Source organism: Salvelinus fontinalis, chromosome 21 (genome assembly GCF_029448725.1).
Source record: "Salvelinus fontinalis isolate EN_2023a chromosome 21, ASM2944872v1, whole genome shotgun sequence".
Classification (NCBI taxonomy): domain Eukaryota; kingdom Metazoa; phylum Chordata; class Actinopteri; order Salmoniformes; family Salmonidae; genus Salvelinus; species Salvelinus fontinalis.
The window spans coordinates 39,340,216-39,484,394 of NC_074685.1; the positions used below are offsets into that span (position 1 = coordinate 39,340,216).

At 43.4% G+C, this 144,179-nt stretch overlaps 2 protein-coding genes across 4 annotated transcripts in view; both read left to right on the top strand.

The window, feature by feature from the left end:
• Positions 1-19,781: 19,781 nt before the first annotated feature.
• Positions 19,782-111,604, top strand: LOC129818871 (zinc finger protein 462-like). Of its 3 annotated transcripts, none has more exons than XM_055875158.1 (13): positions 19,782-20,176; positions 56,807-57,061; positions 59,609-64,929; positions 65,209-65,346; positions 81,212-81,612; positions 90,337-90,455; positions 96,450-96,674; positions 104,150-104,414; positions 104,713-104,849; positions 105,164-105,387; positions 106,511-106,742; positions 107,818-107,947; positions 108,150-111,604. In XM_055875158.1, the coding sequence occupies exons 2-13, from the start codon at positions 56,839-56,841 to the stop codon at positions 108,376-108,378; spliced, it is 7,644 nt and encodes a 2,547-aa protein (XP_055731133.1). In that variant the 5' UTR covers positions 19,782-20,176; positions 56,807-56,838; the 3' UTR covers positions 108,379-111,604. The 3 variants fall into 3 exon arrangements, with proteins under 3 accessions (XP_055731133.1, XP_055731134.1, XP_055731132.1); XM_055875157.1 differs by having other exon boundaries at positions 19,784-20,176; positions 81,209-81,612; XM_055875159.1 differs by lacking the exon at positions 96,450-96,674 and having other exon boundaries at positions 19,783-20,176; positions 81,209-81,612.
• Positions 111,605-133,720: 22,116 nt separating this feature from the next.
• The window catches only part of LOC129818872 (UV excision repair protein RAD23 homolog B-like), a 19,897-nt gene continuing 9,438 nt past the window's right edge, over positions 133,721-144,179 (top strand). The window contains exons 1-5 of the mRNA XM_055875160.1: positions 133,721-133,904; positions 134,940-135,021; positions 135,357-135,436; positions 143,061-143,251; positions 144,163-144,179. The exon at positions 144,163-144,179 is cut by the window's right edge and continues 39 nt beyond it. Of these exons, the coding sequence (XP_055731135.1) occupies positions 133,839-133,904; positions 134,940-135,021; positions 135,357-135,436; positions 143,061-143,251; positions 144,163-144,179 (436 nt within the window). The 5' untranslated portion in view covers positions 133,721-133,838. The remainder of the gene's footprint in view (positions 133,905-134,939; positions 135,022-135,356; positions 135,437-143,060; positions 143,252-144,162) is intronic.

A 144,179-nucleotide genomic window follows, 5' to 3' on the forward strand; every position in this document is an offset into this window, starting at 1 on the left:
AGGCAGCTTTATCTGTCCTTAAAAGTTTTGCTTGGTGAGGCTGACAACTGTGATGTTCCTTAATACAGTGGCTGTGGGAGAAAACGCTGACTCGGTCACTTGTCTCGTGAATTATGTGCTGTGTCCCAAATGGCACCCTAGTCCCTGTTTACTGCACTACTTTTGACCAGAGCCCTATGAGTCTGGTCTGGTCAAAAGTAGTGCACCTAATAGGAAATAGGGTTCCATTTGGTGCGCAGTCCTAGTGCTGCTGCTGTTGCCGGGAGGAATCTGCTGACACCAAGGCCCTGTCTCAGTCTCAAATCTCAACAAAGAACTCATAATAAATGAAATGGCAACAAATTCTCCTCCTCTCATTAGTTTCTCTTTTGCTGCCATAATATTTATTTTCCCACTTTCATATATTTTATTGATCAATCTTACCTGTTACTAACGGTACAACTTCTGGTTAGAATGGTATTACACCTGAGAGTGATAATAGTTTGCTTTGCAGCTATTATTTACTGGTGTTACACGTTGTATGTTTGTACCTATTTGAAACAGATCAGATGCTACTGTGTATTATCTATTGGCTAACATTGTCACTTCTGGGCTGAAGGTAGTAGGACTTTCCCTCTCCTCTTCAATACATCATGCAGGCGTTTCATCAAGAGAAAGCAATCACAGTGGAGTCATAAGCAGCTCCTTAGAGGGTACTGAACCCAATGCAGTATCTCTCTATTGTCTCTGTCCTCATCCTTCTGTTGATCCAAAGACAAACAGGACACTGCTAGTCCACCTTACACTCACCTATCCAAATACTGTCCAAGTGAAATGTAATATGGTATGGAAATGTACACCGAACTAAGGTGGTACACAGAGCCATATGTATATATAGTACTGTATATAACTGTATTTATTTATTTATTTATTTTTTCACCTTTTTTTAACCAGGTAGGCCAGTTGAGAACAAGTTCTCATTTACAACTGCGACCTGGCCAAGATAAAGCAAAGCAGTGCGACAAAAAGAACAACACAGAGTTACACATATACAAACGTACAGTCAATAACACAAGAGAAAAGAAAAATAGAAAGATCTACCAATTTGTAAGTCGCTCTGGATAAGAGCGTCTGCTAAATGACTTAAATGTAAATGTAAATATGTACAGTGTAAATGTAGAAGAGTAGGGAGGTAGGCAATAAATAGGCCATAGAGGTGAAAATAATTCAAATTTAGCATTAATACTGGAGTGATAGATGTGCAGATGAAGATGTTGAAGTAGAGATACTGGGGTGCAAAAGAGCAAGAGGGTAAGTAATAATATAGGGATGAGGTAGCCAGGTGTGCTATTTACAGATTGGCTGTGTACAGGTACAGTGATCGGTAAGCTGCTCTGACAGCTGATGCTTAAAGTTAGAGAGGGAGATATAAGACTCCAGCTTCAGAGATTTTTGCAATTCGTTCCAGTCATTGGCAGCAGAGAAGTGGAAGGAAAGGCAGCCAAAGGAAGTGATGGCTTTGGGGATGACTAGTGCAATATACCTGCTGGAGCGTGTGCTACGGGTGGGTGTTGCTATGGTGACCAGTGAGCTGAGATAAGGCGGGGCTTTACCTAGCAAAGACTTATAGATTACCTGGAGCCAGTGGGTTTGGCGACGGATATGTGGTGAGGGCCAGCCTACGAGAGCACATACGTCGCAGTGGTGGGTAGTATACGGGGCTTTGATGATAAAACGGATGGCACTGTGATAGACTACATCCAGTTTGCTGAGTAGAGTGTTGGGGGCTATTTTGTAAATGACATCGCCAAAGTCAAGGATCGGTAGGATAGTCAGTTTTACGAGGGTATGTTTGGCGGCATGAGTGAAGGAGGCTTTGTTGCGAAATAGGAAGCAGATTCTGTATGATGAAGACGGCTGCACAGTACTGTCTTTAATCGATGGCGGTCATGATATCATTTAGGACCATGAGCGTGGCTGAGGTGCACCCATGACCAGCTCGGAAACCACATTGCATAGTGGAGAAGGTACTGTGGGATTCGGTGGGATCTGTTTATTTACTTGGCTTTCGAAGATTTTACAAAGGCAGGGCAGGATGGATATAGGTCTGTAACAGTTTGGGTCTAGAGTGTCTCCCCCTTTGAAGAGGGGGATGACCGCAGCAGCTTTCCAATCTTTGGGAATCTCAGAGGATACGAAAGAGGGGTTGAATAGGCTAGTAATAAGGGTTGCAACAATTTCAGAGGATAATTTTAAAGAGAGGGTCCAGATTGTCTAGTCCAGCTGATTTGTAGGGATCCAGATTTTGCAGCTCTTTCAGCACATCAACTGTTTTGATTTTGGTGAAGGAGAAGCGGGGGGGGGGGGGAAGTTGCTGCAGGTAGTGCTGAGATGTTGGCCGGTCTAGGGGTAGCCAGGTGGAAAGCATGGCCAGCCGTGGAAAAATGCTTAGTGAAATTATCGATTATCGTAGATGTATCGGTGGTGACAGTGTTTCCTGTCCTCAGTGCAGTGAGCAGCTGGGAGGAGGTGCTCTTATTCTCCATGGACTTTACAGTGTCCCAAAACTTTTTGGAATTAGTGCTACAAGAAGTAAATTTCTGTTTGAAAAAGCTAGCCTTAGCTTTCCTAACTGACTGAGTATATTGGTTCCTGACTTCCCTGAAAAGTTGCATATCGCGGGGGCTATTCGATGCTAATGCAGAACACCACATTATGTTTTTGTGCTGGTCAAGGGCAGTCAAGTCTGGGGTGAACCAAGGGCTATATCTGTTCTTAGTTCTAAATTTTTTGAATGGGTCATGCTTATTTAAGATGGAGAGGAAAGCACTTTTGAAGAGAAACCATGCATCCTCTACTCACTGAAATGTTTTAGGGAGCGTTTGACAGTGATGAGGGGTGGTCGTTTGACCGCGGACCCATTACGCACACAGGCAATGAGGTAGTGATTGGTAAGATCCTGGTTGAAGACAGCAGAGGTGTATTTAGAGGGCAAGTTGGTCAGGATGATATCTAAGAGGGTGCCCATGGTTATGGATTTAGGGTTATACCTAGTAGGTTCCTTGATAATGTGTGTGAGATTGAGGGCATCTAGTTTAGATTGTAGGACGGCCGGGGTGTTAAGCCTGTCCCAGTTTAGGGTCCCCTAACAGTACGAACTCTGAACATAGATGGGGGGCGATCAATTCACATATGGTGTACAGGGCACAGCTAGGGGCTGAAGGGGCCTTCCTAAGCCAAGATTCAGACACGGCTAGGACATCCGGGTTGGCGGAGTGTCTTAAAGCAGTGAATAAAACAAACATAGGGAGGAGGCTTCTACTGCTAACATGCATGAAACCAATGCTTTTACGGTTACAGAAGTCAACAAATGAGAGCGCCTGGGGAATGGGAGTGATGCTGGGGGCTGCAGGGCCCAGGTTAACCTCTTCATCACCAGAGGAACAAAGGAGGAGTAGGATAAGGGTACGGCTAAAGGCTATAAGAACTGGTCGTCTAGTGCGTTCGGAACAGAGAGTAAAAGGAACAGGTTTCTGAAGAATAGATTCAAGGCATAATGTACAGACAAGGGTATGGTAGGATGTGAGTACAGTGGAGGTAAGCCTAGGCATTGAGTGACGATGAGAGAGGTTTTGTCTCTGGAGGCACCATTTAAGCCAGGTACGGTCACCGCATGTGTGGGGGGTGGAACAACAGGGCTGGCTAAGGCATATTGAGCAGGGCTGGAGGCTCTACAGTGAAATAAGACAAAAATGACTAACCGTGCCTCCAGCTAGGTGAGCTGGAGGCACGGAGATTCAGACAGCTAGCAAGCCGGGGCTAGCAGCAGGCTAGTCGCAGCAGTCGCAATGGGAGAGCCTGTTGAAACCCCCTCGGACGGTTACGTCGGCAGACCAGTCATGATGGATCGGCGGGGCTCCGTGTCGGCAGCAAAGGGTCCAGGCCAATTGGCAAAAGAGGTAATTGAAGCCCAGGAATTTCTTGATGGATCTCTTTGGTTAGCCGGGAGACGGGCCTAGTTCGAGGCTAGCTCCAGGCTAACTGGCGCTTGCTTCGGGACAGAGACGTTAGCCAGGAGTAGCCACTCGGATTGCAGCCAGCTAACTGCGATGATCCGGAGTAAAGGTTCAGAGCTCGCGGTAGGAATCCGGAGACGTGGTGGAGAAAAGCAGTCCGATGTGCTCTGGGTTGATGTTGTCGTTCTCTAGTGGCATCATGCAACGAATGTGATGGTTTGAGATGGAAATCTAAAGGGTTCGTCCACATGTCATGTTACTGGAGCTCTGGAGTGTGTTACTTAATAGCTGAAGGTTGCAATAATAGAAATAGAAGGCAGGGAAATATTTCATTTTCCATGGCTTGCCCGCAGTGGTTCGTATCTAAGACACACTGCCGTCTCCTAAATACATGTATCTGTATCTATAGCCTTCTATCCGAGTAACATATTCATTTTGGTCAGAGCAGGGTGGTGTATGGTGCGTTTCATTTTGTATGCAGAGAGCACTACAAGCTTTGATTTGTCCTATTTCAGTGGCCTTCATTAAACTAACAGCGGGGGCAAGCTGATGTCCTTCCAACATGCTCGCAATGTACATCAATTACCAACCTGTTGTGTGGTTCTGCACATTAGGGCCTGTTGTAAATGGTACTGTAGGAAGTGTTCATATTCACACGCTCATTTGTTACTCACTTAAACCACTGCTTATTTATGTCCATCTTCAACCAGCCCGCGGGTTTGTAATGCGGGAACAATTATAAGAAAAGACTTCAAATTTGTAACCACCGGTGGTTACGACACATCCATGTAGAGTGCCTGTTTTCTTCCCACTAAACTCTGTCTTATTTGCGGCACTTTATAAAGGGACCTGGCAGCTCAATTTAATAAATGGGGTTTGCTGACGGAATACATATCAAATCCGCGGCGTGCAATTGTCGCTCCGGCATTTGCATGGCTTATGACTTCTGCTGAAGCTTTGGATCAATCACGCCTTTTCCCTCTCATCTTCCTCTGCCTCACGGATGGATGGCGGGAGGGATAGAGAAAGAGAAGTAAGGAGAGAGAGAGAGAGAGAGAGAGAGAGAGTGAGAGCGAGAGCGAGAGAAGGGGGAGGAAGAGAGAGAGAGGGGCAGAGGGAGAAAGAGAGAGAGGCGGAGAGAGAGAGAGAGAGAGAGACAAAGCTCTTGATCACCTGCTTTGTCTGAAGTGAGTCACCTTGCAAATTATGAATAGCAAATGTGCTAGAATATAATCTGGTGGCTGACTGCTACATCCCTCCTATTTGCATACCTGCCTGCCCCTGTTGCTAAATACTGCATCTTAGACCCCCAGAATGCGCAATGACATGCATATATTTCTCCCTTCTCCTCTCCCCTCAGCACTTCTTCTGTCAGACAGACGTCAGGGAAGGAATGTGTTTTTTCGGGCAGGATGCATGACAGGGGAGCAGGTGGAACGAAGAGCAAATGACACATCTCTCACTGTTCTGCCAGAGGGGCCACTCTCCCTCTCCTTCACTGTTCCTTGCTCCTCTTACGGACCCCCCTGGCACATTGATATTCAAATCTACACAGCATTCCATCCTGAGTCGCCACACAAAGGGCTCTGAGGCTGCTGCATACCTACGGAGGAACAGGGCAGGGTTCATTTCTTCTCCTCTCCCTGATTCCTACCCTTCGCAAAGTTCCTACAGGAGTGTAACAGAACCGGAACAGGGGAGGGCTCAAGCTGATGATCTGACAAAGGGACACGTCTCTTTTGAACTGGAATACGTTCTCTAGTAATCTGCTGTGTTGTTTTGTTGTCTGTTCCGAACGACAACGAGTCATGTTTTTTTCATTCTGTACCATTATTGCGTTTATTGATTTTAATCATATACTCTCCCAGAGGTATAGCCTTGGTGGTGACACAGTCACTGGAATGTTTTCTACTGTAGCTATGTCTAACTGAAATGTTTGTTTTGGAACATACTGTGTTCACTGTCACTTTCTATTGAGCTTCCTTTCTTGGCCAGGTCTACCTTGAGAAAGAGGTCTTCTGACCTTTACTTTGTTGAACCTTTATTTAACTAGGCAAGTCAATGAATTCTTATTTGCAATGACGGCCTACCCCGGCCAAACCCTAACGACGCTGGGCCAATTGTGCACCACCCCATGGGACTCCCAATCCCGGCCGGTTGTGATACAGCCTGGAATCAAACCAGGGTCTGTAGTGATGCCACTAGCACTGAGATGCAATTGGACTACCTGGTTTAGGTAGTGTTAAATAAAAAAAATATGCTGTAAATTACATATTACATGTTTAGTCATGATTTTTTGGTTATGATGAAATCACATTCAAATGTGACAAACTCTAAAGGCGTTTTACATGGTACCTAAGGGCACTACTACCTCATTACATATAGTTAATGCCCATTAAAATACACCTTAATGAGGGTAGGTTAATTAATGATTAAACCAGAGAAACAGGCACCATTAGACAACAACGAAACAACAAATGGCAAATTACAAAAACTACAAAATCAAAACAAAACATAGCAAACCCACTCACCTCTCGCCTGTCAAAGTGAAACATGCTTGGAGGTAGTGGTGGGGGGTCTGCTGCTGAAAGTCTTCTGGGGATAGAGAGAAAGAAGGTGAGAAAGAGAGATAGAAAGAGGGAGAGAGAAAAAGAAAGACAGAGAGAGTGAGAGAGAGAGAGAGAGAGAGAAACAGAGACAGAGACCGATAGTGAGAAAGAGGGAGAAGAAGAAGTAGAAAAGGAGGAGGAGAGAGGAGTAAGGCCCATATACTCGTCGCAAGACCCACTGGTTGATGCTTATTTATAAAACCCTCTTAGGCCTCACTCCCCCCTATCTGAGATATCCACTGCAGCCCTCATCCTCCACATACAACACTCGTTCTGCCAGTCACATGCTGTTAAAGGTCCCCAAAGCACACACATCCCTGGGTCGCTCGTCTTTTCAGTTCGCTGCAGTTAGCGACTGGAACGAGCTGCAACAAACACTCAAACTGGACAGTTTTATCTCAATCTCTTCATTCAAAGACTCAATCATGGACACTCTTACTGACAGTTGTGGCTGCTTTGCGTGATGTATTGATGTCTCTACCTTCTTGCCCTTTGTGCTGTTGTCTGTGCCCAATAATGTGTGTACCATGTTTTGTGCTGCTCCCATGTTGTGTTGCTACCATGTTGTTGTCATGTTGTGTTACTACCATGCTGTGTTGTCATGTGTTGCTGCCTTGCTATGTTGTTGTCTTAAGTTTCTCCTTATGTAGTGTTGTGTTCTCTTTCTTGTCGTGATGTGTGTTTTGTCCTATATTTATGTTATTTTTTTTATTACATTTATTTTATTTTATCCCAGCCCCCGTCCACGCAGGAGGTCTTTTGCCTTTTGTTAGGCCGTCATTGTAAATAAGAATTTGTTCTTAACTGACTTGCCTAGTTAAATAAAGGTTAAATAAAGAAATACATTTAAAAAAGGCCATGTTATTATTGACAGGGTCCCCCTGGAGCAGACCAAAGGCGCAAATGTCTCACACGTGGCCGTGCGTGATCATTACCTTTGTCTTCCTTCTCTGATGAATCTGCACTGGTCTTGGAATCTGCCCGGGTAGTCGCTGGCTGTGTTTAATAAGGGGCTCTCTCTCTCAGCCATGGTTCTGCATCTCAAATGGCCCCTTATTCCCTATATAGCGCACTCCTTTTGGCCAGAGCCCTATTGGTTTTCCTATGGGCACTGGTAAAAAAAGAAAAAAGGTGCACTATGTAGGGAATAGTGTGTCATTTGGGACACATGCATGGTCCACTTGGCAAAAGCCTCTTACAAACCCATTTAAGCAGGGTCTATGGATTTCATGGCTCCCCAGGCACTTTCTCCTATTTCAATAAGGTAAAGTCCAAGGCTTTATCCATCCGTCAATAGAGCAGGAGAAGCAGTGGATGCAGCAGTTTCTAATCCTCAGAGTGCATGGCGCTAGCTGATGTCCTCTGTACTGTACGGTCCGTTGGTCATTGGTCTGATTGGTGGTCTCGGTTTGTCTTCGCTCATCCTCTCACCTGGGACCTCTTTGTCTCCATGAAGGATCACGTTTATCTTACCAAACAGCTAGTTTATACCACACGAGATGGAGCTGAAGGTGTCTCCAGGCTTCGACGTGCCACTGTGGCGGTGGTGCAGCGTGATGCAATGACATTTAGAGAAATAGGAGAAAGACAACCTCATTGCATTTGAATTATTGTGTTCATGTGACATCTCGTGACTTCCCAAAGGTGAGGAGGAAAGCAGGAACTAGAGTGGAACAACAGCAGCACATCGAAGCATCCAGGTGCCTTAGAACACTGGATTAGTGAACTGTAAACCCTTTATGAGCACACTGAGTTAGTCTGGCTTCTCATTTTAAAACATTATTTTAATGTTAAATTGGATATTGTTACTAGTGTCTTGTTAATTCTTTTATATTTAAACCAAGGACAGAACCACATCTACAATATCAAACCGCACTGCCCCAAATTGCCCCAAATGTATGCACTTTAACTGAGATCGTCCAGACAGTTGCTGAATTTGCTTGCGTTTCGCCTGGAGACAGAAGATGACGAGATAATTTTGTTATTTGCAATCTTTGATATTCATCCCATCACTCTCGAATCAAACATTTCTACCCATCGACTGGCTGTATTGACCCAGACACTGGTGGGAGAATGATGATCCACACTGTCTAACTGTGAAATATGTGCGTCATGGATATGCCATATCTGTACCACAAAACCACAGATCATGAACATAATCCACGAAAAGGATACATTCTACACTGAAATCCTTATATTGCAACAAAAAGGACATCCACAAAAATAGGTGACATTGTCTTGTCAATAGTAGGTACTGTTCTGTGAAAGCTGTATTACAATATTACATCTAACATAATCAAAAGGGGGATTTAGAGTACAATATTGTCCTCATACTGTATGATACCTGTGCCTATAGCCTTGTCGTATAACCCAGACTAGGATTATAGAGCTGGTGAGGAGGGCAAGAATAGAAATCTGTATTCTAATCCCATATTAACACACTTAAGGACAGATATACTGCAGATGTATTGTTGAGCCATTGTTGTGTCATGCAATGGAGAGGGCAGCTATGGGCAAACCTGTTAGACTGTTGAGTAGAGTCTTTCTCCTTTCTCTTGGGCTGTGTCCAAAATGACACCCTATTCCCTACATAGTGCACTACTTTTGACCAGAGCCCTATGCAGGGAATTAAAGGGTGCCATTTTGTGCGCGTTATACAGCAGCACAGGACGTCATGAGGTGTCACGAGGGAGAACAGAGATAAACAAGAGTGGCAGGGCAATCCTTCAGCCTGGCCCAGACCATGGGAGATGTGACAACACCTCCTGATTAAAATATCATAGCCAAACGAGGTGTGTAAGTGCTATGCAAATATGGAATGCATTCTGCATAGGCAGCAGAAGAGGCGGCCTCTGACAAAGAGGACAGAGAGGGAGGGATCTTTCTTTAGCATCGGCTCCGCAGTTTCTAATACCGATGGCGGTGAGCCCATGCCAGGGAGCTGTACATGTATCTTCATGTGTTACTCAAATCTACATGGTTTGATGACGTGTGTTCTCGGTGGGCAAAGATGGTGGAAACAATGTCATAACAGTCAGATTTCAACCAGTTGTAGTTGTAATGATGTTACTTCAACCATCTTTCTCGCTGGTTTGTGGAGTGGGATGACCACCACTCTTATCACCCATGGTTGATGTGGGGGTTTCATGGCCTGACAAACGTAAGACCAAGGTTTCTCTTATAGCATTTTTCAAATTCACAGGAGCAGTAATTGATCGTACAACTAATCTGTGTTTATTTCCCTTTCCTCCTTATTTTCGATCGTCTTTCAGCTACATGTCGAAAAGGGTGTGATTTGGCCCAAAAAATAGATGATTTATGTTTGCAGAGAAATAATCAGCCTACAGTGTTGAAGAGCCCTTATCACGTATGCTTGGAGGCTGCATTTATGTATATTTGTACTACAATATTCTCTTTTTAAAATTGCCCTTGATAGTCTTGGTGCTTCTGTGTTTGTCAAAACATATCAATAGAGCCTCCCTTGAAAAGTACTGCTTTTTCTTCACTCAAAATTGCATTCAAATTACACAGCAGGCACAGCCATTGTTCAGTTCATGGTTGCTTTTTTGTATTTATGTCTAAGTGTGTCCTCAAAGCAGTCTATTTAGTTTCGATTTTAGCAAGAATTTGACTTGAAAATGTCTTTCTGAAGATCAAAAACCTAATGAAAGACTAAAGGCTTTGACAAACTCAACAAATAGCTCTCTAAGCACTCTCAGATAATGTAACAGTCCTGACCTATTTATGTTAGTTTTTATGTGTTTATGGTCAGGGCGTTAGTTTTGGGTGGGCAGTCTATGTTATCTGTTTCTATGTTGTTTTTGGTTTGCCTGGTATGGCTCTTGATTAGAGGCAGGTGGTTTGCGTTTTCCTCTAATCAAGAGTCATATTTAGGTAGGGCATTCTCACTGTTTGTTTGTGGGTGATTGTCTCCTGTGATGTTTTCGTGTTGTCGATGTTATTCACTTTCGGAGCTGTTTGGCTGTTCGTGTGTTTTGATGTAACGTTCCTGTCCGTGAGTTTACGTTTGTTGATGTGAGTTTATGTTCAGGTTCCGTTCGTTACGTTTTGTTATTTTGTAAGTTTTGAAAGTGTTTTGTTTTGTTTAGTGGCCGTCGTATTTGTAATAAAGATGGCTTATTTCCCTGACTCCGCATGTTGGTCTGAAGATCCTTCTCTCCTCACCTCATCTGAGGATGAGGAAAGCGACAGCCTTAACAGAATCACCCACCAACAAACAGAGACCAAGCGGTATGGGAATGCTCGACGGAGCAACAGGAACTTCTGGACTTGGGAGGAGATCTTGGACGGTAGAGGACCTTGGGCTCAACCAGGGGAATATCGCCGTCCAAAGGAGGAATTGGAAGCAGCAAAGGCTGAGCGGCGCTGGTATGAGGAGGCAGCGCGACGACGCGGTTGGGAGCCCGTGAGTAAGACCAAAAAATTTCTTGGGGGGGGGCACACGAGGAGTGTGGCAAAGCCGGGTAAGATACCCGAGCAAACTCCCCGTGCTTACCGTGGAGGTAGAAGGCGTCGTACTGGTAAGACACCGTGTTATGCGGTAAAGCGCACGGTGTCCCCAGTACGCGTGCTTAGCCCAGTGCGGGCTATTCCACCTTGCCGCACTGGGAGGGCTAGGTTGGGCATCGAGCCGGGTGCCATGAAGCCGGCCCAACGTAGCTGGTCTCCAGTACGTCTCCTCGGGCCGGTGTACATGGCACCAGCCTTACAGGTGGTGTCCCCGGTTCGCCTGCATAGCCCAGTGCGGGCTATTCCACCTCGCCGCACTGGCAGGGCTACGGGGTTCATTCAACCTGGTAGGGTTGGGGAGGCTCGGTGCTCAAGAGCACGTGTCCTCCTTCACGGTCCGGTAGACCCGGTGCCACCTCCATGTACCAGTCCTCCGGTGGCAGCCCCCCGTACCAGGCTGTCTCTCCGGGTTCTCTCTCCTGCTGTTTCCTCCTCTCCAGCGCAGCCGGTGCCTAGACCACGCACCAGGCTGTCTCTCCTTCTCCTCCCTATAGAGCTATCTGTCTCCCCAGCGCCATCTGAGCCATCCGTCTCCCCAGCGCCATCTGAGCCATCCGTCTCCCCAGCGCCATCTGAGCCATCCGTCTCCCCAGCGCCATCTGAGCCATCCGTCTCTCCAGCGCCATCTGAGCCATCCGTCTCCCCAGCGCCGTCTGAGCCATCCGTCTGCCATGAGCCTGCAAAGCCGCCCGTCTGCCATGAGCCTGCAAAGCCGCCCGTCTGCCATGAGCCTACAGAGCCATCCGCCAGACAGGAGCCGCTAGAGCCGTCAGCCAGACAGGAGCCGCTAGAGCCGTCAGCCAGACAGGATCTGCCAGAGCCGCCAACCAGACAGGATCTGCCAGAGCCGCCAACCAGACAGGATCTGCCAGAGCCGCCAACCAGACAGGATCTGCCAGAGCCGCCAACCAGACAGGATCTGCCAGAGCCGCCAACCAGACAGGATCTGCCAGAGCCGCCAGCGAGCCATGAGCAGCCAGAGCCGTCAGAGAGTCATGAGCAGCCAGAGCCGTCAGAGAGCCATGAGCAGCCAGAGCCGTCAGAGAGCCATGAGCAGCCAGAGCCGTCAGCCTGCCATGAGCGTCGAGAGCCGTCAGCCTGCCATGAGCGTCGAGAGCCGTCAGCCTGCCATGAGCGTCGAGAGCCGTCAGCCTGCCATGAGCGTCGAGAGCCGTCAGTCTGCCATGAGCGTCGAGAGCCGTCAGCCTACCATGAGCGTAGAGAGCCGTCAGCCTGCCATGAGCGTCGAGAGCCGTTAGCCTGCATGGACCTGCCAGAGCCGTCCAGCCAGGACCTGCCAGAGCCGTCCAAACAGGACCTGCCAGAGTCCTTCAGCCGGGATCTGCCCCTTGTCCCGGTGTTGCCCCTTGTCCCGGTGCTGCCCCTTGTCCCGGTGCTGCCCCTTGTCCCGGTGCTGCCCCTTGTCCCGGTGCTGCCCCTTGTCCCGGTGCTACCCCTTGTCCCGGTGCTGCCCCTTGTCCCGGTGCTGGCTGTTTATTTTGGGGAAAGTAGTTTTTGGGTGGTCAGTGGAGGGGGTAGACAGAAGAGGGGAGTGACTAGGGTGGTGTGGGGACAGCGTCCTGAGCCGGAACCACCACCGTGGTCAACTGCCCACCCGGACCCTCCCCTGGACTTTGTGCTGGTGCGCCCGGCGTTCGCACCTTGAGGGGGGGGTACTGTAACAGTCCTGACCTATTTATGTTAGTTTTTATGTGTTTATGGTCAGGGCGTTAGTTTTGGGTGGGCAGTCTATGTTATCTGTTTCTATGTTGTTTTTGGTTTGCCTGGTATGGCTCTTGATTAGAGGCAGGTGGTTTGCGTTTTCCTCTAATCAAGAGTCATATTTAGGTAGGGCATTCTCACTGTTTGTTTGTGGGTGATTGTCTCCTGTGTCTGTATGTATGTTCGTACCACATAGGACTGTAGCGTTTGTTTGTTTCGTTTCGATGTCGTCTGTTTTCCTGTACGTAAGTTTATGTTTAGTTATGTAAGTTTATGTTCAGGTTGCGTCAACGTCGTTTTGTTATTTTGTAAGCTTGTTAAAGTGTTTTGTTTCGTTTCGTGTTGCCATCATATTTTATAATAAAGATGGCTTATTTCCCTAAGCCTGCGTTTTGGTCTGAGGATCCTTCTCTCCTCACCTCGTCCGAGGATGAGGAGAGCGTCACCCGTTACAGATAAGACCAAGAATCTTGCAGACATTGTCAATTTTTGTACACACTTTGAACAGCCTGCTTTCATTCTGGTGTCCGTCTGTCTGTCTGTCTTGCCTGCCCCAATGTTTCACCTTTGTTAACAGATCATTGATCTCTACATACAGCCCGGCACCTCACCGGTTGACATCAGCTAGAACCTGAGAGGCATCAGACAGTGACACGTGGATTTGATTGAACAGGTCGTGGGATACTGACAGACTGCTAAAGAAGGTAGCTCATGGAATGGACAACAATGCTAACTGAGGAGGCTTCTTCAATTGTTCACCACACAGTACATCTGTCCTGTGTATCAATACCAACACAGGATGTTTACTGGAACATTGTATCATAAGCTGTGGACACTCAGCTTATGATATACACTGGTATATCTTATGATATACACTGGTATATCTTTATTTTTTTCAAAAAAGTTTCACATAACAGAACCGATCCACTTGATCTGATCAAATAAGTGAACTCAATCATCCCAATCAATTATACACGGAAAAGGACAACACAGTATTAACCATTTGGATCCACAAGGAGGACCATATTCTCTGAGGTCATCTTCCAAATTTGTACCTTCCCTCTCCTCCTCCCCCCCTCCCCTCCTACTGTTGGATGTACCTGCCACCCTCCCATGGTGGAACTATATGAATCCCTGACGTCTGTCTGTTTTTAGCTACATGCTCTGGAGCAAGGCCTGGCACTGAGGCACGGAGGGGGACGTGGAAACGGTTGGTGTTTCCCGGTGCAGTCTCTCCCGGATGCATCCCAAATGTCACACTTTCCTCAATATAGTGCACTACTTTTGATCGGGGCCCATAGGGCTCTGGTCAAAAGTAGTGCACTGTATAGGGAATCGGGTGCCATTTGGGACACAGCCCTGGTCCTCCCATATTAATCAGATTTTCCTCAGCAGCCATATGTCGTAGCAGCGTGATAGACCCAACCACAACCAACTCACAAGCCTGGCCTGGCTGCGTGTGTCTTTCACAAGGATCTCCTTCCAAATCCAAACACATTCCTATGCTACAGTGAAGGTTATGGGCTGTCTAATGCCTACATGATGGCGCTGGAACTCTATTGTTCTCTGTGGTAAAGGTGAAGAAGAAAAAGGTACACTCAAGAACTATAATCACAGAGAGCTCAAAAGTGGTGAGGATGAGGAGGTTGCCAAATGGTGATCACTCACTTTCACAACAACAACAATCTTGGTGCCATCATCGGTGCTTTGGACCGTATGGATTCCAGAATGTTGCATTGGCTACAGTAAATACAGAGAGCTACAGATTAGTTGGGCAGGATCAGTTGTTACTGTGTGTGTGTGTGTGTGTGTGTGTGTGTGTGTGTGTGTGTGTGTGTGTGTGTGTGTGTGTGTGTGTGTGTGTGTGTGTGTGTGTGTAAGTCTTTGTTTAATCTTGAGGAGCCTGTGTTGATACAGTATGTACAAGTCATGTATTATCTGTTCTCCATCTGTCATCTGATGTAGTTTCACCCCATCGATAGGAGAAACATACAGTTAGAAAGATATAGTGAGACATATAGCTAGTTCATGTTATTATATATCTTATAACAGTCAATTAGCATTAAATCCAATGCCACTAATAGAAATACAAGGTAGGGTACAAATGTCATGTAAAGAAAGATATTCACAAATAAACCACAAGGCATACCGAATGCAAAATTCCCCAAAATAATCTCAAATATAGGCTCAGTCTCTGAAACCCAAATTAAAATGCTAAATCAAGTCTCTGTTTTGTCAACAATGTATTTTTCCACCAACGAAAGTAAATGTTTGATTAAATTATGTCCAACAATCCAGTAAGAAATCCAAAATTATGCAAAAAACCCAACTAATCCAGCTGTGAGAAATTAAATAAGAATTTATTTAACCAGTTCAGTTGCATAGTTCAGTATAATAATCCAAAGGAAAATAGTCCATGGAGCAAAAAAATCCCAACATATATAAGTAGGCGTTAGAAATAGCCTCCATTAGAAGTCAATAGTCCACAATTTGATTTTCAATATCCTTTACAAATCTTTTACAAAGTTCTCACCTGTATGACATGAGAAAACAATGCCTTTAAAAAAAAACATTTAAAAAGACTGCCCCTATGCAGTCTTTTTAAGTTACATTTTCGAATCATCACTGTATGTCTAATAAATCACTGTGTGTGTGTATATTTAATGAAAAGAACTCAAAAATATAGTTTTTATTTAACCAGGTAAGTCAGTTAATAACAAATTCTTATTTTGCAACGACAACCTACCCCGGCCAAACCCTCCTCTAACCCGGACGATGCTGGGCCAATTGTGCGCCGCCCTATGCGATTCCCGATCACGGACGGTCGTCATACAGCCTGGGATCGAACCTGGGTCTGTAGTGACACCTCTAGTACGGAGATGCAATGCCTTAGACTGCTGCGCCCTACTCGGGAGTTACCACTTGGGAGTTTATCATTTATTTCCCTGAGCCTCTTTGGCCATTGAACTGCTCATGTGAAGATATTTACATACACAGCCCTGATTGGCTGATATGATGATCTAGAGCCCACCCCCTTACCCAGATGAACGGTTATTGGTCTATTATAATCAGATTGTGACGTCATGATCTGGGCCGAAAACTCCATCCCACCTGAACAGACTGAAATTCCAGCCATTTTTTTTCAAACAGCTCTTACACACAAAAAGGGCATTATCATCCTTTTCACATTTTAAGAGTGTTATTTCGGCTTCATAGTACGGAAATAGAAAACAGGAAAACCACATTAGTAACTGCACTGCCCCTTTAAACGATCAACGTTTCCTAAGCTGCGTTCATAACATTGACGAAATAACTGCATTTGACTCGGAAAAATCCATTTAAATGCCTCTCCAACTGGTAATTACTAGTGGGAAACTCGTCTACACACATTCTGAACTCTGATGTCACATACTAAGGAAGTGACCCTGATAACACATTTTTGGCAGTAAAAGGCATCAACAAAACATTATTTATAGGAAAGCAATCTATTAATATGTATTTTGAACCCTATTGTTTGTTTACTAGCATGATAGCTGTCATTTCTGTTTATGGTTGACACAGCCTTTTTGCCATTAGCCCGATCGGTGTTCTCAACGAGTTTAAAGCATGTGAATGCACACAACTCCTTTCTCCCAGTTTACAAGTAGTATTTTCAGAGTTTCCACTTATTATGAATGCAGCTTAGGTCACAATTTTATTTTTTACAAGATGGAGTCAAGATAGATCCCCCCCCCATTTCCTGGCATACCCACTCCCTATATCAAGTCAAACCAGGTAGTGACTATGGGTGTGGCTAGGGAGTGCCCAAAGCGTAGCCCACAGCCTATACACATCTCAATGGGTGAATCTAAACCTTATTTTCTTGATTCCTTATGTCCTCTCTCCTTGCCTCCATATCCAAACATATTGGAGGAGATGGTTTGAATCAAGGAATCTCAGATCTTCTCCTCCAATGCGTTTTATGAAGCAGGCGAGGAGAGAGGACATGAGGAATCAAGAAAAGACAACTGAGACTCACCCAAGGAATCATATTTTTGCTTATTTAATCAGGCAAGTCAGTCAAGAACAAATTCTTATTTACAATGACGGCCTGGGAACAGTGGGTTAAAATGTCTTGTTCAGTGGCAGAATGACAGATTTTTACATTGTCAGCTCGGGGATTCAATCTAGCAACCTTTCAGTTACTGGCCCAACGCTCTAACCACTAGGTTACCTGCCGCCCCCATATACACCTTGTGGGTTACAATCAGATCCCACCTGTCACCTGATAGATAGGAGAAGAAAATATCTCCTACTCTTGTATCTGAGTTCAGCTGTCAAAGTACCATTTATTAGTCACTGGATTTTATGACATCATCTTGAATTTATTCCAGTCAGGCTCTGTAACATGACACAAATAGCATATTGAATGATGCACCAAGTGAGCGACAGACGGAAATATGATTTCCAGCCTGAATCATTCGATTCTATGCTGTATACAAAATACTGTATGCACGGCATATTTCAAAACTCATGAATGACATGAACACATTTCAAACCAAGCGTAATTAATGAGAGGTTCAAGCAGCGAAGCTGGGTGAAACACTATCATATTTGTTTGGTGTTATTATTACTCTCCTTCCGGCGACTTGGTGAAAAGAATGCAAACTCCTGTGAGATGGTAAGGCCCAGGAGGTTGAAACTTTGCAAGATGGTAAAGGGCGAAGGGCCACACCCTATCATCCAATGCCATGCTATTTGGCCACATAGTGGAACTACAACAAGCAATTGAAAATGCTAACTTTGAAAGGTCACGCCCCTCACAATGTGTGAGCTATAGTCCTGAAAGTTGGTACATAGGTCCCTCTCCTCACAAGGAACACACTTGCCTGAAGGACCATTAAGGTCTGCCGTGATGGATTTTCCGCAATTTTGGATTTTGTGAAAAACACTTCAAACGCTACTCCTCTGGCACCGAATGACCGATCTGCAGAAAACTTGAGACATGGCATCTATGGACCAAGTTCTCATAAATTATGTTTTTCCAGGCTAGCATCTCAAACAACATGGCCGCTATTGACCAATGAACATTAACGTGGGATTGGTCTGGCACATAAACGAATATAATCCGACATGGTTATTTGTATTGAAACAAAACTTGATACACAGGTTCCAAACACTGTCAAGACTTAACATCTGCAAGAACAATCAGATCCACCACAATGTGGTGCAATAACAGGCACATATTTACATATATTGATCTGTTAGACTCAGTCATGGAATTTGGCACACATGCTCAGCGAAGTGAGTCTACTTTCCCTGTAGAGTATGGTTCTGTTTGGCTTCATGGTGGTGCTGTTGGACAGGAAAAAAAACATGAATGCAAGCTCATTGGCTTATTATTCTTTGAACTAGTGTCTTGAGCTCTGATATTTAGCAAGCGTGGTAAGGAGTACAGAAGTCGCTCATCCAGTGGGCCCCGGCATTGCTGCTTGCGACTATTATTTACTGTTGTATTTCTTTGTGTCAGGTCTGTGTCAAATAATCTCTTGATATTATCCATCGTAAAATAATTATCAACATAATTTTATGCACATGCTTTATGCACAGTAACAAGTTTAAAAAATATACTTTATTACATTAATGAGAAAAATAAATAACCCATAATTATCAGGAACATAATTGTTTTAGGCATTTGTTGTTTATTGTATGGATATTTAACTGCTTGCTACACTATGACTGTACATTTATATTCATATCTGGGGGCTCTGACACAACTTGGAACATGATATTGTAACTGAAGCAATTTACTTAGATGAGTTTCACTTTTGTTTACGTTCCCTTCAACTGGGGACATAGTTCCCCCTCCTTCTCTCTTTTTCTCTCTCTCTCTCTCTCTCTCTCTCTCTCTCTCTCTCTCTCTCTCTCTCTCTCTCTCTCTCTCCACTAATATAAAATCACAACAGGATGTCCCAATAGTTTTGTCCTGGGGAGATTCTCAATTCCCCCCAAAAAAGTATGTCCTCTCCTCGACTCCTCTGTCCTCCTCTTGACTCCTCTGTCCTCCTCTTCTCATGACCCAGAAACCGTGAAGTGGTTGAGGAGCGTGTCAATTTGCTTGTAGGCGAACAGAGGAGTGTGCTCCCCTCTTCGATTACCTACTTCGACAGAAGATGCACAAGAGTATCCTCCCGCCGGCTAGCGCAGAAGTTTTTAAAGATCCTCAACACCCCTTTGGAATCAGCAGTTTTCTCAAAGGAGAAAAGAATGTACACATTTAAAAATGATAAGCTACTTATCCTTCTATCTGTAAAATGTCTTGCACAACTAACTGTTTTTATTACTTTACACATTTATTTTGGGATTTCCGCCACTGTAAATGTAAAAATGCCTGATGGTGCGCGAGTGGAGGAGAGTTTCCTGCCATACATTTTGAATTTGTTTCCACGTTTCCTCTCCTTGTCTCCATTCCTCGATTACCTTTCACCTTTTTCAAAAGCAGGCGAGGAGAGGACAGAGAAGAGGATGCTAGGAGTTGAGCATCCAATTGAGATTCTCCCCTGGGCTTTACCTTTGTTTCCATCTTGATGGAGCAACATGGACTAGATTGCCAGGGGGTACACTACTAGGCTATGGGTATCATCACAGACCTCATTAGTCATAATCTATCTGCTGTGACTTTTTAATGTTCTCTTGAATCTGTTTATTAAACCAGTACTTTATTACACAATGAGATGGTGATGGGGAAGCCAATATTCGACTATATTCTGCCTGTCTATTCTATTCTCACGTCTTTCTGTCTGTCCCTTTGTCTGGTCTGTCTGTCTAGTATGTATGTTTGTCAGGTTGGATGTGGGGGTAGAGTACACCGCATCATTACCAGGGTTCAGTCTGTGAACTGCAGATAACCCTAATGACGTATGCATATGGATATAATACTTTTATATCCACGCAGTCGAGATGTTAACGACGTCCATTCAATCTGACTGTAGCCTACACGGGTTTCATTTGACTCAATTGAGGATGACTTCCTCTGGGGATACACACGTTGATCATCCTCTTGCTGTTCCTGCTCCTTTCCTGTCGTCTTATAGCAAACTCTTGTGCACCCTCTGGTGCTTGCTAGTCTCCAAAACTTATTTGTGTTGCCTGCTTTGCAGATTGTCTTCCTTGTCTCTGTGGTTGCTCATTATTCAGAGACAGGCGGATCTCAGGTCATCTGCAGCTGCAGCAACGGAGAAGCAGGAAAGATGGCGATCATCCATTAGACCGGACGCACGCATGAAATACAGGACAACTTTTAGGAAGAAGATCGCTTCTCCACCAGAAGAAGACATACCTGTGAGTTTATAACGCAATTTACCAGTTTGTTCAAGATCACGGCTCGCCTGGCTTCATGGTTCAGGAGCACGTCGTTGTTTGGTAGATGAAATACAGAGCGAGCGCCTCGTGAATGACCTGCAAAGAGCTCATCTCATTTCTTAGTGTAGGACCAGACGTGGTGAATTGAGATAGCCAGCCGGTGCGAGCGAGAATAAACGGGCGAACGAACGAATAACGCTTGAGCTGGCGCTGGCACCCATTGTATTCAAAGTAATCTAGGTTCTTCTACCTACTCATAATATACTCCCAAACCTTCCATTCGTTTAGCTTTCTACCTATCCGTCTTTCGTTTAGCGTTTTGTTGAACTAGTCAAACTGGACAAGGAGGAAAAAAGAGAACCGAGGTTGTGAGCTGCGTGTTTCAGCACTAGGTCGGGAGAGTTTTATTTTGGCATGTCTGGCCAGGGGATTTAGCGTCGGTCCCCCGTCTGTGTTGTGCGATTGCTTCGAGAAGAAGCCATTGCACGGATTGCTCTACCTCCTCTTCTAGCCCAGCCAGCAAACCAGCCAGCCAGAGCCGAGAGAGAGTCCAGCCTCCATTAGCGACAGTCTGGCTGGCATAGCCGCTGGTACACTTCCAGACACTCACTAAAAAGCCATAGCTTGTTCCCTCAATTAAAATCTAATCTGCTGGGGATTGCATATGGTTCTCCTTGTGATTTGATCTATCAAGCTACAAGGCAGCTTCGTGGATGAATTGCCACCTTTTTATTTTCAGTTTTGACTTTTTTTTTAAATGTATTATTTGAGTCTAATCACCCGGGCTCTTGCGCTGAGGCTGTGAGCATAGCTGTTTTGGATGCGTATGCAGTCAGCCAGGGCTCTGAAGTCAGGTATGTCATTGTGGAGCTTCACCATAAAATGGAGGAAGGCAGATGACTCTCAGAGGAGAGCCTGGAGTCAGACAGGAGCCCTCACGGAAGAACAAAGGTTGACTTTTTTTTTGCCCTGTACAGCAGCCAGTTTTGGGTTGTTATATTCAGTAGTTTGAAAGTCTTTTTGGGTACTTCCAAATGTTTTTGTTTTATTTTGTCGTGATTTAGGAGAACTAGTAAAGGGGAAGTTTATTTTATTTGTTCAACCTTCAGTTATTTTATTTATTCCCCTTTCCACCTGTTACATTATTGCCATTGGTGTTAGGGAGAAATGGAGGGTGTTGTAGGAGTGTTATTATTGGGTCCCAGTGGTAGGACAGTCAGTGATGGCTTGGAGCTGACGATGAGAGGGCGAGAGGACAGTCAGACACACATGGATGAAATGGGGATTGGAGGAGTATGAAGTTGGGCTAACTCAGGAAAGTTCCTGCGAGGGAAGTAGACACCTTTGAAAAGCAGTTTGCGACATCTCGACCATCTCACATTGCAGGCTGTGGTTATTCTACGATTTAGGCTACAGTAAATTACATAGACAGAGCTCTCCAAAAGGTAACAATTGACATGTTTTATTACACATATTCTTTTGAGATTTAAAGTTGATTACAAATGTATTACACGTGTTTTGAGATTTAGAGTTTGAACACAAGGTGATACTTGGGCTATTGCTCATCGATTTGTTACGTATGTACTTGTCCTCAGCATGTAAATGTAGTCCTCTTCAACCTCAGTTTAACTGTGATGTATACTCTTGTCTAACCTATCACTGAAGGAATGGCATTCCTTGTCACTCAGTCAGAAGAAAACAAGGTGTGCTCCTCCATGTGCGCCTGCCTGCCTTGTGTGCCTGCGTGCGTGCTCATGCTCTCCTACAGACTCCCTCACACTGGCCACGGTGGAATCTTGCTGACAAGGAGACAGAGCTAGATACACTCTGCGACAACTGTGGGCTCGGAGGCAATCAAAATGGTGGCGCATGTCTCGGTCTCGTCATGTCAAGGGAACCAGTTCCTCAAGGTGGAGCTAGCTGGATGTTTGGCCTGAAACGATGAAGGCTAGTGGTAGAGAAATGTGTTTCTCAGATAGCTTCAGAGCAGGTTCTTGTGTTTGCTGGGAAATGATGTTCTTGCTAGGTATCTTGTTTAGACTTCGTACTGTAGTTCTTGTGTGATCTTTTACAGACACATCTTGTGCAATGCCTAATCGTTTCCTCTCTGAGGGATACTGTTACAGCCCAAGTTACCTGCGTTTCTAATATACTACGATCACAATTTATCACTGTGCTAAACAACTTGTCATTTCAGTCCACTATGCAACATGTTTCCTTAGCACTACTCCCGCTAGATTATTCTTGGATTTCCACAAATAGCTCAAATATAATAGGATGAAAAAACATTATTTTTTCTCACCTTTCTTGAAGTAACATCTTCTTCCTGGTCCATAATGCAAAGACTAACTGATAAAACATCTCTTTGAAGTGAACTTCACGTCTATTTTTTACTCACAACTCTCACTTTATTAGACAACACGACTACTAGCCCAACTGATGGTTTGTTCAAGACCTCCACAGGTTGCGGGATTAGTTTACAACTATGGAGGTCAGAGGGCATGGCATTATTGAAGGATATTTTTTGGTCTACTTCAGCGTTAACGCTGGTATATTTTGCTCGTCGTGGCACTCATAATTACTAAGAGTGCAATGTTTAGTTCAAATACTTGTGGACTACTGTAGCGAGGATCGGGATTAAGCCACCGAGAGCGCTACAAAGTCTCTCCAAATTCAACAAGGTGACTTATATTTCCGATACAAGTATTGATATTACTAGTAGTATTGTTTTATCCCCATTTAGTTGTAAGCAGAGGCATTTATTTCGGGAGTACGGCCAACTTTTAGAACAGCCGCCACGTTCGTACCTTTAAGCGTTCCGTTCATCCATTCATTATCAGTATTTCTACGACGGGTTGGTCAAAACCCGTACACCGTACATATATTTTTCCATTGTGTTACTGACTGTACGTTTGTTTACGTGTAACTCTGCGTCGTTGTTCGTGTCGCACTGCTTTGCTTTATCTTGGCCAGGTCGCAGTTGTAAATGAGAACTTGTTCTCAACTGGCCTACCTGGTTAAACAAAGGTGAAATAAAAATAAATGAAAAAGAAACAAGCATTGATAGGTTGGGACTCGTTTGTTTGACCTGACAAAGATCCACACTTAAAGAGTGTGCGGGCCTTCTTGTTCTTTACTGAGATGTGTTCAAAGCCATACTAAATAACCCGTTTCGCACGAGTAAGCCTATGATGCCATAATGGGCATCTTGTTTTCGGTTCCATTTGAGAAATCTCTGCGCATCCAGGGGGTTTGTACAAACCTGGCTGTCTGTCTCTCGACATTTGTCCTAATAGTTTTGTGTCCTATTGAGAATTAACGTGTCAGGACATCTTTTCTCAGCCAGTAGAAATCACAAATAAGCATAATCTTTGTGGATGTAAGCAAAGGAATGTCAATACAAAAACAGGTCAAATGTAATGAAATTCAGCTACTTTGCTGTTATTCTAACTGCACTGTTTGACCTGACCGTGTTAGCCATCGTTGGCTAGCTAGCAAGCAAGGGATAAGTGCGTTGCCAGCCAGCGTGGCAACAGAACATTTAGAACGAACGACTGGGTCACGTCCATAGATATAGAACTAAAAGACTTCGCGACTAGGTCGCGTCTCTGGCAACCAAACTGATAGCATGAACTGCCAGCCGGCTTGGCTAGCAACCACAAATGTGTCGGGACTCGGCCTATATTTTCATTGAGGGATGAAATAGTAGCCTATGAATACATTTATCAAAATATGTTTGATTTATTTAATTGGTAACCCGTTGTAGAAAAGCAATTGTACACTCGAGGTTGTGCAAAGCAACTTTTTTAGCACGGTTGTGCTTGTCACGCCCTGACCTTAGAGAGCCTTTGTATTTCTCTATTTGGTTTGGTCAGGGTGTGCTTTGGGTGGGCATTCTATGTTTTCTATTTCTTTGTTTTTGGCCGAGTGTGGTTCCCAGTCAGAGGCAGCTGTCTATCGTTGTCTCTGATTGGGGATCATATATAAGTTGTCATTTTATCCGTTTGGGTTTTGTGGGATCTTATTTTCTGTATAGTTTCTTTGACTTACAGAACTGTGCGCTTTTGTTTTTTTTTGTCGTTGTTAATTTGCTTTTGGTGTCATCAATAAAAACGGTGCACGCCTGCCATGCTGCACGCCTGCCACGCTGCACGCCTGCCACGCTGCACGCCTGCCACGCTGCACGCCTGCCACGCTGCACGCCTACCACGCTGCACGCCTACCACGCTGCACGCCTACCACGCTGCACGCCTGCCACGCTGCACGCCTACCACGCTGCACCTTGGTCCGGCCATTCCACAAACGAAAGCCGTTACAGTGCTTATCTACGGTACTCTGCGGACCGCAGCGCAGCCATGCTAGAGAAATTGTTTAGCACGCCCTCTCGTGTACAATTGCTTTATTGGAATCTTGTGCATAGCATTGTTTACATTCCGTGAACTGCTATTGGTCAATATTGCCCAGGGTGAGCTAACATGGCTGCCATGGCATGAAGTGTCATGTAAATGCATCATAATGCAGAAACCTCATCGTCCCAACTTTCTAAACACATGGCTCTGGTTGTAAGGGATCTACTGTTGTGAACATTAGTCCAGTTCTTATAACAATCAGATATGCAACATAAAGAGGGACGGTAGAGAACAGCTCAGAAACTTTGAAAGATTGCACAGCAGGATTTGAAGGTTAGGTATTTAAGGATTACGTCAGAAAGCCTCCATTTATACTGAACAAAAATATAAACACAACATGTAAAGTGTTATTCCCATGTTTCATGAGCTGAAATAAAAGATCCCAGAAATGTTCCATACTCACAAAAAGCTTATTTCTCTCAAATGTTGTGCACACATTTGTTTACATCCCTGTTAGTGAGAATTTCTCCCTTGCCAAGATAATCCATCCACCTGACAGGTGTGACATATCAAGAAGCTGATTAAACAGCATGATTATTACACATGTGCACCTTGTGCTGGGGACAATAAAAGGCCACTCTAAAATGTGCAGTTTGGTCACACAACACAGTGCCACAGATGTGTCAAGTTTTGAGGGAGCGTGCAATTGACATGCTGACTGCAGGAATGTCCACCAGAGCTGTTGCCAGAGAATTTAGTGTTCATTTTGCTTCCATAAGCTGCCTCCAACGTCGGTTTAGAACATTTGGCAGTATGTACAACTGGCCTCACAACCACAGACCACGTGTAACCATGCTAGCCCAGGATCTCCACATCCGGCTCCTTCACCTGTGGAATCGTCTGAGACCAGCAACCCGGACAGCTGTAGAATTTCTGAACAAACTGTCAGAAACCGTCTCAGGGAAGCTCATCGGAGTGCTAGTCGTTCCTCACCAGAGTCTTGACCTGACCTTGACCTGACTGCAGTTTAGCATCGTAACTGACTTCAGTGGGCAAATGCTCACCTTCGGTGGCCACTGGCATGTGATGAATCCTGGTTTCAGCTGTACTGGCCAGATGGCAGACAGTGTGTATTGCGTTGTGTTGGCGAGCGGTTTGCGGATGTCAACCTTGTGAACAGGTGGTGTTATGGTGTGGGCAGACACAAGCTAGGGACAATGAACACAAGCGCATTATATCGATGGCAATTTAAATGCACAGAGATACTGTGACGAGATCCTGAGGCCCATTGTCGTGCCATTCATCCGCCGCCATCACCTCATGTTTCAGCGTGATAATGCACAGCCCCATGTCGCAAGGATCTGTACACAATTCCTGGAAGCTGAAAATGTCCCAGTTCTTCCATGGCCTGTATGCTCACCAGACGTCACCCATTGAGCATGTTTGGGATGCTCTGGATCGACATGTACGACAGTGTGCTCCAGTTCCCGCCAATATCTAGCAACTTCCCACAGCCATTGAAGAGGAGTGGGACAATATTCCAAAGGCCATAATCAACAGCTTGATGAACTATATGCGAAGGAGATGTGTCACGCTACATAAGGCAAATAGTGGTCACAGCAGATACTGACTGGTTTTCTGATCAACACCCCTACTTTTTCCCCCGGATCTGTGACCAACAGGTACAGTATCTCTATTCCCAGTCATGTGAAATCCATAGATTCGGGCCTAATGAATTTATTTCAATTGACTTATTCCTTATATGAACTGTAACTCAGTCAAATCTTTGAAATCATTGCGTTTCTATTTTTGTTGAGTGTATTTTTTGAAAAGGGGAAGAATTAGACAACATAATGAATAGTTAGTGGTGGTTTGGAAATGGTTTGGAAGTGGAGGAGGTAGGAAATGGAGCTCACACGAGGTAGAATGATGCACTCTACTGTAGGTACCTGGGGCAGAGGTAGAGACTGGAGAGAGACACACAAAAGCCAACTGAAATGGTCCAGTGAGTGCTTTCTTGACATGATGCATTGGCTCACATTTTTATATACTAGGCTACATGGCCCTATTTTAGAAGGGCCCCTACGTGTCAATATTGGCCATTTTGACTTCTCAAAACACAGCTTCCTGCTTGCCGATTTAACTTTAATTTCATTCAAACACTAGCTCACGTTACAGCTATTTCTATTCTGAACTTGATTTTGTCTTTAGACGAATGGGCACAGGTCATAGTAGAATAAATTCAACTGGATAAGGAAGTGGTTTTCCTGTGGAAATGACATTCTGGTTACCGTTGCCATGTTTCACTTCAGTGCCAACGGCGTCATCTTACTCTGTATGCTAACTTTGGAAGTGGTTATGAAATAGCCTGGCTGAACTGTTTTAAAAACAAATATTTGGTCATATTTACGTTGCATTATAAAATACATTAGGGCCAGGGAGTTTTTCCCGGGAAACGCCAGCTTGTGGAAGGAGCTTATGTGTTCTATCTGTAGAAACATTTGACCCTATATATAATTTTCCGTGAAATGTTTTAAGCATTTGGCTCTACGGTATGTGACGCCTGCACTTACACTTACGTTTTGAAATGATGAGTCACGGAAACAAGACACAATGTCCAGGGCCCATCATGGCACACCTAGGCCTATTTAGACCCAAATGGAAGAAGACCCATTGTGTGTGTCGATGCCAAGTCTTCTAACAAGTCACCATATTTAATCAGACTGATATATGCTAGCCACCAGCTTTAGCTTCAGGTCATAGGTTAGCCAGCCTGGTGAGTCTCATCCACAATGCTTCAGAAGCTTCTCAAACAAGACACAGTATTACTAACCCTGTCAGTTAACTCTGAGCTACTTCCGAGCTGCCTGTGGTGGAAAGAGAGAGACGCCTGGAGACGCCTGTTCCCGAGGCAGTCTGGTGGCAGGGCACGAGGCCGTCTTTGAGAGAGAACAGGAGTGGTCTTGTAGAGACGATCCACTGGCCTCAGCCTACGGAGCAATGAAGCCGTCCAACGGCGATGAAATATTTAAGGAGTCGGAATGGAGGTCCCGCTGGTAAGTTAATATTAATGGGTCTCTCATCTTTCCATCACAATTTGTGTTGCTCTTCAAGAGGGTGGTTTGGCTCACCTGAAGAGGGAACGTTAGGTTACGTCTCCTCTACAAATAAGAGAGACACAAAAAGCTGAAAAAGGTTTGAAAGACGTTCCAAAGGATCCAGTCTCGCAAGTCATACTTCTTTTAGGCTTTCCAGTTTCCACCGGTAGGATCTATGGCTATGTCCCCCTCCGGGTCATATCAAGACCTCTGGACCAGCGTGTAACCTCACCAAACATTGTAACTGTAGTATCTGCTATGTCAGGGTCACAAGGAAGATGACGGTTAGTGGTGAATGTTTTGGCAGACGTACAGAGAGAAGGTCATTTTGAGACAGTTTTGGCCTACACCTCATAAAAAGCAATAATGTTTTAAGCTTAGTCGTGCTCTTGTTTATCTGTTCAATTTAGCAGCTATATTAAAGGATTAAAGAAAAAGAGACATCATTTACAGACCTTTGACCCCGAGTCTAAAAATAGAGGACAGCCTTGAAAATTCTTCTGGTGTCGACCATCACTGAAGCAAGGTCGAAGAACCGTGCACTTATTGAATGGCTTGATTGACAGCTCTGAACGTAGTGGGCAAACCGAAACGCATGGGGAGAGAGAGTGAGCTGATGTAATCTTATAGTAATCTTGTAGTGGGCTAATCTTGTTACAACCTATTCACAACCTTTGTTTCATACCCATGTGGGTGTCTGTCAAGAGACCAATGATAGTCACGCTTTGTGTAGTATGTGTGATCCCTCAAGGGAGAACTGAAATCCATGTGCCTCAAGTCTATTTTGAATCGGACACATTGGTAGATTCAGATTGGCTTTGTAACATTGGTAAACGGTGCCAAACAGAGATGGGTTATGGGCTGGCTGCGTGGTTGTATTGCGGAATGCTGAATGCATCATGAGGTATGGGCCCTGGTCAAAAGTAGTGCACTATATAGGGAATAGGGTACCATTTTAAGACACAGACATAGTTTCCTTTCCTGAACTAATTGTCTTTGTGGAAAAACACTTCCTGGTTACTCTCCAAGACTGTCCCTGGACATCCTTCTTAAATTTTCTGTTTCTTTAACTCCACGTATTAATCCTTGACCCAGCACATTCCCTTTGGTCAATACAAAACCAAGCCATTTTGAAAGAAGAGCCATAACTTGAGTTTTGCTTGAGTTTTGAGTTTCGCTTCAACCAGACCCGAGGGTTTGACTGGGAGTCTCCTCTCAACTGGTCACTAAATCTAGAATCTTGTTTTACGGTCGGTGATGACCAGTCATCGTTTAAAGTTCTCACACGTTTTGTAAATGGGAACACGAGTGTCGCCGTTTGCTCAGCTTGTTTGTTTTCATGCTGACCTTTTGGCCTGGGTCCTTGACCTTGAGGCCTTTTGACAATCACACCTTGTGGTGGAGATTTCTGGATTGTGAGACATTTCTTATGACTTTATAATGGTCCTTTCCACAGCCTTGTGGTGCTGAGCAGCTGCCATTTGGGTAGGATAGTGGAAATTCCACAATGTGAGATGCCCATTTAATTGAGTACTAAAGTGATGGTTTTATGGTAATGGTTTTAGATATGGGAGGCAGATATTGCTTCATAGTGGCCTTGTGTACGGCTGGTCTGAATGATTGCAGAATAGTTGTTCCTCGAGACAGTTGGTGTGTCGGATGTTTTTCTGCAACTCTAGTGCACACCGTTTCTCCCCTTTACTACTGCATTTCAAGCGAGCGAGAGCGTTGAGAAAATGGGATACAAATGATGAAATCCTGACACTATGCCAAGCAAAGCATTGGCAGGATATGGCCTCAAGGATTACATGAAATGAATGACATTTGAACAAAATGTCATTTAACACATCTTGTTGGTGCTTAGCCTACCTGTACATATGTCCGATTCCTTTCCGTTGCAACTTAACGCTCAGGAGCAGGTGTTTTGGAGCAGGAGCAACGTCAAAGTCAAGCCAGGTTTGCGTCATCTGAGAAGTTGCTTAGGTGCGCGTCTCGGCTCAGACCACGGAGAATAGTCCAACCCAAAAAGGCCGAGAAACCTGGCGAGAAATACCTCCACCTATTTTGTTCATAATAAAAAAGAATCATGCTCAAGGCTTGCAATTAGTCTGTGCACTTAATCATTTTTGAGGATGCCATGTTTAACGAACCTTGTCGCCGTGAGCCGAAAAGCAAGAGTTGTGTCAGTTTCTATCCGAATACTAGAAACGAATGAACTAAATACGAAGCACTGCAAATGCAGTTCATTAAACACAAAACGTGGAGTCACAAGGGAGATCGGTCTATATTTGTGTCACGTTGTGTTATCGGTAAACCCTTCGCATGGCCTTTCTCACGGCCCTTCTCAAGTTCCATATTTGGTGGCGGTGTGCACTATGATCCTCAAATCTCTTGAGATCTGTCTGTCTGAAGAAGACCTTGCGGGTGATCATGCATCCACCGACCAGAAAACAACTTCTCCTTTCCCTGGCAGCTATGCCAGCAGAAAATGAGAAAGGAAGCTGGTCCAGGTCTGTGCTCTTAGCTAAACAGTCCTATCTGTGTAACAAGATAGCAGGATAAAGGCAGGTAGCAGGGTATGGAGGGGGAATGGGTTGCCAATGCAGACCTTGAGGATCACAAAATGGTGGATGACCGTCCAATGCCGCTGAGCCACTGATACTTCCCTGTTCTCTTCTGCTCTGCAGTGGGCTGGGACTCGGCTGTGAAATGGAGTGCTCTCTCTGTCTCTGTGTAGCTAGCTCTGTTTTGCCTCTGTGTAGCTAGCTCTGTTCACCCAGCCTCTGCTCTGCTGCCCTCTGTGATGCAGAAGATAATTCTGTCAGGCCAGAGGGAACAGCAAGCCAAGTGAGGTGACTCTGCTTGAAACAGGTTGAGCAATAGTCTGATGAGACATCACTGAATCCCCAGCCATGCATGGCAGGAAGGATCCAGAGTACTGAGACCCTTATCTGGCCTAGCTGCCATCAAACCAAACCTAGTAGGGTTTTAAGGATTTACTAAGCCATGTTTTGTTGCTTTTGTCGATTGCTTTTTGCAGTTTGAAGGTCACACGGTCAGTTGGTGAAATGATAATGACTTCCCTTTTGGATGAATCCAGCAATGTTTGTTATTAATATCGAACGTTGTGTATGTTTGCTTGAGCAGGCAATGTTAATGTTAGGAGACTATTAAACTAGCACGTTGATCTATGAGTAGATCGTAGCAGACCTTGTCTTTGAGGCTTTATACCATGATTAAATACATAGCTAGCTAAATGACATGAGAGGGACAACTACCGAGGAGCACTTTTCGTTCTTGATCTGCAGCCCTGTGATCTTCTGCTTGTGCAAGAGGGGCCATTGCTCTTGAGTGCTCTGTGTCACAACGGCCCTTTTTAGGAGCAGCGTAGCAACAATAGAAGCTTTCTGTAAAGAGACAAATGCGACCCTCGGAGCAAGGTTGTACTGTGCCATGACGTGCTCGTTTGATTCAACCCTCTGAACCATGGAGTGGCTTTGATGGAAAGAGGAAATGGGAAACGGTTTGGTTGGCAGGCGGGCAACTCAGACCGCATAAAGAAAATGAAAAAATGTGGCGATATTAAGTATTAAACGCCAGTGAGCGGTAGCTAGCTCGGTTGGTGTCAGGTGACTATCCGTCATCTGATAATGACTGTTGGACAAGGCTCCTTTCTGAATTTGCAGGACTATGGATTCCCGAACATCAGTAGCAAATGATAATTTCTCACTGCGGATTAGCATAAAATTGTGCTTAGCTATCCTAATGGTGTTTTTTGAAGTGAAGTCTTGCTTCAAGCTCTCAGTCAGCATTACAAGTCTTTGAGGTCCGAAGATCAAAATCCTCCTCTTGCTCTATTAGTACTGAAGCCATACAGGTTTAGTATGACATGTAACACAACAGGTGTTTAATTAACAAGCGTTTTTGTCGTTGTTGTCAAGGATAGTCATATCATAAGCATTTACATTGTTAATGAATGAATTAGCTCATTATTACTCAGAGAGCTATTAAAATGGAGAAGACCACGATAATTATTTCAGAGGAGAAGCTGTTGCTGCCACGTTTACATCTCTATAGTAAACACGGTCATTTTCTGTGAATACCCATGATTCAGATGGGTCCTGCTGTCACCAGTCTGTATCTCCACTCCCTCAGTCGGATTGTGATATTAATTACGGTCAGTCACACAGTGAGAAATCTGCCCGTGTAGAAGCAGGGCTTCAGTTAGGTGTTCTCTGTCTGAGAAGCTTCATGTTAGTTGGTTAATGGTTGACCTAGTTCAACTCGGCTGCCATATGCTTCCTGGACCACATTTCATCTAAAATAAAAGCACATTTTTTTTTGTGGTGGAGATTGTACGTGACAGTAATCTTCTCCAATCATCTCATTTAGTAATGTTTCGAAGCCAATGTGTCATCATATTAAAAGATGTTGCGACTAATTTTGAAAACATTGTAAAAATATTGGATTATTTGGATCCTGATCCATCCATGCTGATTGATTGATTGATTCATCGTCTTCACAGTGGTCTGCAGTGGGCTAAATCAGGGTCACACAGTGTTTCTCGGTAGTCTTAAAACAAATCTACTTTGAAACAAAAGTATACGCCTAACCCACATGGTTATGGGTTAAATAAAGAAGACACCTGTACCAGATATAAAGTTGAAATGTGTTCAATTTTGAGTTTGCATCCCAATATCACAGAAGAGTGAATTATAACAAAACCGTTTGACATAGAAACAACGGGTTTTCGGCGATAGAAACACACGATTTTTGGCGTAAAAAAAAAAAAGTTGATTTAATTAGGAAATTATAAAAAATACTAATAACATTCCACCCATGAGGCCACTAGAGGGAGATTTGGTCATTTGACTGCAAGAAAGGTCTACAATCAGCCAGATTAAGACCTTTTTAAAGACATTTTTTACTCAAATGGTTAACTACTTACACTACATGACCAAAAGTATGTGGACACCTATTCATTGAACATCTCATTCCAAAATCATGGGCATTAATATGGAGTTGGTCCCCCCTTTGCTGCTATAACAGCCTCCACTCTTCTGGGAAGGCTTTCCACTAGATTTAGGAACATTGCTTCCATTCAGCCACAAGAGCATAAGTTAGGCCGAACACTGATGTTGGGCGATTAGGCCTGGCTCGCAGTCTGCGTTCCATTTCATCCCAAAGGTGTTCGATGGGGTTGAGGTCAGGGCTCTGTGCAGGCCTTCCACACTGATCTTGACAAACCATGTTTGTGCTTTGTGCACGGGGACATTGTTATGCTGAAACAGGAAAGGGCCTTTGAATCATCTAGAATGTCATATGCTGTAGCGTTAACCCATTTCATGAATGGACAGTTATTGTGCTGACATTGCTTCCAGAGGCAGTTTGGAACTCGGTAGCGAGTATTACAACTGAGGACAGACGATTTTTACGTGCTACGCTCTTCAGCACTCTGCTGGTCCCGTTCTGTGAACTTGTGTGGCCTACCACTTTGCGGTTGAGTCGTTGTTGCTCCTAGAAATTTCCACTTCACAACAACAGCACGTACAGTTGACCGGGGCAGCTCTAGCAGGGCAGAAATCGGATGAATTGACTTGTTGGAAAGGTGGCATCCTATGACGATGCACGTTGAAAGTCACTGAGCTCTTTAGTAAGGCCATTCTACTGCTAATGTTTGTCTATGGAGATTGCATGACTGTGTGCTCAATTTTATATACCTGTCAGCAACGGGTGTGGTTGAAATAGCCGAATCCACTAATTTGAAGGGGTGTCCACATACTTTTGTATATAGAGTGTATGTCACCACCATTTTAGACAACTGAGTCGATATCTCATACTCCCAGCTTGGGTTGATGTCACCACTCACCATGCCCAGCAGCTGCCCACCGGGCAGGGACTCACTGGAAGATGACTGTCTGTTACCTCATATGGCCCATGATACCGCCAGAGGCACCCTATTCCCTATGCAGTGCACTACTTTTGACCAGGGCCCGACCCATGATACCAGGGCTGCGTCTGAAATCACACTCTGTTCCCTAAAGTGCACTACTTTTGACCAGAGCCATATGGCACCCTATTCTCTATGTAGTGCACTTCTTTGGCCACAGAGCTCTGGTCAAATTATACCAGCAGATTTTCCCCCCCCCACGGATTGGTCTTTTGACCAATCACATCAGATCTTTTCATTTTCAGATCTGAATGGTCAAAAGACCAATCAGTGAAAACAAGATCAGAACTGGGCTGCCTGTCTAAACCAGGGGAGAATGATTCCCCTCTGATTGAAGCCACATAAGTTCAAGGCCCACCGCGACACTGCAGGCATTGTTAGCAGAACCGATTATTTTAAAATCGCAGACAGAAGCATCATTTGGTTGCTAATGGCAGCCTGCAGTACCTCGGTCGGCCTTCAATTTGAGTTCCTACTCAATGAGAGGGAGCAGCACTGAGCTAGCCTGCAACGTCACGTCCTAGAGTAGCACAAATTGTGCATGTTATGCCTCCATGAGACGCAATCTTAACTGGCTTTATTTGGAGTCTTCACATAGGAATGAATGGTGTCACGTGATCGATGGCTTTGTCCATTCATATATACAGACGTTGGTCGAAACACAGACATAAAGGTGCTGCATGGTCAATCTGACGTCAGCATTGGCCGTGCAGCATTTACGAGGATACGGCCTCTGCAGAAGTCAGAGGGCATTCATACTTCTTGCTCTTCGCAGCGCAGACCTTTTCAGCAGAGCTGTTGTGAAGTAAGTTCTCAAGGAAGTGAGTTTGTGGTTATGCAAGACCTTCCGACCCCTACCTACCGTCAATCAATCAGCTAAATGGAGCTATATGGAGCCCTCTGCATACGGCGATGCGGTACGGAGTGCAATTTGACCTCTGCATGCATCCGGAGGCTCCGCAATTGTTTCACACCCCTCTACAGTGCATTCGGAAAGTATTCAGGCTCCTTGACATTTTCCACATTTTGTTACGTAACAGCCTTATTCTAAAAATGTACTCATCAATCTACACACAATACCCCATAATGACAAAGCAAAAACAGTTTTTTATAAATGTTTGCAAATGTATTAAAATTAAAAAACTTATATCACTTTTACTTAAGTATTCAGACCCTTTCTCAGAACTTTGTTGGCAGCGATTGCAGCTTTGAGTCTTCTTGGGTATGACGCTACAAGCTTGGCACACCTGTATTTGGGGAGTTTATCCCATTCTTCTCTGTAGATCAGGTTGGATGGGGAGCGTTGCTGCAACAGATATTTTCAGGTTTCTCCAGAAATGTTCGATTGGGTTCAAGTCCGGGCTCTGGCTGGGCCACTCAATGAATTCAGAGACTTGTCCCGAAGACACTCCTGTGTTGTCTTGGCTGTGTGCTTAGAGTCGTTGGAAGGTGAACCTTTGCCCCAGTCTGAGGTCCTGAGCGCTCTGGAGCAGGTTTTCATCAATGATGTCTCTGTATTTTGCTCCGTTCATCCTTTCCTCGATCCTGACTAGTCTCCCTGTCCCTGCCGCTGAAAAACATCCCCACAGCATGACGCTGCTACCACCATGCTTCACCGCAGGGATGGTGCCAGGTTTCCTCCAGGCGTGACGCTTGGCATTCAGGCCAAAAAGTTCAATCTTGAATTCATCAGTGCGGAGAATCTTGTTTCTCATGGTCTGAGTCCTTTAGGTGCCCTTTGGCAAACTCCAAGTGGGCTGTCATGTGCCTTTTACTGAGAAGTGGCTTCCGTCTGGCCACTCTACCATAAAGGCCTGATTGGTGGAGTGCTGCAGAGATGGTTGTCCTTCTGGAAGTTTCTCCAATCTCCACAGAAGAACTCTAGAGCTCTGTAAGAGTGACCATCGGGTTCTTGGTCACCTCCCTGACCAAGGGCCTTCTCCCCCGATTGCTCAGTTTGGCGGCTAGCTCTAGGAAGAGTCTTGGTGGTTTCAAACTTCTTCCATTTAAGACTGATGGAGGCCACTGTGTTCTTGGGGACCTTCAATGCTGCAAAAAAAATTTGCTACCCTTCCCCAGATCTGTGCCTCGACACAATCCTGTCTCGGCGTTCTAAGGACAATTCCTTTGACCTCATGGCTTGGTTTTTGCTCTGACATGCACTGTCAACTGTGGGATCTTATATCGTGTGCCTTTCCAAATCATGTCCAATCAAGTTGTAGAAACATCTCAAGGATGATCAATGGAAACAGGATGCACCTGAGCTCAATTTCGAGTCTCATCGTAAAGTGTCTGAATTCTTAGGTAAGGTAGGATATATATTTATTTTATTATATATATATATTTTTAAAATAAATTTGCAAACATTTCTAAAAACCTGATTTCACTGTCATTATGTGGTATTGTGTGTAGATTGATGAGGGAAAAAAATTATTAATTCAATTTTAGAATAAGGGTGTAACGTAACAAAATGTGGAAAAGGTTAAGGGGTTTGAATACTTTCTGAATGCACTGTGTATCGAGCCTCCGACCACATTTTCAGATCAAGCATACATTGGCTTCTAGTGCACTACATAGGGAATAGGGTGCCATTTCAGACACACACCAGTTGATATCTGATTAATCTTAAGATGTTGTACCTATTCTAACTGCAGACTATTGATTTATGTCCTCTGTTTTGAATTTGACTCATCGATCAGCCAGGTGGAATCAATGATTAATTTCTGTGTTTTTAGACACCTGCTCAAATGTGTAGAGCCACACAATCAAATAATTTACATTTTCTCCTCTTATGACAATGTCACGCCTGCTCCCGCTCCCTCCAGGCGGCCCATCATTACGCACACCTGTCATCGTCATTACGCGCATCACAACAATATTGGACCCACCTAGACTCCATTACTTTGTTGATTTGCCCCTCAATATCTGTCTGCTCTTTAGTTTGTTCCCCGTGTCAGCATTGATGTAGTTATGTTTTCCCCTGTCCAGACACTGTCCTTGTTTGTTTCTTGTCTGTTATCCATTAAGTATTCACTCCCTGTACTTGCTTCTCGTCTCCCAGCGGCTGTCCTTACAGAATGCTGACACCACAATTTGAAGCATCAGGGAGGTTAATGTTTTTATTGTTGACGTCGGGTCCGGGTGCTGCTGCCGGAGGAACCAGCGGTGCCTCAGCTGGCTCTTCGGGCCCCCACGCCTCAGCCAACTCAACAGGCTCCCATCCCACGTCATGCCTCAGGCGGGTCGTCGGTCCCATGCCTCAGCCGGCTCATCAGGTTCCCAAGTCATGCCTCAGCCGGCTCGTCAGGCTCCCACGGTTCCGCCGGCTTGTCAGGCTTCCACGCTTCCGCCGGCTCGCCAGGCTCCCACTCCCCAGCCGGCTCGCCAGGCTTCCGTGCTTCAGCCGGCTCGTCGGGCTTCCACGCCTCAGCCGGCCCGTCAGGCTCGCCCACCGGGTGGCGTCCCTAGAGGGGGGGGGGGGGGACTGTCACGCATGCTCCCGTTCCCCCTCTCTGGCGCTAGAGGGCGCAAGGCGGCCCATCATTACGTACACTTGTCACCATCATTACGCGCATCTCCACAATATTAGACTCACCTGGACTCCATTACTTTGTTGATTTCCCCTCTATATCTGTCTGCGCCTCAGTTTGTTCCCCGTGTCAGCAATGATGTCGTTATGTTTTCCCCGGTCCAGATGCTGTCCTTATTATTATTATTATTATATATATTTTTTAAAGTAATTTTTAAAAAATGTTAGGGGGTAGATCAGCTTTAATAAGCAGATAGATTGCTGCTTCCATTCCATGTAATTGTCTGCATCATTTCCAATCACCCATATATTTTTGGGGTAAATATATATATATATATATATACATACAGTTGAAGTCATAAGTTTACATACACCTTAGCCAAATACATTTAATCTCAGTTTTTCACAATTCCTGATGTTTAATCCTTGTAAAAATTCCCTGTATTAGGTCAGTTAGGATCACCGTTATTTATTTTAAGAATGTGAAATGTCAGAATAATAGTAGAGAAAGATTTATTTCAGCTTTTATTCCTTTCATCACATTCCCAGTGGGTCAGAAGTTTACATACACTCAATTAGTATTTGGTAGCATTGCCTTTTAATTGTTTAACTTGGGTTAAACGTTTTGGGTAGCCTTCCACAAGCTTCCCACAATAAGTTGGGTGAATTTTGGCCAGAGCTGGTGTAACTGAGTCAGGTTTGTGGTCCTCCTTGCTCACACACATGTTTTCAGTTCTGCCCACACATTTTCTATGGGATTGAGGTCAGGGCTTTGTGATGGCCACTCCAATACCTTGACTTTGTTGTCCTTAAGCCATTTTGCCACAACTTTGGAAGTATGCTTGGGGTCATTGTCCATTTGGAAGACCCATTTGCAACCAAGCTTTAACTTCCTGACTGATGTCTTGAGATGTTGCTTCAATATATCCACATAATTTTCCTCATTCATGAAGCCATCTATTTTGTGAAGTGCACCTGTCCCTCCTGCAGCAAAGCACCCCCACAACATGATGCTGCCACCCCTGTGCTTCACGGTTGAGATGGTGTTCTTCGGCTTGCAAGCTTCCCCCTTTTTCCTCCAAACATAACGATGGTCATTATGGCCAAACAGTTCTATTTTTGCTCCATCAGAGGACATCCATCAGAGGACATTTCTCCAAAAAGTACGCTCTTTGTCCCCATGTGCAGTTGTAAACCGTAGTCTGGCTTTTTTATGGCGGTTTTGGAGCAGTGGCTTCTTCCTTGCTGAGCGGCCTTTCAGGTTATGTCGATATAGGACTCGTTTTACTGTGGATATAGATACTTTTGTACCTGTTTCCTCCAGCATCTTCACAAGGTTCTTTGCTGTTGTTCTGGGATTGAATTTTACTTTTTGCACCAAAGTACATTCATCTCTAGGAGACAGAACGCGTCTCCTTCCTGAGCGGTTTGACGGCTGTGTGGTCCCATGGTGTTTATACTTGCGTACTATTGTTTGAACAGATGTACGTGGTACCTTCAGGCATTTGGAAATTGCTCCCAAGGATTAACCATACTTGTGGAGGTCTACAATTTATTTTTCTGAGGTCTTGGCTGATTTCTTTTGATTTTCCCATGATGTCAAGCAAAGAGGCACAGAGTTTGAAGGTAGGCCTTGAAATACATCCACAGGTACACCTCCAATTGACTCAAATGATGTCAATTAGCCTATCAGAAGCTTCTATAGCCATTACATCATTTTCTGGAATTTTCCAAGCTGTTTAAAGGCACAGTCAACTTAATGTATGTAAACTTCTGACCTACTGGAAATGTGATACAGTGAATTATAAGTGAAATAATCCGCCCGTAAACAATTGTTGGAAAAATTACTTGACTTGCCAAAACTATAGTTTGTTGACAAGAAATTTGTGGAGTGGTTGAGAAATGAGTTTTAATGACTCCAACCTAAGTGTATGTAAACTTCCGACTTCAACTGTATATACAGTGCCTTCAGAAAGTATTCACACCTCTTGACTTTTTCCACATTTTGTTGTGTTAGAGCCTGAATTTAAAATGGATTACATTTTTTGTCACTGGCCTACACACAATACCCCATAATGTCAAAGCGTAATTATGTTTTTAGACCTTTTTACGTCTTGAGTCAGTAAGTTTTCTTCCCTTTTGTTATGGCAAGCCTAAATAAGTTCAGGAGTAAACATGTTCTCAATAAGTCACAATAGTTGCAGGAACTGATTTTTGAATGACTACCTCATCTCCATACCCCACACATACAATTATCGGTGAGAGCAAACATTGAATACCCCTTTGAGCATGGTAAAGTTATTAATTACACTTTGGATGGTGCAGCAATACCACAGTCACTGCAAAGATACAGGCGTCCTTCCTAACTCAGTTGCTGGAGAGGAAGGGAACCGCTCATGGATTTCAACATGAGGCCAATGGTGACTTTAAAACAGTTACAGAGTTAAATAGCTGTGATAGGAGAAAACTGAGGATGGATCAACAACATTGTACTTACTCCACAATTCTAACCAAATTGAGAGAGTGAAAAGAAGGAAGCCTGTTCAGAATAAAAATATTCCAAACATGCATTCTGTTTGCAATAGGGCATTAAAGTAATACTGCGAAGAATGTGGCAAAGCAATTAACTTTTTGTCTTGAATACAAAGTGTTATGTTTGGAAAAATCCAATACAACACGTTACTGAGTACCACTCCATATATTCAAGCATAGTGTTGGCTGCATCATGTTATGGGTATGCTTCTAATCGTTAAGGACTGGGGATCTTTTCAGGATAAAAAAGAAATGGAGCTAAACACAGGCAAAATCCTAGAACACTTGGTTCAGTCTGCTTTCCACCAGACACTGGGATATGTATTCACCTTTCAACAGGACAATAACCTAAAACACAAGGACAAATCTACACTTGAGGAGCATACGAAGAAGACATGGAATGTTCCTTCATGGCCGAGTTACATTTTTGACTTAAATCTACTTGAATATCTATGACAAGACCTGAGAATGGTTGTCTAGCAATGATCTACAACCAATTTGACAGAGCTTGAATTTAAAAAAAAAAAGAATAATGGGCAAATGTTGCACAATCCAGGTGTGGAAAGCTCTTAGAGACTTACCCAGAAAGACTGACAGCTGTAATCGCTGACAAAGGTGCCTCTACAAAGTCTTGACTCAGGGGTGTGGATACTTATGTAAATGAGATGTCTGTATTTCATTTTCAACATTTTATTTTTTCATCCATTTTGAATTCAGGCTAACACAACAAAATGTGGAATAAATCAAGGGGTGTGAATACTTTCTGAAGGCACTGTGTATATATTTACTTGCAATTCTTACGATATGTTACAAATCACATTCGTACAATATGTTACAAATATGTTGTGCTTAAGATCCCAGACTGCATCTTTAACTACTGATGTCATCCACTTCGAGCAGATCGAAAGGTTCAACTAGACTACAGAAAGGTTCTAATCTACACAACCAATTGGACAACGAATTGGACAACTGTGTTGTACACAGTGCGTGTAGCTGAAAGGATCACTTTGATCTGGAGATAGTTATTTGGGTTGCTTGCATAACCTTTGTGTGCATAGTGAGGGCACCAGTCACAATTTAGGTGAAAATAACTCCCAAAGCATGCATTAGGAAATTCTTTGTAGATCCTTTTTAGGTAACAGGCCTTCCTATGAACTTTGTGTGGAGACCTGTATAGCTACTACCCACACCTCTCTGATTCAGAGGGGTTGACTGTGGCCTTGGTTTGGAGGTTAAGGCTGGAGCAGCAGTGCCAGCAGGAGCAGCCCTAGGTCTGGTAGTCTGGTCGGTTCAACATAAATAATACATGGAATGTGATTCTAATTATATCAAGAATATAAGTGGTCAACTATGAAGCATGTCATCCCAAGCCACAACTGGTGACTTCAGGGCCTTTATATATACTGTGTGTGTGTGTGTGTGTGTGTGTGTGTGTGTGTGTGTGTGTGTGTGTGTGTGTGTATATATATATATATATATATATATATATATATATATATATATATATATACACAAAAGTATGTGGACACCTCTTAAATTTAGTGGATTCATCTATTTCAGCCACACCCGTTGCTGACAGGGGTATAGAATCGAGCACACAGCCATGCAATCTCCATAGACAAACATTGGCAGTAGAATGGGCTCACTGAAGAGCTCAGTGACTTTCAACGTGGCACTGTCATAGGATGCCACCTTTCCAACAAGTGGTTGGTCAAATTTCTGCCCTGCTAGAGCTGCCCATGTCAACTGTAAGTGCTGCTGTTGTGAAGTGGAAACATCTAGGCGCAACAACGGCTCGACCGCAAAGTGTTAGGCCACAAGAGCTCCCAGAACGGGAACGCCGAGTGCTGAAGAGCGTGTAGTGTGTAAAAGTCATCTGTCCTTGGTTGCAACACTCACTACTGAGTTCCAAACTGCCTCTGGAAGCAACATCAGCACAAAGCTGTTCGTCGGGAGCTTCATGAAATGGGTTTCCATGGCCGAGCAGCCGCACACAAGCCTAAGATCACCATGCGCGATGACAAGCATCGGCTTCTGTGGTGTAAAGCTCACCGCCATTGGACTCTGGAGCAGTGGAAAAGCGTTCTCTGGAGTGATGAATCACGCTTCACCATCTGGCAGTCCGATGGACGAATCTGGGTTTGGCGGATGCCAAGAGAACCCTACCTGCCCCTATGCATAGTGCAACTGTAAAGTTTGGTGGAGGAGGGATAATGGTCTGGGGCTGTTTTTCATGGATTGGGTTTGGCCCCTTAGTTCCAGTGAGGGGAAATCTTAACGCTACAGCATACAATGACATTCTGGATGATTCTGTGCTTCCAACTTTATGGCAACAGTTTGAAGAAGGGCCTTTCTTGTTTCAGCATGACAATGCCCCCGTGCGCGAAGCGAGGTCCATACAGAAATGGTTTGTCGAGATCGGTGTGGAAGAACTTGGCTGGCCTGCACAGAGTCCTGACCTCAACCCCATCAAACACCTTTGGGATGAATTGGAACGCCGACTGCGAGCCAGGCCTCACCGCCCAACATCAGTGCTCGATGTCACTAATGCTCTTGTGGCTGAATGGAAGCAAGTCCCCGCAGCAATGTTCCAACATCTAGTGGAAAGCCTTCCCAGAAGAGTGGAAGCTGTTATAGCAGCAAAGTGGGGACCACCTCCATATTTCATGCACGTGATTTTGGAATGGGACGTTCGAAGAGCAGGTGTCCACATACTTTTGGTCATGTATTGTATTTAGGTCTACTGACATTATCCTACTGCACTTTCTGTATTTATGTTTCTATCAGTGTTTCCCAACTCCAGTCCTCGACAATCAGGTGTGCTTGTCCGGGGCTACAACAAAAATATTTGCTGTTGGGGGTATAGGAGGACTGGAGTTGGGAAACAAACAACCGTTTGATTTCAGTTTTTAACACAGCAGACTTGAGGTCAGTTCCTATGAGGACTTTTAAAGCAAGTTGTGTCATGTCGAAGCTTCCATTTCTTGCAGCTGGAGATCGAACTATACACTGAAACAGGACACGATCCCACTGGCGATGACATTACCAGTACAATGACACAACACATAACTTACAGTTATTATGGTAAAGAACATATAGGCTACACTATCAAAACATGCTCTTACAGTTATTATGGTAAAGAACATACAGGCTACACTATCAAAACATGCTCTTACAGTTATTATGGTAAAGAACATACAGGCTACACTATCAAAACATGCTCTTACAGTTATGGTAAAGAACATACAGGCTACACTATCAAAACATGCTCTTACAGTTATTATGGTAAAGAACATACAGGCTACACTATCAAAACATGCTCTTACAGTTATGGTAAAGAACATATAGGCTACACTATCAAAACATGCTCTTACAGTTATTATGGTAAAGAACATACAGGCTACACTATCAAAACATGCTCTTACAGTTATGGTAAAGAACATACAGGCTACACTATCAAAACATGCTCTTACAGTTAATATGGTAAAGAACATACAGGCTACACTATCAAAACATGCTCTTACAGTTATTATGGTAAAGAACATACAGGCTACACTATCAAAACATGCTCTTACAGTTATTATGGTAAAGAACATACAGGCTACACTATCAAAACATGCTCTTACAGTTATTATGGTAAAGAACATACAGGCTACACTATCAAAACATGCTCTTACAGTTATTATGGTAAAGAACATACAGGCTACACTATCAAAACATGCTCTTACAGTTATTATGGTAAAGAACATACAGGCTACACTATCAAAACATGCTCTTACAGTTATTATGGTAAAGAACATACAGGCTACACTATCAAAACATGCTCTTACAGTTATTATGGTAAAGAACATACAGGCTACACTATCAAAACATGCTCTTACAGTTATTATGGTAAAGAACATACAGGCTACACTATCAAAACATGCTCTTACAGTTATTATGGTAAAGAACATACAGGCTACACTATCAAAACATGCTCTTACAGTTATTATGGTAATGAACATACAGGCTACACTATCAAAACATGCTCTTACAGTTATTATGGTAATGAACATACAGGCTACACTACCAAAACATGCTCTTACAGTTATTATGGTAATGAACATACAGGCTACACTATCAAAACATGCTCTTACAGTTATTATGGTAAAGAACATACAGGCTACACTATCAAAACATGCTCTTACAGTTAATATGGTAAAGAACATACAGGTAACAGCCAAAAGAAAGGAACATCTTGAGTAATTGAGGGATACAAAGTATATGTTATGGTGTGGGGTACATTTTCCTGTCATGGTTTTGGTCCACTCAAACCCTTAGAGAGCAAGGTAAAGGGCCAAAAAATACACAGCCATTCAGCGTGATCACCTTCAACCTATGAATCATTTGTATCATGATGGGAGTGGTCTCTTCCAGGATGACAATGCCCCCCATCCACTAGGCACGAGTGGTCACTGAATGGTTTGATGAGCATGAAAACGATGTAAACCATTTGTCATGGCCGTCTCAGTCACCAGATCTTATGGGAGATTCTGGAGCAGCAGCTTGCGTTGGCCCAACACCCTTATTTAGACACTTTATGCGGGGGTTTCCTTTATTTTGTGAGTTTCCTGTATCAACCCACTTGGCACAAACTGCTTGAATCAATGTTGTTTCAATGTAATTTGCAAACATAATTTCCACATCCAGAAATGAGCCCACTAAGCCCACATATGTTGGATTCACGTCTCCATCTCAACCAAAAATGAAAGTTAAAGAATAGGACTAAATCAAATCAATCTTGATTTAAACGTGAATCCAATTTAAATGTGAATCCAACATGTGAATTATTAACTTGAAGATTGCATTTGAAATCAACCAATTCCAAAATCATAGGCATTAATATGGAGTTGGTCCCTCCTTTACTGCTATAACAGCCTCCACTCTTCTGTGAAGGCTTTGCACTCGATGTCAGGCACTGATGTTGGGCGATTAGGCCTGGCTCTCAGTCTGAATTCCAATTAGTGATGCACTGATATGACATTTTTGGCCGATAACCGATATTGACATTTTTTGCGGCCTTTTAAGCATTCTAGTTCAGTGAAATAGTTAACACACACATATGGACGCAGCGGTCTAAGGCACTGCATCTCAGTGCAAGAGGCGTCTTTGCGTCTCAAAAAAGATTGGTCAACAAGTTTATTTGACACATCAAATAGTGTTATTTGATGTGTCAAATAAGCTTGTTGACCAATCAGGACCTGAATATGACTGCACCTCGAAAAATAATTGAACGCGTTCATACATTTTTTAACGTAGTTATAACACATGGATTACACTATCACTCGTATTTCATATGTCACAACGATTCGTCGATAAGTATGCTATGATGTTGGTAAAGTTGTCTCGTGCACCTAGAGTGCTGGTCATAAAAAAAAGCTAGCTAGCTCATGGATGCAAACAATGCAGTTATTCCCCAAACACAACATAACATAACAACATAGCAAAACGACATCATCTGTTTCAGTAGCTATATAGTTAGCTAGCTAACTATATAGCTAGGCGTCTTCATCTAAAATAACCCTAATTTATAAGGCAGTTCTTATTTGATGAATGGTGGTCGGACCCATCTATGTGACGCTAGCTACGGATTAGCCACAATAAGTGGACTTTGCGGTTAGCCTTCAAAATAAAAGTATAGCATAATTCTACTATTTGTGTTTATTTGCGTCATTGTCAATGACATACTTTTATTTTGAAGGCAAACTGCAAATTCACAGTTGTGCCTAATCCTGATTGTGGCTAGCTTCACAACACATAACCCGGTCCGGCCAGAGGAAGCTAGCTTGGTGCTTATAAGGTGGGCAACAGGGTTAAGTAGCTGGCTAGCTATTTATTTTCATGAGCTGAAGTTCAATTTCAATAGGCGAACAAGAAGTGGCAACCTAGCTAATAGTTACTCACAAGGATTCCTAAATCATTGCTAAGAATAATGAAAATGACTGCAGTTTCTACTGATCGTTGTTTTCAGGCTGGTTGTTTTGGTGCTAGATAGGTACCAAGCTAAAGCTAGCTGCCGCAGAAGTTGCGATCGAACAAATGATGCTTTATTACCAACGCGGTATTGTAAACACATCGTTCGTGGCTGGTGTTTGCTTGTTTGCAGCTTTGACAGTGCTACTGTATCTTTTTTGACACGCAAAGACCCAAATGGCGTTCCATAGTATGTATGTCGTGAAGCTAATAGCAGTGTCGTTATTACTGTGTAACTCCTGTAGGGAAACGTCTGAAAAATAGCGCACTTGGTAGTGTGTGCCGGTGCTCGACCAGTCGGCGAAAGCCAACATCACCCACGACAGAGACCAGTTGATTTTCAAGGGCAATGAATTCCATTACCTTTGATTTAATTTTGTCTTTGAGTTGACTCGCTGAAATGTTCTTACTCTTTCAAATGACTGCTCGACTTGTTGACTACTCAATCCACAGAGCAGACATTGTGGGCTAGGTTAGGAATGCTGTGTTGCCCGTGTAGCGCAACATTTTACGTGGCCTCATTACGTCCTGTACCCAGGTTATATAGGTATGCACAGTAGCTTTGACATCAGTTTTTAACATCGGCGTTAAACTAGACATCGGGCCGATACCGATGTTGGCATTTTTAGCTAATATCGCCCGATTCCGATATGTTCACCGATATATCGTGCATCCCTAGTTCCAATTCATCCCAAAGGTGTTCGATGGGGTTGAGTTCAGGGCTCTGTGCAGGCCGGTCAAGTTCTTCCAAACTGATCTCAACAAACCATTTCTGTATGGACCTTGCTTTGTGCCGGGGGACATTGTCATGCTGAAACAGGAAAGGGCATTCCCCAAACTGTTGCCACAAAGTTGGAAGCACAGAATCGTCTAGAATGTCATTGAATTCTGTAGCCTTCACTGGAACTAAGGGGCCTAGCCCGTACCATGAATACAGTCCCAGACCATTATTCCTCCTTCACCAAACTTTACAGTTGCACTATGCATTGGGGCAGGTAGCGTTCTCCTGGCTTCCGCCAAAGATTGGTCCGTCAGACTGTCAGATAGTGAAGCGTGATTCATCCCTCCAGAGAACGCGTTTCTACTGCTCCAAAGTCCAATGGCGGCGAGCTTTACACCACTCCAGCCGTTGCTTGTCATTGCGCATTGTGACCTTAGGCTTGTGTGCGGCTGCTCGGCCATGGAAATCCATTTCATGAAGCTCCTGACTGATAGTTCTTGTGCTGACATTGCTTCCAGAGGCAGTTTGGAACTCGGTAGTGAGTGTTGCAACCAAGGACAGACGATGTTACGCACTACACGCTTCAGCACTTGGTGGTCCCATTCTGTGAGCTTGTGTGGCGTACGGCTTCGTGGCTGAGCCATTGTTGCTCCTAGACATTTCCCCTAAAATAACAGCACTTACAGTTTACCGGAGCAGCTCTAGCAGGGCAGAAATTTGATGAACTCACTTGTTGGAAAGGTGGCATCTCATGATGGTGCCACGTTGAAAGTCACTGAGCTCTTCAGTAAGGCAATTCTAATGCCAATGTTTGTCTATGGAGATTGCATGGCTGTGTGCTCTATTTTAGACATCTGTCAGCAACGGGTGTGGCTCAAATAGCTGAATCCACTAATTTGAAGGGGTGTCCACATACTTTTGTGTATATAGTGTATCTTCTGCTTGGATTGTTCCATCTGTGCGTCTGACTCTGTGTCACTGGCTTTAATTCCAGATTGTCTACAAATGAATAATTCATATGTTGGATTCACGTCTTCATCTCAGGACCAAAAGGCACCTCAACAGTTTCTACCCCCAAGCCATAAGACCGCTGAACAATTAATAAAATCGCCACCAGACAATTTACATTGATTCCCCCCCCCTCCCTTTTGTACACGGCTGCTACTCGCTGTTTATTATCTATGCATAGTCACTTCACCCCCACCTACATGTACAAATGACCCCAGCCTTCCAACTAAAAGTCCAAATACAACATATCACATTCTATTTTGGGAGACATTTTTATTTCATCCGCATTTGACCGAAGTTGGAAAAGCATTCTGAAAAGTGATGTAAAGAGTAGGGTGTTCACCCAGTCTGCCCAGAGTGGGTGAAAACGCTCGTTGGCGTCGAAATTTCACTTCCTTATACTATAAAATACATTTTACCAAGACAAATATGATTATTATTGTTGACATACCAGTGCAGGTTTGAGGATTTTGAGGATTTTACACGTTGCGGTCATCATCTTCAGCGGTAACGTCAGCTTGTTAGCCAGCGGGATGAATGGCGGAAGTGAATGCTGATGTGGATCTTGAATCAAATGGCGGTGGAATCAAGGAGAATTGGACTATTGTCCAAAATAATGGAAAATGAGCAAAGTAGCGTACAATGCTGAGAATGTCCCTTATCTTGTAGGAGTACGGAACATTATTTGAGGAGCAGTTGGATTACCAATCTTTAAAAATCCATTTGAGATATCCAAACTGGTGGAGAGAGTGCTGGGTAAAGTGAAGGCTGTGGGGATCATGTTTAGATTTTTTGATCAGAAGGAACTTGTGTTGTGTCTCACCCGATTTGAGAAGTTTGACGCGTCGTGTGTGTCTCTTCGGAACAGGGCACCCCTCTGAAGAGGGTAATATCTGGTGTCTCGTGGGAAGTCGATGTTGCACATATTAAAAATATTCCTGGAGTGATTGATGCACGTTGGGTGAATCGTGTGGGGAATGAAGAAAGATGCTTCCCTTTATCTGCTCTTTTTTTTATCTGCTCTTCAAGTGCAGTTGGGATATATAAACTACAGAGACAAAGCAGTTATTCCAAGACCAATGCGGTGTGATCACTGTAAAGCTTTTGGTCACGTTTCAAACATTTGCAGAAGGGAGAAGCCGAGATGTCCACGTTGTGGAAAAGATCCTATATGTTTTAAAAGTGATGAAAGTGTGACATGTTGCATTTGGGGTGGGAACCATGAAGCCATGTCTTTGGAATAATGGACAAGGGTGAAAGAGATTGAGGTGGCCAAAAGTCAGGGCTGTCCAATATGCAGCGGCTGTTAAAAGGGTTGAGGGTTCAAACGGTGACCTTGAAGAGTCCATGGTGGCGGAAAGGCCTTCCCTGCAGGCTGCAGGGGTTGCCTTTCACCAGCACGACCCTGATATTTTAAAGGTTAAGAAGGCACTGCCGAGGTGGAGAAGAAGTCCAGGAAAATAGATATCATTGTGGATGGGGCGGAGCGGTTCCTGGGACTGAAAGACTTCTCGGCAGGGAAGAGTTGCATGCATTGTCACAAGCCACACATCCCTAGGGAGATATGGAGGTTTGAAGGAAGGATGAAGTGGGAGTTTTGTTGTTGTTTTTGTCAATGTACTATTCTGTTTTGGGGCCGGTGTATTAAGTTTGTTTTCACTATCACGCGTGGATTTTCTTTTAACTTTGTTGTTTCAACCCAATCCAGTTGGTGGCGGCAATACACCTTTTTGGGTTCTAGTCTGCCATAAAACCCACAGAAGAAGAAGAAGAAGAAGAAACCTAGCTGACGCAATGCAAATTTCCAGATTTTTTTCTAATGCCTCCATTTATTTAGTCACCCTAATTCTGGCCACCCTACACTGGTAAAAACTCCAATAACTAGGTTTCGACCAATGGTTTTCTTAGATGATTATCTACACAATTAATATATTATTTTACCTATTGGTCAAAATATGCATTTTTAATTGGACACTCTATAATGAGAGGAGCACTACACGGACAAAATATAAACGCAACATGCAACAATTCCAACAGTTTTACTGAGTTACAGTTCATATAAGGAAATCAGTCATTTGAAATAAATAAATTAGGCCCTAATCTATGGGCGCAGCCATGGTTGGGCCTGGGAGGGCATGGTCTGCGGTTGTGAGGCCAGTTGGATTTACTATCAAATTCTCTAAAATGACATTGGAGGCGGCTTATGGTAGAGAAAGGTAACATTAAATTATCTGGCAACAGCTCTGGTGGACATTCCTGCAGTCAGCATGCCAATTGCACGTTCCCTCAACTTGAAACATCTGTGGCATTGTGTTGTGTGACAAACCTGCACATTTTAGAGTGGCCTTTTATTGTCCTCAGCACAAATTACACCTGTGTAATGATCATGCTGTTTAATCAGCTTCTAGATATGTCACACCTGTCGGGTAGATGGATTATCTAATAGGGATGTAAACAAATTTGTGCCCGGAATTTGTGAGAAATCAGCTTTTTGTGCTTATGGGACATTTATTTTATTGCAGTTCATGAAACACTTTACATGTTGCTTTTATATACAGTACCAGTCAAAGTTTGGACACACCTACTCATTCAAGTGTTTTTCTTTATTTTTACTCATTTCTACATGACAAAACTATGAAATAACATATTTGGAATCATGTAGTAACCAAATAAGTGTCTTAAAGTAATGATGGACTGTTGTTTCTCTTTGCTTATTTGAGCTGTTCTTGACATAATATGGACTTGGTCTTTTACCAAATAGTGCTATCTTCTGTATACCACCCCTACCTTGTCACAACACAACTGATTGGCTCAAACGCATTAAGAAGGAAAGACATTCCACAAATTACCTTAAAACGAGGCACACCTGTTAATTGAAATATATTCCAGGTGACTACCTAATGAAGCTGGTTGAGAGAATACCAAGAGTGTGCAAAACTGTCATTCAAGGCAAAGGGTGACTACTTTGAAGAATCTCAAATATAAAATATATTTAATCAAGTTTATTAATTTTTTTTATTATTATTTTTTTAAGTTTATGTCCCATTTAGATTTGTTTAACACTTTTTTGGTCACTACATGATTCCATATGTGTTGTTTCATAGTTTGGATGTCTTCACTATTATTTTACAATGTAGAAAATAGTAAAAAATAAAGAAAAAACTTGAATGTGTAGGTGTGTCCAAACTTTTGGTGCTGTATTTGTTCAGTATACTTGCATTTCGACCAAACATGCATGCAGGTAAACAGTACAATGCCCCCACCACCAGGCAGTTCTTCTCTTGACGTCAAAGCCGCATTGTATTGTGGGTGTATGAGTTTTTGATAAATGTAATTAAAATTGCGAAAATAGAAGCGTATAATAATTTTTTCTGCAATTTTTGTGTAAAGACTGTTGAGATGAAATATCATCAATCTATGTTGTTAGTGTTGTGGAAATATATTGTGTAACCTGTCCTTTAAAATTAGTCACATCCATGGCCACATTATGAGGTTACTGTAACTATAAATGTATTCTTATGTAATCATAGAAATCGTGCATTTTCAAGATTGCATGCAAAAGTCACAGGTCTGTGGAGATCTTCACAATTGCTATAATAATCTGTGCATAATCTCTAACAGCATTTATCACTTGCACTATGTGTTTTTAATGTAATCTCAACTGCAATCCAGGTCATTTGGTTGTGCTATTTGCTGAAGCACAGTGATAACACATTAAGTTGTTCTATAAATACAAAATATCTGACTTTGTATTCCCGTTTGAATTCCCATGTGTTGCGCTTTTAAATGGTGAAAGTGCAGTGATAACACATTTACATGGCAACTGATTTAAAAAAATAAAAAAAATAAAAAAATCAGGAAAAAATTATCAATTGGAATTTTGTTACGCTTTTAGACGGTTGAAAGCATAGTGACAACACATTGGGAATTCAACAAACTTCTGGCTGTGTTTTTGAGCGGGTGATTGAAGGTTGAAATCTCACTGATCAACCTCTCAACCAAATATTACCTCAATGTCCATGTTGAAATGACGTTGTGTGCCCAGTGGGAATACACTCTTACAGTTATGGTCAAGAACTTAGACTATTCATTTTGGTGATTTAAAAAAAAAAACGTTGATTGCCCCTAAAAGAGTTTAGTTGCTAGGTGCACTAGCGTAGGCTAGTAAGATCCCATGGAGACATGAAGTTGTGACTCAACAGTGGTCCTTGGTGCTGACCCTCAGGGCTGTGGTGACCTGTTGCTTGGTGTTAATGGTAGTTAGTAGAGATAACAGGGTCACACAGTCGCTGAAGGAATGCTGGGTTTTAGCTGAAGGAATGCTGGGTTTTAGCTGAAGGAATGCTGGGTTTTAGCTGAAGGAATGCTGGGTTTTAGCTGAAGGAATGGTGGGTTTTAGCTGAAGCAATGCTGGGTTTTAGCTGAAGGAATGGTGGGTTTTAGCTGAAGGAATGCTGGGTTTTAGCTGAAGGAATGCTGGGTTTTAGCTGAAGGTCTGCTGGGAGTCTATTTAGAAGTGAAGAACGGGATACAGTCGTTGTAGACGTCGGAGTGTAGGTAGCTATTCAGGTCAGGTATTCAAAGCATGCAAACCAGTAAGCAAACACCTCCTCTGATTATTGTTATACAAAATGAACTAGCCATGAAGCCAATCATGAGAAACATTAGCTATTATTTTGACGTTGCTCTATACAGGTGTATTTTCAGCAACAGACATGTATATACCAGTAGATTTGATAATTCCACTTCATTTCATTGAGGATGAGGCACTGGCTTTTAGGTGGTAGTTCAGTGTTCTTTGCTTCATATTCTTTCTAAAAGCCATGATGAAGGCCATCGATTAAGGCCGAAACGTCAAGCTTTTAATAGCCGCTTAAATCAAATATTGTTTTTATTGGTGAGCGAGCGCTGAGCCTTTTACTTTTCAAAAACATAGACAAAGTGACCCGAGAGCTGTTGGGAGCTTCCATCTTTATCTCCCTCTCCTTTATCTCCTGTTTGTGCATGAGGCCAACAGAACAGGCTCACTGCTTGGTGACGCAACCTCCCCTCTGCTGTTGGGACAATAGAAGCTTTCTACTCCGTGACTTCTACTGGCACAAGACTAGAGGTAGGCTATCGTCCCTGTGGGTTACAGTCAAAATCTGGTTTTATGTTTGTAATTTCTAGCCTAAACCTTTTCAAATATGGAATAACAGGCAAATTTATTGATTTCTCTCTGGCGGTGTGTTGTGTGTCATCTCACGGACAAGAATAGATTTCTGGCGGATTGTAGGCTGTTATTATTACTTGTTTGTAAAATGTTGATGTTCTCAATCAATCAAGCGTGAATAATTGAGGATCTCTACACGTTCACAATATGTGTCCAATACTCCCAATCCATGTTATCAGATGAATCTGTGTCCCCACTGTGGTCACATAATATAATCTGTGGCCTCCCTCTCCTGTATACTACATGAGATGGTGGACTGGAGCGACCAGCCCGACTAACGGTTAAGGACAAAACCTCTGTACTCTTAATCAGCTTATTGCTGGCTTATTCAAAGGCCCTCTTTCAGACAGAGCAGCTGCTGCCGCCGGGCCGGGCCCAGTTTGAGTAGAGGGTGTGACTGCTGGCAGGCCTCGCCGATGCAGAGAGACCGGTTGGTGATTAACAAATGTCAGTAGACTTTGGAATCTGGGGAGCCGAGTCAGATGGCATTGTCCTCTGTGCTCAGAGGAAGGTCTCCCAGGTGGCCGGGTCATGCTGGCATGCTTCTCCTCTCTTTCTCCCCTCTTTCCTCACCCCTCCTCTCTGGCACTTCAAGCCCAAGGCTGCAGATTTTATTCTTTGCTCTGAAAAGGAAGTCCAGGCATGCTTTGCATTGTTAAACCCCTCGAGGAGCTTAGAAGACAATTCCTAAAATGCACATTTTTTTTCTCTCTTCCTGATTGTTAAAGAAACGGTGTGGTGTCACTCCAAACATCCGACCCTCTCGATTATTTGGGTACAGTCATTTTATAAATCCCAAAGTATAAAAGATCATGTCCCCAATAAATGAAAGGGCTAAGTCGGGATGGCTGGCAAGCGCGAGGTGGTTTTGCAGAGCTTCGCGGGCCGTACCGAGGCAGGCAGGCTGAAGGACTTGGGTACAGTACATTGGGCAGATGGATTTCTACCAGCAGCTCTCCAGTCACTGTCTGGGCTTTCTCAGGCCCCATCACAAATTACCCCCCCTTTTCCCGATTGTAGTGCACTACTTTTGACCAGGGCCCATAGGGGATAAGGTGCCATTTGGGACACAGCCTAGCTGCGAGGAGGATCTGATCTGTGGGTCCATGTTGTGCAGTGAGAGCACTGGCTGAACACCTAAGCACACATAGCTGGCTGGCTCCTAAAATGGCTGCCCTTGAAGCTCAAAGGATCTGCCGCACAGCTCATTGCCTGACTGTCAAAGCCCTGACAGAGTAGATGAAAGCATTACAAATACCATCCATTAACTTGGTGTGGCTGTCATGGAGTCACTAAACTGACACCAAGAGAAATAGTAGTAGTAGTCATTTTAGGTTGTGGCTGTCTTCTCCTTTTCTTTTCTTTTTTACCTCAAAGGATTCTTCTTGATATCCACGTTAAGGAACCTGGCTTTAGAATGCAACTTTGTTCTGTGTTCTGAGTTCTGACAAGAGAGCTGCCAACAGATCAGGGATGGGCCTTTCATGGCGCAGTAACCTGACCCTGGACAACAATAGGGAGTAAGGCTGTCTTCTCAGGGACACACTGGCAGGCGGCAAAGGGCTGTTCCAGTGGAGGTAGACTGGTTACTGAACGTCAACTGTTATGGTTTAAGTTCAGAGGTCTACAGCCAACAAATAATTATCTACGATAGGGGTAATACCAAAACAAATGGACATATGACTCAGTTTCTTCCCTTTCTACCAGATCTCTGTTGGTTTGGCATAGTTGTGGAGGGCTCTTTTATGTGTATTTTTTTTTTTAGCTCTGTAACAGGTGGTTAACCAGGTTTATTCCTTTTTTTCACCTTTGTATGGTGAACATGTACAGGACCAGGCAAAGGGAGAGAATGTGCTCAACTCAAATGTCCATTTAGAGGACACCATTTTGTCCAGAGGTCTGTTGGTTAGCCATAGGTGAGGAAGGCTGATGTCTGATGTGGCTTTCGAGCTCTGCAACAGGTTGTTTTTTTTAGCAGATTATACCTTCTGTATAGTGAAACCGGTAGGCTACATTTAGAGGACACCATTTTGCCACAGGTCTCCTGCTTCAAATAATCAGGAAATACTAGGCGTTATTTTTTTTAACCTTTATTTAACCAGGTAGGCTAGTTGAGAACAAATTCTCATTTACGACTGCGACCTGGCCAAGATAAAGCAAAGTAGTGCGACACAAACAACAACACAGAGTTACACAAGCGTACAGTCAATAACACAATCGAGAAAAAAGAATGTCTATATACAGTGTGTGCAAATGGCGTGAGGAGGTAAGGCAATAAATAGGCCGTAGTAGCAAGTAATTACAATTTAGCAAATGAACACTGGAGTGGTAGATGAGCAGATGATGATGTGCAAGTAGAAATACTGGTGTGCAAAAGAGCAGAAAAGTAAATAAAAACAATACGGGGATGAGGTAGGTAGATTGGTTGGGCTATTTACAGATGGGCTATGTACACCTGCAGCGATCGGTTAGCTGCTCATGGTGAAAGAGCAAATGCTTCTCCTAGGAAGGGAATGCTGGTGGATGGCTATGTAAGATAGGCACACGAGTCAAATAACAGCGGTTCTACAATGCAACCATTTGTAAGCTCTCTACTCTCTATTTTTCTGAACAGGAACTGTCTGGCACTGATTTTATAGGCCATTGCCATAAGGGCTGGTCAAATTTTAGAGACATCTTACCAATGAATGAACCCCGGAATGTTATGTTGTGATTTTTCATTGGGCTACGCTATGCTAGTAGTGTGAAGCATTAATCCTCTTTGAATACATTGACATATTCATGTCCTTGGCCTAGACAAATGCACAGCACAGATGACCTCTGGCAAATGGATGGAAAATGTATGAAATATTGCCTCTGCTATCTGCAGAATTAGGCCTAGTGTTTTAGTTAAGCTTAAAGAAAGTGTCAAATCCAATAAAATAATATATAAAATAAAAAAAAGAGAGAGAGTGCACATTGCGTGATGACCAGTTTAAATGCTAATGTTACATTTCAAGGTAATGCCGTGTGTCTCTCTGTGTCGTCGCACAACGGGTGGACGAGAGGAGAAAACCATTTGATGAAAAAATAACTGTCATAACTGCCACATAAACAGCCATTTTATGCCCCAGTCACTTTTCACTCTGTCAGTTTTATTAATGCGTTGAAGTAGGTTTTTTTCCTTTTTAAATGACACTGAATATTAACTGAGATGGGTAATTGAGATTGGCCATCTTTTTTTTTTTTTGATGCTCTAAAAACTGGCCTGTTTCGTTTTACATACTGTATTTGTTGAAACATATTTTAGAATGGAAAGGTTACCATTTGGAGTGTTTGTGGTTGGCACACAAGTCCTGGATTCATGTTTGTTTCACAACAACAATACATCTGTGGCATTTGGTCCACACGAGAAACGATCCATTTCAAACAGAAATATGAATGAGGTGGCTATATATCTGGTGGCTATGAGTAAGTACCGGAAGTCAGTTTAAATATCAAGTAGTGCCATTTGGTTAATTAGAATGCCAGAGGTCAGAGGTGACAGGTCATACCAGCTCGGAGGTGATGTTGACATTATCATCAGTTGTGTGTTTCGCCAAGGAGCAGAATAGCACTGTAGTCACAAACCTTCCTCTCTCTCTCAGTGGATTCATTCAATCTTATTTGAGAGGGAGCTCGGGCGTGATGCAATCTGAGGGAATTGTTTGTATGTGTGATGTAGATACTGGGATGCGGGCTGATGGTTCCTGCGTCCCAAATTGCACCCTAGTCCCTATAAAGGGCACTTCTTTTGACCAGACCACTATGGGCCCTTTTCAAAAAAGTAGTGCACTATATAGGGAATAGGGTGCCTTTTGGGATGCAACATGGCGGCGCTGCACTCCAGCTGTGGCTTATCCCAAGGTAATACAAATGGAACAAATCAACTGAGTAATCCCTCCTCATCTCGCCATTGTTCTTGGAACCATGGAACAAAACAACAACAAAAAAACGGATCTTCTTCTCAGTGTGCAACGCAGTAATGTCAGAGCTGAGGAATCCAGCCTTTTCTCAATCTCTCTGTTGCATTTCTATCACAGGTTTTTAGCCTACACCGGTGCTAGGCCTAAAGACTCAGACGTTTGTGTTTCCCACCCCCGGGGCCTAAATGTGACATGTTATTGTGCGCGACTGAGACTGAGGCCTCACCCATTCTCTTTTGTCTTTCTCTCGCCAGGTTTCCCTGATTTTTCCAGGGAGTCCTCAGCGATGGAGGTGCTACAGTGCGATGGCTGTGACTTCCGTGCTGAGTCACATGACGACCTCAAGGCCCACATCCAGGATGTCCACACGGCCTTCCTGCAGCCCACGGACGTCGGAGACGGAGAGGGGGGCGGGAGTCCATGCCAGTCCAGGTCAGGCTCTCTGAACTCCCCCAGCCAGACAGAGGGGGAGGAAGAGGAGCAGAATAAATCTCCACAAACTGAAACGGGTAAGGGAACTGCGTCAACGGTGATGTTAATGGACAAATGATTATGATTAAGGTTATGATTATTATGCTAAAGATCATGTTTGTTATTATTATTTATGATATTGATATAATATGTATAGGCGTATGTCTTATTCTTTGCGTACAGTGCCTTCAGAAAGCATTCTTACCCCTTGACTTATTTAAAAAAAAAAAATTGTGTTACAGCCTGATTTAAAAATGGATTAATTAGATTTATTTTCTCACCCATCTACACACAACACCCCATAATGACAAAGTGAAAACATGTTTTTAAACATTTTAGCAAATGTATTGAAAATGAAATACAGAAATATCTCATTTACATACAGTACCAGTCCAAAGTTTGGACACACCTACTCATTCCAGGTTTTTCTTTATTTTTACTATTTTCTACATTGTAGAATAATAGTGAAGATATCAAAACTATGACATAACACATATGGAATCATGTAGTAACCCAAAAAGTGTTAAACTAATTCTTCAAAGTAGCCACCCTTTGCCTTGATGACAGCTTTGCACACTCTTGGCATTCTCTCAACCAGCTTCATGAGGTAGTCACCTGGAATGGATTTCAATTAACAGGTGTGCCTTGTTTAAAGTTAATTTGTGGAAGTTCGTAATGCGTTTGAGCCAATCAGTTATGTTGTGACAAGGTAGGGGTGGTATACAGAAGATAGCCCTATTTGGTAAAAGACCAAGTCCATATTATGGCAAGAACAGCTCAAATAAACAAAGTGAAACGACAGTCCATCATTTCTTTAAGACATGAAGGTCAGTCAACCATCAAGTGCTATGATGAAACTGGCTCTCAAGAGGACCGCCACAGGAAAGGAAGACCAGAGTTACATCTGATGAAGTTCATTAGAGTTAGCACCTCAGATTGCAGCCAAAATAAATGCTTCACAGAGTTCAAGTAACAGACACATCTCAACATCAACTGTTCAGAGGAGACTGCGTGAATCAGTTCTTCATGGTCGAATTGCTGCCAAGAAACCACTACTAAAGGACAACAATAAGAGGAAGAGACTTGGTTGAGCCAAGAAACATGAGCAATGGGCATTAGACCGGTGGAAATTTGTCCTTTGGTTTGATGAGTCCAAATTTGAGATTTTTGGTTCCAACCGCCGTGTCTTTGTGAGACGCAGAGTAGGTGAACGGATGATCTCCGCATGTGTGGTTCCCATCCTAAAGCATGGGGGAGAAGATGTGGGGGTGCTTTGCTGGTGACACTCTCTGTGATCTATTTAGAATTCAAGGCACACTTAACCAGCATGGCTACCACAGCATTCTGCAGTGATACGTCATCCTATCTGGTTTGCGCTTAGTAGGACTATCATTTGTTTTTCAACAGGACAATGACCCAACACACCTCCAGGTTATTTAAGGGCTATTTGATCAAGAAGGAGAGTGATGGAGTGCTGCATAAGATGACCTGGTCTCCACAATCACCTGACCTCAAACCAAATGAGATGGTTTGGGATGAGTTGAACCGCAGAGTGAAGGAAAAGCAGCCAACAAGTGCTCAGCATATGTGGGAACTCCTTCAAGACTGTTGGAAAAGCATTCCTCATGAAGCAGGTTGAGAGAATGCCCAGAGTGTGCAAAGCTGTCATCAAGGCAAAGGGTGGCTACTTTGAAGAATCTCAAATATAAAACATACTTTGTTTTGTTTAACACTTTTTTGGTTACTACATGATTCCATATGTGTTATTTCATAGTTTTGATGTCTGCAATGTGTAAAATAGTAAAAATAAAGAAAAATACTTGAATTAGTAGGTGTGTTCAAACTTTTGACTGGTACTGTACGTTTGCACACCCCTGAGTCAATACTTAGTCGTTTTTCAAGATTAACAAGAAACAGAAAGGAATTAAGCACAGGCAAATCCTAGAGTAAAATCTGGTTCAGTCTGCTTTCCACCATACATGGAGATTCATTCACATTTTAGCAGGACAAGAACCTTAAACACAAGGCAAATCAACAATGGAGTTGCTTACCGAGAAGACAGTGAATGTTCCTGAGCGTCCGAGTCACAGTTTGGACTTAAATCTACCTCAAAATCTACGGCAAGACCTGAAAATGGTTGTCTAGCATCGATCAACAACCAATTTGACAGAGCTTGAAGAATTTTGGAAAAGAATCATGTGCAAATGTTGTACAATCCAGGCGTGAAAGCTCTTAGTGACTCACCCAGTAAGAGTCACAGCTGTAATCTATGCCAAAGGTGCTTCAACAAATTATTGACTGAGGGGTGTGAATTCTTATGTAAATGAGATATTTCTGTAAAATATTTCCAAAAACATGTTTTTACTTTGTCATTATGGGGTATTGTGTGTAGATGGATGAGGGAAAAAATCGATTTAATCCATTTTGAATTCAGGCTGTAACACAACAAAATGTAGAATAAGTCTAGGGGTATGAATACGTTCTAATATTTACAGTATATTAACATTGATATTGCTATTTAAGGAAAGACTGCTTTAACATCTATTTTTTCAATTTTTTCCCCATTGGCCACTCTTTTGAAACAGACTTTTCAAGTTTGAACCAAATGCCATACAGCAAGTCAGCAAACCATCCTAACAAAACTGCAAACCAGTTATTCCAGTGCAAAATCTGTGTTCGTTACTTCAGATCAAAATCTCTGTTGTCTGAACACACCAAGAAGGTACATGGAACCTCACTAAGTGGCGAGAACTCACCTGCCTCCCATACGTCCAAACAGTCCAACTATAACATCGTTATCCATGACAGTCTTGGGAAAGTGTTCTCCTGCCAGTATTGTACATACAAGTCTCCACGCAAAGCCAGGATCCTGAAGCACCAGAAGATGTATCATAAAGGAAATCTGGACCCCCCAGAATCTCTGTCTGAGGCTGTCGATGACCCTGAGGCATTATCGTCCGACGAACCCAGTGAGGAACTAGCAGAGGACGTGGTAGAGCGTGGTATCCTGGAGTCCATGGTTAAACCTCTGGGGAAGTCAAGGGGAAACCAAGCGCTTCGAAGAGAGTGGTGTGACAACATGATGAAAAAGCACCGCAACATGGGGAAAATGATCTCAACCATCCAGCCGGGTGGAGAAGGAGAAGGAAGCGCAGGCTCTTCTAAATCTGATTCCCCCTCCTCCCCAAGAAGCCCTCCTAACTCCAAAATGGTTTTCAAAGACCTGAGTGGTAATGAAGGCTCCTCTGTAGTCAACTCCTCAGTTTTCAAGCTCAACAAGCCTGCCTCTGGGATATCACCCTATCAGTATTCACAGATTCAATCGGTAGCGCCCAACAGCACGGGATCCTCCATTTTGTCTGACAGGTCCACCTTCGTCATGTCCGATGTTTCCAACTCTGCCATGGAGATGGATTTAAGCATGCTTGACGACTCCAGGAGCACCTCTGAGGAAGATGACGAGGAACTGGGTGCTGAGGATGATCCCAATTACACCGACCCCTTGTCAACTGGGGATTCTGCCAAGCAGCTTCTGTCCGAAGAGGATAACAAGATGCTGGAGACTAAAGGGATACCATTCAGAAGGTACATGAACAGGTTCCAGTGTCCTTTCTGCTCTTTCCTCACCATGCATCGCAGAAGCATCTCCCGTCACATTGAGAACATACACCTGTCTGGGAAGACGACGGTATACAAGTGTGATGAGTGCCCCTTTATCTGCACCAGCCCTCTCAAGTTAGGCACACACAAGCAAAGTCACTCCTCAGACTGGGAGACCATGGACCTGACCAGTGAAAGCCCAGGTCCTCAGAATAACGAGACACCAGAATCAGTGAACGGAGGAAACGTTGCTGCTTCCAAAGTCAATGGGAAAAAGCAAAGTAATGTGGGCAGTGATCTAAACCAGCAAAATCCTCACCGCTGTACACTCTGTAGCTTCTCGACAACCACGCTGAAAGGGCTGCGAGTTCACCAGCAACACAAGCACTCCTACTGTGACGACATGCAAGCTGCCAGCTTGGAGGGCTCTACAAATGAGCAACAGGACTCGGAATTGGAAACATTCTCCAGTTCTCCGAGCCAGCTACAAAAAACACAGACTTCAATTCTAGGACTTGGATCCAAAAAGCACTTAACTGGGAAAACTGCAAGGAAGTCCATCAATGATCTACCTTTGGATCTGTCCCCAGTCAAGAAGAGAACTAGGATTGATGACATTGCCAACAACCTTCAGAGCAAGATCAGTCAGCAACAGGAGGATCTGGTGATTAATCTGGAAGAAATGGATGATGAAGAGGAAGGAGAGCTCAACGTGAATGAAGATGCAGGCAGAGACAAGGAGGAGAACAACAGTGAGAGTAAAAATCATGGCTACGTTTACAACAAGCTTTACGAAGGCCGGGTGGGTAAAAGAAAAAGAACCCTCACGTCAAAGCTAAGAAACATTCCCATTGCAATGACACTCTCTGATGATGAGGACAAGGAGTCTGTTGATCTTAAAGCGGATCTCCAAGACCAGAGCAGCCAAGACAGCCGGGACACTTCTTTCCAGGAGAACCTCGACTATACAGAGGACTCAGGGATGGCACGATTCTATTGCAAGCACTGTGACTACCATAACAAGTCAGCCCGCAGTGTGAGCACCCACTACCAGAGAATGCACCCCTACATTAAGTTTAGCTTTAGATACATCCTCGACCCTGAGGACCAAAGTGCCGTATTTCGTTGTCTGGAGTGCTTCATCGAATACACCAACTTCAACAACCTTCATGAGCACTACATGGATCACCACCCAGAAGCCAGCAATGTGCTGAACTTCAACCAGCCAGATTTGGTGTACATGTGCCGCTTTTGTTCGTACACAAGTCCAAACGTCAGAAGCTTGATGCCCCATTACCAAAGAATGCACCCTGAGGTGAAAATAAACAACGCTATGATCTTCTCGAGTTACATGGTGGAACAGCAGCACAAGGGAGCAGAATCTCAAACGCTGAGAGAAATTTTAAATTCCGGTCCCAAGAGTTTCACCTGTAGCTCCTCCCCTTCCACGCCCAAGTCCTCGTCCAGTCCTGTGCTCAAAAGTGTTGCAAGGACGCAAGATTCAAGCTCTGAGACAGAGGCCCTGAAAGAGGTTGGTAATGTTGTGGTCTATGACTGTGACATATGCTCCTTTGCTAGCCCTAACATGCACTCTGTATTGGTTCACTATCAGAAAAAGCACCCAGAGCAAAAGGCCTCATATTTCCGCATTCAGAAAACCATGCGAGTTATCACAGTTGACAGGCCACAGTCAGCAGGCAACTCTTCTTACAACGTCAATATACCAACCCCTGCTAAGTCGCCAAGCGCCGCCATGCCATTTGGTACAGATGAGGAGATCTACTACTGTAAACATTGTGTGTACAGCAACCGCTCTGTAGTGGGAGTTCTTGTCCATTATCAAAAGAGACATCCAGAAATAAAGGTGACTGCGAAATACATCAAGCACGCCGCTCCCACCTCTGGGTTGATGAAACTAATGGATGAGCTTCAGATTGCACCCCCAAAGCAGTTTCTCAAACAGTTCAACAGCAATGGATTTGATGGGTCCAGCAATTCTCACGCTAGAGTTGTCACAGAGAAAGGAGAAGCAGAGATGCTTTTCTTCTGTCAGCACTGTGACTACGGGAACCGCACTGTCAAAGGAGTGCTTATTCACTACCAGAAGAAGCACAGGGACGCAAAGTCCAATGCCGACCTTGTACGCCGGCACACTGCAGTGGTCCGCAGTCAAAGAGAGCGAGCGCAGATGGGCCAGTCAGGCACTGCCGCCTCTGCCATAGCCCCTGCTGCTCCCACCGAGACCGAAGCATCCTCCGGATGTCTTCGCTCACTGAAGTGCAGGCACTGCTCTTATACATCTCCATACGTTTACGCATTGAAGAAGCACCTGAAGAAGGATCATCCTACTGTGAAAGCCACAGCCATGACCATTTTACACTGGGCGTACCAAGATGGCATCCTGGAGGCTGGTTATCACTGTGAGTGGTGCATCTACTCCCATGCGGAACCCAACGGGCTGCTAATGCATTACCAAAGACGCCACCCAGAGCACAATGTTGACTACACGTACATGGCAAGCAAGCTGTGGGCCGGGCCTGATACTACCGCCTCCCAGCCAGGGGGGAACGCTGGGGACAGTAAGCACTACCAATGCAGAGATTGTGCCTTCGAGGCGTGCTCCATCTGGGATATTACCAACCACTACCAAGCTGTCCACCCCTGGGCTGTCAAAGGGGATGAGTCTGTGCTATTGGACATAATCAAAGGTCCAAGATCCCAAGAGAAAGTCCACCCCTCAATGGCTAAAGGACCACCTTTCACTTTTCTTCCAACTACTCACGATGAAGGACCACTGGATATCCCTAACTCACCTCAAGAGCACCAACACCACCAATACCATCCCAGGCTCTCCCACACAAGCAACTCGATCTCCAACAACCCCTACCAGTGCACTGTATGTCTGTCTGAGTATAACAGCCTACATGGACTTCTGACACACTATGGCAAAAAACACCCAGGCATGAAAGTCAAGGCGGCTGACTTCGCACAAGAAGCTGATATAAATCCAAGTTCGGTTTACAAGTGCCGACACTGTCCATATGTGAATTCACGCATCCATGGAGTTCTTACTCATTACCAGAAGAGGCATCCGTTGGTGAAAGTCACCGCTGAGGACTTTGCGGATGACATCGAGCAGGTTAAAGATATAACTGAAGTGGATGACAAGTGCAAGACCCAAAGACAGGGTTATGGAGCATACAGATGCAAAATGTGTCCGTACACTCATGGAACATTGGAGAAACTGAAAATTCACTATGAAAAATATCACAATCAACCAGCTTCAGATATGTTCAAGCCTTCCCTCGTGCCATATTCCACTGTGAAAGATGAGGTGGTCGCTGAATGCAGTGCCACAAGTGTATCATCAGAGGTACAAGAGGTTAGCGAATTCAAACTTGCTCTCACCCAGTTCCCTATCAACAAAGGAGAAACTCATGCTGTGTTTAGGTGTCAGCTCTGCAAGTACTTCTGCTCAACCAGAAAAGGCATAGCTCGACACTACCGCATCAAGCACAACAACGTCAGAGCTCAACCGGAAGGCAAGAACAACGTCTTCAAGTGTGCTCTCTGTTCATACACCAATCCCATTCGCAAAGGCCTGGCGGCACATTACCAGAAACGTCATGACATTGATGCCTATTACACACATTGCCTGGCAGCCTCCAAGACTTTGACGGAGAAGCCCAGTAAAGTGGTGGTGCCCGTGGCATCGGAGGCTGAAGGGTCGGAGCTGAGCGAGGAGCTACGATTGGCCGTGGAGAGGAGGGAGTGTTCGCTCTGTGCGTTCCAGGCCTTCAGCAGGAAGAGCATAGTTTCACACTACATCAAACGCCATCCAGGAGTCTTCCCCAAGCGGCAACACACCAGCAAGCTCGGACGCTACTTCACTGTGCTCTATGCCAAAGAACCTGAACATGTTGAAGAGGTAACAGAAGTGGTGGTGGTTGAACCAAAGCCCGAACCAGAGGGAGAGGTTGCCGAGTGGCTGCCTTTCAAGTGTTTAAAATGCTTCCAGCTATTCAGCACGGTGAGACTTCTCTCCATGCACTACAACGACCATCACAGCGGCAAGGACCACAAACAGGACTTTGTCATCCACCCCAGCCTCACGGAAGATGGGATGGAGACAGAACTCTATCAGTGTTCCCACTGCGAGTTGAAGTTCCTGGGCCTTCCTCTCCTCAGCACTCACCTGATGAACCATAACGAGGAGTTCCAGAAGAGGGCGATGCGGCAAGAGAGGAGGAAACAGCTCCTTAGCAAGCAGAAGTCGTCCGAGCCACCGGAGACAAAGCCTGAGAAAGTGAGTAGAAGAGTTTACAAAAATGATGGTGATTTATCATCGCAGTACAATCCTAAATGAGGCCATTGTTTTGGACTAGAATGAGAATGAGACTGTGAATAATAACCAACAGTATATGAAGCATTTTCACTGTATTGGGCTAACATAGTAATGTTACACATAGTATTGATGTTTAAAGTTTTATCGTTAGAAATTAAATCAGTTATAGAGAATATCAGTGGAATGAGTGTAAGGCTGTTAGATTTACCATCCTTTCCTTCCCTTTTTCTTTTCTTTTAGCTGGTGAATAATGCTGACAAAGCACCGATCGGCTACAGGTGTAACTTCTGTGTGGAGGTCCACCCTACTCTCAGAGCCATCTGTAACCACCTGAGGAAACATGTCCAGTACGGGGAGGTCAAAGAGGGCCATGTCAAGGTAAGATCAAATAGACAAGAGTTTGGTAACACACGGGGGGGGGGGGGTCATGCATGCTCTTACAATGCATTATAACCACATCATATCGCATTATACCTTCAGGATTTAACCGGTTAAGCGTAAACTCCGCAATTCTGGGGGCTTACGTTATTATGTCATTGAATTGAGTTCGCCTCAGAAGACCCTGGGGTATCAGGTTACATATCCACAGCCACTGGACGCTGGAACCTTGTATTAGATATGTTGAATTTGTACCTTTTGAAACAACGTTAGATCTTCAATGTAAAATTCACTCTCAGTGAAAAAACTATAGGCTGGGCAGCACCTCCTACTGGAGGGTTGATCTATCTACAGCTATTCATTTTGTCTCCCTGCTTTGCTTTGATAGTTGCCGCTGACTATTACCAATGTGCTATGGTGAGAATGATTATTGAGAGGTCTCTGAAGAACTAAACATATTCACTGTTGCTATCGAAGTCATTCCAAAGGGTAGGCGTGGTCCCGTGTGGCTCAGTTGGTAGAGCATGGCGCTTGCAACGCCAGGGTTGTGGGTTCAATTCCCATGGGGGGACCAGGGTTCAATTCCCACGGGGGGACCAGGATGAATATGTATGAACTTTCCAATTTGTAAGTCGCTCTGGATAAGAGCGTCTGCTAAATGACTTAAATGTAATGTAAATGTAAATGTAGGTTTAACAGAGAATATTAAATGTGACCGTACTTTATAAGTGATATATCATCAAGGATACTATTTAGGCCTATGGCTTTTGCAAGGTCATCAAGAGCCGATTCAAATCAACCACAGAAAACAGACAACACAAATAAGGTCTTGGCTTCAAGTTAATTCTGAATATGTTGGATTCATTGAAAGAAGGGGACAAAATCAAATGTGACTTTATTTGAAGTGCATTTAACGTTTGATTGGATTGGAGTTAGTCCTTTCCTTTATCTTTGAGGTTTGGTTGAGATGAAGATGTGAATGCGACATATCAATGATTAAGTTGTAGACAAACTGGGATGTTGAATTGTGTTTGGTTGTCTGTGCAACCAAATATCAACATTTGGAGGAGTTTGGATAGTTCTGCTTGGATAGGTCAGTCTGCGCCACTGACTTATTCTGGCTTTTATTCCAGTTTGTCTACAAATTCATAGTTTATATGTTGGGATTTTATGTCCCCATCTCAAACAAAAATCTAAGTTCAAGAATAGGTCTGTGGAGATCTTTACAATTGCTATCATAATCTGTGCAGAATCTCGAACAGCACTGATCACTTGCGCTATGTACTTGAAATGTATTCTCACCTGCAATCCAGGTCGTTTGGTTGTGCTATTAGATGAAGCACGGGGATACCACATTCATCTGTTGTGTCAATAAACAACATGTCTGACATTGTGTTCTCGTTTGAACTTTGAAATAGTTGAACGCGCAGTGATAAGTGTGACGACTAAAGCAAAAATCAGACATTGTTTTCCCATTGGAATTTGGATGTGGTTTTAGACGGTTAAAAGCATAGTGATAACATATTGGAAGTTTAAGGTTGGAATCTCATTGATCAACATCTCAACCAAATATTACCCAATTATCCACATTTGAAATGATGTCGTTCTACAACAAACACAAATGGTTTTATATCAAGTTTAAAAAAAAAAAAATAGATATTTGTAGATGTGAAACAAAACCTTTGTGTTCTTCACAGATGGACAACTTTTAGAGGAGATTAAAGCGGAGATGGTTAAACATTTGTGAGTTTCAGAAGGGGAGGGACACAAGAATGAATAAAAGCCGTGACCCAAAAATAAGGCTACTTTTCCCTAACCACAAGTTTTATCATCATTTATTACAGTAATAAGGTAGCTAAAATCATATAGGATGTCATTTGTAAAGTTGATTGTAAATATATGAAGATTATCCCAAAACATAATGTATGTCAGGCCATATTCGCACATTTTTCATGAATAGGTTGTTCATAGCGTATGAAATCATAATATTTTCGTACGATTCATACTATTTACTACATCTTGTGGTTGGAAAAGTGAATACAACTCATAGTAAATAATGAGGACCAAAAAAAGGGAAAATCTGAGCTTTCTAGCAGTATACAGCATTACTGGGTACTGTTCATGGCCCTCTCATAAGAATTGTTTTTATTCCGGCATTGGAATCGTCCTGTTATGTCTAACAGGTAGTAAAGTGTTACCCAGTTTTTCATATTTGTTTACACCATTTACTAGTCAATTAAGTTAGTATATTTAGTGCATTTAATTTCCTTACGCATACAAATCTTGCGCCTATACAGTGGCAAGAAAAAGTATGTGAACCCTTTGGAAATACCTGGATTTCTGCATAAATTGGTCATAAAATTTGACTTGATCTTCATCTAGGTCACAACAATAGACAAACACAGTCTGCTTAAACTAATAATACACAAGCAATTATAATGCACAAACAAGTCTTTATTGAACACACCGTGTAAACATTTACTGTGTAGGTTGGGAAAAGTATATGAACCCTTGGATTTAATAACTGGTTGACCCTCCTTTGGCAGCAATAAACTCAACCAAACGTTTTCTGTAGTTGCAGATCAGACCTGCACAACGGTCAGGAGGAATTTTGGACCATTCCTCTTTACAAAACTGTTTCAGTTCAGTAATATTCTTGGGATGTCTGGTGTGAACTGCTCTTGAGGTCATGCCACAGCATCTCAATCGGGTTGAGGTCAGGACTCTGACTGGGCCACTCCAGAAGGCGTATTTTCTTCTGTTGAAGCCATTCTGTTGTTGATTTACTTCTGTGTGTTGGGTCGTTGTCCTGTTGCATCACCCAACTTCTGTTGAGCTTCAATTGGCGGACAGATAGCCTAACATTCTCCTGCAAAATGTCTTGATAAACTTGGGAATTCATTTTTCCGTCGATGACAGTAAGCTGTCCAGGCCCTGAGGCAGCAAAGCAGCCCCAAACCATGAGGCTCCCTCCACCAGACTTTACAGTTGGGATGAGGTTTTGTTGTTGGTGTGCTGTGGCTTTTTTCTCTACACACATATTGTTGTGTTCCTTCCTAACAACTCAACTGTAGTTTCATCTGTCCACGGAATATTTTGCCAGTAGCGTTGTGGAACATCCAGTTGCACTTTTGCAAACTTCAGACGTGCAGAAATGGGTTTTTTTGGACAGCAGTGGCTTCTTCCGTGGTGTCCTCCCATGAACACCATTCTTGTTTGGTGTTTTACGTATCGTAGACTCGTCAACAGAGATGTTAGCATGTTCCAGAGATTTCTGTAAGTCTTTAGCTGACACTAGGATTCCTCTTAACCTCATTGAGCATTCTGCGCAGTGCTCTTGCAGTCATCTTTGCAGTCAACTCCTAGGGAGAGTAGCAACAGTGCTGAACAGTGCTGAACAAGCAACAGTGCTTCTCCATTTATAGACAATTTGTCTTACTGTGGACTGATGAACATCAAGGCTTTTAGAGATACATTTGTAACCCTTTCCTGCTTCATGTAACTCAACAATTCTTAATCTTAGGTCTTCTGAGATCTCTTTTGTCCGAGGCATGGTTCACATTAGGCAATGCTTCTTGTGAATAGCAAACTCAAATGTTGTGTGTGTTTTTTATAGGGCAAGGCGGCCCCAACCAACATCTCCAATCTCGTCTCATTGATTGGACTCAATTAGCTTTTGGAGAAGCGATTAGCCTAGGGGGTTCACATACTTTTTCCAACCTACACTGTGAATTTTTAAATGATGTATTCAATATAGACAAGAAAAATACAATAGTTTGTGTGTTATTAGTTTAAGCACCCTATGTTTGTCTATTGTCGTGACTTGGTGGCCAATTTATGCAGAAATCTAGGTAATTCCAAAGGGTTCACATTCTTTTTCTTGCCACTGTAAATGTTAATGATTTGTATGCATATTATTCATGTGCGTGCATTCAGATTGTTAATTACTTTCTTACAAATAGAATGATGATGTATTATTATGTTTTTTTCCATCCCATAACTAATTTTAGCCCTTACCCTCTCAAAAACAGGAAATAGAATTTGAAATGATTTCAGCTGTAACTGAAAGGTTACTTCTGAAGCTGCTTTGCAAACAATACAATTCCCCTACAACTTCTCCCTAAAATCCACAGTGTCTACTGAGTCCGACTTGACTTTTGACTCTCAGCCCTAAGAGACCCCACACTGCCGAAGTCTGTTTTTACGGATGGCAGGGTTCTGTTTCCATTTTTTTTTTTTTTTTTGCAACGGAGACCCCTGGGTAGACAGTCTGTCAACTTCCCCTGGAGAAAACAAGCGAGGTAGTCCCTCCTGAACGTTGCAGGCAGGCAAGGGGAAAAGAGGCCATAACATTGAGGGCAGCGGGTAACCGTTTCAACATTAGTATTCCGATGAGGTTGCCAGGCACTTGGCAAAGGGACGGCAGGCCTGAGTATTTAACGCCTCACCCAAGACAGAAGCCAAATTAAGGCCTTGTTGGTTTTGCAGACCAGGGCCAAGCCAGTACAGGCAGTTGTACACTGAATACAGAAGATGGCATGTCTGAAGTCCTTTTCAGAATACTCTAAAATCTCAGGGTATAAAATAACAAAATAATGGAAATAGGAAAAAGAATAACTCACAATCTACAACAATCCTCTGTGGATTATTAAAAATGTAATATTTAGGATGGTTAATAAGTGTCAACAAACAACAAATATACAAAGATAACGTTATTCCATTACTCAACAATATGAAAGCCTGAGGGGGGTTTTAACCTTCCAGACCTGGAAGTGTATCACCTCACTACCCAAGGCTTTTACTTGAGACATATAGTTAAATGCACTAAAGAGGAACAATGGGTACATGTTGAAGATGAGCACGCTCATCCCCGGAATCCGTTTATGTGTCTATTTTCCGAAGGATCAAGCTAAAAACACGAACAACTTCATAGTTAAGAACACTTTAACAATATAGAAGAGAATTGAACATATTCTACAAGAACCAACATCACTCTCTAAAAACACAACCTGGATACCTAAAGGCATGGAAACCAGAAATGACTTGGTAACGTGAAATACACGTATTTCCATTACAGAATGAAAAAGTCATTTTGGACTGACCAGCGTCGATCATTTGAAATAGATATCACAAAAGTTACATATCGCACAATTTTCGATTTGAAATATTTTGATCATCAGAGCAACCCATGAGGGAATCTTATTTGAGTCAGAAAGGGATGTTCATATGATAGGTAAGATGTACAAAACCTTGCAGAGAGCCTATCCAACGGACAATCTCTTAATAAAATAAACTCTTTGACTCAAAACGAACTGATGTTGGCACAAGCTGGAGGGAAAGTTGGAGCCTAACTAATGAAATGACAGTTCACGAAAATGAACGCTTAATCCAGTATAAACTAACGTATAGAATTTATTACACAAGAGACAAAATTCACACGTTCTACAGTACGACGGCAGAGTCATGTCTTAAGTCTAAAACTAACAGCGATTCAATAATCTATGCTTTCTGGGAATGCTATAAAGTTCAAAAGTTATGCAAATGTACTTTTAATCCGTCTGTCTGCATATTTCAGAACACAGAATATGCGGGTGTAGTGAGATACCCAATGGGCTGGGCGATTCCCTTCTCATCTTGAAGAAACATATATTAAAAACGTAATCCACCATCATTAACACAATGGAAAGATTGAATGACTTATTGAAATAGCATGGGCGATTGAGAACACAACGAATTGGTACAATTTAAGTCCACGTGGCAAACAATGCAGGCACTAAGGATAGGGGTGTCTGTAAATTGTTGTTTGTATGTTTCTTTTACCCCCCCCAAAAAAAATATTATAGGATAGAGAGAGCGAGAGAAGCCACTTTCATACCAAAAACGCTGGAAATTTGCCCCCAACTAAAGCGAAAAACTCACGAGAAGCGGGTGAGCGGAGCAAGCAGAGCGAGGTGGATGGAAAGGACTGTACAGGCAGAGCAGTGACTGTATGCAGGCAGAGCAGTGACTGTATGCAGGCAGAGCAGTGACTGTATGCAGGGCCGGATTAAGAAATCATAGGCCCCTAAGGCTTTGAGTTAAAAATAGTTAAAAAGTAAGAAAAAGATGAGCTAAATAAAAAAGGAAATAGTAACACACAAAAAAATTTAAATAATGAAGCTGTATACAAGGAGGACCAGTTCCGACTCAATGTACAGGGGTGCGAGGTAGTTGAGGTAATTGAGGTTATACAGTATGTATATGTAGGTAGAGATAAAAGTAATTTGGCAATCAGAATACATTGTAAACAGAGTAGCAGCAGCATACAGTGCCTTCGGAAAGGGTTCAGACCCCTTGACTCTTTCCACATTTTGCACACACTTTTTCCACCTGGTATGTATGAAATCGTTTTTTTCCCTCATCAATCCAAACACAATACCCCATAATGACAAAGCACATTTTTGCTAATTTATTACAAATAAAAAACTGAAATATCACATTTACATAAGTATTCAGACCCTTTACTCAGTACTTTGTTGAAGCGCCTTTGGCAGCGATTACAGCCTTGAGACTTCTTGGGTATGACGCTACAAGCTTGGCACCCCTGTATTTGGGGAGTTTCTCCCATTCTTCTCTGCAGATCCACTCAAGCTCTGTCCGGTTGGATGTGGAGCGTCGCTGCACAGTTATTTTCAGGTCTCTCCAGAGATGTTCGATCGGGTTCAAGTCCGTGCTCTGGCTTGGACACTCAAGGACATTCAGAGAGTTGTGGCATCAATATGCACAATGCCCAATATGCATTTGTGTGTGTGTGTGTGTGTGTGTGTGTGTGTGTGTGTGTGTGTGTGTGTGTGTGTGTGTGTGTGTGTGTGTGTGTGTGTGTGTGTGTGTGTGTGTGTGTGTGTGTGTGTGTGTGTGTGTGTGTGTGTGTGTGTGTGTGTGTGTGTGTGTGTGTGTGTGTTGGAGTGTCAGTGCAGTGTGTGTGAGTGCATGGGTATAGTGTGGGTGTGTGTGTGTGTGTTGGCGTGTCTGTGCAGTATGTGTGAGTGCATGGGTATAGAGTGTGAGTGTGCGTAGAGCCAGTGCAAGAATGTCAGTGCAAAATAAATTAGATGAAAAAAATTAATAATTAAAGGGGTCAATGTAAATTGTCCTGGTAGCCATTTGATTAACTCTTCAGCAGTCTGATGGCCTCGGGGGAGAAGCTGTTCAGGTACCTTTTGGTTCACCGCCTGGTATAGAGGTCCTTGATGGCGGGGAGTTCTGCCCCAGTGATGTACTGGGCCGGACTCACTACCCTCTGTAGCTCCTTGCGGTCGGATCCCAAGCAGTTGCCATACCAAGCGGTGATGCAGCCAGTCATGATGCTTTCAATGATGCAGCTGTAGAACTTTTTGAGGATTTGAGGGCCTATGCCAACTCTTTTCAGCCTCCTGAAGTGGAAGAAGCATTGTCATGGCCTCCTTCACGATTGTGTTGGTGTGTTTGGACCATGATAAGCTCTCGACCACTACAGCCCCGTCAGTGTGAATGGGGGCTTGTTTGGCCCTCCGTTTCTTGTATTCCACGATAAGCTCCTTTGTGTTGTCCACATTCAGGGAGAGGTTGTTGTCCTGGCACCACACTGCCAGGTCTCTGACCTCCTCCCTATAGGCTGTCTCCTCATCGTCGTTGATCAGACCTCATGTCGTCTGCAAACTTAACGATGGTGTTGGAGCCGTGCGCGGGATCCAGTTGCAGAGTGAGCTGCTCATACCCAGGGTCCTTTTGGGCTGTAGTCAATGAAAGGCATTTTCACGTAGGTTCCTTTTGTCCAGGTGGGAAAGGGCCGTGTGGAGTGCAATAGAGATTGCGTCATCTGTGGATCTGTTGGGGCGGTATGCAAATTGGAGTGGGTTGAGTGTTTCTGAGATGATGGTGTTGATGTGAGCTATGATCAGCCTTTCAAAGCATTTCATGGCTACAGATGTGAGTGATATAGGGCGGTTGTCATTTAATCAGGTAACCTTGACATTTTCGGGCACAGGACTATGCTGGTTTGCCTGAAACATGTAGCTATTACAGACTGGGTCAGGGAGAGGTTGAAAATGTCAGTGAGTACACTTGCCAGCTGGACAGCACATGCTCTGAGTGCACGTCCTGGTAATCCATCTGGCCCTGTGGCCTTGTGAATGTTGATCTGTTTAAAGGTCTTACTCACATTGGCTACGGAGGGCGTGATCATACAATCGTCTGGAACAGCAGGTGCTCTCACGAATGATTCAGTGTTGCCTGCCTCGACGCAAGCATAGAAGGCATTTAGCTCGTCTCGTAGGCTGGTCACTGAGTAGCTCTCGGGCCAGGTTGCCCTTTGTAATCTGTTATAGTTTGCAAACCCTGCCACGTCCGACGAGCTTGTAGGTGTAGTAGGATTCGATTTTAGTCCTGTATTGACACTTTGCCTGTTTGATGGTTCGTCGGAGGGCGTACTGAGATTTCTTATAAGGGTCTGGATTAGTGTCCCGCTCCTTGAAAGCGGCAGCTCTAGCCTTTCGCTCAGTGCAGATGTTTCCTCTAATCCATGGCTTCTGGTTGGGATATGTACGTACGGTCACTGTGGGGATGACGTCATCAATGCACTTATTAATGAAGCCGGTGACTGCTGTGGTAAACTCCTCAATGCCATCTTATGAATCCTGGAACATATTCCAGTCTGTGCAAGCGAAACAGTCCTGTAGCTTAGCATCCGCTTCATCTGACCACTTCTGTATTGAGCGTGTCACTAGTACTTCCTGTTTGAGTTTTTGCTTGTAAGCAAGAATCAGGAGGATATTGTCATGGTCAGATTTGCCAAATGGAGAGTGAAGGAGAGCTTTGTATGTATCTCTGTGTTTGGAGTAAAAGTGATGTAGAGGTTTTTACCTTTAGTTGCACAGGTGACTGTTAGAAATGAGGTAAAACAGATTTCAGTTTGCCTGCATTAAAATCACTGGCCACTAAGAGCGCAGCCTCTGGTTGAGCAATTTCGTCTTCTAAAATGGATTAAATCAATGTTTTTCCTCATCAATCTACCATCTCTGCAGCACACCATACCCCATCATGACAAAGTGAAAATAGGTTTCTAGAAATGTTTGCAAATGTATATATTTTTTTAAACAGAAATAAGTTATTTACATAAGTATTCAGACCCTTTGCTATGAGACCCAAAATTGAGCTCAGGTGTATCCTGTTTCCATTGATCATCCTTGAGATGTTTCTACAACCTGATTGGAGTCCACCTGTGTTAAATTCAATTGATTGGACATGATTTAGAAAGGCACACACCCATCTATATAAGGTCCCACAGTTGACAGTGCATGTCAGAGCAAAAACTAAGCCATGAATTTTCCGTAGAGCTCCAAGACAGGATTGTGTTGAGACACATATCTGGGGAAGGGCACCAAATCATTTCTGCAGCATTAAAGGTCCCCAAGAACACAGTGGCCTCCATCATTCTTAAATACAAGAAGTTTGAACCACCAAGACTCGTCCTAGAGCTGGCCACCTGGCCAAACTGACCAATCGGGGGAGAAGGGCCTTGGTCAGGGAGGTGACCAAGAACCCAATGGTCACTCTGACAGAGCTCCAGAGTTCTACTGTGGAGATGGGAGAACCTTCCAGAAGGACAACCATCTCTGCAGCACTCCACAAATCAGGCCTTTATGGTAGAGTGGCCAGAAGGAAGTCACTTCTCAGCAAAAGGCACCTGACAGCCCGCTTGGAATTTGCCAAAAGGTACCTAAAGACTCTCAGACCATGAGAAACAAGATTCTCTGGTCTGATGAAACCAAGACTCAACTCTTTGGCCTGAATGCCAAGCGTCAAATCTGGAGGAAACTGGCACCATCCCTACGGTGAAGCATGGTGGTGGCAGCATCATGCTGTGGGGATGGTTTTCAGTGGCAGGGACAGGGATACTAGTCAGGATTGAGGGAAAGATGAATGGAGCAAAGTACAGAGAGATTCTTGATGAAAACCTGCTCCAGAGCGCTCATGAGCAATTTCCAAATGCCTGAAGGTACCACGTTCATCTGTACAAACATTAGTACACAAGTATAAACACCATGGGACCACGCAGCCGTCATACCGCTCAGGAAGGAGACGCGTTCTGTCTACTTGAGATGAACGTACTTTGGTGCGAAAAGTGCAAATCAATCCCAGAACAACAGCAAAGGACCTTGTGAAGATGCTGGAGGAAACTGGTACAAAAGTATCTATATCCACAGTAAAACGAGTCCTATATCGACATAACCTGAAAGGCCGCTCAGCAAGGACGAAGCCACTGCTCCAAAACTGCCATAAAAAAGCCAGACTACGGTTTGCAACTGCACGAGGGGACTAAGATCGTACTTTTTGGAGAAATGTCCTCTGATCTGATGAAACAAAAATAGAACTGTTTGGCCGTAATGACCATCGTTATGTTTGGAGTAAAAAAGGGGAGGCTTGCAAGCCAAAGATCACTATCCCAACCGTGAAGCACGTGGGTGGCAGCATCATGTTGTGGGGGTGCTTTGCTGCGGGAGGGAATGGTGCACTTCACAAAATAGATGGCATCATGAGGTAGGAAAATTATGTGGATATATTGAAGCAACATCTCAAGAAATCAGTCAGGAAGTTAAAGCTTGGTCGCAAATGGGTCTTCCAAATGTACAATAACGTCAAGCATACTTCCAAACTTGTGGCAAAATGGCATAAGGACAACAAAGTTGGAGTGGCCATCACAAAGCCCTGACCTCAATCCTATAGAAAATTTGTGGGCAGAACTGAATAAGCGTGTGCGAGCAAGGAGGCCTACAAACCTGACTCAGTTACACCAGCTCTGTCATTAGTAATGGGCCAAAATTCACCCAACTTATTGTGGGAAGCTTGTGGAAGGCTACCTGACACATTTGACCCAAGTTAAACAATTTAAAGGCAATGCTACCAAATACTAATTGAGTGTATGTAAACTTCTGACCCACTGGGAATGTGATGAAAGAAATAAAAGCTCAAATGAATCATTTTCTCTACTAATATTCTGACATTTGACATTCTTAAAATAAAGTGGTGATCCAAACTGACCTTAAATGTAATTTTTTACTTGGAATAAATGTCAGGAATTGTGATAAACTGAGTTTAAATGTATTTGGCTAAGGTGAATGTAAACTTCCGACTTCAACTGAATGTATTACAGGCTATAGTAGGCTTCTAAATAAACTTTACAGTGACACACTGACTTACCGGTTATGGCCGATGCGCTCGTCATGGCAATATCCTATAAGCTACATTGGAATTTTTTTTCGCTGTTCGCTTAAAGTTGGGAGTTGTTGAGAATAAATGTTTATATTGCTTCTACAGACAGATTAGTCTTGTCTCTTCAACAGTAGGCATTTGCTTTCCAAACTGTACATTTTTCCCACAATTGTATTTTGAAGTTTGCTATAGGCAAATTTACAGCCGCAACTAACTATAGAAATATAACACATAGATGGCAATTCACAGTCAAGTCAGGACGGGGATCCATTATTAGTTTTTCCATGATTTTAACAGTCAAATCGCCAGAGTAAGAGGTTCTAAAACCCTTCTATGGATTATGCTATATGTCTATGGCCACAAAGCAACAAGCTGTTCTATATTTGGCATGCGTGCTGCCTAGGGCTGTGGCGGTAATTACATTTTGTCAGACGGTTATTGTCATGCAAAAGTGTGCCGGTCTCACTGTAATTGACCGTTAATTAACATAAACACGTTGAGCGTCCCCTTGCATACAAGCCACTGATGCGCACCTTTGGAACATCTACGTTAAAAAAGGTAGAATAAATTAATTTAATATACACCATCACAATAAATCCATTATTTATTTTAGGCAGGTCTAAAGAAACATGATAGGAAGATATTTTGTTTCAGAAGAACGGAATATGAGTTGGCCTACTGTATGTTATCTGGCTATGCCATGCCATTGGCTGTATATCACGGATCCCTCCGGAACTTTCATTACGCACACCTGTCCCCTATTGCCACTGATTAGTACTTGCGTAACTGTGCCCTTTGGTTTCCATTTGGCTGTCCGTTATTGTTACTATGTCTGTTGGTGCGTGTGAGTACCTGTGCTGTGTGCTTTGGCTATCCTGCCATTGTGGATTGCGCAGATGATTACTGGTCTCGTCCCGTGTGTTATTTACTCGAGGTACTCCTCGCTCTTTTGTTTTGGGTTTCTACCCTGTGTTTTGTTAGGTGTTTGTTTGGTCTTTGTCCCCGTGCCTTTACATGGCACGCTGTAATTTGGGCTTAATTTTTTTTTAAATGCGCATTCCTGCGCCTTTCTCCCAAATCTCTTCATACCAACGTGACACTGTAGGCTTGTTCATTATTTTTAAATGTTTTTATTGAACCTTTATTTAACCAGGTAGGCGAGTTGAGAACATGTTCTCATTTGCAAATGCGACCTGGCCAAGATAAAGCAAAGCAGCTCGACACATACAACAACACAGAGTTACACATGGAATAAACAAAAATACAGTCAATAATACAGTAGAAAAAGTACATGTACAATGTGAGCAAATGAGGTAGGATAAGGGAGGTAAAGCAAGAAATAGGCCATGGTGGCAAAGTAATTACAATATAGCAATTAAACACTGTAGATGTTTAGTAGAATAGTAGATGTGCAGAAGATGAATGTGCAAGTAGAGATACTGGGGTGCAAAGGAGCAAGATAAATAAATAAATACAGTATGAGGATGAGGTAGTTGGATGGGCTATTTACAGATGGGCTATGTACAGGTGCAGTGATCTGTGAGCTGCTCTGACAGCTGGTGCTTAAAGCTAGTGAGGGAGATATGAGTCTCCAGCTTCAGTGATTTTTGCAGTTCGTTCCAGTCATTGGCAGCAGAGAACTGGAAGGAAAGGCGGCCAAAGGAAGAATTGGCTTTGGGGGTGACCAGTGAGATATACCTGCTGGAGCGCGTGCTACGGTTGGGTGCTGCTATGGTGACCAGTGACCTGAGATAAGGATAAGATCATTTAGCAGAGAATATATGCTTATAAGTCCCATGCCATTCTTGTATATTAAATGATTTATAGTAATAAGAATATAAATGATCTTAGCTGATTAAAATAAATGTTCCCCATCTGGAGCGAGTGCACATATGAAGTGGTTATTTTGAGCTTAAAAGTGATCATTTGAAAAAGGTCCTATATGCTAGATTTAGAGTTGTTTGCAACTTCAGTTGTGAATGATACAAACCTTAGAATGTCTTAGAAATCAAAACATATATGGGCTGCATGATACAACTATAGGCTATTGATGAGTTGAGAAAGTAGCAGAAAAAATGGTTGCCCTATGTTCCTTGCCTCAGGCTGCACACTCTCGTCAAGTGATCATATTTTCACTGTTCTCAATTTAATCTCGTCTTTATTAAGATGTGCAATTTGTTTCCAAAAGACATGTCATCCACATGCACTCAAATAGTGAATGGAATGCCACTTTCCAACTGGTTCCTTATTCAGGCTACTCCGGTTATTTCACTACATTCATCAACCGCTGCCCGACAGGTGATATTCCGCCCAAACTCTGAATGCCATGGGCTCTCCAACCCTGTTCTTGCATTTACCCAGTGCTTCATTTGGGAAACCTAGTGAAATCTGTTCGGGAACATCGATAGTAAAATGTATTCACAACAAAACATATATCATTCAATTGTTGACAGCCCCTCTCGCAGCATGCCGGAGAAAGGAATGAAGGAGAGCGAGGAGATGGAAACGTACGGTGGGGAGATATTCTGTAGCTAAAGGTAATGTGTCAGCCTTTTAATTGGGAAAATATTTTTAAAAAGTCCCTATTACTAGGCTATTCAATATCAAATACAAATTAACTATAATTGTAGGCTTCGACGCCCTGCATAGTCAGTGAACCCACAGCATCGCCTAGGCCTATACATTCTCTCCCAGACTCATGAATAGAACGTTTGGATCATAGCATAAGGTAACCGGCCCAGTCAGTATGCATAGTAATACAGTCCTCATTCAAAGGTGATTACTAGAATTTGTAGTAACGCGTCTATAATGGCCCAATCATTATTTTATTTCAGGATTTCTCTAAAATGCATATGGGTGTTTTGAATTGATCATTAGAAAGTCCATTTCGTTGTGTTAGGCGTTGAAACAACATCCACAACGACCATGTTTTCCACTCAGTTTCAACCTGCTGTTAAACTTCTTTCCTCATATTGATCATCACATTGAGGTGAGATTTAAAAACACGTATCGTTTCGATAATAAGTGTCTGCTGGGATATTCTATTGCATTTGCATTCATGTCAGAGTGGTCAGAAGGACAATAGAGCCCTGAGTACAAGGCCATTAGCGACCTGATGGTCGTTAGTGAGTTAGGTCCTACTGTGGTTTAGGTCCACTTGTAGAATCTATGCCAAGCCACATTAAAGCTGTTCTGGCAGCTCATGGTGGCCTAACACCCTTTTAAGACACTTTATGTTGGTGTTTCCTTCATTTTGGCAGGTACCTGTATGTGCTTGTGATTAAACTTAATCCACAGTTATTTTTTTAAAGAAACGATTTATCCTCTGTGGCTAAATTATGTTCTCTGGTGTATCTTGAATGAATCCGAGCCTGACTGTATGCTAGCAGGATAGTCCATATCTATAATCATCTTTGCCGATAGCGATGTTGTGTTTTACATAAGTGGATGAATTGGTCTAATTTAGTATGAATGGTAAAGCCTCAACGCTTAGCTACCTCTTCTAATAAAAAAATAATAAAAAAATAAAAAAGAGTGAATTATTTTACTTTATTGTTTTGTGTGACTACAGCATCAGGTATAAAATGCGAAAATAGAGAGACCTTCTAATTGAGAGAGGCATCAAAGCGGACAACCCGCCTGGTTGGGTGGTTATAATTAAAAACGATGCATTCTAAAATGAATCACATGCCTGCTCGCCTTTGGTGAGTTTTGGCCATAAGTGTGTTGGAAATGTGTTTAATGTGATGATATGACGTCTGCCAGAGAAACACGAATGAAAGGGAATAATGATACTATATTAGTTTCATATGAACATGTAGGCTATTAGATGTTTCTGTACTAATTTGTACTAGATCTCTTGCCATTTACATTGTGACTGGCCCTGGTATGTCCCCTAGCGTGAGAATAGGCTGATGATACAGCTCTGTGGACGCCTACCTTATTTATGGTCCTATGAAGTGCAGGGTCAGGTCCTTCAGCAGAAATAGTGAGCTTCCCGTAGGCCATAAAAAGCCTGGTTGGCTGTCTGTTAATTGTCCTGTCTGTGAGAGAGAGAGAGAGACACGGAGAGAGAGACACGGAGAGAGAGACACAGAGAGAGAGAGAGAGAGAGAGAGAGAGAGCGGACAGGACAGGAACCACTTTGTGCTTTCCCAGATCAAGGAAGTGGGACGTGCAGACCAGGGCAGCCTGGGGTTGTATTCATTAGGCACGAAATGGAAGAAAACAGACTGAAACAACTTGGACTCTAATAAGATATGTTCATTTCTGTTTCCCGTTGCAAAACATTTTTAGGGCAGGCTGTGGTCTGGTCGCCTGGGAGGAGGCCTCTTCAGGGCTAATGTCTACAGTTACAGGAAGGCAAAGTTAGTTTTCTATGGCTAATAATTCAGGAATCTATTAACAGCCACAAAGGTCTGACTGACTGAGTTCGATTCCAGGTCCTCTTTGAATATCAAGACTGTTTTAGCCCACTGAGCTAAAGCCTAGGTCATAGGCAAGGTTACTCACCTCCCGTACAATGGCAACATTTCGGAGTGCAGTACATGAGTCTGGATGTCATGTTACCTGCCAGAGCATATTTGCAAAATGGAAATTGAGAGTAAATATGAATCTTATAATGTTTCAACAGCAGGAAGTCGCAGATGTGCCGTTGTCCACCATCCCGGCTGAGAGCGGCCTCACTAACGGGGAGGTGGAAGAGGTGACCGACGACTCTGTCATGGAGTCAGTCCCCAAGGACCTGACGACGGTGGCCGCTGTGATGTGCCCGGTGGTCACCGGGGCCGCTGTTGCCACGGAGACGGCAGAGATGGCAGTCGGGATGTCACCGGTGGTTGGGCCGGCGGTGTTGCCCGTTGACCAGGTGATGGAGAGGCTGACGGGGGGACACCCGTGTGCCCAGTGCGACCGTGTCTTCATGTCCATGCAGGGGCTGAGGTCTCACGAGAGGAGCCACTCGGCCATGGCCATGTTCACCAGAGAGGACAAGCACAGCTGCCAGTACTGCCAGTTCGTCTCCCCCTTCAGACACAAGTAAGAGGACATAATATAAACTTAAAGTGCAACTGACAGTGTTTTAACTACTTAGCAAATGTGAAACAAACAGACAATCATATTATCAGTCAAAAATATAAAATGCCTAGTTTATGCTACTAAACCAACTTTATAAGAGGTTTTAAAAATAGGTTATATTTGACTCAACATTCCATGACGTACACTAAGGCATTGTTGGCAGAATAGATAGATACATTGTTGGTAGAATAGATAGATACATTGTTGGTAGAATAGATAGATACATTGTTGGTAGAATAGATGGATACATTGTTGGTAGAATAGATGGATGCAGTTCAATGCATGATTAATATAATTCACCAATACTTTTCTTGGTACTCCAAAAAATATTGCTATCAGGTTGTAAATCACAGCTGGCCTGGTACATTTTTTGCTGCCTCCACTCATTCAGTATGCACTGTTTCAGTTTCAACGACTCAATATTTTGAACAAAAACAAAAACAAGATTACTGTAACTAAGGCTGGGAATGTCAATACAATCAAACTAGCAAGGGCAATGATCACAAGTCAGTCATAACTTGGCTAATTGGCTAGTGTCAAACACAAGGCCTGTGGGCTGAATAGGACACACAAGCAAGTCAACAGTTGAGTTCTACTCTATGAAATTACAGGCTGATGCAAATCATTGAATTCAACTTAAATTGCTTTGCTTTTGTTTGTCCCGTTTTACAGCGAGCAGCGGAGGGAAAGTGTACAGACACGTGAATCGCGTTGCTAGCTAGCTATGCTGAACTTATCCACAGTTAGCATATCTCTTAGTTGTCAGTCAATGTATTTGGCAGGCAGGCAGGAAAGTTCCCATTCAGTTGTCAGGACGTGGCAGACAACTTGCAGAAGGACGTACAGGCTACTAACGTTACTCCCCATCGTTTAGCAGTGCAATTTTGACGGCCAACTAGCTGAAAAAGTTTGAGGGGGTTTATCTAGTGTTCCCTCGTTAGATTTTAGCTCATCTCTCTCTGGCTAGCATTAGTTGTCGATCTTGTTTTTGTTGATGTGCATAGGCAACTGTGGGAGGGAGCATACATTTTTCATGGTTGTTTGATCAATAGGTCTGTGAAGTTCCCAAACGTAAGATGACAACCATTCTGCACTACGTGGCCAAAAGTCATGGCCTTCAAATTAGTAGATTCAGCTATTTCAGCCACAGCCGTGACAGGTGTATAAAATCGAGCGCACAGACATGCAATCTCCATAGACAAACATTGGCTGTAGAATGGACTTACTAAAGAGCTCAGCGACTTTCAACGTCATATAATTCCCACCTTTCCAACAAGTCAATTCTTCAAATTTCTGCCGTGCTAGAATTGCCCCGGTCAAATGTAAGTGCTGTTATTGTGAAGTGGAAAAGTATAGGAGCAACAACGGCTCAGCCGCAATGTGGTAGGCCACACAGCTCACAGAACGGGACTGCCGAATGCCGTAGCGCGTAAAAATTGTCCTCGGTTGCAACACTCACTACCGAGTTCCAAACTGCCTTTGGAAGCATCATCAGCACAAGAGCTGTTAGTCGGGAGCTTCGTTAAATGGGTTTCCATGGCCGAGCAGCCGCACACAAGCCCAAGATCACCATGCGCAATGCAAAGTTTTAAACCATTCAAAATATATTTTATATTTGAGATTCTTCAAAGTAGCACACTCTTGGCATTCTCTCAACCAGCTTCACCTGGAATGCTTTTCCAGCAGCCTTGAAGGAGTTCCCACAATATGCTGAGCACATTTTGGCTGCACTCAACTCTCTCAACTGTGTTGAGGTTGGGTGATTATGAAGGCCAGGCCATCTGATGCAGCACTCCATCACTTTCCTTCTTGTAAGGGTCAAATAGCCCTTACACAGCCTGGAGGTGTGTTGGGTCATTGTCCTGTTGAAAAACGAATGATGGGAATGGGATGGCGTATTGCTGCAGAATGCTGTGGTAGCCATGCTGGTTAAGTGTGCCTTGAATTCAAAATAAATCATCAACACCAGCAAAGCACCATCACACCTCCTCCTCCATGCTTCACGGTGGGAACCACACATGCAGAGATCATCCGTTCACCTACTCTGTGTCTCACAAAGACACGGCGGTTGGATCCAAAAATCTCAAATTTGGACTCATCAGACCAAATGACAGATTTCCACTTGTCTAATGTCCATTGCTCATGTTTCTTGGCTCAACCAAGTCTCTTCTTCTTATTGGTGTCCTTTAATAGTGGTTTCTTTGCAGCAATTCGACCATGAAGGCCTGATTCACGCAGTCTCCTCTGAACAGTTGATGTTTTGATGTGTCTGTTACTTGAACTCTGTGAAGCATTTATTTAGGCTGCAATTTCTGAGGCTGGTAAGTCTAATGAACTTATCCTCTGCAGCAGAAGTAACTGCTTCTTCCTTTCCTGTGGCGGTCCTCATGAGAGCCAGTAGTTTCATCATAGCGCTTGATGGTTTTTGCGACTGCACTTGAAGAAACTTTTGACTTACCTTCGTGTTTAAAAGTAATGATGGACTGTTGTTTCTTTTTGCTTATTTGAACTGTTCTTGCCATAATATGGACTTTGTATTTTATCAAATAGGGATATGTTCTGTTTATCACCTTTACTTTGTCACAGCACAACTGATTGGAAGGAAAGTAATTCGACAAATTAACTTTTAACAATGCACACCTGTTAATTGAAATGCATTCCAGGTGAATACCTCATGAAGCTGGTTGAGAGAATGCCAAGAGTGTGCAAAGCTGTCATGAAGGCAAAGGGTGGCTACTTTAAGTAATCTCAAATTAAACATTTTTTTGGATTTGTTTATCACTTTTTGGGTTACTACATGATTTCATATGTGTTAAAGAAAAACCCTGGAACGAGTAGGTGTGTCCAAACTTTTGACTGGTATTGTATATAAATATGATATTTTTTTGTAAATACATTTTCGGGATGGAAAAACGCTTTCACTGTAAACTTAACTGACTAAAACCAGATATAAAGATTTTAAATATGTAGAAAAGACAATGGACCTATATATTTTTTTATAATCTTTGAGAACTAACAATCACCAAAATAAAAGCTAAAATTCCCAAAACAATGAATTTAGCAGTATTGATTTTTGTTATTATGTTTGCGCAAAAGAACACCGCATTAAGCCATGGCAAAATGCATAAAACTGTACAATTTTCTCTCAGCTCCATGGCAGAATATGTAGAAACGCAGGAAAGCTTTAAAACTACTAAATTTTTTCTTAACCCCATGGAGATATTTGTAGAATTGCAGGAATAAATATTAAAACATTTCTCCACACCGCAAGATGGGGGCCTCTAAAATGTTATCTAAAATCCAGCCCATTGCTATGCACCCTGCCATGCCCCATGCCACGCCCGCTAAGCCCCTTTTTGATCCAGAAAATAACCTTTATGTACCACGGGCATTCTGGGATTTGGAGTTCGCTGACGTTAGCCATCTGCATTGTGTAACATTGAGTGTGTTACTGTTATGATGAATAATGGTCCTTTTAGCTCAGTTGGTAGAGCAAGGCGCTTGTAACTCCAGGCTAGTGGCTTTGATTCCAGGGACCATCCATACGTAAAATCTATGCACGCATGACTGTAAGTTGCTTTGGATAAAATATCCTGCTAAATGGCATATATTTAATTACACCGAGTGGACAAAACCTTTGGAACACCTGCTCTTTCCATGACATAAGACTGACCAGGTGAATCCAGGTGAAAGCAATGGTCCCTTATTGATGTCAGCTGTTAAATCCACTTCAATCAGTGTAGATGAACGGAAGGAGACCAGTTGAAGAAGGATTTCTAAGCCTTGAGACATGGATTGTGTATGTTGCCATTCAGGGGGTGAATAGGCAAGAAAAAAAAGATGTAAGTGCCTTTGAATGGGGTACGGTAGTAGGTGCCAGGCACACCTGTTTGAGTGTGTCGAGAGCTGCAACTCTGCTGGGTTTTTCACCCTCAACAGTTCCTTGTGTGTATAAAGAATCGTCCACCACCAAAAAGGACATCCAGCCAGTGGTCAAAACGGGCCATCGATGAAAGAGGACAAAGGAGGCTGACACGAATTGTGCAGAGCAACAGACTGGCTACGGTTAGTCAACTGACAGTCCAGTACAACATTGGTGCCCAAAGACCCATGAAAGAATGCACAACTCGTCGTACCTTGACCCAATGTGGTATTTCAGTTCCACTTGTTTCAGCATAAAAACATGAGACTGCAGTTGCAGTGGGCTAAGGAACGAAAAACACTGAACACTTGAGAATTGGGAAAAACATTGCCTGGTCTGATGAATCCTGGTTCCTACGGTTTCTCGCTGACGGGAGGACTAGGGTATGGAGAAAACCACGTGAGTACATGCATCCATCAGCGTTTCGACATTGCACACTGGTGGTGGTGGTGCTGCGATTGTGTGGAGGGTGTTATCATGGCACACATTGGACCCCTTAATAAAAGTGGAGCGGTGTTTGAATGTCACAGGATATCTGAACATCATTAACGATCAGGTGCATCCTTTCGTGGCAGCTGTGCAAATAGATTTCTTTCAGCAGGATAATGCCCCATGCCACAAGGCTAGGATTGTCCAGAAATGGTTCCACAAACATGACAGCGAATTCAGCTTACTGCAGTGGCCTGCCCAGTCACCAAATCTCAATCCAATTGAGCATCTGTGGGGTGATCTGGACTGAGTTATTCGGTGAGATCCACTATCTGCTAATGTGATTGTGGGAAAATGGCCCAGCACCCCTGTGGAACTCTTTCGACACCTTGTAGAGTCCATGCTCCAACACATTGAGGCTGTTCTCAGGACAAAAGGGGGTGCAACTCCGTATTAGGTTGCTAATGTTTTGTCCACTTAGTGTATACAGTTGAAGTCAGAAGTTTACATACACTTAGGTTGGAGTCATTGAAACTTGTTTTTCAAACATTCCACACATTTCTTGTTAACAAACTATAGTTTTGGCAAGTCGTTTAGGACATCTACTTTGTGCATGACACAAGTAATTTTTCCAACAATTGTTTACAGACAGATTATTTCACTTATACTTCACTGTATCACAATTCCAGTGGGTCAGAAGTTTACATATACTAAGTTGACCGTGCCTTTAAACAGCTTGGATAATTTCAGAAAATGATGTCATGGCTTTAGAAGCTTCTGATATGCTAATTGACATAATTTGAGTCAATTGGAGGTGTACCTGTGGATGTACCTCCACACGTCTGGTTCGTCCTTGCGAGCAATTTCCAAACGCCTGAAGGTACCACGTTCATCTGTACAAACAATAGTACGCAAGTATAAACACCATGGGACCACGCAGCCGTCAGGAAGGAGACGCTCAGGAAGGAGACGCGTTCTGTCTCCTAGAGATGAACGTACTTTGGTGCGAAAAGTGCAAATCAATCCCAGAATAACAGCATAGGACCTTGTGAAGATGCTGGAGGAAACAGGTACAAAAGTATCTATATCCACAGTAAAACGAGTCCTTTATCGACATAACCTGAAAGGCCGCTCAGCAAGGAAGAAGCCACTGCTCCAAAACCGCCTTAAAAAAGCCAGATTACGGTTTGCAGCTGCACATGGGGACAAAGATCGTACTTTTTGGAGAAATGTCCTCTGGTCTGATGAAACAAAAATATAACTGTTTGGCCATAATGACCATCATTATGTTTGGAGGTAAAAGGGGGAGGCTTGCAAGCCGAAGAACACTATCCCAACCGTGAAGCACGGGGGTGGCAGCATCATGTTGTGGGGGTGCTTTGCTGCAGGAGGGACTGGTGCACTTCACAAAATAGATGGAGTCATGAGGGAGGAAAATTATGTGGATATATTGAAGCAACATCTCAAGACATCAGTCAGGAAGTTTAAGCTTGATCACAAATGGTGCTTCCAAATGGACAATGACCCCAAGCATACTTCCAAAGTTGTGGCAAAATGGCTTAAGGATAACAAAGTCAAGGTATTCGAGTTGCCATCACAAAGCCCTGACCTCAATCCCATAGAAGATTTGTGGGCAGAACTGAAAAGGTGTGTGCGAGCAAGGAGGCCTACAAATCTGACTCAGTTACACCAGCTCTGTCAGGAGGAATGGACCAAAATTCACCCAACTTATTGTGGGAAGCTTGTGGAAGGCTACCCGAAACCCAAAACCCAAGTTAAACAATTTAAAGGCAATGCTACCAAATACTAATTGAGTGTATGTAAACTTCTGACCCACTGGGAATGTGATGAAAGAAATAAAAGCTGAAATAAATCTTTCTCTCTACTATCATTCTGACATTTCACATTCTTAAAATAAAGTGGTGGTCCTAACTGACCTAAAACAGGGAATTTTTACTGGGATTAAATGTCAGGAATTGTGAAAAACTTGAGTTTAAATGTATTTGGCTAAGGTGTATGTAAACTTCTGACTTCAACTGTACGTCTCGTGTCTGAGCCTTTGAATTGCGACTCCACTTTGTCTCTATAGTGACGTTTTGCCTGTTTGATTACCTTACGGAGGGAAAACTACACTGTTTGTATTCGGCCATATTCTCACTCAGTTTTGCTCGAATATTGCCATCTATCCACGGTTCCTGGTTAGGGTAGGTTTTTATTGTCACAGTGGTTACAACATCTCCTATACACTTCTTGATAAACTCAGTCACCGTATCAGTGTATTCATCTATGTTATTCCCGGAGGCTACCTGGACCATATCCCAGTCCGCGTGATCAATCTTAAAGCGTGGATTCTGATTGGTCAGACCTGCGTTGAATACTCCTTAGCATGGGTACTTCCTGTTTGAGTTCCTGCCCATAAGGAGCAAGGAGCAAAATGGAGTCGTAATCAGATTTGCCGAAGGGAGGGCGGGGGAGGGTCTTGTAGGCATCCTAGAAGTTGGAGTAGCAGTGGTCGAGGGTTTGAGCAGCGCGACTACTACAGTCAATGTGTTGATGGAACTTCTGTAGCGTTTTTCTCAATTTTGTTAAAAACCTTTGTTAAAAACCCAAGCTACAATAAATTCTTCCTCAACATATATGTTTTTCAGTTTGCATAAAGTCCAGTGAAGTTGAGGGGTATCGGCTTGAGGGGGAATATACACGGCTGTGACTATAACCGAAGAGAATTCTCTTATGAGGTAATACGGTCGGCACTTGATTGTGAGGTTTTTAGGTTAGGTGAACAAAAGGACCTGAGTTCCTGTATGTTATCACAATCACACCATGAGTAGTTAATCATGAAACATACACCCCTGCCCTTCTTCTTCCCAGAGCGATATTTATTCCTGTTCTGCGTGATGAACTGAGAACCTAACTGGCTGTACGAACTCCGACAGAGAGCCATGTTCCCGTGTAACAGTGTATGTTACTATCCCTGAAGACTCTCTGGAAGGAAATCCTCGCCTTGAGCTCGTAAACTTTATTATCCAGAGACTGAACTTTAGCGAGTAATATACTCGGAAGCGGTGGGTCGTGTGCGCGCCTCCTGAGTCGGACTAGAAGTCCACTCCAAGGACCTCTCCTCCGCTGGCGGTGTTTTGGGTCAGCCTCTGGAATCAGTTCAATTGCCCTGAGGGGTATGAACAAACGATCAGATTCAGGAAAGTCATATTCCTGGTCGTAGTGCTGGTAATGCTGGTGAGTTACCGCCGTTCTGATATCCAAAAGTTCTTCCTGGCTGTAATAACACCAAAAAAATGATGGGCTAATAATGTAAGAGATAACACAAAAAATATTTATACTGCAAAGTTTCCTAAGTGCTAGAAGCACGGAAGCCCTATCTGTCGACGCCATCTGTCATCTGAGTTGTGCTTTATATCGGACATACACTCTGGATGGAATGTAGCCTAAGTGCCAGTCTGTTTGTGATTGACAATGACGGAGCAATGGGGTAGAGAAGAGCACAAAGAGATCTGGCACCAGGCTAGATGGAATGCGCATTTCCTCCAAAACTCACTCCAGTAGAATCCATTGAGACACTGTAGACATGGCAGACATTTTGATAGTGTAATTTGTCTTCTTATCCAAAGCTGAAAGACCTCATCTCAGCTCCCTTGTGTAGTCCCACTGTATTGCTGACCCGGAAAGTAAATGTGTTCCCATGCCACCCAAGAGGCTGGGATCAAAACACATTCATATTCCCCAGATACCTTCTATGTGGTTTGCAGTCAGACACACAGAGATACACTAGGGATACTGGGACTATGGTAGATGGTTTTCCACTATGGCCTCTGCTCAATAGTCATTGGAAATTCTCTGCTAGTTGTGGCTCAGAAAATCAAGTTCGGTACAATCAGATTCCCTCTGCTTCCTTGGAAGTATTCTGTTGTGATGGGTTGAAACATATGTGCAGACCAGGGGTCAGCAAACATTTTGGCTCAAGGGCCACAGGATTTCGAGCGCCGCGCAGATTTTTTTGTAATTGATTTGTTTGTAAAAAAATCCATTTGCAGGCCAGGAAAAGGACAGTTATTTGAAAAGTTCATTCTAATTTCTACATACTTTCTATCTAGTTTAGACGTTCAAGAGGGGGAAAAAAAAAAAAAAAAAAGTGTTTATCAAACCTCCCGTTGGCTGGATTGAATGGGCCGTAGTTCGCCCACACCTGGTGTAGACGTTTCTTTCTCTACATCTCTCTTTCTCTCCCACTCTGCCCCCCCCCCCCTCTCTCTGTCTCCCTCCCTTTTCTTCTCATTCACTCTCTCTCTCCTCTTTGTCTGTGTCTCTCTCCTCAGTCTGGACAAACATGTGCAGTCTCACCACAGGCACCACAAGCCGTTCAGATGCAAGCTCTGTCCTTTTAAGTCTGCTTACCTGAGCCGACTGAAGAGTCATCTGCACAAAGCACACCCAGGTAAAAAACCACACACCTCACTACTCTGTGCTCACCATGACTTCACGGGTGGTCAGTGTTTGTTCTGGGGGCGAAACGTCGACTTCCTGTGCCTTCAAGTTTTTACACCCCTTGAATTGTGCAACATATTTGTCGTGTTACAGCCTGAATATAAAATGTATTCACTTTCGATTTTGTGCACTGGCCTACAGACGATACCCCGTAATGTCAAAGTACAATTGTGTTTTTAGTCATTTTTACAAATTAATTAAAACATGGAAGCTGAAATGTCTTGAGTCAATAAGTCAATTATATGTACGGTTCCTCAGTCGAGCAGTGAATTACAAACACAGATTCAACAACAAAGATCCAGGAAGGTTTTCCAATGCCCCTATAGGTAGATCGGTATAAAAAATAAGACATTAATTATCCTTTTTGAGCATGGTGAAGTTATTACTTACACGTTGGATGGTGTATCAATACATCCAGTCACTACAAACTCATTTGCCAGAGAGGAAGGAAAACGCTCAGGGATTTCACCTTGAGGCCAATGGTGACTTTAAAACAGTTACAGAGTTTAAATGGCTGTGATAGGAGAAAAAATGAGGATGGATCAACAACATTGTACTTACTCCACAATACTAACCTAATTGACAGAGTGAAAAGTAGGACGGCTGTACAGAATAAAACATTCCAAAACATGCATCCTGTTTGCAATACGGCACTAAAGTGAAACTTTATGTCCTGAATAAAAAAAGTGTTATGTTTGGGGCAAATCCAACACGTCACTTAGCACCACTCTTCATATTTTCAAGCATGGTGGTGGCTGCATCATGTTATGGGTATGCTTGTCATTGGCAAGGACTAGGGAGTTTTTTAAATAAAAATAATCTGAGGAAAACCTGGTTCAGTGTGCTTTCCAACACACTGCGAGACAAATTCACCTTTCAGCAGGATAATAACCGAGAACACAAGGCCAAATATACGCTGGTGTGGCTTACCAATACATCATTGAATGTTCCTGAGTTTTTACTTAAATCGGCTTGAAAATCTATGGCAAGACTTGAAAATGGCTGTCTAGCAAGGATCAACAACCAACTTGACAGAGTGTGAAAAAATGTCTTAAATAATAATGTGCAGATATTGTATAATCCAGGTGTGCAATTGGGAACTAATTGGGAACCATACAAAACACCAACATAGAAAATGTAAAATTGAACACCCCCTAGTCACGCTCTGACCTACGACACCATAGAGAAACAAGGGCTCTCTGTGGTCAGGGCGTGACAGCAAAGCTCTTAGACTTACCCAGAAATATTCACAGCTGTAATCAATTGATTCTAACATGTAGTGATATGTATTGGTTTAATACTTATGTCATCAAGATATATTAGTGTTTTATTTTTCATAAATGTTTTTACAAATGTTTTTCTTCCGCTTTGACACGACAGAGTATTTTGTGTAGATCGTTGACAAGAAATGACAATCGAATCCATTTTAAATCCCGCCTTGGAACACAACAAAATGTGGGAAAAAGTCAAGGTGTGTGAATACTTTCTGAAGGCACTATCAGTCGAATTTTGACTCGTTGTTGGCTAAACAGCACAAACTGATCCTGAAACAGACTAGTGGGTTATTGACCACGTCTGTGTATTGGGCTGTGGGCTAGTCTGAACGTCTGACTACCACAGCTGTTTGAGGATCTTAAATCAACACTAATGTCATCATTCCCTTAGTACGTCCCCTATGGGACTATCTTAAACCGAGTCTTGTGATTGAGTCCATTGAATACCATAGCTATGCGAGTCTTTGGGTTGAGTCCAAAATGGTCCAAAAGTAGTGCACTAAATAGAGAAAAGGGTGCCATTGCAGACGCAGCCTGTCTATTTTCTCTGTTCAATGTTATGTTTCTTTCATTAGATATTTTGATATTTTCGCAAAGGATTCTGTAGTCTACAGAAATTGATTCCACAGATGCAGCCAGGGAACCAACGCCCGAGCAGAGGGATAGATAGTCAATCATCACAAATGACAATGAGAGCACAAAAAAATAGTTGTGAATGTTGTCTCAGTTATGACTGGAAAATAACACGGAAAGATGAGTCAACAACAATCAACAGTTGATTCAGACAATCGACTTCCGAACCAGAGCCATTTAGAATTTGATTACATTTTGAAAGTGTTCTGACATGGTCTGTTGGTGGTGGTGTCAAAACACCATGTTTTCTGCTTCTGTTGTATATTGTATCAATCTCACAATCATCCAGCCACTTACTTGCCTGTGGGTTTTGATTGCTGCCTTGGTAATGCGTAATGTGTATACTGTGGAATCCAATACCCATTGGGCACAAACTAGTTGAATCAACGTTGTTTCAACGTCATTTGTCAACTCATTGTGACGTAGAATCTACGGGGGAAAATACATTGGATTTGCAAAAAAAAAAGTCATCGAAACTGTTGTTTTGAGGATACAATTTCAACCACGGGATTATGTCATCATGGTAACCAATTTTCAACGTAGACGAACCTTGTATAAAACATGTTGAATTTGTACCTTTGAAACAACGTCATATTTTCAATGTTATATCCACTATCAGAAAAATAATAATAAGCTGGGCCGCACCATCTACTGGAGAGTTGAACTATCTACAGTACAGTTACTTATTTAGTCTCCCGTCCAGGGTTTTAAATAAGGCCAGACCTGCTTAGCTTTGTATTTGTCACTGACTACTGCCAATGTGCTATCGTGAGAATGATTATTGAGAGGTCTCTTAATAACTAAACATATTCACTGTTGCTATCGAAGTCATTCCAAAGGGTAGGTTTAACAGAGAATATTAAAAGTAACTGTACTTTATGAGTGATATATCATCAAGGATACTATTTAGGTCTATGGCATTTGAAGTTAGTAACAACTAATGTTTCAATTCAACCCAGGGTTCAACAAGAAAATGTACAATACATATGAGCCTAGGACTTCAAGCTTAGGTTGATTTCAGACGTAATCTTCAAGTTAATGATGAATATGTTGGATTCACGTCTCCAGCCGAAAGTCAAAGAGAAAGGATGGGAATAAATCAAATCCAACTTTAAATGCACTTCATGTTGATATTTGGTTGCATTGTCAACCAAACACAATTCATTATTACTTTTGTAGTACAGTAAATAGTCTAAAGTAAATGCCGTCTTGCAAACTATTGTAACAGTATTTGAAGAGTTTATTTTCAAAATGCCATATCCGCCATTTTTTTTTTTACATTTGTCTGTTTTCTTCAGAAATGATTGCTTATGGGTACCTTCATGTTTGTGTAAAATATTACTGTTCTCAGAAAAAAAAATCTTCGCTTTTAGATCTGCTAAATGACAAAAATGTAAAATGTAAATATTTTACATACAGATCACACATTATTGTATTGAATAATTTTGATTATTTTATATATATATATTGATGTCACATGTATAATTTTTTATAGAAAATGTAGTTATTTGTTACATTTCACTGTGTAAAACCTAGCAGTACTACTACTTAGAAGAAGTACAGTGAAGATGTATAAATACAGAATATCTGACATTCTATTCCCATTTGAACCTTGGGCCAGATTCTATCAGATCCGTGCTAGCCGACACTTTCTCGTTCTAAACGTCTAACACAAGTGGGACGGGTGTGGCTTCGTGACAATGACCACAGGAGCAGCTGCTCTGATTTGACAGCTCTACCTCAGACACCGCCAAAGCATAACCTGTGCGGATGTCGGCTATCGCCGGTTAATGCTTGATCTGATCTAGGCCGTTGGTGTGCTTTTAAATAGTTGAAAGCGCAGTGTTTTGATGACAACTAAACCAAAAATCAAACAAATGTTTTTTTATTGGAATTTGGTTGTCCTTTTTAGATGGTTTTAAGCATTGCGATTACACATTGGGAATTCAACAAACTACTTTCTCTCCTTTTGAGTGGGTGAATAAAGATTGAAATCTCATTGATCAACATCGCAACTAAATATGACAAACATTTCCACGTTGAAATGACATGGTGTGCACAGTGGGTAACGTGTGTTGTGTGAATGCTGGTTCTCTCGATAAGGTGCAAAAGTCATTCAAGGGTAGATTAGCAGAAAATGAGTGTCAACACCCCTCTTTTCAGATCCGTCGGCAGGCGCCGGCTCTGTCTGTCTGGCTGAAAGCTTTTGGGCTTACTATACTAGTATCAAGCCAAACGATTTTCCTTTGAATGTACTGAGGGTGGTCATCATAAAAAGTGTAAAAAAATAGAAAATTGGTGACAGAGGCAGATTTGTGTGTCTCGTGCTACTCGAAGTCTGAACACTGACTGACATGCTCGACTCTATACTAAGTTGGATAAAGCCACTCTCAAAAGAGTTTCTCTCTGACCAAAGTTTATGCTCCTTTGCCAAAGAGAGATAGTCCTTGGTTTTGTACTCTGTCTTTTTCTTTTTAGTTGGGTTGAACTGTGACTTGGGCTTTAACGAAATTATAATTATATATTTGTTTACATCGTTTTAGCAGGGAGTCGCATTGAAACCAAGCCCGGGATGAGCACAATTCATAAAATGTACAGCATTCAAACATACAACGTAATAAAAACATACAATACTACAAGCAATTTAAGAACAAACACAATGAGGTCCTTCGTGAACAACTTGAACTGCCCTACAGGCACCAGACCATCAAAGTGCAGAAGGCGTTTGCAGATTTCCTAATTCTTTAGTGATCAACGGGACCTCTAGAGTTAGCCATCCCTGCTATTGGGTCTGGTAACTCGTATGTCTGTAATTTAACAATGAGGTAAGGTATCGTGGAAGTTTGCACTAGAAGGCTTTATAAACAAAAACAGAGCAGTGAATTAATCTACGAGACTTAAGAGAGGTCCATCCTACTTTCTGAGAAAGAATGTAGTGATGTATACTGAACCTATTGGTGTAGTAAAAGGTAGTGCACTATGATAAACTGCATTCACCACAGTGGCAGCTGCATTCATATAGACAATATCACCATAGTCTAAAACCGGAATGAATGTCGACTGAATTATTATTTTCTAACGAAAGGCATGACAGATTCCTATAAAATAAGCCCATTTTAAATCTTAATTTCTTAACTAACTCATTAACATCCTTTCTGAACGATTTGCGTCAATCCAGATGCCCAGATATTTATAAGCGGGGACACGATCAATGAGGGCACCATCAAATGTACATAATTATACATAAATAGATACATTTTTACGTGAATTAGAAAATAACATATACTGTACTTGGTTTCACCTACATTAAGTACCAATTTGAATTCAACGAAGGCTTTCTGCAGGGCTTTAAAGGCAGACTGGAGCTCCGAAAGAGCCTGGCCGACCGTGGGGGCAATAGCATACACAACAGTGTCATCTGCATACAGGAGTATAGTATGTAGACAGTAAAAAGTACAAGACCTACAATTGACCCTTGCGGGACACCTTTCATAATGTCAAAGAAACCTGACTTGACACCATCAGAAGAAACCCATTGTGTCCTGTCTATCAGGTAATTTTCAAACCAATTGCAGACTAAAAGAAAGGAGGACCAAGGCACTCTTCATATAATTAATTAAAATGCCTTTATTAGTATGGCATGTTCAATAGAAACAAAGTTTTTAAAATACCGATGCGTTTCGGCTGCATGGCCTTCGTCAGGGGGTACAGACTGCCTGACCCAGGCCAATGTTAGACAGTCTAAGAATGAATAATGCAACGTCAACAGTGTCGAAAGCCTTTGGCAGGTCTATTAAAAGGGCAGCACAATGCTGCCTTTTGTCAATGCTATTTACAATGTCATTTATTACCAAAGAAGCAGCAGATATACGTAGTTTAGACATCGGGCGATAATTATTCATGTCCGAGGGGGTGATAATATAACTGCGAGATTCATGAAAGATTGATTTCATTCCTGTTTACTCTTGACACACACAGGCGTCTTTAGGTCCTTAAAAAGTGCTCTATAAAACCCTTCTATCATTATTATTTTACAGGCGAGAACACGTATAAGTGCTTGTCCTGCCCCTTCTCCTCAATGACTATCAGCCAACTGAAGGAACACTCTCTGAGGGACCATGGGCAGGCTCTGACCCTCCCCAAGCTGCGCGCTGGCACTACCACCCACACCCAGGTTCCCCAGGCCGGCCACGCCCCCCAGATCAGGCCCTTCAGGCTGGGCTCAGATCCTCACCAGACACCCCCGACCTCTGACCTTGACGGTAAGAGCTCCATCTGTAGCATCTAACAGATTGGCGGACTTTTATTGATCTTTGAGTTTTTGGTTTGATTTATTTTTTGTCTTATTTATTTCTTATTTATTTATTCTTTATTTACCAAGAAAGTCACAATTTAGATAGACATCTCTTTTTCAAATGAGCCCTCATTTATAATTTATTCGCTGATATGCAGTTTAGGAGCCATTGACAGAAGGAGCTGTTCAGGAGCTGTTGACACAAATACACATTTTCAATTACTACCAGTACAAGTCTTATTCATTTCAAGTCTGGAGAGCATCAGAACTCAGCAGGGCAGCCCATTTCACCGCTTTGGGAAACATTGTGATAGGAGTAAAAACATGGTCTTCCTCTGAAATCACAGAATTCACGTTGTTAGACCTGATCAAACAGGATATATCCTTCTGTTTGTGCCCATGACTGGTTCCCAGAAGGTGTTAATCTAGCGTGTCAGGTGCCCGGCTCTCCATGTGTCCAACCGACCGTCCGCTCTGTTCTAGAATGTTCTTGGCAGCTGTCATCTGCTGCTGGCACAATGGAATTTTCCCTCTCGGTGGAAGTGGAACACAAAACATGGAACACAGACAGAGCAGAGCAGAGAAGCACTATGGAATGCCACCGCCATGTCACCGTTGGCTACAGAAAACAAATGAAGCATTGAGGAGGACCAGAGCCTATCAAATATCTCTCTCTCACTCTCAATCTTTGTAGCTTGGTAACACGGTAAAGCTGGTGGATTGCTTGCTGAACTTTCAGTTTGGTGTAGAGTTTTAAGCTATGAACGACCTGGTCTGTTGCTTGACTGTCCGTGATCGTAATGATACTAGTGTAAAACGATTTTTAAGATGACGAGCTATCGTGCTGGATGGAGGCTGCTACAGTTTTAATTTGATCACCCTGTTGTAGAACTTTCCAGCAATGCAGGACATGAAAAACTTGTAGTGTCTTTGAAGTTTTAAAGGGCTTCGGAAGTTTATAATTTCCACTTTGAAGATGGCTTGCTTTCTCTCCTTGGTTGATCTTCTAAACTCCCCAACAGCTCTGCTGCTTACTGCTCCCTCCATGGTCGTTTTGCACTATTAAATACAGTACCAGTTTAAAGTTTGGACACACCAACATTGTAGAATACATTGTAGAATATAGTGAAGGCATCAAAACTATGAAATAACACATATGGAATCATGTACTACCCAAACAAATGTTAATCAAATCAGAATATCTTTAATATCTTAGATTCTTCAAAGTAGCCACCCTTTTCCTTGATGACAGCTTCGCTGTCACACTCTTGGCATTCTCTCAACCAGCTTCATAAGGTGGCAAGAACAGCTCAAATAAGCAAAGAGAAACGACAGTCCATCACTACTTTAAGACATTAACGTCTGTCAATGCCAAACATTTCAAGACCTTTGAAAGTTTTTTCAAGCGCAGTCGCAAAAACCATCAAGCACTATGATGAAGTTGGTTCTCATGAGGACCGCCACAGGAAAGGAAGAACCAGAGTTACCGCTGCTGCAGAGGATAAGTTCATTAGAGTTACCAGACTCAGAAATTTCAGCCCAAATAAATGCTTCAAATAACAGACACATCTCAACATCAAATGTTCAGAGGAGACTGCGTGAATCAGGCCTAGTCGAATTGCTGCAAAGAAACCACTACTAAAGGACACCAATAAGAGGAAGAGACTTGGTTGGGCCAAGAAACATGAGCAATGGACATTAGACCAGTAGAAATCTGTCCTTTGGTCTGATGAATCCAAATTTGAGATTTTTGGTTCCAACCGCTGTGTCTTTGTGAGATTCAGAGTAGGTGAACGGCTGATCTCCGCTTGTGTGGTTCCCCCCGTGAAGCATGGAGGAGGAGGTGTGGGGGTGCTTTGCTGGTGACACTCTGTGATTTATTTAGAATTCAAGCCATCATGTCTACCACAGCATTCTGCAGCGATACGCCATACCATCTGGTTTCTTAGTGGGACTATCATTTGTTTTTCAACAGCACAATGGCCCAACACACCTCCAGGCTGTGTAAGTATCAGGTTTCAGGTAAGACCCAAATGCAGACTGTGTTGAAGTAACAATGTTTATTACAGCAACAGAGGCAGGCAAACGACATGTCAAGGCAGTCAGGGGTCGATAATCCAGAGTAGAGGCAAAGGTACAGGTCGGGAGGCAGGGTCAGGGGCAGGCAGAGTAGTCAGGCAGGCGGGCTCAGAGTCAGGACAGGCAAGGGTCAAAACCTGGAGGGTGAGAAAAAGACAGGTGGAACAGATCAGGGCGTGACAGTAAGGGCCATTTGACCAAGAAGGAGAATGATGGAATGCTGCATCAGATGACCTTGTCTCCACAATCACCTGACCTCAACCCAATTGAGATGGTTTGGGATGAGTTAGTGTCACGATCGTTATAAGGAGTGGACCAAGATGCAGCGTGGTATGTTTCCATCCTTTTATTTGGAGGAGAAACTTAAAGAACAAAAACAATAAAGTGAATAAACGAAACGTGACGATACATGCAGTGCAGAAAGCAACTACACACAAACATAGTCAAGATCCCACAAATCACAATGGGGAAAATGGCTACCTAAATATGATCCCCAATCAGAGACAACGAAAAACAGCTGCCTCTGATTGGGAACCATAATCAGGCCAACATAGATATATAATTCCCCTAGATAACCCACCCTTAATCACACCCGACCTAACCAACATAGAGAATAAACAGCTCTCTGTGGTCAGGGCGTGACAGTTAGACTGCAGAGTGAAGGAAAAGCAGTCATCAAGTGCTCAGTATATGTGGGAACTCCTTCAATAATGTTGGAAAAGCATTCCAGGTGAAGCTGGTTGAGAGAATGCCAAGAGTGTGCAAAGCTGCCGTCAAGGCAAAGGGTGGCTACTTTGAAGAATCTAAAATATGTTTTGATTTGTTTAACACTTGTTTGCTTACTATATGATTCCACATGTGTTGTTTCATAGTTTTGATGTCTTCACTATTATTCTACAATGTAGAAAATAGTAAAAAATAAAGAAAAACCTTTGAATGAGTAGGTGTGTCCAAACGTTTGACTGGTATTGTATCTCTTGGACAGAGGTATTGGCTCTGCTACTCCTATTTTAAAAAGACAGATTACCACTTTCTCAAACTGTACCTGCCATCTCACCTACATATTTTCCTATTTTACAGAGAAAAGATTGCTGTTATGAATCAGGTGTGGCATTGTTCGATTTTAAGACCTTTTCGGGACCCGCTTTAAATGACGTGCAGCTTGTAAAGGCTTCATAAATCCTTGATAAACACTACATAAATGTGTCACATATCATCTTTAGTTGTATTTCATGCTCTATGAAGGATTAATAAATGTGACATAACTGTGGCATAACCACCAATGTCAAATATGACATAAACCTGTGTTTTAAGTACCGCTTAATAAAGGCTTTATACATCATAATAGATTGAGGCGTCGCAAAGAATTTATAACCTTGTCATGCATATTTGTAGAGCATTGCAAAGCCAGGGTTGTGGGTTCTATTCCCGGGACAACCCATAAGTGGAATTGTATGCACGCACGCATGACTGCAAGTCGCTTTGGATAAAAGTGTCTGCTAAATTGCATATATTATATTACTCTAACCATTTCTAGGATGTCCCAACTGCTTTTTCTCTTGGGTGCAACGCCAATACTGTACCTGACCTCAACTTTCCCTTAAAATGCTGGACTACAGGATGAGACACTTTAAAGTGCAGTCGTGCGCAGCAAATGAATGAAATGTATAAAATTACATTGTACCTGTTAGTGATAATTCCCTATGTGATAATTCCCCATTTGTGTTTCCATCATTAAGCCGTTATGTATGTGTCATGAATGACCAAAAGTGTCTGACTTGATATACTGAGCAAGTGTCTGTCCAACGTTTCATGAGCTGAAATAAAAGATCCCATACATTTTCCAAAATGCTTATTTCGCTGTAAATTGGTGCACAAATTTGTTTACATCCCTGTTAGATCCCATCCTTATATGAACTGTAACTCAGTCAAATCTTTGTTGCATGTTGCGCTTTAATTTTTGTTTAGTGTAGTAAGTACAGCGTCATATGATAAGTCTTTATGGATGTGTCATGAATGACCGAAGGTGTCTCACTTCAAACAAAGTACTACAGGACACTACATAGTGTCAATAAATAGGTTATTAACGTCCTGCTGATGAATGAAGGTTCTCTCATTATTCACAGGTTAAGTGTAGGTAGGGTGTGAGAGGTATTTGAATGGGTTGATGGACCTGCAAATTTTGTGTGTGTGTGTGTGTCAGAGCCAAGATGATTTTGGAGTCGTCTTACGTGAGACAACCGCACCAGGTATTCGTCTTCTGTTCCCATGCTGGAGACCAGGGCTTGATTGCAATCTGTTACAATGGTGCCAACATGTTGTGGCTGATCTTTCAACGGGGGAGTGGGTGAATGTGTCAAAGACCTAACTAGGTCCATCAATGCACAGTATGGCTCGTTATATTGTTTTATGTGTGTGTTTGTGTACTGAAGAAGAGGTCGTTTGGTTCCAGAAGAAACACACTTTCAATTTCCTTATGTTGGGGGCTTTCATCAAGATAAGTGTTTTTCGGTATAATGCCGTCTCCGGGCTATTGCGCACACAGCACATCTAAGCCTGAGATATCAACCATTCAATGTTGGCCTTAGAATTCTATGGTCACGCCCACTATGGGAGTGACCTGACTGAGTTTGCTGGGCGTCACTATTTAACACAGCCACAAAGTAAGAATTATGGTTAAACCCTGTCCATTTCCATAAATGCTCTTCTTATAATTGGATTTTAAACTTAAACCTAATTAATGAATGCCAAGTTTGATGCATTGGTCCACCAGACCTTCCACACGTGGTGGACCAATGCATCAAACTCGGCCTTCATTTTGGCCTTCATTCAAATATTAGGTGTAATCTGAATAACATGACTTCACTTTAGAGAGCGTGTCATCCTTCAGCACAACACGTCACCCTTTATAAAGCACACGTTCATATCATATCGACATAGAGGGTTATGTCACCTTTTGACATTGGTGATTATGTCACACAGTAAGGCCACGTTTATGAACCCTTTATAGAGTATGACATATGGTTACAGATTCTTCAACACATTTATGGAGTGCTTATGAAGGCCTTATGAACGCCTTTATAAGCTGAACGTCATTTCAAGCAGGACCCAGTTTTCTTTCCCGAGTAAGAAAGAAATGTGTTTTCCCCAAAAAATCTGTCTTTCTGCCGTCTTCTGCACTCGCTTCATCTTGCCACTGCTGAATGAAGTATTTTTTCACATGCAGACATCCTTTTACAGGCACTTGGTTTTATTTGTTGATGTGGTGTACTCTGGGAAGTAGGACAAGTAGATGAGGTTGCTCACTGATATTATACACTACACTGGGAATGGGGGAGGGGGAGGAAGGAGGGGGGGTTGCGGTGACAATCACAGGCACAGTTCTGGGATGTTATAGTAGAGCTGTGGTGGGGATTGAATTCCATTCCAGAATCCTCTGGAATTCCAGAAAAAAAAACCTACACACTTCAAATCCATTCTGATTCCGAAGCGATGTTTACTTATTTGGGTCTTTTGGGTAAATCCTCACACTTCTCAGATTCTGGAAGGGTGTTCGGGAAGTTACGGTATCCTGGTTAATGGTAGTATTTCCTCATGATTATCATTCACCGTGTCCACACTCGGCCCTTCTCTGTAATTACAGTTGAAGTCGTAAGTTTACATACAAATTAGCCAAATACATTTAAATTCAGTTTTTCACAATTGCTGACATTTGAGTTGAGTTTGAGTTTATTTTTACAGGGACAGTGCACATTAATCAACGTTTCAGTAAAAGTGCCGGTTTTAGCCAGCCGGCTAATTTTCAACCGCAGTCCCTGGGCAGGTTATTAAAAACAATTACAATATAGACAATAGCATTTTTTAATCCTAGTAACAATTCCCTGTCTTGCGTCAGTTAGGATCACCACTTCATTTTAAGAATGTGAAATGTCAGAATAATAGTAGAGAGAATTATTTATTTCAGCTTTTATTTTTTTCATCACATTCCCAAAAGTTTTCATACGCTCAATTAGTATTTGGCCCATTCCTCCTGACAGAGCTGGTGTAACTGAGTCAGGTTTGTATGCCTCCTTGCTTGCACACGCATTTTCAGTTCCGCCCACAAATTTTCTATAGGATTGAGGTCAGGGTTTTGTGATGGCCACTCCAATACCTTGACTTTGTTGTCCTTAAGACATTTTTCCACAACTTTGGAAGTATGCTTGGGGTCATTGTCCATTTGGAAGACCCATTTGCGACCAAGCTTTAACTTCCTGACTGATGTCTTGAGATGTTGCTTCAATATATCCACCTAATTTCCCTTCCTAATGATGCCATCTATTTTGTGAAGTGCACCAGTCCCTCCTGCAGCAAAGCACCCCCACAACATGATGCTGCCACCCCCATGCTTCACGGTTGGGATGGTGTTCTTCAGCTTGCAAGCATCCTCCTTTTTCCTCCAAACATAACGATGGTCATTATGGCCAAACAGTTCTATTTTTGTTTCATCAGACTAGAGGACATTTCTCCAAAAAGTACGACCTTTGTCCCCATGTGCAGTTGCAAACCGTAGTCTGGCTTTTTTATGGCGGTTTTGGAGCAGAGGCTTCTTCCTTGCTAAGCGGCTTTTCAGGTTATGTCGATATAGGACTCGTTTTACTGTGGATATAGATACTTTTGTACCAGTTTCCTCCAGCATCTTCACAAGGTCCTTTGCTGTTGTTCTGGGATTGATTTGCACTTTTCGCACCAAAGTACGTTCATCTCTAGTAGACAGAACGCGTCTCCTTCCTGAGCGGTATGACGGCTGCGTGGTCCCATGGTGTTTATATTTGCGTACTATTGTTTGTACAGATGAACGTGGTACCTTCAGGCGTTTGGAAATTGCTCCCAAGGATGAACCAGACTTGTGTAGGTCTACAATTTCTTTTCTGGGGTCTTGGCTGATTTCTTTTGATTTTCCCATGATGTCAAGCAAAGAGGCACTGAGTTTGAAGATAGGCCTTGAAATACATCCACAGGTACACCTCCAATTGACTCAAATGATGTCAATTAGCCTATCAGAAGCTTCTAAAGCCATGACATCATTTTCTGGAATTTTCCAAGCTGTTTAAAGGCACGGTCAACTTAGTGTATGTAAACTTCTGAAAATTACTTGTGTTATGAACAAAGTAGATGTCCTAACCGACTTGCCAAAACTATATTTTGTTAACAAGAAATTTGTAGAGTGGTTGAAAAACGAATTTTAATGACTCCAACCTAAGTGTATGTAAACTTCCGACTTCAACTGTATATGATATTAGTATTTGGCAGACACTTTTATCCAAAGCGACTTACAGAACTGTCAGAACTGAATATTGACAGTGACACACTTCTCTCTCTCAGACGCTGGGTACCTGCATGAGACAGCGGACGTGAGGCGGCAGCTCAGTCACTACCAGGTGGCGTCTCGTAGTCATGTGACATCCTCCAGCCCCACCGCCCGGCCCCAGGCTGCGAGCTCTGACACCCGGCCGGACGGCATCCTGACCTGCGAGTTCTGTGAGTTCAGTTCGGGATACATGCAGAGCCTGAGACGCCACTACAGAGACCGACACGGAGGCAAGAAACTGTTCAAGTGCAAAGACTGCTCCTTCTTCACCTGCTCCAAGTAAGGAAATTAATATTACAGTATATTATACATACATTATATATACATTATATTACCAACATAAGATGGTCTCCTTTTCAATTTCAATCACGTCCTCTTTCCTCGTTTCGGACCTTCTCCTCCAAAACAGTTTGAGAAAGTGGAGAGGAAAGTGGACGTAAGAAATCACGGAGAGACAAATTGGGAAAGAGCCTGTCTTCCTGTTCTTCTTTTTATGATGGTTGTTTGACAACAGAGTTGTGGGTTGTTTCTCCTTATGTCCATTCGGGCCTCACTAAATCTATTCTGTTCTTCTCAGGTCCACATTCACCATGCATGTGGAAGCAGGACACACTGTGGTTCCGGAGGAGGGTCCCAAAGACCTACGCTGTCCCCTCTGTCTCTACCACACCAAATACAAGAGCAATATGATCGACCACGTCGTCCTGCACAGGGGTAAGCCAAGCCAAAACCTGTGATTACTTGTTTTACGTGCTCAAATATTGTTAAGACAACTTAGAGGTAATAACTGTTAGTGCCAGGTGGAAGGAGCTCGTTGAGTCCTCCTAAAAGTCAAAGCTGTACTAGTATTGCAGTGCCAGACATCACGCCGTATTGTCGCACACCAAAATGCACGAGCAAATGTCGCACACCAATTAGCCGCACTTGCTAAGTTACAACTTCACGGTTGGAGGTGCTGTGATGCTGTTGACACAATATTGATCTCTTTCTCTCCCTCACTCCCTCCCTCTACCCTCCCTCTACCCCAGAGGAGCGCGTTGTACCCCTGGAGGTGTCCCGCCACACGCTGTCTCGCCACCTGGCCGGCGGGGTGTTCCGCTGCCACAAATGCACCTTCACCTGCTCCAGCGACCAGAGCCTGCAGCGGCACGTCACCGAGCACAACGCGACGGAACCCTACCAGTGCCAACTGTGCTACTACGACAGCAGGCAGCGCTGCCAGCTGGAGACACATCTCCGAGACGAGCACAAGGTAGGGCAGAACTACAAGTCCCAGCATGCACCCCGGCTCAACCCTACAGTCAGCTGTTTTAATACAAGTACCCGGAGAGCTAACATTTGGTAGGATGGGTGGGCTTTAAAAGAAAATGATCCAAAAGGATTTAGTTACTGTTTAAAGCAGGCAGTTTTGTAAGGATGTCGTCCTGAGGCAATCACGAGATCGTGTCGACTTGTAAACAGTTCCCTCAGAGATGAAAGCCTAAAAGGCTTTAAAAAAATACCTTGATTGTAAAACAATGGCTTCAATTGGTCTTTAGTGTTTTTAATATCGGTGTCGAATAAGCGATGCGTTATTTCAGTACTTTATCATGATATCTCCATGGCATGCGGATATAATGTGCTTACCGATAAAAGGATCCGTGGTCATACAGAGTAGATCATGCCGGATGACTAAAATCCCACACACATATGCTTGGTAGGAAGAAGCTGCCTGCTATCTATTCTGAGTGCATATCACAAATAATAGGTTTCATTTCCCTTAGTCCCATAATGGGGATAATGCATGAGATGCCGAGCGAGGTCACATGGCATTTCATGAGGTTGAAGTATACATTAAACTTAAAAGGGCACAGACGGAGGCAGCAGTGCGAGCTCCCTTTCAAGGGAAGGAGGAGAGAAGTCACTCTTCCTGTGTGCTCGTTGTTGGCCAATTACAGCAACTCTTTCTGACATGATACCTGTCACTCATAGTGTGTGGTGAGGTGCTCATAGATTGTAAAATGAAAAATGTACTTCTTGTTGAATAAACGCATTATACACGGTACCACTAAACATGAGCAACTTGAACTGCCTGTAGAATGTGTATTCAGAGACAGTCCCATTGGGCAGCAGGTTAAAAGGACTTCATTACAACCTGCTCACAACCAGAATGTGTTGTTTCAGTGTCAGTAATACCCAATGGGGTCTTCATACTCAGTGATGTAGTGGGGGAAAAAAAGAAACTGCCATTCACAGTGAACAAAGGAACACTTCCTATACTTTCAATGCATTTTTACTCTAAAGGCGTTTACCCTTCCACTGCAACAGTGATCATACTGATACATCAATTATGAATTCAGCAATCAATCATACCTCTGTCTTTTGTCGTTGATCAGGTGATCCGTAACTTTGAGTTGATGGGGCAGGTCAACCTGGATCGGCTGGATGCTATAAAGGAGAGGAACAGTAGTGCCGGGGAGGAAGAGGAGGATGGATTAGGAGCGATGGAGGAAGAGATTGTGGAGGATGAAGTGGAGATGGAGGAGAGTATAGATGAAGAGCTAGAGCAGGAGGAGGAAGAGGAGAATAGGATTGAAGAGGAAGAGGCAGAAAAGCCAGCTCCAAAAGGTAAACAAGGATCTTCATCATCATTATTATTATTATTATTTTTATTTATTTTTTATCCCATTTTCTCCCCAATTTTCGTGGTATCCAATCGCTAGTAATTACTACCTTGTCTCATCGCTACAACTCCCGTACGGGCTCGGGAGAGACGAAGGTCGAAAGCCATGCGTCCTCCGAAGCACAACCCAACCAGCCGTACTGCTTCTTAACACAGCGCGCCTCCAACCCGGAAGCCAGCCGCACCAATGTGTCGGAGGAAACACCGTGTACCTGGCCCCCTTGGCTGGCGCGCACTGCGCCCGGCCCGCCACAGGAGTCGCTGGAGCGCGATGAGACAAGGATATCCCTACCGGCCAAACCCTCCCTACCCCGGACGACGCTATGCCAATTGTGCGTCGCCCCACGGACCTCCCGGTCGCGGCCGGCTGCGACAGAGCCTTGGCGCGAACCCAGAGACTCTGGTGGCGCAGTTAGCACTGCGATGCAGTGCCCTAGACCACTGCGCCACCCGGGAGGCCTTCATCATCATTATTGATGTGACTAACAACTCAGTGGCCTTGTGGTTAGTGTCCGCCCTGAGATTGGAAGGTTGTGAGTTCAATCCCTGGCCGAGTCATACCAAATACTGTAAAAATGGGACCTGACGCGTCTCCGTTTGGAACTCAGCATTAAGGAGATGGATTGTGGGTAAGGCCCTGCGATAGACTAGGGTCCTGTCCAGGGTGTGTACTTGTACATCAAGCTGCCTCACGCTACAGAAACAGGAGATAGTTTCCTTCCCTATGAGCCATTCTGGCTCACACAAGCCAAGGCTCATTCAAGGCTACTTACTTACTACTAACAATATGACTAACAATGCCAAATCCATCTCTGTTGGCTGCTACCAAAAGGGTTGGGCTCAGTCCCATTTCAATGCAGTCATTTCAGAGAGGTGAACTGAAATTCCAAGTCAGTTACTTCCTGAATTTAAATGGGATTCACCTTGTAATCTGACATGACTGGGTCTCTGCTGTATCTGTCTGGGCTGATGTCGTATCATACGTCCCTCTCATCATGCTGATCTCTGTTTGTTCCCCAGACGCCCCAGTAGTTTCCCCCAGCAGCAGGAGTGTGACTACCTCCGCTGAGAAGCGCTTCCCCTGTGAGTTCTGTGGTCGCTGCTTCACTAACAGCATAGAGTGGGAACGACACGTCCTCCGACACGGCATGTAAGTCTCTTTCTCTCTCTCTCTTCCTACCTCCGTCTCTCCTTCTGCCTCACACACATACTTTCTCCCTCCCTCCGTATCTCTCTCTCTCCTTACCCCTCTTCCTCCCTTCCTCTTTCTTCTGCATGTTTTCCCCCCGATATGTTCCTGTGGTAATGGACATTGACCTTCTCATGGACATCCCCCTCTCATCATAATACAGGACTGTTACCAACAGCAGAACAGACACTAGCACCACCCCAGCAATAGACACATCAGCCTCAGCTCTGCCTTCTATTGGCTCGTCGACCATTGGGACGATGACGGACAGAGGAGTGGACCTATCTAGCAACGGCATGGAAGTGGAGAAAGAATATGCCTCCGACCTATTAAAGAGTATTAACAATCTGAATGAGGAAGACAACAAAGAAATGCTTGAAACCAAAAAATGACATATAAGAAGATGGAAGAAAAGAGTACTGGGGCCTAACATTGTAGTCACTTTGCTAGAGACTATACATTAGGTTGAATTGATATTGGTATTGGGTTGGGTATCAAAAATAGGCTGCTAAAGAAATAAAAGAAAATTATGGAAACAAAAAAAGAATTGTGACCTTTTGGAGTATTGTTAGATTTTAAGTGTTACATATTGGAAACTATAGGTTGTGTTACATCCTACATTTTTTAAATGGCTGAACCTTAAAATGAGTCAATGGTCCCGTAGGACAGATGTTAATATATTGGTAACCAATAGTGAATGTTACTGTAAAGCACACATTATGGTCAAATCTGCAGTTTCTACAGTTTAAAGTTCATGTCTACTAACTACAATATTTTGTAGAAAGAAAGAGTGGGTCACATTTCCCAAAAACATGTTTGAAATTGTGGGAAGATATGTTGGGGGGGGGGTGAAATTGAAATTGGGGGAATTTTATTTTTTAGATATACGTAGATATACTGACCCATTGGAAGTTCCAAACGAGGGGTTCTATAAATATAGATAACCTACTGTATGAGCTACCACATTTAGTTCCCTGACCCCCTTTTAACCTCACTGCTACCAACAAGATCCTAATATACTTATAATCCCATCATCTAGTGTTGTAATGTTGAGAGACAGGCAGTGTGTGAGAGATGACTCATCACGATCTGGGCCCGTATTCATAAAACATTTCAGAGTAGGAGAGACGTTTTGCCTTTTAGATCAAACTGAATATGATTATATGGACAGGGGGGACCTGATCCTAGATCTGTCTTCTCAACTGTCCCTCTCCACCCCGTCCATACTAGCTGTAAAACATACAGTAGAACGGTTTCTGTGATTTGACCCGGATGATAACTTTACTTTAGTTTATTTTTTTAGCCTTGTGTTATTAATCAAGTAGAATAATTCCTTGAGGAATAGTTGCACCTTATTTGTCTATAGTATATTTCAAACTTTGATTTGTTACATTTTTCGAATATTGACCTGACTTTTGCCCCAATGTTTATATATAGCAAATTGTTATATACAGTAGTACCCTCGAATATGATAAATATGCCTTCAGCCTTAGGCATTCCCAGCACTTCCACTCTTTAATACCACTTTTATTGTCTATTGTCCATCTTCTGACAGTTGAAAGTGAACTGACACAAGTGTCCCCACAACATGATAACCAGCAGTTGAATCAATAATGGTTATTATTGTGGCATTGGTTGGTTTCCTTGTTGTTTTTTGTTTATCGATAACAAGTTCGATGTTGTTGTAAAACCTACACGGTAGTCTGTGACACAGTACGTGTCATCACTGTCGGAAGAACACAGAGAGAATACTGTACACCCCGGAAGCTACCGTTTTCTCTTTCTGACATTAACATGAGGGAGAAATGGCATGACGCAAAGCAGATAATTCACCTCATCAACAGATAATTGCGACAGCATTTACAGGAGAACTTGTAAGTATGCCAGAGAAACGGATGATAAAATGTGACTGACCAGCAATGCGAAAGTACAACACTTAGGTGTTTAACTTACATGTTGCCGTGTAAAGTGCCGTATTCTATGATTCTGTTGTTGTGTATGACGATGATTCTGAAGAGTGTTCGTCGGTATGCTCTTTTTTAGACTACGCTGTTTTGACAAATAAGCCAGAGATTGTATACGTTAGAAGTTGCTGCTCAAAATACCCCAAAGCCTTATTAGAATAACGAATGGCAATTATTTCAAGCTTCGTCGATAGAGATGTTTCCTTTCCAACACTGGTTGGTTGGAACCGATACAAACCAATACAACGTGATTGACAGTGTATCTGTAATATGGCTCCTTTGAGCCATCAAAGGAGAAACGCAAAAAAATGGAAATGTGCTCTTGGTAACAAAATATTTAGCTGGCTATGTTTGCTACAATGTTCTTTCCTGAGTAACGAACCATTGTTGCAAAGGGGGTTGGAACCCAGAGACATAAATACATGTATATATGGCTCTGGTAAAAACCTAGTCCCCTGTAGGGTGCATTCCGAGAGTCATGCATGTACGTATGTGATATGCAGTTGTGTGTAGAAAAACAAACTACTTGTCAAGTGTTTGAAACTGTGGTGTTTCAGAAAGGAAATGTTTCCCTTTTCCCTTTAGGTGTTGGTCTCATATTAAACAAATAAACAAAAAAAAAAGATCAAGTTAAAAGATAAAAACCTTTGGAGTGAGCTGTTTTTTCAGACTCCCGAATCAAGATGTTATAATAAGCTGTTGTACAACGTCTGGTTGATACGAAATACGTCTTCTTTTATTTTGTACCTTTAAAAACAACAACACGGGGGTGATTTGGTGCTGAATCTCTTACCCCTCCTATCCTTTAAAAGGACCAGCTTAGCTTTTTAAACATGAACCCATAGAGAAATGTTTGTTTTGAGGAAATACGCTTTTTGAAGTGGGGTTAATTTGGGATTTTGTGAGGTGGTTGGAACTGTCCTGTCTCTCTGTATCCCAAATTGGTTGCTTTTCCATTGTCCATTTTTAATAGGCATCTGTTAAATACTCACTGTATTCAGTGTCCCGCTGTACCATAAGGTGGTGGGACACTGTTGGTTGTTGCTCACACCCCTTCCTCCCACCTCCCAATTGAACCCCTGCTCGTCATAACACACTGGATGCTTGTATGTATATATTTAGTTTGTTTCCATGATGTTCCTCTCCTCTTCTTCTCTTCAGACTGTTCTCTATTGTTTGACTACCTTAGATTCTCCATCTTGCCTTTCTCCTGTGAAAATCGGATTCCTGATGGTGGGTTGTGATATTACCTAGAATGATTGTTTACAATTGTATTCCATTTTATCTCTGGATATTCTGTAAATATTGTAACTCATTGTCTTTTTTTAACTTGTTAATAAAGTTATCAGATAACGGTACTCTGTAGTTGTTGTTGATGTTGATGTCAGGGATTACAGTTGCGTTTTGTTTGTCTGTTGTTTCCAATCCGATATGTCTGTTTATGTGTCTCTGTCACAAATTCCCAGAAATCGCACGGCCAATCCGCGTAATCATTTTTTATTTTTTGGAATTGAATGTACTATTTTATGTTGTTCTTGACTATAACTGTTCTGTACTTTGTAATGTATTTGTATGTTTTATGTGGACCCCAGGAAGAGTAGCTGCCGTATGAGCAGTAGCCAATGGGGATCCTAATAAACTCAACTAAACCATTGTTTCAGGTTACTGACACTCCAAAAACAATTCTTTGTACAGGCCAAATCTATTAGTATGCCTTTCCCAATAGCTGTCATGAATTGTAATGCTCGGAGCTAAGCAAGCTTCCAGGACAGCAGATTACAATCATGAATGCTTGCTTTCAAGGACAAAATGGATGAGATTCTCAAAGATAAAATAATACAAAAGTGTTTTGCCATCACTGCTATGCAAACATTTTTCATCATGAATTCTTTATGTATTATTTATGACTCATCCTGTCCCTCATGGTTGCTAATCATTTGTTAGTGTAATAAGTATTATTTTGGATGATTCCAGAGAATGAGAAATGGATAAATATCAAATACGTTTGCTTGCTGCAGTTGTGGTCCTACGATGCGGCTTGTTTGCCACCGTCTATGACAGACACATTCAATGTTCTGTTAGATCAAATGTCTTTGTGCATCTTCAATCGTCTGTTAGTGGAGTGATGCACCCATCCCTTGGTGGCAGAGGACAAAGAGAACGTTCAAAGGAGAAGCCATCCCAAATGGCACCCTATTCCCTATATAGTGCACTACTTTTGACCAGAGCCCTATCCAAAGTAGTGCATTATGTAGGGGATAGGGTGCCATTTTATTTACATAATCCTTTGTATCAGGTCAGTCACAGATAAAATAATGTGACGGACATTCGATAGACTGTGAAACCAACGGACCAAGCCGGTCTATATTCACGGCTGGGACTCCCTCATCTGTCCATAGGTCTGAGAAAGTGGCCAGAGAAGAGAAAAAGGACAAAGACAACTCAGTTCTGTAGCTACCAGAGAGATGAACTGTTCTAGGGCAGGGTAGTTCTAGAACTAACTAGTAGGATGTCTGGTTAAAACAGCTGTGGTTTACTTTCACTGTCAAAGATTAAACTGACGTGACCTAATCAATCGGATAGTGATAATCGATATAAGAGTGAAGTCTCGATATGAGTGAAGATCTTTTTATCAAGATTTCATAGGAGTTTTTATGAACCCTTTAGATGAACTACCATGCCAATGTCTGTCCCTACCCCAAGTTGACAACACATGTTCTACTCTACAACTTGTTAATTTTACCATCCTCTATACAGGGTGTCCTGTTGGCTGGTTGCCACGGAGAGAGAGTCCTCAGAGCAGCTCATAATAGTCACAACAGCTTGTCCACAGGAAATAGCTACGGAGTGAGAAGACATCCCAGTGGTCCATACTTCTATGTTCCACCCTTCCACCCAGTACCTGCCCAGCTAACAACACGTTCCCACAACTTTAGAAAACGTTCCCTTAGGATTCTCAATAGGTCATTAACTAATGTTTGCATAAGAATGTTCCTGTGAGGTGCAAGGAATGTTTCCAAGAGACCATTGCCTTAATGTCAAATAGAACTTACCCAGAACGTTGTTACCATTTTCTCAGAATTTAAGTGGCGCAGTGGTCTAAGGCACTGTATTGCTAGCTAGCTATGCAACTAGAGATCCTGGTTCGATTCCAGGCTTCCTTTGCAGCCGGCTGCGACCTGAAGACCCATGGGGCGGCACACAATTGGCCCAGCGTCGTCCGGGTTAGGGGAGGGTTTGGCCGGCAGGGAAGTCCTTGTTCCATCGCGCTCTAGCGACTCCTGTGGCGGGCTGGGTGCATGCACGCTGACACGGTCGCCAGGTGTATGATGTTTCCTCCGACACATTGCTGTGGTTGTCTTCCGGGTTAAGCGGGCATTGTGTCAAGAAGCAGCGCGGCTTGGTTGGGTTGTATTTCGGAGGATGCATGGCTCTCGACCTTCGCCCCTTCTGAGTCCGTTGGAGTTGCAGCGTTGAGACAAGACTGTAACTACCAATTGGAGAGAAAAAATATAGAGAGAGATTTTAAGATATGAAGGTTCTAGACACGTTTCATGGGAACGTTGCAAGAACAGTAATGTGTCCAGTTTCCCGTGGGTTAGGAGAATATTCCATCAACGTCCCACCAAACATCCACAGAACTTGGATGCCATGTTCTCAGAATATAAGATATTAATGTTCTTGACACGTTTCATAGTAACATTGCAAGAACATTTCTGTGTATCAGTTGTCAGGACGTCGCCTGATGGTCCCAAAGAAACGTTCTCCCCCTAAAAAAAAAAGGTTTCATTACACATCAAGCCCTGTTACTGTTGCCGAGTCAATGAACTATAACTATACTAGCCCAATAAGCACATGCTCTAGATACTGTATATCCCTTATTGGGACTGTGGAGTTAGTCATTAGTCATTGGTGCTGGTGGCCTGAGTTTGAGACCCGTTAGGGGAGGCACCCTACTATCACCCTACTCTCACATTTTTAGCAATCTTAATGTAATTATTTGGCAACAGTTAAAACACACCTATCTGATCTAATTACAATAAATTGACACATGTTTGTTCTACATGATATATGTGGTGTGGATTTCAAAAAGACGATTGTGTTCTCTTTGAGATGCTCAGCTATATACAATTAATAAATACTGATAATTGAATGTGGTCATAATTAGTGCTCAAGGGGAAATCCTATGGATTCCCATCTTTCAATGAGAAACTCATTTTGTTAGATCAGATAGATGTGTTGTGTAACTGTTGCCAAATAATGACATTAAAGATCCAATGCCCCTAAAAACGTATTCTTTTGAAAACAGCCTATGTGGCATCGATATGAGTCCGAAACATTTATTCTAGTGTCAAAAGTGTAAATTGGTTAATTTTGGTCATAAAGTCAGTCTTATCCAAAACAGAGTTTGTGAGACTTGTGCTCGTGACTGCATCACAACATAGATTAAGGTTGGGTTTGCTTCAATCCTACCCACATGCTCACAGCTGGCATCTATAAATTACACAATGTACATGGGACAATATGTTAAAATTCCAATAGCTCCAAGTTTCAATGACTTAAAAACATCAAACCAACTATAAATTGTAGGAATTCATATACATATATTGAAAGGATTTAATGAGAAAACTAAAAGGTGTTCAACATGAAAATATTGTCTAATTTACATTGTGTCATTTATTGACGGTCCCTAACTAGCCCCGGAGGTAGGCTATCCAAAGTCAAACTACCTTTGCCACAGTGTACACCAGCTGGCTGAAGTTAATTGGCAAAATAATTTCTCTAACTCTTCCCTCCTGTGAACACACACACAAAACACCCATATCAAACCACAACCTGAAACCAACTCATGTTGGAATGGTTGCTAGAATTTCTTAATGAACCAAATCCATAACGATGCCAAATTAGGACGTGCATGCCCTTTTAACATGTTTTGCTAAGAATGTGAGAGTACAGCGAATCCCCTAGCGGGTCTCAAACGCCACCAGCATCAATGAAGGACACCCTAACCACTGTCCCAATAAGGGACACCCCTAGGACATGTACTTATTGGGCCTGTATAGTTAGGTCCTGTCCAGAAGAAACCCTAATCCCACCTCCCTGGGCACTTGTCGAGAGCTTCAAGTTCCTCTGTGCCCACATCCACACAGTCGTGAAGAGGGCTCAACAACAACTCCTCTTTCCCCTTCAGAGGCTGAAAAGATTTGGCGTGGGCCCTCAGATCCTCAAAAAGTCCTACAGCGGCACAATTAAGAGCATCTTGACTGGCTGCATCACCGCTTGGTATGGCAACTGCTTGGCATCTGACCGCAAGGCGCGACAGAGGGTAGTTTATCAGTATGTCCCTGCCAACCAGGTAGTGTCAGAGGAAGGCCCTAAAAATGGTCAAAGACTCCAGCCACCCAAGTCATAGAGTGTTCTCTCTGCTAGCGCACGGCAAGCGGTACCGATGCACCAAGGCTGGAACCAACAGGACCCTGAACAGCTTCTACCCCTAAGCCATAAGACTACTACATAGTTAGTTAAATAGCTAACCAATAGCTACCCAGAATAATCTGCATTGATCCTTTTTGCACTAGATCTTTTGACTTATCTCATCTGTTGCTGTTACTGTTTATTATCTATCCCGTTGCCTAGTCACTTTATCTCTACCTATATGTACATATCTACCTCAATTACCTCATACCCTGCGCGTCAGCTCAGTACTGGTACCCCGTCTATATAGCCAAGTTATCGTTACTCATTGTGTATTTTTTTCCTATATATATATATATATACATATTTTATTTATTTTTATTCTCTGCATTGTTGGGAAGTAAGCATTTCACTGATAGTCTACACCTGTTGTTTACAAAGCATTTTGTAGATCTGGTTGGTGTAAGGCTGTAAGCAATATGGTGAATGCACTTCGAAGTAAATCTCAACTCTGTTAAAAGTACACAAAAAAGACAACTTTTATTGATTATAGTCATTCAGGTGTATCATTAAAACAAGTTAATATTCCCCATCAGCAATAGAGAACTATGCAGAAAGCCCTTAAATTGCTGAAATAAGTTAATCAAATGAACTGATAACTGACATGTTCTGTGTATGTTTGGCGGGACGTTGATGGAATATTATCCTAACCCTCAGAAAACAGGACACATGAATGTTCTTGCAACGTCCCATGAAATGTGTCTAGAACATTAGTATTGTGTATTCTGAGAACATGGTAACCACGTTCTGGGTAAGTTTTGTTTGACATTAAGGAAATGTTCTCTTATCTGTAATGCCAAAACATGCTAAAATGGTTCTGAGAATGTTTTTGCTAACATAGACTAATGTTCCCCTAACTAACAGAAAACGGGACATTCAAACATTAGGGGAACATTACAGGTAACATTACAAAAACGTTCCCTCTCCCTAGAATTGTTAGCTGGGTGGCTTCTCTCACTTACCCACTAACATCTCGGTCATCAACTCTGTAGAACTGGGAAGTGAGTTCAACTGATCGAAACCACAAACCCAGAGGAATGCTTGACTACCAGTCCTGTACAGGATACACACATGTGATACAGAAACAGTGGGGTAATGTAAGCCTATGTAAAAAGAATATAAATGAAAGATGCCTCCACAGGCATTTTAGAATAAGATATGCTTGTACTGTAGTGTTAAAAGACAGTAGCTTGTCAGTGAGTTACTCCTTTAGAGTTGTGTCTCTCTTGTCTTAGTACATCCAAGTCAATGTCTTACTCTCAGTCCAGTATTTCCGAATGCCTATTTTGGAAGCACTTTATTTCACAGTTCTAACATAATCTTTAAAAAATATATTCAAGACATGTGGGATCAGGAGTGGGAATCTCTGAAGCTCACCACTTCTGAGGGGCCAACGGCAGACTCGCGACCCCTAGAGACAGAGAGACTGAGGAGCAGTCATGGCAGGCGGCTAGACGAGAGCTCTCCCACAGGAGTCGAAGGAATGCCTGATGTGTGTTGCTCTCCAATGACTGGACCAGGGAGAATGAGAGGAGTGTAGAGCAGCAGCCGCAGGCCAAGGGCAACATATTATCACTCACTTGACAGGGTCCTCTGAAAAATCAGACAGCAGATTTGGGGGAGGGGGGGGTCTGTTAGTAAAATGTGGGTGGGGGGGATCTTTAACTAGAAGGACCTTTAATTAGAAAAGGTATTTATTAACAAAGGGTGAACAAATACACCATATGTACAAAAGGATGTGGGCAGGGCCTCCCGAGTGGCGCAGCGGTCTAAGGCACTGCATCCCAGTGCTTGAGACGTCACTACAGACCCGAGTTCGTGTCACTACAGACCCAGGCTGTGTCACAACAGGCTGTGACTGGGATAAATAAAGTAGTATGTGGACACCCCTTCAAATGAGTGGATTCGGATATTTCAGTCACACGCGTTGCTGACAGGTGTATAAAATTGAGCACACACTGCTGCAATCTCCATAGACAAACATTTGAAGAAGAATGGCCTTACTGAAGAGCTCAGTGACTTTCAACATGGCACTGTCATAGGAAGCCACCTTTCCAACAAGTCAGTTCTTATAATTTCTGCCCTGCTAGAGCTGCCCCGGTCAACTGTAAGAGCTGTTATTGTGAAGTGGAAATATCTAGGAGCAACAACGGCTCAGCTATGAAGAGGTAGGCCACACAAGCTCACAGAACGGGACCGGTGAGTGCTGAAGCATGTAGTGCATAAAAATCATCTGTCCTCGGTTGCAATACTCATTCCTGAGTTCCAGACTGCCTCTGGAAGTAATGTCAGCACAATAACTGTTCATTGGAAGCTTCATGATGGGATTCCATGGCCGAGCAACCATACACAAGCCTAAGATCACCATGCGCAATGCCAAGTGTCGGCTGGAGTGGTGTAAAGCTGGCACCATTAGACTCTGGAGCGGTGGAAACGTGTTCTCTGTAGTGATGCTTCACCATCTGGCAGTCTGATGGACAAATCTGTGTTTGGTGGATGCCAGGAGAACACTACTGTAAAGTTTAGTGGAGGAGGAATAATGGTCTGGAGCTGTTTTTTATGGTTCGGGCTAGGCCCCTTAGTTCCAGTGAAGGGGAATCTTAACGCTACAGCATACAATTACATTTTAGACGATTCTGTGCTTCCAACTTTGTGACAACAGTTTGGGGAAGGCCCTTTCCTGTTTCAGAATGACAATGCCCCTGTGCACAAAGCGAAGTCCATACAGAAATGGTTTGTCGAGATTGGGGTGGAAGAACAAGACTTGCTTTCACAGAGCCCTGACCTCAACTCCATCAAACACCTTTGGGATGAATTGGAACGCCAAATGCGAGCCAGGCCTAATCGCCTAAAATCAGTGCCGGACCTCATTAATGCTCTTGTGGCTAAATGGAAGCAAGTCCCCGCATCAATGTTCCAACAGCTAGTGGAAAGCCTTCCCAGAAGAGTGGAGGCTGTTATAGTAGCGAATGGGGGACCAACCCCATATTAATGCCCATGATTTTGGAATGAGACATTCGATGAGCGGGTGTCCACATACTTTTGGTCATGTAGTGTACGTTTGCTTTGCAGAACGTACACTACATGTACGTTCTGCTACAGAAACTGCTTGTTTCTCTAGCAGTTTTACATCTAATTTCCTGCAATTCCACACATTTTGCCATGGCTTATACCTTGTTAATATGATATCTGATTGAGAGTAATTAACAAAATCAATGGGGGCCCCTTGGAGGTCAGGGAACCTGGGCATGTGGCCTGGTCGGTAATTTGGTCACGACTACAAGTTTACCTGTTGTCCATAGGTTTCCACCCAATTGGCAACAGATTTTCATGCAAATATTCAAAAATCTGCATAAAAACAATATGCTAATTTTCCTACCAGAGATGTGTTTCCATCAAATTGACTTGCGGACTAAATGCTGTACGTGATGAGGTAGTGTATATAAAAATAACTTTTGCGCTTAAATTCGCATGTACCAAATACAAAATATAGGTTAAATGGGTTTCCCTCGCATTATCAACTCTACGGATCGTTCTGTCACAAAATATGTTGCGTTATATAGCGAATGTGCCCACTCTGGTCTTGGCACGCTCTAGACATCAGTTTTCAGGTACAGTGCAGGTAGGCTACCTACATAGTAAGATTATTATGGACAAAAGAGCAAGATTATTTTTATTTGTCAAACGGCTGCCAAGCATCGATCATCATGTCACCAGAATAAGACCCTCAATATTTATTGGAAAAGACCCACTAGGCAAAAACTGGTTAAATCAATGTTGTTTCCACATCATTTCAACCCAAAAAAATCTATGTGATGACTTTGAATCAATGTGAGAAAATGATTGGATTTGCAAGAAGTAATCAACGCAAGGGAAATATATTCTTTATATTTTTTTTATATTTTTTTCAACTCAATTTTTTACCCAAATCCGATTTTTTTTTTTGTTGATTTCACTTTTAATTCACACAAGTCAACCAAATGTAAATAAAAACTAGACGTTGAACTGACGTCTGTGCCCAGATGTGAGCATTAAGTTCATCATGTGCACTTTCACAATCCTGTTAAATTCATCATCATTTTACAGTATATCTGTAGCGTAACAAACTGCATGCTTCCCAAGTAGTAGAGGGAGAACCACAAATGCATCGCGTGACTCCAAATTTACCTCAATATCATGGTTATTATATCAATATTTGTGCATTTTAATTCATTTTAAGAAGATCCCACCTTCGCGGTCTAGCGTGTTTTCCTTTGTCAACATTTGGAACGTTTACTGACTAATCTGTTTCCATCAGGCCTGCCATTAAAATAAATATTCGACATGTAGACTTTACTCGCATAGAAAGGTTGGATGGAAATCTAGTGATGCACAACCGAGTTTTGAAATGTAACATTGTGTATTCTACTATTCTAACTCTCAACAGAGTTTTTTAAATTTATTTAAAAATCCAGAGTCCGGACATCGGTGTCCTCATAATGTATCTACTGTATGGCCCTGGTTAAACAGGATAACTTACTAACTGAATACAGAATGTTGACTGATATAAACGGTTGAATGAGTTTAGATTGTTGAAAGACTACTGTTACACCAAAATGAGCGTCTCTTCCAGTTAATAAAGAGAGTAAAGGGAGTACTATTTGTAGTGAATGTGTTCAGAAATATACAGTCCCTGAGATATACAAGTAAACAGATAATAAATAGATAACAAATAAACCACACATTACCTTGAGTTTACTAATACTTGGGTAATAATTAATTCAATTGAAGACAATATAGTGTGGTGCTTGATTTCATTATCAGCTATACATTGTATGACTCTATAAAATAAAACAATTCATGATTGTGTATGAAGAGCCAGACTTACCTTGCCCATTGGTGTGGTCTCAATGTTGGAAAGTCAAAAAGGTTCATGCCCAATTACCCTCTGGTACTTCAGGGCACAGCTCCATTCTTTTAGTGATCACTGGGTTGCTCCAGCAGGTCAGAGGCCTACCTCCTCCTTCCCTCTGAGATGTGGAGTCTTCTCTGTGGGTCTGACCTGACTTAGCCTACGCCCTCAGACACTTCATGGCCTAGCATTAATATAAGCAACTCCTCTCAGGTTTATCCATGTCACTACTTCCGCCAAAGTCGGTCCCTCTCCTTGTTCGGGCGGCATTCGGCGGTCAACGTCACCGGTCTTTTAGCCATCACCGATACACTTTTCATTTTCCATCTGTTTTGTCTTTGTTTTCTACACACCTGGTTTCTATCCCCCAATTACATGTTCATTACTTAACCCTCTGTTTCCCACATGTTAGTGTGCGTGTTTATTGATTGTTCATGGCGGTACTTGTCAGGTTATGTATTTACGCCTGTTATTTTCGAGTGACCGGTATTTCTCCGCACTTTGAGTATTGTCTGTATACTGGTGCTGTCTTGGAATTAAATACCTTGTACACTCATTTCTGCTCTCCTGCGCCTGATTCACTGCACCAGTTAACCACCGCCTGACAACCCAGCTAAAAACAAAAGTTCCCACAACTTGGAGAAAGTTCCCTTAAAAACCTCTTATACTCATGGGAATTGGCCTATAGGGCTAAATTTAAATATTTCTTACAGAGGAAGTATGGAATGCTTAACCATAGTAGCAATTGGAAGGGAACAGTTTGGAGATTATGGGGAAATTATTAAGGTGAGGACACAAACGTTCACCTGACACAAGACTGAATCCAAATATTACACTGTTTATTTTATGTGCATTTTACATTTACTGTACTTTTTGACGCATTTGTTGATAACAAAATCTTAAAATACTCCGGACACATTCAGTAACATGATATGAGTATTCTTGGAAAATGTGGGGTAAGTGCAACCTAAGACAAAACATGACAAGGGATTGAGTGAGATTTCTAACTTGTGATTCCAAGCGGACACACAACTCTCCAAAGTGTGTACAGTTCCTAAGTAATTTCATTGCACTTTTATGACTCAAAGAAGAATCTTCTGTCACGCCCTGGCCTTAGTATTCTTTGTTTTCTTTATTATTTTAGTTAGGTCAGGGTGTGACATGGGGAATGTTTGTGTTTTGTCTCGTTTTGGGTGGTTATATGGAAAAGGGGGTGTTGGGTTTAGTGTATGGGTTTGTGTTGAGTGAATGTTTCTAGGTATGTCTATGGTTGAGTGAATGTTCTAGGTATGTCTATGGTTGCCTGAGTGGTTCTCAATTAGAGACAGATGTTTTTCATTTGTCTCTGATTGGGAGCCATATTTTAGGCGGCCATAGGCATCATGTTTTTGTTGGGTCATTGTCTAGGTCTGTGTCTAGGTTGCATGTTTGCATTTTGTTCGGTTATAGCTTCACGGTCGTCTATTTGTTGTTTTGCTTCGTTCGTTCATCTCCTAAATAAAGAGAAGATGTATTTTTTACATGCTGCGCCTTGGTCCTCTCTCTCTCCCATGGTCGATCGTGACAGAATGACCCGACCACTCAGGACCAAGCAGCGTGAAAGGAGGGAGCCAGAGCCCGTTGTGCAGATACTGGAGGTGAGCAATGGGAAGGATACAGAGACTGTTAAGGATTTATTGAGGAGTTTGGAGGAGAGTGAAAAGAGGGAGCTGCTGTGTTGGTGCGTGAGGCACAACATCCACCCAACAGAGCGTGTGCGGGATGTGATGTTACCTGAGTCAGCTCTTCATGCTCGTTCTGAGTTGCGTGCTAACCGTCTGGGAATGACAGTCCCACGAACCAGGCCTCCTGTGTGCATTCCTAGTCCTACACCTCCTGTAACACCTTCCCGCCCCAGCCCAGTACCACCAGTTCCGGCACCACGCCCCAGGATTCTAGGGTGTCTCCAGAGCCCTGTTCGCATTGTTGCTTCTCCCCGCACTCGCCCTGAGGTGCGTGCCCTCATCCCGGTACCACCTGTGCCGGTACCACGCACTAGGCCTATAGTGCGCTTTGAGAGCCCAGTGTGTCCTGTTGCTGCTCCCCGCACTAGCCCTGAGATGTGTGTCCCCAGCCCGGTACCACCAGTTCCGGCACCACGCACGAGGCCTAATGTGCGTATCCAGGGTCCAGTATGCCCTGTTCCTTCTCCCCGCACTAGCCTTCAGGTGCGTGTCCCCAGCCCGGTACCACCAGTTCCGGCACCACGCACCAGGCCTATAGTGCGCCTCAGCCGGCCAGAGCTGCCCGTCTACCCAGTGCCATCTGAGTCACCCGTCTGCCCAGTGCCATCTGAGTCACCCGTCTGCCCAGTGCCATCTGAGTCACCCGTCTGCCCAGTGCCATCTGAGTCACCCGTCTGCCCAGTGCCATCTGAGTCACCCGTCTGCCCAGTGCCATCTGAGTCACCCGTCTGCCCAGTGCCATCTGAGTCACCCGTCTGCCCAGTGCCATCTGAGTCACCCGTCTGCCCAGTGCCATCTGAGTCACCCGTCTGCCCAGTGCCATCTGAGTCACCCGTCTGCCCAGTGCCATCTGAGTCACCCGTCTGCCCAGTGCCATCTGAGTCACCCGTCTGCCCAGTGCCATCTGAGTCACCCGTCTGCCCAGTGCCATCTGAGTCACCCGTCTGCCCAGTGCCATCTGAGTCACCCGTCTGCCCAGTGCCATCTGAGTCACCCGTCTGCCCAGTGCCATCTGAGTCACCCGTCTGCCCAGTGCCATCTGAGTCACCCGTCTGCCCAGTGCCATCTGAGTCACCCGTCTGCCCAGTGCCATCTGAGTCACCCGTCTGCCCAGTGCCATCTGAGTCACCCGTCTGCCCAGTGCCATCTGAGTCACCCGTCTGCCCAGTGCCATCTGAGTCACCCGTCTGCCCAGTGCCATCTGAGTCACCCGTCTGCCCAGTGCCATCTGAGTCACCCGTCTGCCCAGTGCCATCTGAGTCACCCGTCTGCCCAGTGCCATCTGAGTCACCCGTCTGCCCAGTGCCATCTGAGTCACCCGTCTGCCCAGTGCCATCTGAGTCACCCGTCTGCCCAGTGCCATCTGAGTCACCCGTCTGCCCAGTGCCATCTGAGTCACCCGTCTGCCCAGTGCCATCTGAGTCACCCGTCTGCCCAGTGCCATCTGAGTCACCCGTCTGCCCAGTGCCATCTGAGTCACCCGTCTGCCCAGTGCCATCTGAGTCACCCGTCTGCCCAGTGCCATCTGAGTCACCCGTCTGCCCAGTGCCATCTGAGTCACCCGTCTGCCCAGTGCCATCTGAGTCACCCGTCTGCCCAGTGCCATCTGAGTCACCCGTCTGCCCAGTGCCATCTGAGTCACCCGTCTGCCCAGTGCCATCCGAGTCACCCGTCTGCCCAGTGCCATCCGAGTCACCCGTCTGCCCAGTGCCATCCGAGTCACCCGTCTGCCCAGTGCCATCCGAGTCACCCGTCTGCCCAGTGCCATCCGAGTCACCCGTCTGCCCAGTGCCATCCGAGTCACCCGTCTGCCCAGTGCCATCCGAGTCACCCGTCTGCCCAGTGCCATCCGAGTCACCCGTCTGCCCAGTGCCATCCGAGTCACCCGTCTGCCCAGTGCCATCCGAGTCACCCGTCTGCCCAGTGCCATCCGAGTCACCCGTCTGCCCAGTGCCATCCGAGTCACCCGTCTGCCCAGTGCCATCCGAGTCACCCGTCTGCCCAGTGCCATCCGAGTCACCCGTCTGCCCAGTGCCATCCGAGTCACCCGTCTGCCCAGTGCCATCCGAGTCACCCGTCTGCCCAGTGCCATCCGAGTCACCCGTCTGCCCAGTGCCATCCGAGTCACCCGTCTGCCCAGTGCCATCCGAGTCACCCGTCTGCCCAGTGCCATCCGAGTCACCCGTCTGCCCAGTGCCATCCGAGTCACCCGTCTGCCCAGTGCCATCCGAGTCACCCGTCTGCCCAGTGCCATCCGAGTCACCCGTCTGCCCAGTGCCATCCGAGTCACCCGTCTGCCCAGTGCCATCCGAGTCACCCGTCTGCCCAGTGCCATCCGAGTCACCCGTCTGCCCAGTGCCATCCGAGTCACCCGTCTGCCCAGTGCCATCCGAGTCACCCGTCTGCCCAGTGCCATCCGAGTCACCCGTCTGCCCAGTGCCATCCGAGTCACCCGTCTGCCCAGTGCCATCCGAGTCACCCGTCTGCCCAGTGCCATCCGAGTCACCCGTCTGCCCAGTGCCATCCGAGTCACCCGTCTGCCCAGTGCCATCCGAGTCACCCGTCTGCCCAGTGCCATCCGAGTCACCCGTCTGCCCAGTGCCATCCGAGTCACCCGTCTGCCCAGTGCCATCCGAGTCACCCGTCTGCCCAGTGCCATCCGAGTCACCCGTCTGCCCAGTGCCATCCGAGTCACCCGTCTGCCCAGTGCCATCCGAGTCACCCGTCTGCCCAGTGCCATCCGAGTCACCCGTCTGCCCAGTGCCATCCGAGTCACCCGTCTGCCCAGTGCCATCCGAGTCACCCGTCTGCCCAGTGCCATCCGAGTCACCCGTCTGCCCAGTGCCATCCGAGTCACCCGTCTGCCCAGTGCCATCCGAGTCACCCGTCTGCCCAGTGCCATCCGAGTCACCCGTCTGCCCAGTGCCATCCGAGTCACCCGTCTGCCCAGTGCCATCCGAGTCACCCGTCTGCCCAGTGCCATCCGAGTCACCCGTCTGCCCAGTGCCATCCGAGTCACCCGTCTGCCCAGTGCCATCCGAGTCACCCGTCTGCCCAGTGCCATCCGAGTCACCCGTCTGCCCAGTGCCATCCGAGTCACCCGTCTGCCCAGTGCCATCCGAGTCACCCGTCTGCCCAGTGCCATCCGAGTCACCCGTCTGCCCAGTGCCATCCGAGTCACCCGTCTGCCCAGTGCCATCCGAGTCACCCGTCTGCCCAGTGCCATCCGAGTCACCCGTCTGCCCAGTGCCATCCGAGTCACCCGTCTGCCCAGTGCCATCCGAGTCACCCGTCTGCCCAGTGCCATCCGAGTCACCCGTCTGCCCAGTGCCATCCGAGTCACCCGTCTGCCCAGTGCCATCCGAGTCACCCGTCTGCCCAGTGCCATCCGAGTCACCCGTCTGCCCAGTGCCATCCGAGTCACCCGTCTGCCCAGTGCCATCCGAGTCACCCGTCTGCCCAGTGCCATCCGAGTCACCCGTCCGCCAGCCCGGATCAGCCGGGGCCGCCCGCCAGCCCGGATCAGCCGGGGCCGCCCGCCAGCCCGGATCAGCCGGGGCCTTCCGCCAGCCCGGATCAGCCGGGGCCTTCCGCCAGCCAGGATCAGCCGGATCCGTCAGCCAGCCATGAGCAGTCGGATCCGTCAGCCAACCATGAGTCATCCAGCTAGGATCCGTCCCTCAGTCCGGAGCTGCCGTCCCTCAGTCCGGAGCTGCCGTCCCTCAGTCCGGAGCTGCCGTCCCTCAGTCCGGAGCTGCCGTCCCTCAGTCCGGAGCTGCCCCTTAGTCCGGTGCTGCCCCTTAGTCCGGTGGGGTTAAGGTGGAGGGTGGCCATTTGGAGGAGGCTACGGAGGCGGGTAGTGACTATGGTGGGGACCACGACCAGTGCCGGAGCCGCCGCCGTGGACGGTTCGCACCTTAAGGGGGGGGGTTTATGTCACGCCCTGGCCTTAGTATTCTTTGTTTTCTTTATTATTTTAGTTAGGTCAGGGTGTGACATGGGGAATGTTTGTGTTTTGTCTCGTTTTGGGTGGTTATATGGAAAAGGGGGTGTTGGGTTTAGTGTATGGGTTTGTGTTGAGTGAATGTTTCTAGGTATGTCTATGGTTGAGTGAATGTTCTAGGTATGTCTATGGTTGCCTGAGTGGTTCTCAATTAGAGACAGATGTTTTTCATTTGTCTCTGATTGGGAGCCATATTTTAGGCGGCCATAGGCATCATGTTTTTGTTGGGTCATTGTCTAGGTCTGTGTCTGTGTCTAGGTTGCATGTTCGCATTTTGTTCGGTTATAGCTTCACGGTCGTCTATTTGTTGTTTTGCTTCGTTCGTTCATCTCCTAAATAAAGAGAAGATGTATTTTTTACACGCTGCGCCTTGGTCCTCTCTCTCTCCCATGGTCGATCGTGACATCTTCACCTATTAGGTGCTTTTTTTGAGCTGTCCTAGCTGTGTGGTTCAGGAACTAGAGCAAGCACACTTGTAGTTGTTTTGTTTGGAACACAACCCTGCGTCCCCGTCATCACACAATTACTATTGCTGTTTACGCAATCCAAAAACAGACCATTATAAATTGCATCTGGGTCAGGTGGGCATAATTTGATAGCTTGTTCTATTGTTGACACCACTTAATACATTATAAAACGTGACTTTACAGTGTTAGGCTTTCACAAAACAATTCAGAAAAGCAGATTGTAATTTTGGTGTGCGTAGAATGGAGTCATGAGTGCAATCAGATGTGTGGTCCGTGGCAAATTCTCTTCACAATACAACAAACACAGGCTCATTCTGTTCAAGACAACTCAGGGTATAACGCCATGTCATCTTGTAACTAAATCAAGCATAGTGATCATCAACATTGACACTATATTACATACGTTTTATGATATGGAAATGCAAAGTGCAAATTTAGTCGGGTGTCTGGCTGTGCGTGTATGACATCAACGTGGTATTTATCATAACATTCAACGTCTCATCTTTAATACATTTTTTTAAAAATGGCAAAAGTCACACAATTAGTGGGAGGGATGGGGAAAACGTATTGTCGCGCGTGGTGCTCCAGTTCAGAAGAGCTGTCAGTCGAAACCCATACAGAGCTGTGAAGCGGAGACCCTGAGCTCTGACATCCTGTATAGCATGTTACTGTATAGACACTACGTTCTAATTTAGGCACTTATCAATGTCCAAATCTACCATCATTATAACCTACCGTTTCCATCCATAGGAATGTTCCAGTGACGTACAAGGACAGTTTCCAGGAGTACATTCCCTTAACGTCAAACAGAACTTACCCAGAACTTGGTTACAATGTTCTCAGAATATTCCAAATGAATGTTCTACACACATTTCATGGGAACGTTGCAAGAACAGTAATCCATCCCACCGCATTTACACAGAACATGGATGCCATGTTCTCCGAATATAAGATATTAATGTTCTAGACATGTTTCGTGGGAACGTTGCATGAACATTCATGTGTATCAGTGGTCAGGACTTTGCCTGATGGTCCCAAAGAAATGTTCTCGAAAGTTAAAAAAAATATAGTTCCATCATTATAGATCACCCCTTCTTACTGTGGCCGAGCGTATCAAGGAGCGGAACCATTCAGAGCTCTTTGTTGACAAGGTTAGGAACACTCACACAACACTCTAAACTTACATTTTTGACACATATGATTCCATTGTGCTCGTTAATTTATTCAATGTCCTCCCATGGGATTTGAACTGACAACCTCTTAGTTCACACCCTTTCGATTTTCCTGCTACACCACCACGTCGGTGCCAGTTACCAATTAACCTGACTAGTCCCTCGTCATTGATTTGATGTATTTATTTCAGCAATTTTAGGACTTATTGGAATGTTGTCTGATGTTGGTGGGGCAAATAACCCTGTTTTAATATTACTCCTGAACCGCTATGATCATTAAAAATGTTTTTATTGAGTGTACTATTAACAGAGCTGAGATTTACTTCAAACTGCATTCACCCTATTGTTTACACCTATCCAGTCGTTTCAGATCTACACAAGTGCCTAGGGAGAAGGGGTTAGGGTTCACTTCTGGATAAGGCCTATTAAGCACATGCACTAGTGATATTCCTTATTGAGACAGCTGGTGGACTGGGTTTGAGAACTGCAGAGGGAGTCACACTACTCTCATGTTCTTAGCAATATACTGTATGTTATCATTATTTTCAACACCCTTAACTGGTTTAATTCAAATATGTTTCTCATTGAAAGATGGGAATCTGTAGGATTACCCCCTAAACACAAATTATGACCACATTTCCAGTACCTTTCAACAATGATCAGTATTTATTAATTAAATGAAGCTGAGCATCATTCCATTGTCTTCTTGAAATGCACTTTGAATTAAATCTCAGCTCTGTTAAAAGTACACTCAAGAAAAACTATTTTATTGAACATAGTGATTCAGGAGTAACGTTAAAACAGGGTAAAATGCCTAACCAACATTAGACCATGATACAGAAAGCCCTAAAATTGTTATAATAAGTCAATCAAATCAAGAATGAGAGAACAGTCAGATTAACTGGTAACTGACACAGATAAGGTAGCATTGTAGAAAGATTGGAATGCTGTGAACTGAGAGGTTGTGAGTTCAAATCCCAAATGAGGACATGCTGAATAATAATTACTATGAACATGCACAATGTAATTGTGTGGATTAAATATTCTACTCAGAAAACTGGACACAGGAATGTTCCAATGAAATGTGTCTAGAACATTAATGTTGAATATTCTGAGAACACGGCAAACCTGTTCTGTTTGACTTTCAGAGAATGTTCTCCTAACTCTAACGCCTGAAAAAATACCTCAGACAAGGGGCTAGGTCAGTGGCAGATCTACACTTGATCCAGTCACAAACTGAACCTTCCCCCTACTTGGACTGACAGATTCTACAACAGCCCATATGCCTTACTTTGTTAGACTGCTTAACTGTAATATTATATACTGCATCTCTTATCATTTTTTTATTTGGACACTCAAACGTCTGGTGAACACTACGGTTAACATTACAAAAACATTCTCTCTCCCTAGAATTGTTAGCTGGGTCAAATCAAATCAAATTGTATTTGTCACATACACATGGTTAGCAGATGTTAATGCGAGTGTAGCGAAATGCTTGTGCTTCTAGTTCCCGACCATGCATTAATATCTAACAAGTAATCTAACAATTTCACAACACCTTATACACACACGTGTAAAAGGAATGAAAAATAATATGTAGATAAAAATATATGGATGAGCGATGGCCGAACGGCATTGGCAAGATGCAGTAGATGGTATAGAGTACATTATATACATATGAGATGAGTAATGTAGGGTATGTAAACATTATATAAAGTGGCATTGTTTAAAGTGGCTAGTGATACATTTATTACATCCAATTTTTTATTATTAAAGAGGCTAGAGATTTGAGTCAGTATGTGGGCAGCAGCCACTCAATGTTAGTGATGGCTGTTTAACAGTCTGATGGCCTTGAGACAGAAGCTGTTTTTCAGTCTCTCGGTCCCAGCTTTGATGCACCTGTACTGACCTCGCCTTCTGGATGATAGCGGGATGAACAAGCAGTGGCTTGGGTGGTTGCTGGTCTTGATGATCTTTATGGCCTTCCTGTGACATCGGGTGGTGTAGGTGTCCTGGAGGGCAGGTAGTTTGACCCCGGTGATGCGTTGTGCAGACCTCACTACCCGCTGGAGAGTCTTACGGTTGTGGGCGGAGCAGTTGCCGTACCAGGCGGTGATACAGCCCAGGCGGTGATACAGGGGGACCATTTCAGTTTGTCTGTGATGTGTACTCTGAAGAACTTAAATCTTTCCACCTCCTCCACTACTGTCCCGTCGATGTGGATAGGGGGGTGCTCCCTCTGCTGTTTCCTGAAGTCCACGATCATCTCCTTTGTTTTGTTGACATTGAGTGTGAGGTTATTTTCCTGACACCACACTCTGAGGGCCCTCACCTCCTCCCTGTAGGCCGTCTCGTCGTTGTTGCTAATCAAGTCTACCACTGTAGTGTCGTCTGCAAACTTGATGATTGAGTTGGAGGCATGCATGGCCACACAGTCATGGGTGAACAGGGAGTACAGGAGAGGGCTGAGAACTCACCCTTGTGGGGCCCCAGGGTTAAATATCAGCGGGGTGGAGATGTTGTTTCCTACCCTCACCACCTGGGGGCGGCCCGTCAGGAAATCTAGGACCCAGTTGATGACGAGTTTGGAGGGTACTATGGTGTTAAATGCTTAGCTGTAGTCGATGAACAGCATTCTTACATAGGTATTCCTCTTGTCCAGATAGGTTAGGGCAGTGTGCAGTGTGATTGCGATTGCATCATCTGTGGACCTATTGGGGCGGTAAGCAAATTGGAGTGGGTCTAGTGTGTCAGGTAGGGTGGAGGTGATATGGTCCTTGACTAGTCTCTCAAAGCACTTCATGATGACGGAAGTGAGTGCTACGGGGCGATAGTCATTTAGCTCAGTTACCTTAGCTTTCTTGGGAACAGGAACAATAGTGGCCCTCTTGAAGCATGTGTGAACAGCAGACTGACATAAGGATTGATTGAATATGTCTGTAAACACACCAGCCAGCTGGTCTGCGCATGCTCTGAGGAAAGCGGCTAAGGATGCCGTCTGGGCCGGCAGCCTTGCAAGGGTTAACACGTTTAAATGTTTTACTCGCGTTGGCTGCAGTGAAGGAGAGCCCGCATGTTTTGGTAGCGGGCCGTGTCGGTGGCACTGTATTGTCCTCAAAGCGAGCAAAGAAGTTGTTTAGTTTGTCTGGGAGCAAGACATCGTGGTCCGCGACGGGGCTTGTTTACTTTTTGTAGTCCGTGATTGACTGTAGACCCTGCCACATACCTCTCGTGTCTGAGCCGTTGAATTGCAACTCTACTTTGTCTCTATACTGACGGTTAGCTTGTTTGATTGCCTTGCGGAGAGAATAGCTACACTGTTTGTATTTGGTCATATTTCCGGTCACCATGCCCTGATTAAAAGCAGTGGTTCGCGCTTTCAGTTTTGCGCGAATGTTGCCATCAATCCACGGTTTCTGGTTGGGAAAGGTTTTAATAGTCGCTGTGGGTAGAACATCACCGATGCACTTGCTAATAAACTCGCTCACCGAATTACTCATCAATGTTATTGTCCGACGCTATGCGGAACATATCCCAGTCCACGTGATCGAAGCAATCTTGAAGCGTGGTATCCGATTGGTCGGACCAGCGTTGAACAGACCTGAGCACGGGCGTTTCCTGTTTTAGTTTCTGTCTATAGGCTGGGAGCAACAAAATGGAGTCGTGGTCAGATTTTCCGAAAGGAGGGCGGGGTAGGGCTTTGTATGCGTCGCGGAAGTTAGAGTAACAATGATCCAGGGTTTTGCCAGCCCATTCGATATGCTGATAAAATTTAGGGAGCCTTGTTTTCAGATTAGCCTTGTTAAAATCCCCAGCTACAATATGTGGTTTCCAGTTAACATAGTCCAATGAAGTTCTTTCAGGGCCGTCGATGTGTCTGCTTGGGGGGGGGGGATATACGCGATTGTGATTATAATCGAAGAGAATTCTCTTGGTAGACAATGCCGTCATAACCTGTAGCCTATTAATAGGCCTATTTGGGAGGTGCATAAGGAAGGTAGATCTGGATACAGGAACGAGGGTAGCGCAGCCTAAAAGTTACAACTTTTAAAAACGTATATTAATATAGTGCAATAATGAAACTAGAATGGTTTTTAAAAAATCAGAGAAAATAGCACCGTTAAATCAGCTTAAAATCAAAGTCACGAACAGCTGGGAAATGATGATTGATGCGCCGATGATGATAATCTGCTTCTGTGATGCACTGCTACCAATGAATGAATGAATGGATGGATGGATGGATGGATGGATGGATGGATGGATGGATGAAAACTACATTTCTCAGGTCTCGTGTACGTCACACTCGCATCCCGAGTTGACAAATGCCTAATCGTCTTTTTGTGTAAAGGTTTGTTTATGGTTAGCGCTGAAAAGGCAAAAGCATAATGGTGATGGACAGCCTCTGATGACAGCTAATGGCAGAAGTGGATTTGTTGTTTGAGTCTTATGGAGCGTTCAGTAGAGTTGATGGAAGTGAGTTGAAGACTGACTGGAAAATTGAGAAAAAGGGATAAAGTTGCAAATAAAGATGAGCCTCGGTCTAATCCCACTGGGAAAGAACTGGTTGCATCAACGTTGTCTCCACGTCATTTGAACAAACAAGTTCAATGTGATGACGTTGAATCAACATAGAAACTGATTGGATTTGCAAAAAGTCATCAATGCAAGGGAAAGTCTTATTTTCACCCAACTTCTAACCTAAATCCAGTGACTTCGTACTTTTTTTGGGGTCACGTTGAATTAACTTTATATGGCAACTGAACCAGATGTAAATCATAACTAGACAATGAACTGACATCTGTGTCCAGTACTATGTTGCCTCATTCCTTGTTAGAGTTCGATTCATCGATAAGGATGCATTTTTGGGAGACCCAATTGCTGTTGCACAGATGGAGGACGCATTGGGAAAAGTGGAGTCGGCCAGCATTACCAGTAGTGTTATGGTGTTGATTTATTTTTTCATAAGAACAAAAGGAAAGTGCATTGTGGCTGGGGAAATTATGGGAGTATGAAGTGGAAAGCTTTGACTTTCTGAGCAGGGCAACGGCAAAAAGGTGTCATCTCTGGCGTCTCGGTGGAAATTGAGGCTCAATGTCATAATCACCACGTACCAGGTCCGGGAGTAGTGGAGGCACGTCGCTTGAACTTTATGGTGGATGGAAGGAAGAAGGAAAACCTACCCGTGTTATTGCTATTTGATGAAGAGTTTCTCCCGAAACATGAAAAGCTGGGGTATATGAGATACGCAGTGAAAGCTTTTTTAAACATGCCGTTGCAATGTCGTAATTACAAAAAGTTTGCCGACGTGGCAGGTGTGTGCAGACGGAATAAATATGTTGTTGAAGAGTCAGTGGATACACGATGATGCAATTGTGGTGGGAACCACGTTCCCGAGTTTAGTAGGGCCCTGTAAGTGTGAAGGAGGTCGAAATAGCAAGAATCAGGGCTGTCCAGCAGGTCTCCTATGTGGAGGAAGTGCAATTTTGGGCGGCAGGTAGCCTAGTGGTAAGAGCATTGGGCCAGTAACCGAAAGGTACCTGGATTGAATCCCAGAGCTGACAAGGCAGCCCCTGAACAAGGCAGTTCCCCGCTAGGCCGTCATTGTAAATAAGAATTTGTTCTTAACTGACTTGCCTAGTTAAATAAAGGTTAAAAAAAATGTCAGCCTGCAGAACATCTTGTTAATCCAGAAATACAGACAGTGAAGAAGGTAGATTTCATTGCGCAGGTGATAAACTGTACTGGCCAAACAAATAAGAAATCAAAGAAACTGGATATAATTGTGAATGTGGCTAAAATGTTTAATGGATATCCAGGTCTTCACAACCAACATTTTGCAGGGAATACGGTCAGATGATCTTCCCTCACCTCAGACCCCAGAGCCTGTAGGGCTCTGCGTATACATTTTAATCTGAATAAAGGAGTACATAGATTTTTGTGTATGTTCGATTTTTTTCTTCACCCTTTCCCTATTTCCCCGTGATTTTTCTGCATTAAAGTTCGCCAGTTTTCACCCCACACAGTAGGTGGCGGCATAATACCAGAGCAGCAGCCTGTGACGAGCTAGCGAAAATAGCATCAAATCTAACTACACCTTCGGAAAGAGTACGGGGTGAAACAAGTTAAGAAACCTAAGCTAAATTGCTCGCCGCCAAAATGCAGATAACACTGAAAACTCTCCAACAGCAGACATTTAAAATCGACATAGACGCAGAGGAGACGGTGAGTTGAAACCATGCATTTGTTGAAGGGGTGGAGTACTTCGTCTAACTTACCGTTGCGTTGGCTAACAAGCTAAGCTAACTTGCATTCTTAGCTAGTTTGACATGGCTGGCTAACGTTAGCAAAGCAACTTCAACATGTTTAAGTCCCCAGTCAAGTAACTAGATAACGTTGGTAAGTTTCTTAGTAACGTTACTTAACAAAGTAGGTTGTTCGTTACTGCAAATACACCTATTAGGATTTTATGTTGGCAAAAACTGGTAGTGGTAGTGTACACGGTAGCTGACTAATGCTAGCATTAGCTGGTTAAGTGTTGGTAGTTAGCTATCTAATTGTCTCAAGTTTCTCAACCTCAACTAATTGTTAGCTAACTAGCAATGGCTAATTCAATAACTTTTGCCATGGATAGCCACAATGCGCCTTAACGATATATATTTATTCAAAACGACAACTTTCGAGTTTAGCGTAGTTAGCTAACTAGCTAGCAATGTATTCTAACGTTAGCTAGCTAGTTAGCTAAACAGCTGCTGCCTCACGTGTTTTATGAAGCAGTTGGAAAGTTTATTAGCTAACCTAGCTAAATGTAGATAATCCAGATAATTGATCCATATAACGTTACTGTAGCGATCTAACTACGTTTGACACCCCCGTAACTAACTAGATATTGTTGGCATTTGATTGTTATTAGCGAGGCGAATGTTAGCGAACGTCGTTATCTAACGTTAGTGCAGAGACATCTCCTCAGCCCGAGTCATTGACCGTGGCCTATTGGCGTGACCCAGAATTCTGAGAAGTTGTCAATCACAAACTGTTTTTATTTTAGACAGGGTGTAGATAGTTGCCAAGTATTAGTATTATAAGACCTCTTTCAGAGAACTCAGGCACCAGACTTTGAATGTTTAATTGGTTTCTTAGCGATCTCTTTTAGCCTAAACATCAGCCATTTAACCAGTAAACTGAGACATATCATATGCTTCTCGCAATGGACTTCGTTCTCTTTATGATTTTTGTCTGTCGTCTTCTCTCTCTTTACAGGTAAAAACCTTAAAGGAAAAAATTGAGAATGAGAAGGGAAAAGATGGTTTTCCGGTTGCTGGACAGAAGTTGATATATGCAGGTACAGTTTCAGTCTTTTATTCCCCTGCTCTCTGTTTTGGCAGTTTGAGGACGGATAGAAATGCTAAAGTCGTTGAGCTGTCACAATATAATTGCATGTCTGTGTTGGCTTGTCCTGTGGCATCTCAATGTTTTCATGTAATTATGTTACGGGAATGCCGATTGCAGCAATAGTGTTCAATCTGTCTATGTGGCATGTTAATGTTTCTTCACCACTATGAATTAACCTTATAGGTGATGGGGATAGGTTTCTGGCAATTTCCATGGCAAAGAATGTCAGGGTTATTGTGAAATTGTCGGTTGATAAATTAATATCTTCATGTTTGTTGCTTGAAGGGAAAATCCTAAATGATGACACAGCCCTCAAGGAGTATAAGATTGATGAGAAGAACTTTGTGGTCGTCATGGTGGCAAAGGTAAGGGATTAGAAATGTTGTGATTTGTCCATGAAATGAAATGCCCTTCATTGGGGTGGAGACCTCTGAATACATAACATAGGCTTCACTATTTTCAAATCCATCATAAACATGACACACACACACACACACACACACACACACACACACACACACTGTGACAACCACTTATAATGGCAGATGGACTTAATTAACTTTACATGTCATTGGACGTGTGTGTAGCTTGACTGTGTGTGTTCACCTTGAAGCAATATTTTCCCAGACCTGTCACATGCACCTCAATATCACTAAGAAGACAGAATGCAGATTAAGTCCCACTGTGCGGAGTGGATTGCAATCTGTTACATCTCCGCTCCCTATGCTCACAGGTGCAGCAACAGTTCATGTAATGGAGTGTCTCACCGCGGAGCTACAATATGTGCCTTCTGCACAGTTTGAATGTCTATAGTGATAATTGACAAGAGGTTGTGGCCTTGAAATATTCCTGTGTATGGGATGGTAGAATCTTCTAATATTTTTAAAGCTACAGTATGCTTATCTTTCTATATTTTCTTTGTTCAAAAGCTCCAAGTCGGTAGTGGTCATCCAATGTGATTCAACAGTAACAATATTGTGCCTCCAGCCTACCTGAATCGCTTGTATTCGATTTCCCTGTCAGGTCGGTTTTTCCCACCAGATTTAACGCTGTGCGTAATGAATGACGGGTTTCCGCCACAAGTTCATTGACTGAGACAGGTGGAAGATCTAAATTGCATACTCCTAGCGTCGTCTCCTTCTCAAAACCCATTGGATGAAAAAGTCAGAGGTCCCGCCCCTCTGACCTTCTCCACCAATGGGTTTTGAGAAGGAGACGACACAAGGAGGAGTAAGCTATTGAGAATCTCTGAAACTGAAGAGAAATGGGACGTCTATGTCCACACTTCGCTAGTGGAGATATATGGCAAATATGGGGAGAGAGTGACATGTCCCTATAACCCAAAGTAACCTGGAACTTTGTAGAGCCAACAGGCAAAAAAGGGAAAACAAAAGAGCCTGGGCCAAGACGAGAGTGAACCTCGGATTTGTGCTAACAAACTGGAAAGGGCTAGCTCCATTGCTAAGGGATTCAAAACCGACCAAGATATTTTTCTCCTGAAACAGTAAGACATAGTTAGCTTGCTAATATATAATTCTAGATATAAAGTAATATGTCACTTTTGCTATTTAGTTGTAAATATGTATGTAAGTGTTATAGCTACTATGGATGACTTGTTTTCAAGCCACATTGGCAGCTAGCTAGTTTAACTAGCTACGTTGTTTGCTAGTTGATTGCGCCATTGGTTTGTTTCATTTGTATAAAATGTTGCTTTACTATTTAGTTGTAATAAGCTATGACTATATGCACCTTTGACCTTGTTATTTCTGTGGTCTGAAAGCCACCCATCTGATTAGCTAGCTAGCTTCTTCGCACTACTGTACTGGCACGGAATAGCCATGATCATTATTTGACAACAAAGCTCTAGATAGAAAATATCGTTGAACCAACACTTTGCTGCATTTTCAGTTATGAAAGGGATCAATCGACATCAACGCCTACCAAAAGTTGTCTTTCCAGCGCCATCATTGTTGATTATTGCTGCAGACTCAGATCATTAAGCAGAAACTTTAGCAAGGACAACAGTATTTCCCCTATCTGGCCAAGATTTGACCTAATAATACAGTGGACATCTTCTAGTGCTAGGTATCTACACTGAACAAAAATACAAATGCAACATGACACGCTTTCAAAGATTTTACGGAGTTACAGTTCAAATAAGGAAATCAGTCAATTGAAATAAATTCATTAGACCCTAATCTATGGATTCCACATCTCTGGGAATACAGGTATGCATCTGTTGGTCACATACAGTTCCTTCGGAAAGTATTTGGATCCCATGACTTTTTCCACATTTTGTTACGTTATAGCCTTATTCTAAAGTAACTAAAAAATAAATAATCCTCAGCTATACCCCATAGTGAGAAAGCGAAAAACAGGTTTTGAATTTTTAGCAAATGTATTAAAGAAATACCTTATTTACATAACTATTCAGACCCTTTGCTATGAGACTCGAAATTGAGTTCAGGTGCATCCTGTTTCCACTGATCATCCTTTAGATGTTTTTAAAACTTGATTGGAGTCCACCTATGGTAAATTCAATTGACTGAGCTTGATTTGGAAAGGCACACAACTGTCTGTAAAAGGCACAACAGCACGCTTGGAGTTGGCCAAAAGGCACCTAAAGGACTCTCAGACCATGATAAATTAGATTATCTGGTCTGATAAAGCCAAGATTGAACTCTGGCCTAAATGCCAAGCGTCACGTCTGGAGGAAACTGGCATCATCCCTACGGTGAAGTATGGTGATGTTTTTCAGCGGCAGGGACTGAGGGACTGGGACACTAGTCAGGATCGAGGGAAAGATGAATATAGCAAAGTACAGAGATCCTTGACAAAAACTCTCAGACCACGCTTCCCATCCAACCTGACATCTTGAGAGGATCTGCAGAGAAGAATGGGAGAAACTCCCCAAATACAGGTGTGCCAGGCTTGTACCGTCATACCCAAGATAACTCAAGGCTGCAGTCGCTGCCAAGGTGCTTCACAAAGTACCCTGTAAAGGGTCTGAATACTTATGTAAATTTCAGTTTTTAGTTTTATAAATTAGCAAAAAGGTCAGCCTGTTTTTGCTTTGTCATTTTGGGGTATTGTGTGTGTGTGTGTGTGTATATATTGAGGGAACTTTAATTAAAAAAAAAAAAAAAATCAATTGTAGAATAAAGCTGTAACGTAACAAAATGTGGAAAGTCAAGGGGTCTGAAAACATTCTGAAGACACTGTATACCTTAACAGGTAGGGGTATGGATCAGAAAACCAGTCAGTATCTGGTGTGACCACCATTTGCCTCATGCATTGCGACACATCTCCTTCACATAGAGTTGATCAGGCTGTTGATTGTGGCCTGTGGAATGTTGTCTCACTCCTCTTCAATGGCTGTGCGAAGTTTCTGGATGTTGGCGGGAATTGGAACACGCTGTCGTACATGTTCATCCAGAGCATCCCAAACATGCTCAATTGTTGACTTGTCTGAGTATGCAGGCCATGGAACTGGGACATTTTCTGCATCCAGAAATTGTGTATAGGTCCTTGCTACATGGGGCTGTGCATTATCATGCTGAAACATGAGGTGGATGAATGGCACGACAATGGGCCTCAGGTTCTCATAACTGAATCTCTGCATTCAAATTGCCAAAGATTAAAATGCATTTGCGAGTGCGACACCCTAGGCTGGTAGGGAGTGAGGGACATTAAGCGCTTAGAATTTTAAACGTTTTGTTTTAAATCATTAGTCTATAAATTGCGCATGTAGGCTATGACTTAGAATTCAATACAAATTAAACAAATTCCTTATTAGGCTCAGTCAACAGTGCCTTTTTGAATTCATTTTTAGAAACATGAGTTTGGCCAGTTTATGGCTTCAGGCTCATGCGATGGTGCCTGGAGAGCAGGCCAGCAGCGGAGAATATCCTCTCCGTGCTTGCAGAGCCACTGGGGATGCTAAACACACTTTTGGCCACTCTTGTCACTCAGGGCAGGGATGCATTTTATTATTATAATATACATCTATAGGTAGGTTTTTAGGCAAAATAACCCAATCAAAACGGAAAACTCCTTAAGTTGGAATATGCGCTACATTGACAATTTAGCTACCTATCTTGTTCCTTCCTTTTATTATGTAGACCATCATGCTTTCAGCAGACTGTCTTTTTCAGATTCCATTGATTCTTTAGTTGTGGACATTACATCACCGCACTCCCGCTCTTGGTCCTCATCTTTTTAAGTCACCTTGATTTTTGCACCTGTGTGTTTTTAGTTTCTTTATGAAAATAAACTACAAATGCATGCTGGGCTTAGCATTCCCTGAGCTCATGAAGTGAGCGCTATTTGAGTGGTCGAGAAGGCCGACCTTCCGGCCTTTGGGAGTCTCGCTCGGCGCTCCAGTCAAAGTGGGCACGTTCTGCTCCTCACTCCTCTCACCTACTCTGACTCCTACCGTCTAACCGCTAGTAGCCTTGAAACACAGCATTTATTAGCAGTTCAGCACATCGGCATTTCTCGCACTGTTACACAAAATCAAGATCAACCTTTAGCATCGTAGACATTGATTGTCTGTAACCAAACTGACGACAAACTCTGTTGGCAGATGGTTGTTCTAGCTAGCCACATGCTAACCTGAGTGCTACTAATAGCAGCAGTAAATTCCAATAATGGCTAACAAACATTGGCTACCATCAATGTTCCATCCCAGGGACTGCCACGCAGAAGAAATATCAGCTTGCACGAGATTGAACTTCATTCAACTTTCTAGAGTTTTCCCCGTTAAAACCTTTAACGTTTCCCTTTACTGTGGGAATTGTGATCGAATCAACGTAATATTAGCTACTTTCAATGCAACGTAACAAAACAAACTATGCAAGACTTAGTTTTGCAGACTAACTATGCAAGAGATTTTGTTGTAGGCATAATGCATCGGAGTAGGATTCTATTGCATTGACAGGCACCACTCAAGCCCGTACTCTACACAGACCGACGCACCATAACCAATCAGCGCTGCAGTATGCCTACAGTACCAGTCAAAAGTTTGGACACACCTACTCATTTAAGTTTTTTTTTTGTTTGTTTGTTTTTTTCTACATTGTAGAATTATAGTGAAGACATCACAACTATGAAATAACACACATGGAATCATGTAGTAACCAAAAAAGTGATAAACGAATCAAAATATATTTGAGATTCTTCAAAGTAACCAGCCTTTGCCTTGATGCGCTTTGCACGCTCTTGGCATTCTCCCAACCAGCTTCATGAAGTAGTTACCTGGAATGCATTTCAATTGACAGGTGTCCCTTAAGTTAATTTGTGGAATTTCTTTCTTTCCTTAATGCGTTTGAGCCATTCAGTTGTGTTGCGACAAGGTAGGGGCGGTATACAGAAGATAGCCCTATTTGGTAAAAGACCAAGTCCATATTATGGCAAGAAAAGCTCAAGTAAGCAAAGAGAAATGATAGTATCATTATTTTAAGACATGGTCAGTCAATAACAAAAATGTCCAGAACTTTTGAACGTTTCTTCAAGTGCAGTTGCAAAAACCATCAAGCACTATGATAACTGGCTCTCATGAGGACCGCCATAGGAAAGGAAGACCCAGAGTTACCTCTGCTGCAGAGGATGAGTTCATTAGTTAACTGAACCTCAGATTCCAGCCAAATAAATGCTTCACAGAGTTCAAGTACCAGACACATCTCAACATCAACTGTTCAGATGAGACTGTGAGGATCAGGCCTTCATGGTCGAATTGCTGCGAAGAAACCACTACAGAAGGACAACAATAAGAAGCTGGCCGAGAAACACAAGCAATTTACATTAGGCCGATGGAAATCTGTCAGTTGGTCTGATGAGTCCAAATTTTGGGTTCCACCGCCGTGTCTTTGTGAGACGCAGAGTATGTGAACGGATGATCTCCTGTCGGGTTTATTTTGAATTCAAGGCACACTTAACCAGCATGTCTACCACAGCATTCTGCAGCGATGCGCCATCCCATGTGGTTTGCGCTATCATTTGTTTTTCAACAGGACAATGACCCAACACACCTTCAGGCTGTGTAAGGGCTATTTGACTAAGATATGGAGTGCTGCATCAGATGATCTGGCCTCCAAAAACACCTGACTTCTATCCGTTTGGGATGAGTTGGTAAAAATAAAGAACTAATGAGTAGGTGTCAACTTGGTACACCTACTCATTAGTTCTTTATTTTTACTATTTTCTACATTGTAGAACAGCGAAGACGTCAAACCTAAACATAACTGTTATTTCAGTAACCATTAAAAAAAAAATGTTTTTAATGGTTAAACAAATCTAAATATATTTTATATTTTGAGATACTTCAAAGTAGCCACCCGTTGCCTTGACAGCTTTGCACACTTTTGGCATTCTCTCAACCAGGTTCACCTGGAATGGTTTACATGAGTAGATGCTTTTGTTTTGAGATCAAAGCAGAGTTACATGTAGCGATGAGCACATTTTTTACATTTGTTCATATCCAGTTTGTGCTAGGCAGACCTGAAATCTGCTCAGTGAGGGGAAAAATTGAGGGAACATTGGCTACCATTGATATCCTGCAAGTTATATCGGCCAATAAAGATCAGGCAGTTCAGCAAAAATAAGGACCTTGAAAATTAACAATGACATCCGATTAGGATATTTTGACCATTCATTTCTGCAAAATATGTAGTATTCTGATGATTTGAGTTATTGTAGCTAGCGTATTCCATCCCCGAACACCATGCCAGAACTGTGTGAGTGGGCCAGTTCATTTTGCATGGCCCGGTGCACTTAGATAGCAGGCTTTGTTTTTATCATCTACCAATAACATGACAACTCTTTGGGCCCTTTAGTACCTTCTTAGCCGATTCACATCCATCACCGACGCCACCCGCCATGTCGCTGTAACACCGATGGTGTCAGTGGACTTGGAGCCTACATTGACTATGGGCACAGAACCGGTTACAGCTTCATGGCGAATACACTCTTCCACTGTCGGTAGCCAGTGTAATCGTTCGGGACAAAGTGAGGCCCTCATATGACTGAAGCACGCGGGGTTCCCCTGACCCAGTAAGACTTTCTTCCCCTCTTGACCAAACATGCATGCCGGTAAACAGTGCGTTGCCGCCCCCACCAGGCCGTTCCTCTCTCAATGTCAAAGCCACAGTGTATTGTTGGTATATTACTTTTTGATACATGTATTTTTGTAACTTTTTTTTTTTCAAATCAACATTTGCATAAATAACTTTAAAAATGGTTTTGATTGTCATCAATCCACGATGATAGATTTGTGGAAATATATTGTGCAACCTGTTCTTTTAAATCTTCAGATGGAAAAATGTTACTCATCGAAATGAGCAGCCTGGGAGTTGAGGGGCAATTCTGCCACTTTTCAGCCTCCGTATTCATCTCTGCACCAAACTAGTGTCTACAAATGTGGAAACGGAGCCTTTCTATGATCTGTAGTTAAAAACATATATAAATAAAAGGTCCTAAAAAAAATCTGATATCACAGGGTAGGATTAAAGTTTTAAACTGTGATTTACCATAACCTACAACGCGGAGAGTTTCTAGCCGGAGAGTATTTCGTATTTTCTTGCTCCCCACTTCACCGTGCAAATCCGTTTGAACTTTTGATGTCATAGAACCTTCTAACTTTATACTTTTTCTACAATGTAGAAATGTGCCGTTTTCACATGTAGAGACTGGTATTGTGCTGGAGATAATTTTCATTAGTTAAAGTGGTGGAATTGCCTTTTTTAAAGATGGCTTGCTATTTTGTTTGCTACCACAAAGTGAAGTGATAGTGGCCTACAATGGTAATTATTACTGCCAATAGGTATTCAATGTGTCCATGTCTGTAGCCTAAATCAGATCACATGCTTCTTACCTGACAAGCTATGTTACTAAAATAATTGTTACTGTATCACCTATAGGCCTATGTTTTTAAGTTAAATATGCTGTTAAGTTCAACTTTGAGCACTGGACATTCCCTTTTTCTCTATGTAGCCTAAAGCAGCCCCAGCAGCTGCCCAGCCTTCCGGTGCTACCACGACCACCACCTCCATCACTACAGTCCCCACAGTACCCGCTGCTGCCTTGTCAGGCTCAGATAACCCACCTGAGGAGGGCAAACCAGAGGACAAACCAGCTGAGGAGAGGCCCTCCAACACCTCAGCCCCAGCATCAACTCCAACCAGGTAGGGCTGGGTCGGCAGTCAATGGCTCTCAAATTGCAAACCTATTCCGTATACACTGAGTGTACGAAACGGATGAACTCTTTTCATGAGACTGTCCAGGGGAAAACTATGATCCCATATTGATGTCACTGGTTAAATCCACTTGAATCGGTGTAGATCAAGGGGAGGAGACATGTTAAATCATTATTTTTAAGCATTGACTCAATTGAGACATGGATTGTGCATGTGTGCCATTGAGGATGAATAGGCAAGACAAAAGATTGAAGTGCCTTTGAACGGGTAGTAAGTGCCTGGCGTTTGAATGTGTCAAGAACTGCAACGCAGCTGGGTTTTTCATGCTCAATTTTCTGTGTGTCAAGAATGGTCCACTAACAAAAGGATGTTCCAGCCAACTTGACACAATTGTGGGAAGCATTTGAGTCAACAGCGTCCCTGTGGATGTCTTTCGACACCTTGCCCAGACAAATGGAGGCTGTTCTGAGGACTAAAGGGGGTGCAAGTGAATATTGGGAAGGTGCCCCTAATGTTTTGTTCACAGGCACTGGTCTTGTTCCCTATATAGTTCACTCTTTGACCAGAGCCCTACTGCCTATAGTGCACCCCCCCCCCCCCCCCCCCCCCCCTAAATGATTGAACTACACACAGGAAGTAGGGTACCATTTGGGATGTGGCCACTGTTAGATTTGGCCTGGGTCATTAATAGAAAGCTGTTGTTTCCAGGGTCATGTTCCACAGTAGACACATGCAAAAACCGTTAACTGAGATTGCATTCTCATTGGAAATGGGGATGTTTTAGGTTTCGCTAGTGTCGGTTATAGTATAATTATCTCCTCATGGTTGTATTTTATGAGAACAGATTACGGTAAAAATGGAACAGTACTTGCATCAGCTTTGTACTCCTTCTCTTTCAGTTCGTCTGGTCTCTTGG

Bases quoted from the DNA above. Each gene is read 5' to 3' on its own strand.
- LOC129818871 (XM_055875157.1), top strand. From the start codon at position 56,839: ATGGAGGTGCTACAGTGCGATGGCTGTGACTTCCGTGCTGAGTCACAT. The intron at 105,388-106,510 runs GTAGGGCAGAAC...GTCGTTGATCAG, and splicing joins ATCTCCGAGACGAGCACAAG to GTGATCCGTAACTTTGAGTT. The intron at 107,948-108,149 runs GTAAGTCTCTTT...ATCATAATACAG, and splicing joins CACGTCCTCCGACACGGCAT to GACTGTTACCAACAGCAGAA.